General features: G+C 38.5%; 1 protein-coding gene across 1 annotated transcript; it reads right to left on the bottom strand.

The window, feature by feature from the left end:
* Positions 1-25,143: 25,143 nt before the first annotated feature.
* On the bottom strand, positions 25,144-133,626 carry ASXL2 (ASXL transcriptional regulator 2). Its single transcript, XM_052648456.1, has 13 exons — positions 133,391-133,626; positions 91,471-91,553; positions 87,618-87,620; positions 61,009-61,117; positions 57,246-57,396; positions 50,254-50,369; positions 47,839-47,968; positions 46,608-46,751; positions 44,431-44,594; positions 39,210-39,306; positions 35,537-35,642; positions 32,437-33,148; positions 25,144-28,936 (listed from the first exon to the last, which is right to left on the bottom strand). Exons 1-13 carry the CDS (start codon positions 133,445-133,447, stop codon positions 26,459-26,461), a joined length of 4,350 nt encoding a protein of 1,449 aa, XP_052504416.1. The 5' UTR covers positions 133,448-133,626; the 3' UTR covers positions 25,144-26,458.
* Positions 133,627-144,179: the final 10,553 nt, after the last annotated feature.

Genomic DNA, 144,179 nt, shown 5'->3' with positions numbered 1-144,179 from the left:
ATCAGAGTGAGAAAAGAGAAGAGGCCCAAGGGCAGAGCCCCAAGGCAGTACACAGACTGGGAAGGAGCTGTCACATGGATAAAATCTTTGACACAAATACAGGAGAAAAAGCACAGATGTAACAGGTCAATAATAACAACAGCTTACTCTAGGCCAGGCTCTGTGCTGCGGTCTGTATGTATATATATTGTGCAACTTAATCCTCAGTTCAGTTCAGTTCAGTCACTCAGTCGTATCCACCTCTTTGTGACCTCATGGACTGCAGCACACCAGGCCTCCCCGTCCATTACCAACTCCCGGAGGTTACTCAAACTCATGTCCATTGAGTCGGTGATGCCATCCAACCATCTCGTTCTCCTTCTGCCTTCAATCTTTCCCAGCATCAGGGTCTTTTCAAATGAGTCAGCTCTTCGCATCAGGTGGCCAAAGTATTGGAGTTTCAGCCTCAACATCAGTCCTTCCAATGAATATTCAGGACTGATTTCCCTTAGGATGGACTGGCTGGATCTCCTTGCCGACCAAGGGACTCTCAAGAGTCTTCTCCAACACCACAGTTCAAAAGCATCAATTCTCTGGCACTCCAACTCTCACATCCATACATGACTACTGGAAAAACTATAGCCTTGACTAGACGGACCTTTGTTGGCAAAGTAATGTCTCTGCTTTTGAATGTACTATCTAGGTTGGTGATAACTTTTCTTCCAAAGAGTAAGCGTCTTTTAATTTCATGGCTGCAGTCACCATCTGCAGTGATCTTGGAGCCCAATAAAATAAAGTCTGACACTGTTTCCGCTGTTTCCCCGTCTATTTCCCGTGAAGTGATGGGACCGGATGCCATGAGCTTTGTTTTCTGAATGTTGAGCTTTAAGCCAACTTTTTCACTCTCCTCTTTCACTTTTATGAAGAGGCTCTTTAGTTCTTCTTCACTTTCTGCCATAAAGGTGGTGTCATCTGCATATCTGAGATTATTGATATTTCTCCCGGCAATCTTGATTCCAGCTTGTGCTTCTTCCAGCCCAGCATTTCTCATGATGTACTCTGCATATAAGTTAAATAAGCAGGGTGACAATGTACAGCCTTGACATACTCCTTTTCCTATTTGGAACCAGTCTGTCGTTCCATGTCCAGTTCTAACTGTTGCTTCCTGACCTGCATCCAGATTTCTCAAGAGACAGGTCAGGTGGTTTGGTATTCCCATCTCTTTCAGAATTTTCCACAGTTTATTGTGATCCACACAGTCAAAGGCTTTGGCATAGTCAATCAAGCAGAAATAGATGTTTTCTTGGAACTCTCTTGCTTTTTCCATGATCCAGTGGATGTTGGCAATTTGATCTTTGGTTCCTCTGCCTTTTCTAAATCCAGCTTGAACAACAGGAAGTTCACGGTTCATGTAGTGTTGAAGCCTGGCTTGGAGAGTTTTGAGCATTACTTTGCTAGAGTATGAGATGAGTGCAATTGTGCAGTAGTTTGAACATTCTTTGGCATTGACTTTCTTAGGGATTGGAATGAAAACTGACCGTTTCCAGTCCTGCGGTAACTGCTGAGTTTCCCAAATTTGCTGGCATATTGAGTGCAGCACTTTCACAGCATCATCTTCTAGGATTTGAAACAGCTCAACTGGAATTCCATCACCTCCACTAGCTTTGTTCGTAATGATGCTTCCTAAGGCCCACTTGACTACATTAGCCATTTAAAGATACCAGTGAAACAATTCCCAGGCATCATTACACAAACAAAAATAAATAAAAATGAAAGTCTGTTTAGATGGAGCAGTGGGAAAACCAATGCCCTGAAATGCCCTGAGAAGAGTCTGGCAGTGGGGTAATAAAAGCTCTCAAGTCAGCCCACCTTTTGACCTTATTTAAGGAGGCAAAGGCCTGGATAATTCCATGGACTGTATAGTCCATGAGGTTGCAAAGAGTCAGATGCAACTTTCACTTTCGAGGAGGAAAAATGTAACTCTACAATCTGTTCCTTGTAGGTCTACTGATAAGCATAACAATCTGGAAATGACTCGAGTCATTGCAAAACAGGCCATCAGACATCAATATGAAGGCATGGCCATTGACCCATTAAAAATGATAAGTATGTGGACTGTGTTGATACAGGTAATGTGACTGATTTTGGTGAGGGATTGCCTCCTTTTGAGGAGAGAATTCCAGACAATTTGCTTAAGTGAAGGAAAATTTATTTTGAGAATATGGAGGTATCTTGGGGCTCCCAAGAGCAATAAAATAGATGCAAATCTCTCTAAGGAATGGGACCCAGACCTGGAAAGTCATCAGGGCAAGATAATGCCCCTGAACAGTGACACCAATTCTCTCCTTCACCAAACTCAGCCAGGCTCCTCTGAGCCTTTTCTTTTTGGGTCCTCAAGCTTGGTCTGTAAAGACTTGAACAAGCATGAACGTGGTTTCTAACAGCTCAAGGTCACATCCTTCAAACGACCCTAGGCCCCACTAGAAGTCCCTGCCTGAGAAAACTCCAGGCTGCCAAAGGAATTTATAGTTTGTTCCAGCAACACCTGAAGACAGGCCCCTTCTCCCAGTATCTGTGGGAGGGAAGGAGAGAACCTCACTTTGATAGGTTAGTATTTAACTTTGTAAGTTTTAACTTTGACAAGTTTTCTGACAAAAGCCAGAAAAGGTTAAATGGTACATATAATACATACAGACATTTATCAAATCCCCTCTTTTTTCCTGTCAAAATTCTCATGCTCATAATTTAAAAAATACATTTCTGCACAGTTATATAGTGGTTTCCACCTATGTATAGAAGTAGAAACATTCATCTATCATTGGGTTGTATATTAATAGGCAATAAGACTTAAAAAGTGGATTTAGAATAGACAGAAGAAATTAAAGGCTGGGTGGCACCTAATTTGAGGTCAGGAATTCTATATTTAGAAGGAATTTATCCCTTATCATGTGTTGCCAATTTCTGGTTTCCACATGTGACTCCTACCCACATCCTTTGGCTGTGAAGCTTAGCACTGTTTTGTAAGTGGAGCCACATGAAGAATGGAGGCGCCTGGAAGGTGAGGCAGACTGCAGGCTGCTAAACAATGTATTTTCATGACTGTTTCCCTCTGCTTGGAACATGTATTCCTTCTTCTTGGTGAAATTCTTATGCATCCTTCAAGGCTCTGATCAGATGATATTTCCAATAGGAGTCATCTCTGATAGGTTAGGGAGAATTAATCCCTGCCCAGGGTTCCTATGGTATATTTGATCCTTCTTTTATGAAATTTTATATATTGTTTTTGTAATTTATGGTGTGCACATCTGTCTTTTCCTCAAGGTCAGGGAATCTGTTTAATTGTCTTGGGCTCTCTGGTAGTTGGTGCTCAGTAAATACTTGATGACTGACTGAATTCCTGTGCATTGCTTCACTCATTTATTCCTTGAAAAGTGAAAGTGAAAGTCACTCAGCCATGTCTGACTCTTTGCAACCCAATGGATGATACAGTCCATGGAGTTCTCCAGGCCAGAATACCTTACAAGGCCCTTAATTGGCTGCTGCTGCTAAGTCGCTTCAGTCGTATCCGACTCTGTGCTACCCCATAGACTGCAGCCCACTAGGCTCCCCCATCCCTGGGATTCTCCAGGCAAGAATACTGGAGTGGGTTGCCATTTCCTTCTCCAAGGCATGAAAGTGAAAAGTGAAAGTGAAGTCGCTCAGTCGTGTCCGACTCTTAGCGACCCCATGGACTATAGCCTACCAGTCTCCTCCGTCCATGGGATTTTCCAGGCAAGAGTAATTGGCTGCTAGGAAACAGACATCCAGACTAGTTCCGGCTGGTCTTTCCAGACCAGTCTAGCCTGTCCAGTTCAACGCAGCACATCTCAACTGGAAGTAGAGAGAGGGAAAGAGAGGAGACTTTAAAACAAAGCAGGAGGCAGAGATATTAGGCTATTAGCTGGAGAAAAAGATCAGACCCCTTCTCTTATATGACCTTCCTTCTCTAGACAATGATGTCATCCTTTCTGGCTTCCAGAGTAAAGGGCTGCTGGGCAATCAGATAGAAGAGCTGGAATGAGAATGAGGAGGATATGTACATTTGTCTACTGGGGGTGGGGAGTGTCTGCATGAAAACACACATTTATCGGTTTCCTGTTGGTGCTGTCACAAATTTCCCAAACTGGATGTTTTAACATAACACAAAAAGATTCTTTTATAGTCATTGAAGTCAGATGTCCGACGTGAGTTTTACAGGGTTCAAGATCCAGGTTTGCAGGGCTGTTTACTTCTGGAGGCTCCTGGGGAGAATTCATTGCCTTTCCAGTTTCTACAGGCTGTCCTCATTCCTTGCCCAGGGGTACCTTCAACCCACTTCAATCTATCTTCCAAGGACCTTTACATATATGGTCCTTGTAGGGATCTGTTATAAGGATTACTTTGGGCCTATCTGGATAATCCAAGATCATTTCTCCAGCTCAAAATCCTTGACTTAATCAACATGCAAAGTCCCTTTTCTCTTTTGTCATATAAGGTGACATTCACAGGTGCCAAGGATTAGGATATGGGCATCTCGGGGGCAGGGGGGGCACTATTCAGTCTATTGCGCGTGTGTGTTAAGTCACTTCAGTCGTGTCTGACTCTTTGCGACCCTATGGACTGTAGCCCACCAGGCTCCTCTGTTCACAGGATTCTCCAGGCAAGAATACTGGTGTGGGTTGCCATGCCCTCCTCCAGGGGATCTTCCCGAGCCAGGGATCGAACCTGAGTCTCCTGTGTCTCCTTAGGCTAAATGTGAAAGTCTTCACCATAACCCCAAAGCCCACTTATCTAAAAAGCTCTTACTTGGGATTTCTAGCCTCTTTAACAATTGCAGCAAATCAATGACGCAGCTGACTCATTGATCTTGTGTTTAATTTAACCTTGCTGGGAATTCAGCATTTCTGGGAAAAAAGTGATGACAAAGACCAGCCCATTGAAAACACAATAGCTTAAGAGCTAAGGGCCATTGCTGAAAAGAGGAATACATGCATCTAGGGGTCACACTTTATCAAGGACCCAGAAGAACAGAAAGAATATAATTTATAATGAGCTTCATAATACTACACAGAACAATAAATGTAATAATTCAGGAAATTGTAAAGCATTGTGTCAGTTTCAGAAATGTGATTTTCCCGATGTGAAATCACTGTATTTGTTTACATGTATGTTTCTTCCCACTGTACTCTCCCATCAGAATATCAATGCCACAGGAGCAAGAACATCACGTGTCGTATGCACGTGTCCTATGCCCCTAGGGTCTTGAATGAACCTTAGAACATAGCAAACATCAATACGTATCATCATACATTAAAAAAAAACATACTACTAAATTTCCATTCCTTAAAAAAATAAGAGTTGAGGACCCAGAATTTGAGTTCCTCTGCATCAACAGAATTTGATTAATGAAATAATAGGAAATAATATCTAATATATGACTTGAGTTAACATCATGAAGGAAAAGGATGCAATAAGTAAGGTCTATGGTACAACTATTCATAGACCATTTTCCCTGCAGAATTAAGAGGACATAGTTTGATGTGGATGTTAGGAGTACAGAGCACTCTCCCACCAGCCTATGTATCTCCCCCATCTTAAACAGCAGCTCTGCCTGCGAGGAGGGGAAAGGTGAGCTCCACCCCATGTCATTACTCTGCCTGCCACCTGCTCTCTTGTCTGGGAAGAAACTATCCCTGTGGATCTCATTTCATCACCACTGACTCATTTGGACCGTGTTTCTGTTCTATTTCCTTTGGCTTAGTTTACACCTCCCAGTCCCTGTGATGGGATTCCCTGTTAAGGAAGATGGAGTCGTTGGGCCCAACTCCTGGTCTATATGTAATCTCTGGCACCACTCATAGACACAATCAGCAAGACTGGTGACCACACAGCTGCCCAAAGTATAATATCTTTTTAAAGGATGAGAGAGTTCCAAAAAATAACAAATAATATGAGTAAGGAACACCAGTTCAGTCCAGGACCCGGCCAGGTTTCTTTCCTGAGAACATGTGTATATGAACATAATTTAACATGCATGCTCCCCAATACCACACCTTCCTCCAGGGGTAGGGGAGTCTTGACAAGTTGCCCAGACCTGTGGCTTATCTAGGCATTCTACTCAGGCCTCTTTAAAAGGCAGTGGTCCACTCAGTGGTCCTGTCTGCCTTGGGAGCCATGAGCAGGCAACTGATCTGGGTTCTGCCTCACCTTGTTCAGATCCACAATTGACGCTGCATTTTCGCCTCTGCCTGTTCCTACCAGGCCAGTCCAGTCCTGCCTGCTTTTCATCCTGGGATGCCTGCTGCACTCCAGCTTGGCATAGCTTCGAGGCTGTTGGCTCCAAAACAGGTCCTGTTCGTCTTCCCCTCCCGAGTCCACACAATAAAGAATCTGACAGCCTCCCATCCCAGACCATTCAAGGAATCATAACACACGGAATGCAGGAATGAGCATCACCAACGCTGATCTAGAAAAGTATGTGGCAAAAGAACATGGAGTCAGCCCAGCCTTGCATGATTCAAATCTTGTGTGACCACCTAGGAGCTTTGTGTTTCTGGACAAGGCATGCAATCTCGTAAAGCCTCAGTTTCCTCATTTGTGCCTTAGAGATGACACGGTAAAAGATGGGTAGGCGAAAGAAATTAGTCTTATAAAATGCAAGAGCCCATTTTGAGAAGTTAATGAAATGACTCAGGTTTGGGTTCTGGGTACGAGTCTCGGCTGTGGTTTACTCTGGTTTAAATATTTATAGGACAAGTATGGATCCTGTGACTGGTCAAGTTCCCAGGACAGCAGCAATATTTCCAGGAATCTCCATGCTCCCTGGCATCCATTGTGTCTTTTGGATCCAGGGAAATCTGGCTGGAAGCATAGTGAGGACGTGGGGACTCACTCTGCCTCCTCACCTCCCCAGAGAAGGTTGCAGCTCTCTCTACTCTGGTTGGTAAGAACTTTAGCTCATCCCATTTGAGAATAGAGGCTGGGAGGAGGACAGGAATTAGGAGTCAACAATTATCTGATATCTGAATTTGCTTTATTAAAGAGTTTTACTTTTAATGCCTATTCTACTAATGTTGTAAGGATTAGGGTTAATATAGGACTGTGTCTTGGTGCTTTACGTACAGTATTTGCTTATTAAGTGGTGTATTCCACAAATGTTTATTAAGCACCTATTATGTCCTAGACACTATACTGGGTCATAGGATATGGCAGTAAATAAGATACCTGTTGTCCCTGCCCTTATGAAGCATATAGTTTAGCAGAGATAACAGCTTGGAGCAGCTCAGAAGGTATGAAAATTAAGCTATCATCCTATTTTTCCTAAACAATCCTCTTTCCCTAAGCATTTTAAAACATTTAAGATCTTCTTTCTATATTTTGGAACAGACTATTCAATTCCCTTCTCTAAAGAAGGGATTTTTAACCAGGGTTGACTTGGCTGCCCAGCAGATACTTGGCAATGTCTGGAGACATTTTTTGTTGTTGTTGTCACAACCTGGGGGTGTTGGGGAGCGTGCTACTGGCATCTCATGGGTATAGGCCAGGGATGCTCTTAAACATCCCAAAGAGTATAAAACAGCCCCCAGCACAATCTCATCCAGGCCCAAATATCAAAATGCCAAGACTTAGAAACCACGGTCTAAAAGGGACTACTTTGTCCGCAATCTGTTACTTTTGGCTACAAAGGGAGAGAAATGCATCACTCTTACAAGTTTTAGAAACACTGTCCCTTGGCTCTATGCTCTAGGCCACTTGCCTGTGTCAGAGGCCTGAGAGGGGAGGAGACCCTTCCAAATTCTCCATCCAGAAACACGTTTCTCTCCGGAAGTGCACTCTCAGGGCAGAGAGAACTGACCTGGGAGTCTGCGGCCGAGTATCCAGCAGTATACCTGCGTTTGGTGAGCATATACTTGACTGAGTCTCTTAGAGAAGTAAATTTTCAAATGAAAGTTTCCTGGAAAAGACTGTCTTTTCTACCGTTCGAAAACCTACCAAGGTATGCAAAGAAGAGACATTATTTCAAGGCCACTGAACCCAAATTTTCAGTTCATTTGGTTTTCTTCCTTTATTTTAAAAGCTTGTCTGGGCATAGTTAATCCAATTTGGTCTTTAGGATGGTCTAGGCTTTCAGAGTGACTGGTTTTTGATCTGATGGCTCTCTCACATACATTCAGCAGTAAAATTTTGGACAAAGCCGAGAGTGAGCAAGAACAAGGCAAAATAAAATGAAGCCAGAAGGAGATGGAGTCAGGGAGGGAGAGGGAAGAACCAAAGGCAGAGGGTTCACAGGAGGGAACAAGCACACAAAGAAGGGAAACGACCAGTCTTAAATTTCCTGGCTTTAAGAGCCCTGGCTCTCCAACTGTTTACTTCTTTCCCTTCTATACTGCTTTCCAGAAGCCCGGCATTGGATCCCAGCCTACTTCTCTCTCCTTCAGCTTCTGGGTAGAGGTGGGAGCTCCTGTTTCATTCCTGGGTTCTGAAGCAAAATTTTGTGTTGAAGCAGATCTGAAGAAGATGTGTTCATGAAATTCAAAACTAATTTCTCAGGCTCATTCCCCTTATCAGAGTGGATTGTCAGTAAATACATACTGTTGTTGTTGATGGTGAAGTTTGAATATCCACTAGTCAGTACCAGACACAGGATGTATGACTCATGTCCCCACTCAGGGATGGGTCGAATGATGATTCTAACTGTGACGTGAGCACTTTGAATTCTGTATTTCATTTGCCATTGGCTGAATGAGCTACATGTCTTTTCTTAGAAATGAGGTTTGATTTTAAAATGTGCAAACATCTGATCTGAAATGTGCAAAATATTTTTTTTCCAGTGGACTGTTTCACTTGGAACTTGTTTCAAATGTTAGGTGTGCTGGTCCAGATTCTCGCATGAAACAGTTGGTCTGAGCCCACCCACAGATGTTATGCCTCTATCGTAAAATCATCCACAACAGAAAGTGACTTAACCGGAATCATTTGTAGTACTGGTGCTTAACAGAATTTTGTGTTCTATTAAGCCTCATTCTTCATTTTAAAAATTTTGTTACTGGCTGCTGCCATGTGTTCTATAGCACTGCTCTAATACCAAATAAGACTTTAAAAAAGCTCCCCTGAGACAATATTTCATTGCTTGCCCTGATATATTGGCCTTCAATAATAAAACTCTTTTTGACCTCAAACCTTAATGGTGTAAGCACACATCTTGACCAAAGTACTTTCATTCTCCTGAATTTCACTAACTTTGGTTTTCAGTTCAACTCTTAGGGATTCAGGTAGCATATCTCCTGGCTTCCTTATGGCATGATATTTAATAAACACCCCCACTTACCTTGGCATGACTTCCCTGATAGCTTAGTTGGTAAAGAATCTGCCTGCAATGCAGGAGACCCCAGTTCGATTCCTGGGTCTGGAAGATCCGCTGGAAAAGAGATAGGCTACCCACTCCAGTATACTTGGGCTTCCCTTGTGGCTCAACTGGTAAAGAATCCACCTGCAATGCCGGAGACCTGAGTTTGTCCCTGGTTTGGGAAGATCCCCTGGAGAAGGGAAAGGCTACCCACTCCAGTATTCTGGCCTGGAGAATTGCATGGACTGTATAGCCCATGAGGTCCCAAAGAATCAGACACAACTGAGTGACTTTCACTTTCCACATGCCTTGAACCCAGCATGTAAGGGTTGGTTAGATGGAAGAACAAGAAGAGCTTTGCAAAACCGGTTATCAATGGAGCACACAGCTGACTGTCAGGCTGCATGGTTCACTGAGGGCCTCCCCTTGTTCTCTGTCTCCCATCTGGACAGAGGGAGTTCTCACCAGGCCAATCTGCCTCCAGTTCTCAATAGAGTCGTTGTGCCCGAGAATGAAGCAGTCTCGTCCCTGCCAAGTCTCCCTTGGGCCGGCCCAGAGGATCCCCAGTCAGCCTGCCAGTCAGCTCCTCAGTCACTTCAGTCTGCTCTGTTAACATGTGTCTCCCGGCCTGGAGGTCAGACCTTTTATATGGAAGCCCCAGCTGGTGAGAGGAGCTGGAGTGATGAGGCCTGAAAATTCTTCACTCTTTGTTCTTCTGATGGGTGACAGGATAATTAGTCCAAATGAGAGGCTGCCTCTCCCAGACTATATTTAGTCTAATTGCAGAGCTTTCTTTCCCCTAAAGGAGACTGGGACTCCTCCCTAGGAGTCGGCAGTATCAGAAGGGGAAATGCTATCGAGCAGGCCGCCACCGCCAAGGCAGGGCGTGCTCTCCTCTTTACTGAAGCAGGGCGCTGGTGCAGCTGGTGTCCAGGAAACAGGGCTCCTCCCCTAGCTCTGCCACACAGACTCTGCTGACTGAGGACCTTTATCCCGTTTGATTCTCAGATTTTTGTATGTTAAATAAGCATGGTAACCTCTTCCTCACAGGACAGTGATGAAGATGAAATGGGATACATTTTGTTAGCACTTTATGAATTATAGATGGTGAAACAGATGGAGGAATTGCCATAAATAAGAGAAGCACCCAAATTTCCCCCATTACAGAGGGCCAGAGCCACTTAACTCTGACATGCGAGGTTCTGTCACTCTTAGGAAGTACGTCATCATGTTCTCTCTCCTCCATCTCTCTAGATCCACTGTTTCTCTCAGTCCTCAAGCACATGGTTAATGCTCAATAGATATTTGATCACAAATATTACTATTTTCAATATAATATTAAAATAAAGAAAAATTGATTCAATAAATAAAAAGATACACTGCTTATCTAATTGTTTAAAATATGTATTTGCAAATAATTGGGGAGAAGTGATGTTTAAAGAGCATTTAAAAAATTCCCAACAAGTATACTTAAAAGAGTATATCATATTGATCTGCCTTTACTTATCCCTTCAACTTTTAAAATTTAATCCTTTTAGGATAGTTTGACATCAATTTTTTGATATAATTTGAAATTAAAATATTTAACTCTTCCTTTTTTTGTGATAAGACTTTAAAAAATACTTCTTTGCCCTTATTTTATTTCTCTCACAAGTGTAAAATAAATTTTTAAAATTGCAAATTAAGGTTTCTACCTAATTCAGCATAGATATACTGAACTCCTACCATGCAGAACTGAAAAAGAAGATTGAGATTTCTATAGGCTTTTTTTCTGCAACTCATCCCATCATAAAATTCCAGTTACCACATACATATGGATGGACTTGCATTCACTATCGTCTATCTCGATGCTTTGAAAGTTTTCTTCAACTAATTAGCACATGTGATTCATAGTTATTGGATAATAATGTACTTTCCCTTCTCAGTAACTCATCCTCTACCTTCCCCCTAACTCTGGCCAAGCCTTTCAGTCAATCAATGAGATTGAAGCTTATTGCCCTAGGAGAGAAGAATGAAAACTGGCTAAAACAAAGAAGTTATAGCTCAGGTTTCTACTTCAAGCTAGCCTTTTTTTTTTAAGTTCATTACATCAAACTAAAAAGCTTCTGCACAGCAAAGGAAATCATCAACAAAATTAAAAGGCAACTTATTAAGTAGTTGAAAATATTTGTAAATCTTATATCTGATAAGGGGTTAATATCTAAAATATGTAAAAAATTCATACAACTTAATAGCAAGAAAACAATCAGGGTAATTAAACACTGGGCAGAAGCTCTGAATAGACATTTTTCCAAAGAAGACATACAGATGGGCAAGAGGTGCAGGAAAAGATGCTCAGCATCACTAAGGCTCAGGGAGATGCAAGTCAAAACCACGAGATATTACCTCACACCTGTTAGAAGAGCTGTTATCAGAAAGGCAAGAAATAACAAATGATGGTGAGGAATGCACTGTTGGCAGGAATGTAAACTGGTGCAGCCGCTGCAGAAAACAGTATGGAAGTTCCTCAAAAATTAAAAAATAGACCAGCATATGATCTAGCGATTCCAATTCTTGTTATTCATCCAAAGAAAACAAAAACACTAGCTTGAACACATGCACCCCAAAGATCACTTCAGCATCAGTTTTAATAGCCAACATATGGAAGCAACCTCAGTGTCCATCGATGGATGAATGGCTAAAGAAATTTTATAAAAGGCAGGGAGGAATCTTAAATGCATATTACTGAAAGAAGGCAATCTGAAAAGTTTATGTACAGTATGATTTCAATACATGACATTCTAGAAAAGGCAAAATAATGGAGACAATGAAAAGATTAGTGTTTGCCAGGTGTTGGGGGTAAGGAAAGGGATGAATAGGTGGAGCGCACAGGATTTTTAGGGCAGTGAAATCACTTTGTACCACATTATAATGGTGGATAAAAGTCATTATCCATTTGTCAAAACCCATAGAAGGTACAACACTAATGTAAACTATGAACTTTGAGTCATAATGATGTGCCAGTGGATTTTAACAAATACACAGCTCTGGTGTGGGAGGTTGGTAGTCAGGACGGTTGTGGGAGTATGTTAATGCTCCATACCTTCCCTTCAATTTTGCTGTAACCTCTGAAAATACTCTAAAAAAAAAGTTTATTAAAAATTCACAAATCAAAAACTGAAAGAATTGCAAAGAGAGGGGAATCTACCGCTGTAGTTGAAAATTTCTATATTCCTTTCTCAATAACTGATATAGAGCAAGTAGACAGAAAAATCAATAAAAATATGGGCAAATTTATCAACCACATTGACTTAACTGACACCTATGGTACATAATCCAACAGACTGCACACTTCTCTTTTCAGACATACTCAGTGTTATGAGCCATAAAACAAGTCAGTAGATGTAGAAGAATTCAAGTCACACAAAATGTGTTCTCTGCTCTACCCAATGTTATCTGGCATCCTGGGTGGGAGGGGAATTTGGAGGAGAATGGATACATGTACATGCATGGCTGAATCCCTTTGCTGTCAACCTGAAACTATCACAACATTGTTAATCAGCTATATCAGTTCAGTTCCGTTCAGTTCAGTCACTCAGTCGTGTCTGACTCTTCGCGACCCCATGAATTGCAGCATGCCAGGCCTCCCTGTCCATCAGCTATATACTCTAATATAAAATAAAAAGCTTTTAAAAACTATGTTCTCTGGCTTTAATGAAATTAAAATAGAAATCTGTAAGAGACTGATACCTGAAAATTCTTCAAATACTTTGAAACTAGATAACACATCTCTAAATTACACATGGGTCAAAGAAGAAATCAAAATCAAAGTTAGAATGTATCTTGAACTGCAGAGAAATGAAGCAACAGCATATCAAAATTGTTGGCCTGCTACTGAAGGAGTAATTAGGGGGAAATTTATATGTACTAAACATTATAAAAAATTAAATTATTAAATTAATGACATCTCATTAAATTAATGACATCAGCTTCTATATTAAGACAATAGAAAAAAAGAACAAATTAAACCTAAAATAAGCAAAAGAAATGAAACATAATAATACGTGTTAGATAGAGCAGGAATCAATGAAAAAAACTCAGAAAAACCGATAGAGAAAATCAATGAATCCAAAGTTGGTTTAATATTCTGAAGCCAAACAACATAATTCATAATATTAACAAAATGAAAAAGAAAACCCATATCAAATCAACAGATGCAGAAAAGGCACTTGACAAAATACAATTTCCACTCCTGAGTAAAAAAAAAAAACAAAACCTAATCCTCAGCAGGTACAGAAGGGAATATCCTCAGCCTGACGAAGGGCATCCAGGAAAAACTCTTCGCGACCATCAAACTTAATACACTGTGTGTGCGTGTGCTCCATTGTGCCTGACTCTTTGCGACCCCATGGACTGCAGCACACCAGGCTTCCCTGTCCTTCCCTACCTCCTGGAGTTTGCTCAGACTCATGTCCATTGAGTTGGTGATGCCATCCAAGCACCTCATCTTCTGTTGTCCCCTTCTCTTCCTGCCCTCAATCTTCCAGCATCAGGGGCTTTTCTAATGAGTTGGCTCTTCACATCACATAGCCAAAGTCCTGGAGCTTCGGCTTCAGCTTCAGTCCTTCCAGTGAATGTTCAGGGCTGATTTTCTTTAGGATTGACTGGGTTTGATCTCCTGGGACTCTCAAGAGTCTTCTCCATCAGAAACAGTTTGAAAGCATCAATTATTTGATGCTCAGCCTTCTTTATGGTCCAACTCTCACATCTGTAAATGACTACTGGAAAAATCATAGCTTTGACTAGATGGACCTTTGTTGGCAAAGTGATGTCTTTGCTTTTTAATATGCTGTCTAGGTTTGTCATAGCTTTTTTTTCAGAGAGCAAGTGTCTTTTAATTTCATGGCTGCAGTCACCATCTGCAGTGATTTTGGAGCCCAAGAAAATAAAGTCTGCCACTATTTCCATTGTTTCCCTATCTATTTTCCAGGAGGTGATGGGACTGGATGCCACATGATCTTAGTTTTTTGAATGTTGAGTTTTAAGCCAATGTTTCACTCTCCTCTTTCACCTTCAAGAGGCTCTTTATTTCCTCTTCGCTTTCTGCCATTAGGGTGGTGCCATCTGCCTATCTGAGGTTGTTGGTATTTCTCCCAGCAATCTTGATTCCAGCTCATAACCCATCCAGCCTGGCATTTCACATGATGTACTCTTGCATAAAAGTTAAATAGCAGGGTTCCTGGTTGTACTTGGTTCTATTCTCAGCTTAGGTCTGAGGACACTTTTCTGAGTTGTTGCACAGGGTGGTCTCCAAAAGTTTTGCTTCCTCAAAGATATATGGCTTCTTCTAAGATCATCACTAGTTTCTCTAGTGCTATAGAGTTTTTCTTAACTCCATGGGTGGAACTTATGCTATTTCCTTAAAATCTTTCAAATTAATCTTCTCTTTGCTCAGATAAGAAAATGTCACACAAGTTTAATTTCTCTTTCAGTTTTCTTTTGCTTTTGTTTCCATTGTGGTAAAATAAACATAAAATATACCATTTTAACTATTTTCAAGAGTACAGTTTCAAATGTACAGTTGGCATTGAGTACATTCACACCATTATGCAACCATTGCTACCATCCATCTCTAGAACTTTAAACACTAACTCCCAGTCCCCCTCTACCCTTACTCCCTGGCAACCACCATTCTACTTTGTAGGAATTTTGACTATTCTATTGCACCTCATATAAATGGAATCCATTGTCCTTTTATGTCTGGCTTATTTAACTTAGCATAATGTCCTCAAGGCTCATCCATGTTGTACTATGTGTCAGGATTTCATTCCTTTTTTAAGACTGAATAATACCCCATATGTATATGCTACATTAGATATTCATTCATTCGAGTCATTCCACCTTTTAGCTACTGTGAATAATGTTGCTTGGAACATTAGTTTACAAATACCTGTTTCTGCCTTCATTTCTTTTTGGCGTACATCCAGAAATTGCTGGATCATTGGGTACTTTATTTTTTTTAAGAAACATTTATACCGTTTTCCATAGTTGTTTTACCTATTTATATTTCCACCACCAATGCACAAGGATTCAATTTTTCTATATTCTTGCCTAGTTTTATTTTTTGACAATATAGCTAGCCTAATATGTGTGAAGTCGTATCTCATTGTAGTTTTGCTTTGTATTTCCTTTTAGTGATTAGCGAGGTTGAGCATATTTTCATTTGCTTCTTGGCTACCTGTACATTTTTGGAGACCTATTGTACAGAAGACAGGGATTAAGACCATCCCCATGGAAAAGAAATGCAAAAAAGCAAAATGGCTGTCTGGGGAGGCCTTACAAATAGCTGTGAAAAGAAGAGAAGTGAAAAGCAAAGGAGAAAAGGAAAGATAAGCATCTGAATGCAGAGTTCCAAAGAATAGCAAGGAGAGATAAGAAAGGCTTCCTCAGTGATCAATGCAAAGAAATAGAGGAAAACAACAGAATGGGAAAGACTAGAGACCTCTTCAAGAAAATTAGAGATACCAAGGGAACATTTCATGCAAAGATGGGCTCGATAAAGGACAGAAATGGTATGGACCTAACAGAAGCAGAAGATATTAAGAAGAGGTGGCAAGAATACACAGAAGAACTGTACAAAAAAGAGCTTCACGACCCAGATAATTATGATGGTGTGATCACTCATCTAGAGCCAGACATCCTGGAATGTGAAGTCAAGTGGGCCTTTGAAAGCATCACCATGAACAAAGCTAGTGGAGGTGATGGAATTCTAGTTGGGCTCTTTCAAATCCTGAAAGATGATGCTGTGAAAGTGGTACACTCAATATGCCAGCAAATCTGGAAAACTCAGCAGTGGCCACAGGACTGGAAACGGTCAGTTTTCATTCCAATCCCAAAGAAAGGCAATGCCAAAGAATGCTCAAACTACCACACAATTGCACTCATCTCACACGCTAGTAAAGTAATGCTCAAAATTCTCCAAGCCAGGCTTCAACAATATGTGAACCGTGAACTTCCAGATGTTCAAGCTGGATTAAGAAAAGGCAGAGGAACCAGAGATCAAATTGCCAACATCTGCTGGATCATGGAAAAAGGAAGAGTTCCAGAAAAACACCTATTTCTGCTTTATTGACTATGCCAAAGCCTTTGACTGTGTGGATCACAATAAACTGTGGAAAATTCTTCATGAGATGGGAATACCAGACCACCTGACCTGCCTCTTGAGAAATCTGTATGCAGGTCAGGAAGCAACAGTTAGAACTGGACATGGAACGACAGACTGGTTCCAAATAGGAAAAGGAGTACGTCAAGGCTGTATATTGTCACCCTGCTTATTTAACTTATATGCAGGGTACATCATGAGAAACACTGGGCTGGAAGAAGCACAAGCTGGAATCAAGATTGCTGGGAGAAATATCAATAACCTCAGATATGCAGATGACACCACCCTTATGGCAGAAAGTGAAGAACTAAAAAGCCTCTTGATGAACGTGAAAGTGGAGGGTGAAAAAGTTGGCTTAAAGCTCAACATTCAGAAAACGAAGATCATGGCATCTGGTCTCATCACTTCATGGGAAATAGATGGGGAAACAGTGGAAACAGTGTCAGACTTTATTTTATTGGGCTCCAAAATCACTGCAGATGATGATTGCAGCCATGAAATTAAGACACTTACTCCTTGGAAGGAAAGTTATGACCAACCTAGATAGCATATTAAAAAGCAGAGACATTACTTTGCCAACAAAGGTCCATCTAGTAGTCAAGGGTATGGTTTTTCCAGTAGTCATGTATGGATGTGAGAGTTGGATTGTGAAGAAGGCTGAGCACCAAAGAATTGATGCTTTTGAACTGTGGTGTTGGAGAAGACTCTTGAAAGTCCCTTGGACTACAAGGACGTCCAACAGTCCATCCTAAAGATCAGTCCTGGGTGTTCATTGGAAGGACTGATGCTAAAGCTGAAACTCCAGTACTTTGGCCACCTCATGCAAAGAGATGACTCATTGGAAAAGACCCTGATGCTGGGAGAGTTTGGGGGCAGGAGGAGAAGGGGATGACAGAGGATAAGACAGCTGGATGGCATCACCAACTCAATGGACTTGAGTTTGGGTAAACTCCGGGAGTTGGTGTGAACAGGGAGGCCTGGCGTGCTGTGATTCATGGGGTTGCAAAGAGTCGGACACGACTGAGCGACTGAACTGAACTGATACAAGTCCTTTACTCGAGTCCTTTATTCAAGTACTTTTTAAATTGGTTATGTTTTGGAATTTCTTATATACTCTGAATATTGATTTAATGATTTGTAAATATTTTCTCCCATTCTGTGGGCTGTCTTCTCACTGTTGACTATACCCTTTGATTCACGTTTTTAATTTTTAATGAAACCCAATTTATCTTTTTTCACCTGTGCTTTTGGCATCATATCCAAGAAATCATTGTCAAGTCCAAATATGATTTTTCTTGTTTTCTTTAAAAGACTTTTAGCTATGTTTAAGTCTTTCATCCATTTGAGTTAGTTTTTATGTATGATGTAGAGGAAGGGTCCGATTTTACTTTCTTGCACATGGATATCAAAATTTCCCAAAATTTACTGAAAGACTGCCCTTTTCTCATTGATTTGTCTTGGCACCGTTATAAACAATTACTTGACCATGTATTTGAAGGTTCATTTCTGGGCTCTCTATTCCATTTGCTTCCATTTCTGTCATTATGCCAATACCACTGTATCTTTGTAGTATGGGTTTCCTTTTAAGTTTTGAAATACATTAACTCTTTATGGCTCATGTTGAGTTCTCTGCCTGGCACTCTCTGTAGTACCCAAATTTAGCCAGAACCCAGGAACAACTGTGCAATCAGGTACAGGAGAAGGGGTAATAAGCAGCCGAGTCATTCAATATGGTGTCTGGTTTCTTTGGAAAAGAAAAGGCACAGTCACTGGAGTAAAACGGTATGCCTTTATTCAACATAAAATGAGTCATTAAGATAAAATACAGTTTGTCCATGTGCAGAAACATTATTATACATTCAATCCTGAAGGTAGTTTTATACGACCAATAAGAGGAACAGTCTAAAAGTAGGAAGAACAAAGACAAGAGTGAGAAGGAGCTAAAAGGCAGAGCTTTATCTGTCAAAGTGCTAAGGCCTATGCGTACAAAAATTTTAAAGTAAGACCAACTAAGGTCATTTCTTCCATTCTGATTTCTCTTGGTGCTGGTGAAAGTCTCAGGGTATGATGTAATGAATCACAGAATTAATATGGGTTAAAAAAAAATAGGTCATAGCACTTATGGTTAAAAGTTTTTAATTTCTAGAGTTTCATTTATCATGTACTCTAGATCTTTCATGGGTTCTAAAAATTTCATAACAAACTTTCTAATAACAAACTTGCTCTTCAATATTATTATCAGAGTAAAACTGTCAGGTCCTTTTCAGTGCAGATTCTGTCTCTGTATACAACGAACAGGAAACCAATTTTGAGACTCTAAGTTTCATTAATTTAAAGCTTGTTCAAAATGGTTACATGTGGATTCAGCTGGGTTCCTTTCAAACCACTACGCCTGAAAACCTAAAATGAAAACAATGGCTGACATGGAGTTCAAGTCCAACTCTAGCGTTTCTAAGCTCTGAAAACATTAGACACTGATTTTTTTTTTCAATTGACCCAAGAAATATAAGATTTTACATACCACACTTTCCATAGGAAGGACACAGACTGTGTGTATAATAATAGTTCTAAAGTATCTCCAGGTATTTTAATAGCATTTAGTGCATTGCTTTCTTATTGGGCTAATCTGAATATTAAATATTTACAAAGAGGATCCAAGTGCTCTAGTTGGTTTAGAATTTGTCTGAGCCAATGTCTGCATCACTTAGCCACAGGTGCACAACCTTAAATGCTGAGCAGTGGCAAAAGCTGTTCCTAGATAACATAGTTCAATAGAAAACCATCACTTAGCCCACAAAATGCCTCACATCAAATTCCATGTTCCACTCATGGCAATTCATTATATTATAGGAATCCAAAACCTTAAAAAAAAAAGTTTCAGTAAAAGGATAAAAATAATTTTGAGTTTTAATCTATCTTAAATCCAATCTTGGATTTATCTTTCTTCTTCCCTAGGCACTCACTAAGCTTTGCAGCCAAGATGAAAATCAGGATTTTCCCTTCAGTTTCTTTTGAGCTTGAAGAACCAGGAAAGCTGAATTTGCAGTTATTCTTCATGAGTGCCGGTTATCTAGTCACAGCCCACCTCAACAGCTGATCAGCTCTCTCTTCCAAGTTTAATCTGTGACAAGGAAGTTTGTAGGCATGCCCTTTTTAGATTAAGACTGAGAGACACACAGTGGTACAGAGATTTCTTAGCTCATACAGTCCTTATAAAAGGAACCCAATCTTCTGTTTAAGGTCATTACGTATAAGGAAAACACAGGGTATCCACCCTCTTGCTTCCTGGACAGAATTGAGACTGGATTACATGGGGAATACACCTAATACCTTTTTTACTGAAAGGTGAACATGGATATTTCGGAATACAGAAATTCAAGCTGCAAACCCATAATCCAGGTAAAGAAAGTTCAAAAATAAGCACTGAGAAAACAAATTTATCCCTTTAAAATCTTTCTACTGGAAAGTCATAAAGAATTAGGATTTAGGCCACTTTATATAAGGGCAAGTGTCCTGCTGAAGCCTCTTTTAATTCAAGTTCTGTGTAAAAAGGGGGTGGAAAAAGTCAGTTCTACAATATTAGAATGAAAAGAACATTAATTTTATCCATAATGGAGGGGAAAGGGGATGAAAATACCTTTTTAAGTTTTAAATGAATACACTTCCTTCTCACCAGTTTACAAGATGGAAATCAAGCTCTTTTATTTCCTTTAGCTTATTTTGACAGGAAAGCTGCTTTATTCACCAAACTGTTAAAAAAGTGTTAGTTGAAAATGAGATGAAGTATCTTTACTGACATACTGAACAGAATGACTTTCTTAATCTTCGTCTTACCAAGAGATTTCTTGAAATTTCTATTAATCTCTAGATCTTCAAATGATAGTGGTCAAAAGGTGGTAAATTTTATCAACCTGGCTCACTTCCACACTCAATTTTCATGCAGGGGCAATGCCCCTTTTCTCTCTTCCTGTTTTGCCACTGTGCTTTGCTCAGTGCCTCAACGACCTCTATTTCAGTTTTTTTTTTTTTTCATTTACCTTTATTAAATTTCCAATTATCTTGGGAAATAGCATATACTACTCCTTGAGCTCTGAACTAGACACATGCTATATGGTTACTCCTTTAGGAAAGCCTTTTACATGACTGCTTTTACCTTTGCTTATTTAGCACAGTGCTTCACACATAGGTGTTCAAAAGATATTCGAACATCATGATTTACGTACAGAAACAACTAGAAAACACTGTGGAATTTGATTTGTGGAGACCACTCTTGGTCAACTAGTGTTAAAAAGCAATGAACACAGGTTTCTAAGACTCTGTGATGTAAATAAAGGAAAGCTGGGGATCCAATTTGAAGCTGTTATGGTGTATTGCTTTCTCAATCAACTCCAGTCCTTGAGGTCCTATGTCACTACCTGAACATGAATTTTACTTCCCGTGAGGTAGGTAGGAATAACACTAAGTATGCATTAAAAATTGGGGGGGGGGGGCATGGCACATTTTTATAAATGGTTATCATGAATTGGTTCACACACTTTGAAATATTTCACTTTCATTCTTATCTACCAAATATGGGAATTATGAGGAGGCACATGTTCCCTGAGGATTTTTTTCCTTTAGAAATAGTGTTTTTTCAGCAAAGATTTAGTGCTGTTCTCTTAGGCGTCTATTTTCAACATGTTTGGGCAACCCTATGTAAGAGTTTTCAATTTTTTAAAAATAAGGCTATTTTGAAAACATTCTTGGGACTTCCCTGTTGGTCCACTGGTTAAGACTCTGCACCCAGAATGCAGGGAGCATGCGCTTTATCCCTGGTCAGGAAGATAAGTATACCCAAAGTGGCATACTCCTTTAAGTATTTATGTATTCTCATTTCCAAAAATCGCAATTTTTCACCACAGCAATTATGGGGAGAACTAGTAAACTACAATTAAGTGTTTCATAGGTCATCAAGATATATTATTCAAACTCTGACCTTACTTCCTTTCAGGTCACCAATAAAGCTATATATTATTCATTTTTAAAGAACGGGCTATATATCTTTATTTCCAACGACTGACTAGGTATCATTCTGCTCCTCAGTCATATCCTAGAACTAAATATTTACAATCTCAAAATGACTTCTGGAGAGCAGGACTCCAGGTTACCTCTAGGTATGTGGTTAACCTCTCCTCTAACATTTGGCTCGGTCCTCATTTCCATAAACATATTTCTTGGCATTAGGAAGAGCAACATTCAAGTTTTCTTAGCACTTCTATCTCCAGATCAATTGGAAAAAACATAAAACCGGCTATGAAATTCACTTCTCAAAGAAGGAAAACAGAATGATTTCTATTATCTTCACGAGATTATTTCTTCATGTAAACCCTATGGCCTGAAGGTGGTGGCAGAGGTTAATGAATTAACCTCTGTGAAAAAAGAGAAACCTACTTCCCCCCTTACAGGTATTTCCTTATCATTCTTTGTCTTAGAAGCAGACTACGTTAAAAAAGAATGCACTTTCCCAGCAGGAGGTGGTTAGGAGAGAAAACAAATTTAAAGGTGAAAGCACAGAGACAGACAGATTGGGAGAATGTAATGTTTTTACTAGAGTTCTGAAAGAAATACACTACCCTGATTTATCACAAATTTCTCATTTTACTATCTTCTGTGCAATCTGTTGGTAAGCTTCCAATAGTAGTATAAGGCAACAACTGAGGGCCCTCACCCACACCACTTTCACATGTATGTCAGACCTCAAGATGCATCAAAAACTCCACGGTTGTTCATTTTCACTTTAATTATCTTTTACTTAATAATAAAATGAAAAATAAGAATATATGAATACATACAATCTATATACATATATTTATTGCAAATACTTAAAATTCTTATGTAAAATGATTTTTCTATACTTGTGAAAAAATATGTTTTTAAATGGTGTTGACACCAACTTCTCTGTACATACCCTCAATTCCAATGTTAACAATTCCTTTAAAAAGGCAAAAGACACAAAAGTTTAGCATTTACCAAACCAGTCTCTACAAACCTTTAAGCCAGAAGGAAAAAAAGTAGCTTGTGGTAAATAAGTCAATATTCTTTTAAAATAAAAAATAAACTCCAAAACTTCCCCTTATTGCATTTGTTTTTTTTGGAAATAATCTGAGTGTCTCTGAGTAACTTTCTTTGAAATAATTTGTGCCTTAACAGTGAGGTCCTACATTAAACACACCTTATATGAGAAATTCAGTCTTCCACTGTCACTTTTTACATAGATATTAAAATATATATTACTTAAAATATATTACTGGAAAGCTATTTTTTAAAATTGATCTTTAATAGTTGTATCAAATGTAAAGCATTAAAAAAAATAAAGTAACCAAGAATCTATGAAGCTCTTACTTCAACTTTAGGAACTGCTTTACCTATTGTTCTCTTTCAATAGGTTATGTAGGTATTGAAACACGGTAGGAAAGATCCCTGCTTATTACCATATTTCTCAGAGTCTCTTTGGACTATTCTATGAATTGAGCTGAAAGCTACCCTTGGCCAAGTTTTTTTTTTTTTCTGCTTAGCATATTGTTGTAATGAAATGGGGAGACTTCTCTCCTTGCTGTGAATTGAAATCCCTAGGTCGCAGAGAAAACGCTAGTACTGCTTACTGACAGAGCTCTAAACAGTGATGTTATAACCAGAGAAGACCCCCTCATTTTAACAAATAATTTCACCCAAGAGGCCTTCAGGACTTTTAGGTGAAGAAAGGCAGTAAGAAATCAGGATGGTAAGCTATCCGATTATGAATGAGTTTATGCCTTCACCTGGAAGGCAATACGGTCTTCTTCTATTTATTTAAATTTGTGATATGTACACTGTGTGCCTTCCCAGCCCATATAAGTATCCCTCCCCACCGCAAGAAAAATTCCCCATCTGCCAGGTCTAATTTTTAAAAAATGTTACACTGGGTACTACAGACAGCTTCAGTATCTTCAACATGAGTTACTATGTAGGGCAAACAACTTCAGGTTATTTGGCTTTTTAATAGGAGGAAGAATTTTAATAAAAATTTAAAGACTCAGGGAGCCTTCTCTACTAGACAACTTAGAATATTCATCAGTGAGACTGAGATGATAGATACATCATTAATGCCACCTCCCCAAGGTGACCCGCCCACAGTGGAAGGTTATCTGAAGGCAAAGACACCCTGGAGGCATCAGCATCAGGCAGCATGCCTGACTAGTCACTGGAAACAGTGCAACTTAATACCATAAAAACAAGCTGAGCACTTATTAGACACATTCCAGACTGAACTGAAAGTAACTGAAAACCTAAGATTAAAAACTGCTTGAAAGGTACTGGGATATGATAGTCTGGTAATTTAAAGGTTTTCTTGTTCCTACTGCTTTGTTTTTGAAAGAGCCAGATTCTAATTTTTGTCCTTTCAGCTCAGTCAGCATTGTAAGATGACCTTCCACGTGACACCACTGTTTTGAAACAAACTGATAAACAGACTGCCTTCAATTTTGTACCAATCTAACACAATCTATTTTCTCATTTAGCCAAGATTGAGGCAGTGCACTTAACTGACGATTACTATTTTATTAGCTGGGGATTATTTGTAAAGAGAATCTGGAGAATCTGGTACTGCTTAGGGCCTCTCGTCAAGGGCCTGGGTTAAGATGAATAGGCACGATATGGTTTGCTCTCTAAATGGACATGAAAATCCCTGATGCCTTTCCTCCTTTCCTGGTTAGTCTGTCCATCCTTTGATGAAGAGAACTATGGAGGAGAGACTATGATAGGAAAGGCGTGAAGAAAAAAAATCATTTTGAAAATCCAAACTGATCGTTCCAAGTTCACCGTAGGGTCAGTTCTGAAACAGTCACCACTGCAGGCAGGCAGGCCAGCCATCCCTCAGTCCAGCCACTAAAGTTGGGAGTGAGAAAGCTGGGAATGGAGAGTTTTAACTATCAACAGGTCTTTTAAACACTCCTTGGGATTACCCAGGGCACTGACAATTTGAGAACAGAACCATGGTTTTTGATTTCTACTGGTTACTGGCTGAAGAACTTGCTCCTTATCCCAGGATCCTCGCAGAGTTCTTATCTGTTAGCTATGTGTGTGCTGGAAGAAAAAGGGAAGTTAGAAGAACATCAAATTGTCTTGGCTGAAATAGAACAGAGATATTAATCCTCTATTTGCTTTGGACCATAAAAAAATCAGAAACAAACAAAAAACAGAAGTAAATAGTTTCTTGTGGGGTTTTAAAGTACTAAGAGTGTATGTATAATTTGAGGTGAGGTAGGGAGGGGTGGGTAGTACAATGGGGACAAAGATTATTACTGTCTACTTTCCCCTATTTGGAATGTGACTTAATTAAGGAGTTTAAACTGTTCTGCATTTTGTATATATCACATCCTGAATATTAAGCACGACGATGATTGTGCTACGTGGCACTAACACATGTCCTCTACACACATGAAATTAGGAGATTTGAAATCCATATGCAAACGATGCACACTGACAATCCCCAACTTTTTAATACCAAATTCTGGTAAATCATAGATTTATTTTCATTTTCTTTAACCATGACCTAAACACATGTATTCACAAATCCTTCAGTTACGAGAGACAGGATTCAACAAAAAGGAAACAAAAAAAAAGAACAAACAAAAATTTGGAGCTGATTTATCTTCCTTTCTAGATGTTCCCTTAGTCATTCACTAAAGCCCCTTTACATTAGAAACTTTAATGTGTAGACAGCAGTAATCCAAAGCAGGGGACATGTTCTCTAAAATAGGAAAAAGTGTCTGACTTTTACAGTGTGTATGCCACACATATATGTTCAAAGTAATATAATTAAGATGACTTCCATGCTCCTCAAATGCCTGGGAGGTCAAAACAGATATAACAACATGGGGCAAATGTGGTTTAATGAGTTTTTCTACCTGTAGATACAGCTGACTGTAGAACATTAGGTAACAAGTTGGAGGGAAGAGGGGGAGAGAGAGGGGCTACTTTGTTTCTAGTGTTAAAATTGTCTTCTAAAGTTCCTTAAATTCAGTTCAATTTCTGCACCTTAACTCTGCTTACCCAACAGAACACTCTATCACTGACACTTCTCTGTTAATTTTCTACTAGTATTTCAAACTTGTTTGTAAGCTCCCATGAATGACCAAATCTTCAGAGATTATTGCTGGAATCACTGCCCTGCACAGGGGATGGTGACCTGAGGGGTCTAGTGAGGCAACTCTTTCATAGTTCACACTCTCTTCAGGGCAAGAAGTGGGAGTAGGGAATGGCAGGGATTCACAAACCACAAGCAGAGTGCCTGGCAATAGGACTAGCCTGTGGAAACCAAGAACCAACGCAGAACTTTCAGAGTCAGAAACACTACCCATGAAATTAATGCCTTACCAAAAATAAGAACTGGAGCAGGTTCCCCCTAGGTAAAGGGACTGAGTAAACCCTCAATCTAAATTCTGCAAAGGCTAAAGAATCTATGTAAAGCCTGCGGTCAGACTGTCAGGACATAATCAACATGAAGAGCCATTTCCTCAGACCACTCCTCTACTCCTTCCTTTCCCTGGCCTCTTAGGAAAGGGCAGAAGGGAAATTGCTGCCTTTTGCCATGTGTGGCATTAAACTTTTCAGTCACATGAAGGGGAACCGCAATCTGAAGTCAAAGTAATACATCATTACCTAAACACCTGGAAAACGTTACGACGAGATGTGACATATTTACATGATTTTGTAAGTGCAAACTTGTCACAAATTCACAAAGTCTTGCTTGACTTGGACTTACTATACAAGGTGCTCTTTCTCTAAAATGTAAGATCTGTACTCTGTGTTCCTGATTAAGTAACACTTGTCTCTTAAGACAACTGAAACTGAAACCTACTTGTTTATTTCTATGATTCCAAAAGAACGCAAAAACCACATCTGTCAACCCTTCCCCATTCTTGTCTCCTTTACAGAGAGCTCTCCTTCTGATCTCATTACCGAACAACAAGGCAGGAGACACAGAGTTTGGAGGGGCCGATGCAGTCGTCGTGGCAGAAAGCTCCACAGCCCTTGCACATGATCATGGCTTTCAACCGGCAGTAACACTTGGAAGGCGTGTCCTCTATGCTGCTCTCCTCAGGAAAGGCCTGAACAGGAATGGTCTGGCCATGGCTGCCTGCATTCATGGCCTGGCTGGCAGGGATGGCTGTGACAGTCACTGAAAAGGACATGACATCACCAACATTGCTAGACACCTGACTACAGTCGGGCATCCCTGGGACAGAGGAGTTATGGTCCATGTCCGATGAGGTGGAGACGTTGATCATGCCTCTGTAGCTTGGCCCGATCTGTGTGGGGCTCCCGTACAGCTTTGGGGTTTGCAGTGGTGGAAGGAGGAGAGACTGATGGGTAGGACTGTCTGCAGGCAGAGGAAGAGATGTAGAATTGAAAAGCTCTGGGCTGCTCCGCATGGTCTTACCTCTCACTGCATGAGCCATCTGCTTCTGCGCTGCCTGAATAAAATCTCTGGCTAGGGTCTTCTCGTCAAAGGTTTGGCCTCGAGTGAACAGGTAATTCTCCTTACTTAAAGGGGTTTGCTCAGGCACTGGTGTCTCTGCCTTCACATTCTTTTTAGCTGAACAGTCACTGGTGGACAGGGTTTCTCTACTGTGGGGTCCTGAACTCGCATCACACTTGCCAGAACTCTGAGAAGCCTGTGGCTCCTCCTTCACCAGGACAGATTCTTGCTCATCACCAGTACTTTCCTCGTCAGTATCATCTTCCTTCCCGCTGCTACTATCTCCTGCTGCATTCTTACAGTCTGTGTATCCCATTTTCAAGGCCTCAGTGGGGCTACTCAGACAAAATCGGTCTTCGGGGTTCAAAGAATGGGTCCTCCTAAAGCTCTCTGAACCCCGGCCATAGGTGGAAATATTAAGTAAGTAGTGACCTGCCATCGCAGGCTTGGATGTCCTTCTGCCAGCAAAACCCAGCATGAACCTCTGGCTTGTGGAAATGTCCTCTAACGGGAAACCTGAGTGAGTAAAGTTGAACTGCGAGGGCTGCACAAATGAAAGAATGTTCTGCCTCCGAACCCTCTGGCTGAGAGTCTGAAGAATCTGATCTTGGGTGGCCTTACTGAGTCCTTCTTGGTACTGGTGTGTGTCAATGCCAGAGTCCCTTAGATCCTTACCTGAAAAGAGCTGCAGGGGTCTTGGAACCTGGGGGAGCTGCTTACTTTGCAAAGTTTTACCAAGGTGCTGTGCAGCTGGATGGGACGGTCTCTCGTGAACTTCCTCTCTGGTGATGTTCTCTGTCACGCTGGTACCTACGAGTGCTCCTACCCCCTTCTCCTCTTTTGTAGTGAGTGGAACAGTTTTCATTTCAACTTTGGTGAGAGGTTTAGGCAGAATTTGCTCCATGGGAACATCTTTGCCCTGCAGCAGCTGAGTTACCAAAGGATTATTAGCAGGGATATTAGAGCTTGGCCTTGAAATGGGTCCATTCATATGTGAAGAAGTTCCCGGAGTTTTAAGGCTAGAAGCTGCCGGCAAAGTGCTCAAGGACGGAGCTGATGCGGCAGGCGCTGTGGTTACGCTGACCTGGGGCACAGGGAGCTTCTCTAAAGTGGCTGTTGTTAACAGAGATGTTAAAGGGGAGGCAGTTGTATCCACTGAAACGCTAGCACGTATCTCTGCTGAGGCCGGAGGATTTGGGGCATTCTTACTAGAACCCGCTTTAGGCTCCACTGCACCAGCGGCTGCAAAATGAACAGGCGAGGCACCCGTGATCAGAGCAGGATCTGCTAGAGCTGGAGGTGCTTTCTCCTGCCTACTGTTACTGGGCGCTTGGGGCTGACTAGGAGAGGCCACCGTGCCTGTTGCCCTGGGGGGATTTAGTTTTTCATTACTTAATTTTCCTAAAGCTGGCGGGAGTGCATGAATGTGGGCTGGTGAGGGGACACCGGCACACGCTCCACCGACGGCAGATGCGGGAGGCACTGAGGGGGTTTGCTGTAGTTGTGCTCCAGGGCCACTATGAGGCTGTGGCTGGCCTGCGGTCCTGGTCTCAGACTGGGGCTGAGTGTCTGGCCCAGCGAGTAAAAGCTCTCTCGGACCTCCCCTGCTTCCAGTTCCTGCCAGTTCCAGTGCGGGGCCCTTGCCAGGCTCACTGACTCTGTCTGAGTCAGGATCCCCTCCTCTAGCAGTTCTCCTTTCACCCCCCTCCCCTGGACCCTGTCCACCGCCTGGGCCAGGTCCTGGAATGGTCCCTCCAACTGAGGCGGCAGCAGCGGCTGCGGCTGCGGCAGCGGCAGCTGCCCTCTGTGCTTTGACAAGCTGGGCTTTTGCTTTGATGTCTGCAAGGGTTCTGGCTCCTGTTCTGTTAGGACTAGTGATGGAGATTGGAAAACGAGCCCTGGGAGAGACCTGCGATGTAGGAAACGGCATGGGAGAGATTCTGGAGACCGGGATCTGAAAGAATTAAGGGGAAAAAAAACAACAGAGCTTAGCTTTCTTTTGTAAGAGTAACAAAACTTCATTAACACAAATTCTCAGAATAGGGTGAACGCTATCACAAGGACGGGAGGCCTGTGGCTAAGAGACCAATCCATGGAGACAGCCACACAGGTCCGTCTCTAGGGTCTTTTCACCTCCTCTACTGGTGCCAAAGACTCTCCTCCGTTGACATTCACTCCCACTCAGTCACAAAACTCTTTTCTCAACACAATTCTGTCTTAATGTCACTACTACTCAGAACAGCTGATCATTTAACATACAGACCTTTCTATGATATCTGTATTTTAAAATGTGCGTAATAGCAAGAAAAGAGAAATAGAAAAAATAAAGTAGCACACTATTGTTGCTGTTTAGTCACGAAGTCATGTCCACCTCTTTGCGACCCCATGGACTGTAGCCCACCAGGCTCCTCTGTCCATGGGATTTCCCAGGCAAGAATACTGGAGTAGGTCGCCATTTTCTTCTCCAGGAGGGTCTTCCCAATCCCAGGATCAAACCTGTGTCCCCTGCATTGGCAGGAGGATTCTTTACCACTGAGCCACCTGGGAAGCCTGTCTTTTATTTCTTGGCTTTACTACAAGGTCCAGGGAAAATTTCTTGTTCTCTTTTACACACTCACACATGTACAGCTAAGCATATAGGCTGAATTATCTCAAAGTACAGAGGCCTCTGGATAGCACCAGAAGAAAGACAATGTGTAACCCACCCCACCCACCCAAGAGGGAGTACGTACATATTGGCTACACTATGAACCGAAGTCATTCTCACTGCCTGCTGGCATTATATTTATTTGTGGAGCTTTAAAAAAATATATGTGCTCTAAGTCCTATCCCTAAAATTGAAAATTAGAACTCCTAGAGAAAAAATGCATTTCTAAAAACCTTGTGAGGAGATTCTGAATGCATCGTTAGGTCTGAAACCACTGATTTTCATATCATAAAATATATCTGAAAAGACTCTGACTTCTGTTCAAAACAATACTTTGAAATCTATTGGAATGCATCAGGATGCACCAATCTTAAACCTTCTAATAGTTGGTAAAGTTAAAAACAGAAAATAATGGTTACAGATGTTCTAGGACATTTAACTAAAAAAACTAAGCCACTAAGCCCAAAGATAATGCATCTTTCTGGAACTCCTTAATTGAGAATAATAAAGTCACTAAGGATTTTGCATTACTGGCAATACTCATTTCTGAAAAGGTCAGCAGTCCTGAAAAACTCTCTCTTTCAGAAGTTAGACCTATGGGATTTGTGTAACACTTGTCATAAAGTCCACATATTTCTCATCTTGAGATATACTGAACCTCTGTCTCAAAGTTGAATCTGTTTTACATCCAACTGCACACAGTATTTCAGAAGCTGCCCAGAGTAAAGTCGTTATTACCCTTTAGTAATACCATCTGGAACAGACAATTAATAGGGAGAAAAAACAGATGAAACTAGAAAATTAAAAACAAGAAGTAAAAAGCACAGTTGTTTAGAGGAATCATATATAGGATTAGGAACAAACCATCCTACATCAGAATAACCTTGAGAACAACAAGATACTCAGCACAATAAATGATATCTATCATAATAACTGAAAATCATCAATAACATGTTGATGAAATAAGGATAATCCTTCAAAGTGGTTAAAATAAAATTTTTTAATGCTTAAAAATAATTTCAGTTATTTATGTAACTAGTCCTATCATCTGTTTATGTAGAATAAATGAGATGTAATACTTTTTTTTTTTAAATTATGAAAACCACACAAGGTTTCTAGGCGTTGATAACAACCGCAACTACTTAACTTACTGAGAAGCCCTCTCTCCTTGTATAGAAAAGGAATTAGATTCTTTCTGTTATAACTGTAATATACAATGTATGTCTGAGTTTTCTATCTCTGTCTGTAGCTGTATATATGTGTATATTTTATATTATATATATATGTAGGATAGATACATGTGCATACGTAATTTTATACAGTAAGAGATTGATAATAAAATTCAAATTTTGTTTTTCTACTTAAGTTTTGTTTAAAAGATTTGTTCTAAATTACATTAAGCTTCGTCTCAGAAAGAGGGATTTGGATAAGGTCTAAGGTAAAAGAATTATAATACTAAAGTCACTTCTGCTAGAAAGCTTTGAAATGAGGCAGGAGTGAAAAAAAAAGGAAGAAAGTTAAGTAACATAAATTTGGTAACAAAAGATTTAAGTTTTCAGTGGAGAGCCTCTTTGGATTAGCAGAAAGATGTGGAAACAGAAATGATGGTTCTTACCCAGTGTCATTTATATAAAGTAAAACCTAAACTGTAACTCAGCTCTCAGGTCTAGAAATAAGATAAGCTTCAAAGAAAGGTTTCTCATATTTTTAAAGAAGAAGAAGGAGTGATTATTATAAAATGAAAATCTCCAGCAAAGCATGAGAGTGTATCCTAATGCTAGAAAAATATCAAAAAAAGGAAAAGGAAAAAGGAGAGTCCTGAGTGCTGAAACCACAAAATTTAAAATTAAGAACAGCATAGTATTGGCAAAAAGAAGCAAAGAGGAGCAGAGTCTCATAGTGCATGAAACAGGTCAAGTACTTCTAACGGAGTATTTTTCAAGGGTTATTTCCAGTAGGACTTCGGTTCACCTAAGTTAAATTTAAAAAGGGAAAAACGTGTTTCTATTTGGCTTATTTTTTAACTTATATTCCAATGTGAATGAATATCCAGTGCCAGAGTTCATGCAGACACAATAATACTAATAAATACTATTAATAAAAAACATTAAGTCACTAGATATGATTAATGAAATGAAGAATGAACTGAAAACTGATGTTAGGCACAAGACCAAGTACACATGAAGGTAGTGACACTGCTATAGAAATCTAAAAGATCGTGATACACAGCAATATATGGCTAAAGCACAAATTAATCACATATCTGAAGCAGCAGAGCTTAGGCTATACCATCTTACTAAAATCCCTCAAGAGAGGGAGATTCATGGCGGCCACACACATTTCCTATAAAAGGACAGAACTAAAAGGGAGTTCAGACCCTCAAAACATCTCATCAGTTATGGCAGCAAGAAAAGGGTCAAGGCACACTTAAACATCATGGCTCTTGATACAAAGATACATGACCTCTTACATCAATGACCTCCTCCTGTTTGCTATTATGCTTAACAGAATACATTCCACAATTGTCTTAAAATACAAGAGTAGCCAGCAGGGAGGGTGGGTGGAAGTGGATTACATTAGATTCTCAGATATTTGAATAAGTATTCAAATCCCAATAAAGATCTGTAAGGCTGCACTTCTAAATGCCTGTTTCTTAATAATTTTACTCATGTATGACCATGGTTACACACATATCAAATACACACCACTGCTTCCACATTAAGAAACATCACAAACACTTGAAATTTAGTAGGCAAAACCAAAAACTTGTTCAGACCATCTCTCTTCTTCAATTCTTCCTTTCTTACCTTGAGGGGTGGTACTCTCCGCACCTGGAACCTGTCCCCTCTACTGAGAAAGGGCTGTGGGGAGACCTGAAATGGCTGCTGGTGCTGGCGATGCTCAGTGACACGCGGCCTTTTCTCCCAGCTTGTCGGGGCCTCTTCTTGGGTGAGAGAAGATTTCCTCTTGAGGCTTTCTGGGCTGTGATCAGCCAGAGTTGATGGAGGCTCTTTCATAGTTGTCTCCTGTGGACCTGCTTCTACTGTGGGCTTCATTACTGTTGTTTCTACCCCAGGACTCTTGGGTTTGCTCAGGGAAGTAACTAAAGCTTCCTGGCTTTCATTTTTATTATAATTTGAAGGTGTAGTGAGATGATTCTCTTTCTCAGATTCCTGTTCAGCAGAGGCAACTGGCTTTTGCTCCACAAGAGCCTCATCCTTCGGGCACTTGATGGGAGGAATGCTGCTAAGCTCATTTGTATTGGTAGCCGGGGAAAGAAGGGGCTCTGTGGAGTGTGGCTGTGTCTTATCTTGGATTTCATGCTCTTCTTTTCTGACTGGTGATGGCATCTGCAGTACTTCTTCTTTAGATTCTAACTGGGGAATTACTGGGACTACACTGACAGGTGAGGGCTCTGAAGGAAGCGTAGATTTTGGTTGCTCAGCTGGGGTTTTCTTTACTTTGGGATCATTGGGTGAAGCTGTCAATTTCTTTGAATCTTCAAGACTCAGGCCAGAACTAAAGGGTGGAAGAAAAAAATACTGTAGTTGAGAAATCGCCTATGTTACTGAATATATTATGAGATAATGTATATGGCAATATCTGGAAGAATCTGTGGTACTCAGCCAGTAGTCTTTATATATTATCATCACTATTATTAATATTAGTGAAAGGTCTGGAACTAGAGCACCTAGATTCAAATCCTGGCTCTGATACCTACTATCCATGTGATATTAAGTAAGTGAGTAGCCTCTCTGTCTCAGTTTCTTTAACAGTGTTGTTGTTTAGTCACTAAGTCATGTTCGACTCTTGGCAAACCCATGGACTGCAGCATGTCAGGCTTCCCTGTCCTTCACTATCTCCCAGAGTTTGCTCAAATTCATGTTCATTGAATTGGTCATGCTATCCAACCACCTCATTTCTTTAATAGTACACTGAGGCTAATCACTTCAGTGTTGCTAGGATGAGCAACTAATGCATGTAAAGTACTTAGAACAGTGTACCTAGGACATAATAAAACCTCACTGTAATGTTAATTATTATTATTACTTCTGCTTACAAAGGAGCTACACTGTCTACAGGCATACACCACAGACTTCCCACAGAGAAGTGAAAGAAGCCAAAGACCCATGTCCCATAGGATTGTGGGTTTGGACTGTAATCAGCTTGGACAGCAAGATCAAACCAGTCCATCCTAAAGGAAATCAGTCCTGAATATTCATTGGAAGGACTGATGCTAAAGCTGAAGCTCCAATACTTTGGCCACCTAATGCGAAGAACTGACTCACTGGTAAAACCCCTGATGCTGGGAAAGGCTGAAGGCAGGAGGAGAAGGGGACAACAGAGGATGAGATGGTTGGATGGCATCACTGACGCAATGGACATGAGTTTGAGTAAGCTCCGGGAGTTGGTGATGGACAGGGAAGCATGGTGTGCTGCAGTCCATGGGACTGTAGAGAGTCAGACACGACTGAGTGACTGAATTGAACAGCTTTGTTCTGAAGTACCCGTAGAAAGGCTGGCCCAAGAAATCTAAGGAAACCAGAGGAGACAGTAGGAGAGATGACTAATCTCCAGAGGTTGAAAATGAAAACTGAATTTTTGAAAAGTCTGTTTAAATTTTACTTGGTATAGCTCTAAAATTCTGAGATTAAGTGCCTCCGAGTTATCCTGGGAATGAAGGCCAAGTAGGACTTCCTGGCTAATAGCTAGACTACCCTGGAGGGTTCACTACAGATTTCCCCTAATGTCTCAGAATAATGTACAAGTAAAAATAAGATAGTCCTCTTTGGTGACTTCAAATAATCAGTCCTGTACCCCTGAGATGGAATGGCTAAGGACAAATTTGTACAATAATCAAATGTAGTCCTTCCCAAAAAGCTGGCAGAAAGTAACAGCTAAAAACAGAAAGACCCAAGAATGGCTGTAACTCTTGGAATGAACAATATTTACAGAATTAACTGCCACCTGTGATCATGGTCTAAATGTATTCACTTTGATTTCTGTACAACAGCTCAAAGCTCACACCAAGAAGGTAAAAAAATCAGTGTACTGGGCTCTTCATTTCATTAAGAATCACTTCAGAAATGACCACAAAGGGGATAAGGACAGGAAGATAAGGAAAAGAGCTGTTTGTTCTCAAGCTATGATTATGCAGTCCATTAGGTATACATAAGGAAGGAAGAGAAACTAACAGACAATTAAGACTCTGGGTATTCAATTCTATTTCAAACAATACAGCCCCATTGTCATCTATTAAGTGTCCCCATTAAGTTTTTTTTTTTTTCTGGGCGGTTGAGGGGGATGCTTCGTGGCTTGTGGGATCTTAGTTCCCCAACCAGGGCTTGAATCTGCGCCATCGCAGTAAAAGTGCTGAGTGCTAACCACTGGACTACTAGGGAATTCCTCCCATTAAGATTCTGTTAAGGAAAAAACAAGACGCACTATAGTGCCTTGAGAAAAGGGTCTGTATCTTGATTCAGCTATGTGTATCTCCCCGAGTGTCTTTTAGAGAAGAGAGGCTGTTTAATTACATGTTGAATATTATGGCATGTATTATAGGATTCCTTAGTGATTCTGGATAAGTTATCCTTTTGTGGGATAACTGCCTACAGTTAAAAAAAAAAAAAAAAGTATAGAACTTAAAAAGAAAGGACTCTAATTCAAGAAAATAAAATCTTTTTTTTTAAGAAACCATACCATCTATAATGCCAATGTGTTAAGAGTTCAAGATTATGAGAAATCCAATTCTGTGTACCTAAGAATTATAAAAAGAAAATAATTTTCTTGGTAAAAAAATAGAAGAAAATTGCAGACTAGATTTCCTGGGAAAGTAGTTAGATGAAGTAACACATGACATATGTATAGGAATTAACATTTGGTTTACAAAATCTGTCTTGATATTACCTCTGACCATAGTAGCTTTCAAAGAATTGTTCTTTCCACGGCTCTACTTTTTTCTCCTTCTCAATCTCTTGTCGAATTCTCACCTGCATCTCCGGTGTAAACTCACCTACAATATATCAAAAAAAAGAGATGTTCAATAGGAATATGTTATTTGCAGCTTTCCACTACTGGCAAATCATGATAGAGTCATGAAGGAGTAATACTATCATGTGAAAGTAACAGAAATCTCCCCAAATTCCTCCCTGTAAGGGAGAACTCCCTAAGTGCCGTAAGTTGAAACATACACACTTGCATCCCACTCCATATAGTTTCCAGTACTCAGCTGAGTTTAAGTGGGCTTTTTCTCTGGATTTTCCTTGTATCACTCCCTTCCAGCTCCAAATATTCCCTATAGATTTTTTATAAACTTTTTTCTCCACTGGAAAAAAACAGTCATATGCTTTTGGTAAATAATGACACTGAACATTTTATTATTTAGGTTTTATTTAATGTGGGAGACGTGGGTTTGATCCCTGGGTTGGGAGGATCCCCTCGAGAAGGGAAAGGCTACCCACTCCAGTATTCTGGCCTGGAGAATTCCATGGACTGTGTAGTCCATGGGTCACAGAGAGTTGGACACAACTGAGCGACTTTCGCTTTCACTTTCTCTGAGACAACTTGTGTTTTAGTCCTTTTAGCTTTAACAGCATAATGAACAGCTATGGCCCTCCTTAAAGACATTTTGAGGTTCCAGTGAAAAGGTAGGGAGCTATTTTTGGAGTTGTCAGTTTTCTAACTGTTCCAGAAACTGTATGAGTCTAGTGCCCTAGCAACAAGACACTCAATAAGCCAAAGACTAGGCTGCTCTGAATATGCCATTTATTTTCATATACTACCAACCACACCTCAATCCTTCCCACTCCATCAGTAGAGAACAATGAATGTGCTTGGTAGGCCATCTTAAAACCTGTGCCTGAGACAGGCTGCTGCTAAGTCATTTCAGTCGTGCTGTTTCCTGTTAATTCTTTAATACCCAGGACATCAAAGAATAAGTGGAAAGAGTATATTTGAAGTATAAGACCTCTTAGGCCTTAGAAGTATAGGAAGAGGGGAAGGAAAAGTGTTAGAAGACATCTAATACTTATCACTGCTGCTGCTGCTAAGTCGCTTCAGTTGTGTCTGACTCTGTGCAACTCCACAGACGGCAGCCCACCAGGCTCCCCCGTCCCTGGGATTCTCCAGGCAAGAACACTGGAGTGGGTTGCCATTTCCTTCTCCAGTGCATGAAAGTGAAAAGTGAAAGTGAAGTCGCTCAGTAGTGTCCGACTCTTAGCGACCCCATGGACTGCAGCCTACCAGGCTCCTCCGTCCATGGGATTTTCCAGGCAAGAGTACTGGAGTGGGGTGCCACTGCCTTCTCCGAATACTTATCACAGTCTTGGGCATATGAGTGGGAGAAGAGGGATTTAGCCATCAGAATCCACCCAGAACTTCTGCTTTTTGGTTGTGCCTACTGGGCTTAATAGAAAGAGGGATAAATTGTACTGAACTCTGTTCACATGTGTATAGTGTTCAAAGTTTTTGTTGCTCATAAAATATGATAGCATGTATAGGTATAGCAGTGACTGCTCATATTTAAAAAAAAAGTTAACGTAATAATAGAGGTAGCACTGTTGATAATATATACTTTAAAAAGTTGGAGAGTAGGGAACATAAATCTAAATTATTCTTTTAAAAAAAGTACTGATAACAGATATGTTTTAAAGTGCTCAAGTGATTTTGACTCTTTCAGAAAAATGGGGTCTCTGTTCATGGAAATCTTTAAGAGAAAGGTCAAAAGTAATCAGTAATTGATCCTTTCTACACAGTTGTAGTGATCACTTCTATAACAACTATAATGAAAAATATAGATATTAATTAGCTGGTCATTAGCTCCATCAGTAATCTGACAAAAAGTGAGCAATGATTAGCATTCCCAGTGCTCCCGTTTCAACTGTATTTACTTTAAAGCTTCTCACACTTGTTTTCACAAAGCTATTCCTTGGCACAACTTCCCATAATTTTCAAGTGTTATTCTGTATTCTATGTGTACCGACACAGTGACACACACAGTATTTGAAATAAAAATAATACAATCACATACTATAAAACTACAGTCATCAAAACAGTATGGTACTGGCACAAAAATAGAAACACAGATCAACAGAACAGGATAGAAAATCCAGAAACAAGCCCATGCTGTGCTATGCTTAGTTGCTTAGTCATATCCAACTCTTGCAACCCCATAGACTGTAGCCTGCCAGGCTCCTGTGTCCACGGGATTCTCCAGGCAAGAATACTGGAGTGGGTTGCCATTTCCTTTTCCAAAGCTCATGCACCTATGGTCAATTAATCTATGACAAAGAAAGCAAGATTCCACAATGTTTGAAAGACAGTCTCTTCAACAAATGGTGCTGGAAGAACTCGACAGTTACACGTTATATGTAGAATTCACAAAGAAATGATATAAATGAACTTATAAAACAGAAACAGATTCACAAACTTTGAGAACCAGCTTATGATTGCCAGGGGGAAGAGATAGTTAGGGACTTTGGGAAGGTCATGTACACTCTGCTATATTTAAAATAGATAACCAACAAGGACTTATTGTATAGCATATGGAGCTCAATGTTATGTGGCAGACTGTATGAGAGGGGAGTTTGGGGGAGAATGGACACGTGTGTATATATATATGGCTGAGTCCTTTCACTGTTCAGTTGAAACTAACACAACATTGTTTATCAGCTATACCCCAAAACCAAATAAGAAGTTAAAAAAAAATAGTCAGTGGCTTTAATAATGGCTGAACATTAGAATCACTTGGGGAAAAAAATCAAACAAAAAACCCCCATTGAAGCTCAGGCAAAACAAAAATTGAGAGTGAGGCCCAGATTTCAGTATTAAAAAAAATACCACAAGTGAGTATAATAAGCAGTCAGGCTTAAGAACTGCTAATAATGACTGATAATTACATGCTACGAAACACAGTCAATTACTCTTCTTATGCTTTATAATTTACCCTCTGTAAAACTGTTAGATCAGAATTAGAAACATGGCAAACCAGTGACCACAGTTAGGAATTCTTGGTCATAATTTGTATTTATTAAAGCACTCTAGCTGCCACTACACTACACCTCAAATGGGTGAATTTTATAATACATAAAATTTTATAGTACATAAAACATTTCTCAATAAAGTGGATTTTTTAAAAGTTCTTAGTAAACTGTTAGTTTCATTGATATGGGGCAGGGAGAAAGAAGTTATCTCACTGTTTACCAAAGCATGATTCGTAACACCATGAAATAACTCATTCTATATTCTGCTTATTAAAATTTCAACTACCAGGCATGAAGCTAGAAATAATGAAACAGAATCTTTAGAAATAGGGCCTAAAAATCTGTATATTTTCAGTTTCCCAGGTAACTTTAAACCCTTGAAGAAACATCTTGCTGAACTCCATCTAGAGCCAAACTTGGTTATGTGCTCTAGATAAAAGTCTGGCAATGTATTTCACACAGAATAACTAGTTCTTCCCTACGAAATGTTCTGTCCTTTGCCTTCCCAAACTGGGCAAATACCTACTGAAGCTCAGAGCTGTCAATATGCCCTCCCCATGCATACACATTCTAGGAGACACATAAAGTTGAACACTTACCTTCTGAAAGTCTTTCCTTCCAGCCTTGGGCTGCTGAAGTGAAGAACTCATTATTAAGGGCTGAGCCATTTAACTTCATCAGACCATCTGGACCAACCTGGGTCAAAGAATAAGCCACAGAAAGCTCAGGAAGAAAACCAAATGTTAACATGTGGAATGTGATGTTCCCGTCTTTATTAGAAAAGAATGTGTGTACATTAAATTTTACAGAAACAAGACTAAATCATACCATGCTGATTATGGATACTTCTATTTTATAATGTAATACTGTTTTTTTCTTTCCTGTTTATCTCTTTCTTCCTCTCAATTCTATTCCCTATTGATTAATTATACTTAAAGAATCTTCTGCAAATAAATACATATAAGAGGATTTTTCTAAAAGGTTCATTGTTTTCTAAAAATGTTACAAATTACACACACTACTCTGAAACTTATTTTTCTCACATAATACAATATCAAAGTGTCTCAACTTTTTTTTTAGCTCCACTATAATAGCTGCAGATTATTTCATTGTATGAATGTCCCTCAATTCATGTACTAATTTCCTAATCATAAACATACACTTTATTTCCAGTGTTTTCCCATAATCAACAAAGCTGTAGTAAGCATTCCAATAAAGATGAATATACTTAGTTCTTTTTATCTATGGGATAGGTTTTGAAAGCAAAGAAATATCTGTGTGTGTATATAACTAAAGACTGTTAGATTATTTTCTAAAAAGGCTAAAACAATTCACATTTCTACTAGAAATATATGAGCATATTCCTTATCTTGTGAACAAGAGATATTAACACAGTATTTAACTTCTACCTATTAATGAGTTTGAAATCATAAAAATTTCCTTTATCCTGACTACTAGTTTTGTCTATCTTTCTGGTTGTTTACTGACTACTTAGATTTGCCATCTAGTGAAATGCTAATTCCTATCATCTGCTCATTATTCAGTACGGCTCCTTATCTTTTATCTTGTTGAGAATCTTTTGCACGTTTACTTTTGCACAATAGAACAGCCACATAATTTGAAGGTATTTCCTTCCATTTATTTGTCTACTGACTTGATTTGTGATGTCATGCCAAAAGGTTTTAAGATTCTTCTTTACATTTGCGATTTTATTAACCGCCATTCTCTCAAAGGTAACATCTAGATTCCTATCAGAATCCCTATGCATAGTCTTCATTAATAAAATGAGTTTTAAATTTATATGGAAAACTAAGAGGGGAACTGCCTTTCTAATTGCTAAACACACCACACAAAGTAATTGCAATCAAAACACTTATTACTAGCATTAGAGTGAACAAAGAAATAAGTGAAAGAGGAGAGTGCCTATAAATACATACTGCATGTAAATAGTAGAATATATAACAAACATGGTAATTCAAACTGAGAGGAAAAGGAAGATTATATAAATATGTAGTGCTAGAACAGCTGGCCATCTAGTCAGTAGAAAATAAAGCTGAACCATAATTACAGAGCAATATAAAAAATATTCTTGATGGATTAATAGACTAATTTTAAGTTTAAAGTCACAAAGTTTTGAAGAAAATTTAGGTAACTATTGGGACATCTTAGGGATTAAGGAACTCAACTCACTTTACTTTCTAAATCTATCTGGGCCAGGATGATATTCCTCTGGCTCTAGAGCACAAACTTTTTCTTTAAAGGACAGATAGGTCATATGGGCTACAAATAGGTCATATGGCCTCTGCTGCAACAACTCAATTCTGTTGTAGCTATAGATAATATGCAGAAACTAAGTGAAGTGGCCCAATACCAATAAAACTTTATTTACAAAAAAAGGCAGTAGACTGAAATTGGCCTGCATGCTAAAAAGCTTGCTGACTGCTGCTTTGTATTCTATGGATTTGGCAGAGGAGTAACTGATTTTCCTATGAGAACAGGTCACTCAACATCTTCTTGAATATTCCAGTGTTGAGCAAGTTACTTCAAAACAAGTCAGTCCATTCTACAGTTTAATAGCTCTATTTTTTTTAACATTATTTTAACTCCAAATTTGTTTCCTGGAGAAACAAAGTTTACCTCTTCCATAGACAGACCTTCAAATGTATCTGAAGAGAGGTGTTTTAATCCACACTCCTTCCTTATTCTTTCCTCTGGTCTAAATAATACTTTTCCTACTGTACATTGTTGGGTACTCCATACACTGAAATATGGTGCTCAATGTTTCATGCTAATAATAACCAGAATTTTGGATAAACTCCAAATTTCATCTGACAATGAGGCAGAATCACTAATACATTCACTAATAATTTCATTAATAAATTCCATACTCCCTATTCTCAGATTACTATGCCTTCCCGCCACAGTAACTGAAAACGACAGTCAAGCAGCCTCCTATTAAGAATACACAACAGGACTGCACTCAACAGAAAGCTTATAAGTTCTAAAGTGCCTTTTAATTCCAAAATTGAACATAGCAAGATCCCCTCTAACAGAGGACAAGGACCATTAGTCATAAGACAGTTTGGAGGAACCCACAATAAAGTTCTACAGACAGACCCTCTCTATTAGGTCTTGTGTTATTGGCCCCAACCTACAAACCTGAGTCTTTAAAATTGATAAGAGCAATACCAGGCAAGAAGAGAAGTTCTTTAAAAACTCTCCCAAAACTTCCGTCTCCTTACTTGTTCTAACCAAGAACTGGGGATCCCAAAATCTGTAATTTCTCCAAGAAATGTTAAGGCAGGGAGAGCAATAGCTGGGAAGGATCCATTTTACTTCTTTGTCCCTACTGCTGGTAGTACACTGACTTATCTGACTCCCCAGAAATGGAATCTGACGCACACGTGCTGCTGCTGCTGCTGCTGCTGCTAAGTCACTTCATTCGTGTCCGACTCTGTGCAACCCCACAGACAGTAGCCCACCAGGCTCCCCTGTCCCTGGGATTCTCCAGGCAAGAACACTGGAGTGTACTAATTCACAGCAATATAAAAACTGGTATCAATATAGTCTAGTAGAAAGATGATTTTCAGAATGAGAAAGATATAGTTTTGACTTCATAGTCAAATAGCTATAATGATCTGTTATAGCTTACTTATAATCTCTTACTACAAACTAGAGGACATATCTAGTTCTCTTACTATAATGCAGGTAAAACACATCTCTCTCATCCTGTTTTTAAATGATTAGAAAAAAGTGGAATGCCTTACAGATTGCTTAGAACATAGTACATACTTGGAAATAATCATTAATCTTTTAAAGAAACCACAGAATTGAAACAACCTTACAAAATCATAATGAACCTTTTGCAGAGGAGGAAACAGAAGATCAAAAGGGAGAATGACTTGCCAGTCACTCCTCCTTCCTCGATGAAAGCCTAGGTCTTGGACCTATGCCTTATTCCTGACCATCTTAAATTTCTCTGGTCCCTGCCAAGATTCTTCCAAACCTTTAGTGTCTCTGCTAGGTACCATTTCGTTTTATTAAGGACTACAAACTATTTTGGATTTTGTTGTTGTTCAGTCACTAAGTCGTATCCAACTGTTTGTGAACCCATGGACTGCAGCACACCAGGCCTCCCTGTCCCTCACTATCTCCCGGAGTTTGCCCAAGTTCACGTCCACTGAATCACTGATTCTATCCAAACAACTCTTTCTCTGCCACCCTCTTCTCCTTTTGCCTTCAACCTTTCCCAGCATCAAGGTCTTTTTCAATCAGTCAGTTCTTCACATTAGGTGGCCAAAGTATTGGAGCTTCGGCTTCAGCATCAATCCTTCCATGAATATTCAGGGTTGATTTCCTTTAGGATATCTAGTTTGATCTCCCTGCTGTCCAAGGGACTCTCAAAGAGTCTCCTCCAACACCACAGTTCAAAACCATCAATTCTTTGGTGGTGAGCCTTCTTTAGGGTTCAACTCTCATATCCGTACATAACTACTGGAAACACCACAGCTTTGACTAGACGGACCTTTGTCAGCAAACTGATGTCTTTGCTTTTTAATACGCTGTTTGTCATAGCTTTCCTTTCAAGAAGCAAACGTCTTCTAATTTCATGGCTGCAGTCACCATCCACAGTAATTCTGAAGCCCAAGAAGAGAATATCTGCCATTGCTTCCATTTTTTTGCCTTCTATTTGCCATGAAGTGATGAGACCAGATGCCATGATCTTAAGTTTGTTTAATGCTGAGTTTTAGGCCAGCTTTTTTAATCTCCTCTTTCACACTCATCAAGAGGTTCTTTAGTCCCTCTTCGCTTTCTGCCATTAGTGGTATTATCTGCATATGAAGTTGTTGGTATTTCTCCCGGCAATCCTGATTCCAGCTTGTAACTCATCCAGCCCCGCAATTCTCATGATTTACTCTGCATATAAATTAAACAAACAGGGAGACTATATACAGCCTTGTTGTATTCTATTCCCAATTTGGAACCAGTCTGTTGTTCCATGTAAGGTTCCACCTGTGCTTCTTGACCCATATACAGGTTTCTCAGGAGACAGGTTAAGATAGTCTGGTATTTCCATCTCTTTAAGAATTTTCCAGTCTATTGTGATCCACAGTCAAAGGTGTTCAAGTAGACAATGACACAGAAGTATATGTTTTTCTGGAATTCCCTTGCTTTCTCTATGATCCAACGAATGTTGGCAACTTACTTTGTACATCTGGAAATTCTTGATCCAAGTCTAAAGCCTAGGTTGGAGGATTTTGAGCATAGCCTTACTAGCATGGGAAGTGAGCACAAATGGCTGGTAGTTTGAACATTCTTTAGCACTGCCCTTCTTTGGAATTGTGATGGAAAACTGACATTTTCCAGTCCTGTGGCCACTGCTGGGTTTTCCAAATTTGCTGACACCATAAGTTTATTATTAAAGCAAAAAGTGTTTTAGAAAAGTTTAACAAAAAATGAAAACAACATTCTTAATCTCATCAAAAGATCCACTGAAACACCTCATGTAATGTCTTAAGACAATTCTTCCTTCTGAATTATACTCTGTGGATGTCTACATCCTAATATGATAGCTAGACAAATTTTATTCCAAATCCTGACATTTCTGATAAGAGGGTTCTTTTTCTTTATAAGCCTTACAGGGCCACCCAATTAAGAACACTTACAAAAAATATTATCTTCCTTATTAATACCTTTGATACCACTTCTTTACACGTACACAGAAAAACCATTTAAAAAATCTTAAGGAGTTCTAAAGGTGATGGCTGAAAGAAGCCCCAGAAGGGTTAGAAAACTGCTGATATGCTTGAAAGAACGCACCTGTCGATCCACCTCTGGAAGTAGTAAAAGCAGTCGCTGTTGGCAGTCTCCAGGAAGGACTGAAAAGGTGTGTTTGTTGATTAGTGCTCGTAGGTTTGTATTAACCAGAATGGAATCTGGCGTCTCAACATCAATCTCAGCACATTTAGTTCTCTTCATTTGCCCTGTAAAAACATGGAGAAGAATCACCTGGGCCTTCTTCAAATTCCTGTTTCTTTCTAAACTATACCTTGCTCTGTATTACAAAAGAGCCATGGCTGTCATTATTTTAAAATATCACACTATGAAAAAGGTAACACTTCAGGTTCTTAGAAATAAACAAAGCAAATTTTGTTCATTCATAAAGGATAAAAAAAATGTTATCTCCCCTGCAAAACTGGAGTAAACTGTAAAAGTAAATCTTTTGTCATACTAAAAAATGCATTTTATATGTTCGAGATTTGATCATTTCCCTAATGGAATTGAGAAGTTTATTACAACACATACACAGAATGACTGAAAAATGGAAAATTCAAATATCTCTATAAATTACACCAAGGCTCTTTTTCTCTTCCCATAATTATTTTCATAAATTTTCTCTGCATTAGCTAAAAATGTTACGATTGAACAGCTTAGCAGTTATAGGAAGTCTGTTCACCATAGGAAGGTTTCAGTCTTTCTAGACACTGATGGAGTTGAGAACACAGTTTAAAACATAAATGGAATCTGTGGCTTTCAATTCTACAGAATTTTCTCACATTATTTTTCTTGTATTCTTGCATCATCATCCCTCTTTCAATTTCTGGCCTTTCTGACATTTCCACTATTTAAGACACTGGACAGGCTAGACTCATGTTCCCACTTTACCTTCCCTCTCTTTTTCAATCTCTCCTTTGACCTATGTACTAGGAAATTTTTCCACCTCTAACTTTTAGTACTTCTACTAGAATTTTTTATCTCTGCTCCCATAGTATCTAATATCCTGGAACTCTTTATTTTCTGATTTTTTTAAAACAGTAGTATTCTGTTCTTTCATGGATGTGATATCATCTTTTATATCTTTCTGTGAATACCATAGCTTTTAAATTTATTTGTTTAACGTTTTCTCCTTCCTGACTTATCTCTACTTTTGTGCGTCTATATTTCAGATTCTCCCATGATGGAGGTTTTCTTCAAAGGTAATCACAAGCAAAAACAGGTCCTAGAAGACTGACTGAAAGTTCTGGTTCCGGGGTGTGTCTTGTAGACTGATGAGCTGCACAGAAGTCAATTCCAGATGATCTCTTTTAGCTGGCAATCAATAAATTTGTCGGCACAGTTGTTTGGTTTCTTTTTTAGGCTATTCAATTTCTTTCAGTACCAATCCTTCACTCTCCTGCTGAAGCTTAGGTGGGGAGGAAGAACAAAGTAATGCAGATAGAAACATGCCCCACTACTAACATTCTGGACACCAAGCAAGCAGGAGGATCACTATTCTGTATCTGTGTTTTATTTAATTTCCCTGATTCCAGTATACTGCCTCCTTATCTGTCCTCAGTTATGTATGGTATCTCTAAATTTAAAGTCTGTAAGATTTACTTTCACCTCAAAATAAATCTCTTGTCTCCTGCTAGGCTAAGGCATCAAACTGCTTCTTATTAACTTTTAAAGAAGGTTCTTCTTTTCAACCCTATGCTTCATCTTCTCTAAGACATGGTATTTCCAATTCTTAAACCCTTCTGGAGTTCTACAGGCTCAGCTGGCTTGCTTCCTACGGGCACCTGCTCCTCAGCTCTATGAAAAACTCTATCCAGTTTTTATCTTTCAAAATTTGGTGATATTGCTTGTCCATCTGTTATCTTCTTGTTTTCTTTACTCTTTAGGGTTTAATATTTTGTTTTTCCATATTCTTGCTTTAGTGAGTGGGACTTAGAGGGAGCAGGAAAAGTGGCTCAGTTTGCCATGTTCAATGATAAGCCCTTCTATGTATACAGAGATAAAACATAAATAATGCTGGATAAAGAAACCCCTTGTCAGAAAGAGAAATTAACCACAAAAAGATCTTATTCTGAAATGAAGTTTGATATGCAGGAAAGGAAGAACATGAAAACAGTCAAGAGCTCAAAGGAAGCAGCAATTAAGCCTGGCAGGTAACGAACTTCAAACACAGAGTTGACAATTTAATGTCTGAGAACTGAGTCCTTAGTAAAGTAACTTACTTGTGTGGAGCCTGTCAGACCTCTGGAATGACTTCTTCCCCAGGCCCAGCAGATGATTTTCCACTTTAACCGAAGAAGAAAAGCTAGAGTTTGAGTTCTGAGGGCTGCTTGACTGTCCGTCAGATTGCTTTCCTTCCCATATTGCTAGGGGAAAAAATATATAACCCTGAAGTTATAGATAGAAACTAATCAATCAAAAGAACAATTAAATCATACAATGCTAACCAAAAGGTTATCAAGGAAATCAAACCAGTCAATCCTAAAGGAAATCAATCCTAAGTATTTATTAGATACCCTTATGCTGAAGCTAAAGCTCCAATACTTTGGTCACCTGAGGCAAAGAAATGACTCATTAGAAGAGACCCCAATGCTGGGAAAGATTGAAGGCAGGAAGAGAAGGGGATAAAACACGATGAGATGGCTGGATGGACATGAGCTTGAGCAAGCTCCAGCAGATGGTGAAGCAGGGAAGCCTGGCGTGCTGCAGTCAGTCCATGGGGTTGCAAACAGTCGGATGTGACTGAGCAACTGAATAACAACAAACCAAAAGGAGTTATGTTTGAGGCAATGTGACCCTGCAAATGTGTTTTGAGTCTGAGAATTAGGAGTCAAAAGTGAATAAAACCCCTTTCTTCCTCCCAGCACATTATTTGCTTCTAGTGGTAAATTTCCTTTCTAACAAAAATGCAAAGTTCTACAAGACATGGTTTAAATCTGGCAAACTCATAAATAAGCTGGCATTGAACTGAACTGTGTAATAAAAAAGCCTATACCTCGAACCAGTTTAAATTCAAAAGAAAAGCAACAGTAACAAAAAATCCAAAGGCCCGTGGATATGTCCAATGGAAACTCAAAGGTATTATGTACTCTTAGGAAAGATTTATATTTTTAAAGGAGAGAACTTGTAGAGTTCAGCTTGAGCAACTTGGCAACATCAGCTTTATAAGGTTACTAATTGGAGGCTTCTAAATATTATTGTTAGACATTTTGGGAATGAGTCACTGATCTTATTCTAACATGCAAATCCCAATGATGTACTTTAAAATAATTGTATGATTACTCTGCATAAATGTCTTCATTTACCCTAAAAGGATTTATACTGAGCATTTGGCAATATAAGGATTATGTAAATAAATACAGTAATTTAAAAATAAATAATAGACTATATGGGTTTGGTATACAAAAATACTGTAAAAGAAACTTTCGCTGAAAAGACACTTGGTCTGCCTACCAGGTTTGGCAGGTACAGGGTCACTGGATGCTTTGACAGTCTTCAGAGACAGGTGCTGGTTGGAGGAGATGGACATGCTTGGCCTGCATTGCTGCTGCTGCTGTTTCTTCTGTTGTTGCTGTTTTAGTGCCTAGAAAGAGAAAACTGACTGTAAGAAACAAAACAAATCAGTTTTTAGTAATAACAAATAATAAATGACTTCTTTTAAGTGGTGAGGACCATGCTGACTATACAATTTCTGTGAAATCTATCCAAGTAAACAAAAATCTCAATTAAACTAATTAAACACAGGCCTAAATGAGCCTTAAAATTTGGATTTTTTACCTTTACCAATATTCTCCCATATATAAATCTGAAAAACTGTCATTAACATTTTTTAGAACTTAAAAATCACCAATAAGCCAGGGATTTCTCAAACTTGTAGTAGCAGAGAATTAGATACTTCGATCATTCTGAAAACAGAATTCTAAGCTCTGAACCAAGAACAGTTCTCATTTATATCAACTTTATTTAGAAATATAAATATTTCCCTTATGTATGCTTCAGAGGTGCTGCAGTTGAACAGAAAGCAGTAAATAACTACTTGAATTTGATCTTATGTAAGAGCAGTAAGATTTGGCCCAATGATTAAATGAATCTCAGGGACTTATATATAGCACTGTGGTAAACGAAGGGAGGAAGATTAGAAAACACTGGTTCTATTAATAAGAAGTGTGGTTCCTTCTGGTTACTTCAGAGTATTTTAATTTCTATAATGTTCTTATAGAATATACTAAACTAGAATGAACAGAAGAATAAAGAGCTTCTGAGGTTTTAATCATGAAGATACATAAAGGCAACTGTTTAATTCAAGAGCTTAAAAAAAAAAGACAAAGAAACTAAAACTACGTTTCAGGAAAAGGATGAACATCTATGACCTCACTAAAATGTCAACTGAAGCTTTAACTTTCAAGACCATCAGGTAGAAAAGTGTGGAATAACCAACTGCCTACTTGCTTCGGATTCTTTCTTCACAATACGGTTTTCTCCTACTTCACATTCACATGTTGTTCTGGCTATGCCATATAGGCACAGTGGCAACACTTGCTTTCCTTGATCTAAGCTGTTAGTGGAGAAAAGAATACTCAGAGTCTCTGATATCTGGCTTACCTTTTACTTACAACATTTATAATAGGTGAGGCAGAAACATAATGTCAGTTTTGTCTGATCATTGATGATAGCTTATCTCTCATTCTTTGCAATCAGAATACAAAATGTTTGTAGGCTTCCTGTGTGGCAGCCACTAGTATTTATTTCCTTCTATTCGCAGTATGTAGGTCATTCTAGGTTAATGCGAAATTTAATAGAGCTACTTGATCTTATCTATTTCTGCTATGATCACATAAATACAGATATAAGATAAAAACGAAACAACTTACAGCTTCTGTTTTAAGAACTGCATTCAGTTTCCCCCTCCCTCAGTAGTATACAAACCCTGTTCCTAATTATAAAATTTAAAAAACAAACAATAAAAAGAAACTTCACTGTGGTAAAGGATAACTTATACTGAAATGTTTTCTCACCTAATAATATGAAAAACATACACAGGAGGCAAAAACTTTACATATCAACGATCTAATTTACATAATTTCCCATATTGATATTCTTTAAAGAAAATACAGTATCTGACTCCTGAGATTACAAGAAAATAATACAGAGTAGTTTTTACGTCATGAATAAGGTAACAAGTTACAGTCATCAACTTATTTTTCCTTACTGAGTTTCTTCTACACTTACATCATATGTGTGTGTTGGTGCATATATACATATTCATGTTTCCATTAAAAATATATTATTGTTCTGGGTATGTATGTCAGATATGTGTATGTATTTAATGAGTGCTGTAACAATCTTGATTTTAACTATTAAACATTATAGTGTGGTGATGTTTATATGCGCAGAATAATTTCATTACAAAGTAAACTTTTAATCCTATGTAACTGTCTAATGTATGGATATGCCACTGTTAATGAAGCAATTCATGTATGTATCTCTACTTGTAAATTTTTCCTATTACAAACTTTAATGCAAACATTTTTCTGTGTATGAACACATGCATTTTTCTAAGTTTCCAAATATTTAACTGCTTAGTCATAGGGTATGTGCACTTAAAATTTTAATAAATATTATAAAATTTTTCTCCAAAATAGCTATGATAATTTATATTCTACAGCAAACTACAAGTAGTCATTAAAAAATGTGATTTAAAAAAAAGTAACACAGAGGTGCATAAATTATTAAAAACAAATTGGGAAACTGTATAAAATTTTTCCTTATAAGGACTTAATGTCCTTTCAAGAAACTGTCATTGACTGCCAGAAGCATGCATTTTTAATGTACGAGCGTATACTTCTGTAAACAGAAGAGCATGATTACCTGCTTTAGTGCCTTCTTGCTGTGCTTCTGTGATGAAGAAATGACTTTACCTGCTGGAATGGTAGGAGATGGGCAGCCCGAATGAGGAGAAGATGGCTGTGACAGCCTAGATGATACTAGGGGGAGAAAAACGACAATTCCAAGTTTTATCAGAGGCGATATGAAGCACCATTCCTTTCCCAATCATATAGTGCTACCTGTATTAAGAACTGTGACCAAACACTTTTGGGAAGGATCTTCTTTTTGGAGGTCTACTGCAAACAGCCTCCCTTTTCAGTTTATTTCCTCAGAAAGCTCTACTGAAGGATGATAGGATGGGGAAGGGATGAATGTTAGTATTCATTACTTCTCATTCTTTAATTTTTTTCAATAGAATTGACAGAAGAAGCAGGAAGCAGAATATAAACCATGAGTCATCAACTAAGGTAAAGTTTCGAAAAGATTCTAGAACCTACTGGACAGTATTAGTAACAACATGGTATTGTGGAAGAGCCCTGGGTTGATAGAACGGGTTCTAGTTTCCCTTATCCTTAAAATGAAGGCAATAAGGTCATTCCAGCTCAAACACTACCGTTCTCTAATTCTTATATTCCTTCAACTCTGATATCCATGTGAAAGGGTGCTTTAGGACTTCTGATGGAATCAGTGTAGGTATACATAGGATGGAACCACTCTCTACTTCATCACTAGCTGTTTTATCAGACTCAGCCAAATCTCAGTATTGCGTGAAGGGCTTTCCCCAGCAAGAGTCTATACTTCTTTAATAAACACAATTAAGATCTTCATGTTCTCTAAAGTTCGACAGTGTATAATTTATGATACAAGATAATAAAGAAATTGCTGACTCAGACTCAAAAATAAAAATGACGACAACAGTAGACAATGTTAAGAAGACTCGTCGTACTTAACTTCAGCTTTGTATCCCAGCCTTAACTGGAGGTTTATATATGGGAAAGAAAGTGTGGTTATTAAAAAAAAAAAAAACACACGTTAATTGTAACATATAAAACAAAAAATGGAGTTGGATAATTCTTGAGATGGTTAAACAACAAAAAGAAACTAAATTCTTAGTGCACTCAGATGCTGACCAATTTTTTAAAATAACAGTTTCACTGAGATACAATTCCTATAACCAAACAATTCACCTGAAGTGTAAAATTTAATGGCTTTTAAAATATTTGCAAAGTTGTGCAACCATCATCAGAATCAACTTTCATCACCCATTAAAAAATTCTGTACTGGTTAGCTGTCATTCTTCTTTCCCCCTAACTGACTTCCCTCTTTAGTGATGGGCTTTTTTTTTTTTTAATGAGTGTTTTAAAGATTCATCTATGTTTCAGCATGTATCAATACTTTATTCTTTTTATCACCAAATAATATTCTACTGTATGCATATACCACATTTTGTTATTCATGAGCTGACAGACATTTGGGCTGTTTTCACTTTTTGGCCATTTTGAACACTCATTAGCAGGATTTTGTGTTGGACATATGTTTTCAACCCTCCTGGGTTCATATCTAAAAATGAAATTGCTGGGTTTTTCAGTAACTCTATGCTTAAACTTTTTAAGGAAGTCCTAAATTGACTTCTAAAATGGCTGCACCACTTTCACAATTCCATCAGAAATGTATGAGTGTTCCAATTTTTCCACTCTTGTCAACACTTGCTGTTGTCTGTCTTCTTGATTTGACCAATGTTTTTAATGGACATTATGAAAATAAAGCTAAGAACTATTAATATTTAACTATATTTACTTTCTAATAGTTTGCAGAAATCTGAGAATATACATGTCCTCAACTCCCCCAATATCTAAAAATAAACAACAAACCAACCAAAATGACCCCATTAAAGAATGCAAGAATTCTAACTGTGGCCTGGAAAACAGACAATAAAGCTATCTGTGATTACCAGGGCAAACCTTTGGAACGTTTCCCTTTAAGGCAAAAGCCCTTTCTAGCAAATGAATCCATGAACATATCTTGAAGCCAACTAAAATAAATCAAGAAAATTCCAGGACCTACCAATGAGGAAAATCTCCCAGAGTTGACTTAATGCCAAATACTGGTCTCACAACTTTAATGAAACTTTCAAATATTAAAGGTTCAAAACTACAAAGAGCAAGCACGATTTAAACACATGTTGATAAACTCATCTCTTTTAATCCTTCTAGTGCCTACGCTATCTCTAAGACACATGAACTTTATTAGAGTAACCAAGAATTAAACATCATCTATTTGCCTAATGTTGTGCTAGGTTCATTTGAACAGAATTTCATTGAATTCTTATAACTATCCTCTAATGCGAAGAACCGACTCATTGGAAAAGATCGTAATGCTGGGAAAGACTGAGGGCAAGAGAAGAGGATGAGATGGTTGGATGGCATTACCAACTCAATGGACATGAATCTGAGCAAACTCTGGGAGACAGTGAAATCTGGCATGGGGCTGCAAAAAGCTGGACACGACTTGGTGACTTGAACAATAAGGTAGGTACAACTTCTCTTTCTATTCCCACCCAATCTCCTCCAATTCTACCCTCTGAGATAACTAAATAGTTGGATTGGTATCCTTGTTGACATTTTTCTATGCAAATAAAAATATGAAAAATTTCAAGGATGTGTATTTATATATAAATATTAAATGTAAACACCTGCATACTGTGACGGTATTATCTAAATTTTCCTTATCTAGAAATTTAATTAGCCTGCAAAAGGACTCAGGTACTAAGGAGCACAACCAACATTTGAATTTTGCATAGTTTCAGAAGAGTGAGTACTTGCAGTGCGTTAGGTGGTGGCCACTAAAAGTCTGTCCGTGTCCTAACCCCCAGAAATGTTATATCATTTGGAAAAGGAGACTTGGCAGATGTAACTGATTTTGAGACAAGGAGATCCTCTTGGATGAGCCCAGTGGGTCTTAAAATCAAATGACGAGTTACCTTAAACACAAGACAAACACAGAAGGGAAGTCCACGTGAAGACAGAGGCACAGGCTGAAGGACCGCCTTCCTTTTAGCAGCTACACAAAATTTCATTGCGCAGATGCATCCTAATTTCTTCAACTGGACTCTGATGAGTAGTTTGGTAATTTCTAGTCTTTTGCTCTTATTATTACACTGTTTTAAACGCTGGTTTCTAAGGTATTGTACCAAGAATGATACCATTATTATCTAAAAAAGGCAAATTACTGAATCCCAACTCTACTGAACAAGAAACTGTGAAGGTATGGCCCAGGAATCTGTGTCTTAATGAGCTCTCCAGGTGATTCTGATGCATGTTCAACTATAATATACTGAGAAACCAGCTTTCCAAAGTGATTTAGAACTTGAGGCTCATTAAAGCCAGTTTTACTTATATATTGTATAGTTTACTGAAGTAGTTTCAGCTTGTTGGATACATCTGTACCATCCACTGGGTATAAGCTCAGAAGGCACCACCTTTCAATATAGCATTGGGAATTTTCCATTTCAACAAATGATTATCATATGGAACAAGGTCCACAGGGTAATGGACTATTCATATTAGATGCATTTGAATTAAAAGAATTAGTAAATAATCTCTTAGTATTTTATTTTTTCTCCTGAAGATATTCAGTGAGACCCTCTGAAGTATTAGAGGGACTATCAGAAAAAATGGAGCAGTAATATCAAAATTGAAACTGAGCTTTATACAGTTAAAGGATTAACCGTTGAAAGACTGATAACAATTTAAGTTCCCCAAATTGTTTTCATGGTCAAAAAGAGCAATACTTCTCTTAAGGGAGAGTTTTAATTTTCACAAATTAATAATAAAAATAATTTTACTATTAAAAATATATAAAGACAATAATAATAAATAATTTTATCAGAAGATAAAAACAATAATACATGTAGTTGTTTCATGCTGTAATATCGTATTTCAGGGAAAAGGCAGACTTCACTTAGATACGATCCTACCAAAAAAGCAGCAGAAAAAGTTGATTTTAATCATTTTTCTGGTGTTATTCCATCTTACCTTGACTTGGAATTCCACAAAGCTCTTCTCTGAACATTGTTTCCTGTCTGGAAATTAGGAACCAAAACTACAAACTCCTAAGTTCTTCCACCTCACACAGAAATCAATAAACTAGTGTTAACATTTGACTGAAATTCAAGGTTCTACTCTCTGTTCCTATCTGGCTGAAAGGTACACCTATTTCAAGAGAGTCTCTATCGATTTCCAACTAGAAGTATCAGTTTTGCTGTCAGAGCTCTTTATTTTTGTACATAAAAGGAAGTGGGTTTCGATACTATCTCAGTGTTCTTCCTGTCTTACAATGCATTTGAAATAAAGTGATGTCAGATTGAGAGTAAAAGCTCTAAATAAGAAAACGGAACAGACACACATTTGTTTTACCTTTATTAATAACTGCAATTGTCTTAGAACTGTTCTGCAGCATGCTACTACTATCACTGCAAATTACAAGTTTTCCACTTTAATTTGGACTGGACTACAAAAATACTCATATGTATACAATAGAAAACTAAACCTACATTTCTATGCCTATGCCATATGCATGACTCAAGAATGAGAGAAGTACATCCTATGAGAGACTAAATCATTCTTCATTATTGCTAGCTTAGCATTTATCCATTTCTTAAGATATCAGGGCTGCCAGAGTCAATGTGAATTCCATATGACATCACATACACTTCTCATCTCCACCTTTCAAACACCACATGAAGTTCATCCTAGTCTCAGTTTAACAGGCTACAATCAGAAAAGATCTTAAGATCTCAACATAAACTGAGGCTAAGTAGTTAATACTGTGACAATTTCGAGAAGAATGCATCAGAGGCAGTTCGAAAATAATTTATGTTGACTACAATTTTGAATTTGCTATAACCTTGATGTTAATATCTTCTATTATTTCACCAAGTATGGGGCAAGGTTGTAGTATTTTAATCTACCCATTAAGCTACTGAGAGGAGGAGAAGGGGACAGAGGATGAGATGGTTGGATGGCATCACTGACTCGATGGACATGAGTCTGAGCAAACTCCAGGAGTTGGTGATGGACAGGGAAGCCTGGAGTGCTGCAGTCCATGGGGTCGCAAAGAGTTGGACACGACTGAGTGACTGAACTGAAGCTACTGAGAATGGGGTTCAACTGTTATTTCTTAAATCCTCCTGTAATCACGACACATTTACCTCACAGGTAGCCTTTCACAACCATGTAACAGTCACTACCTAAAACAGCTATTGCAGCCTATGAGCTACCAAAAAGCAAAGACCTACACAACCGTGACTTTGTTCCTAGTTTACTGACCACCTTTAATGCTGATTTCCCTGTTTCCAGCCACATCCAGAAATTATGAATCTGTTTCTCTTGCTTGATGACCTGGTTTGGTTCCTAATCCTAGATCAACAATTTCCAAACTTAGAAAGAAAAATGTAAACTGGGGGGAAGCAGAGAAGAGAAAGAGGCCTAAATACTTTTGGCTCTATCTTCCAAAAAAAAAAGGTGGGGAGTGGGGGTCTTTAGTATAATCTGAGAAACATTAAGACCCTGGACACACCTCTCTTCACTACTGACTGGGATTCCTTTTAAAAAATACATATCAAGAATACTGAGGATTTCCCTGGTAGTCCAGTGGTTGAGAATCGGCTTTGCAATGCAGGGGACGTGGGTTCAGTGCCTGATCCGGGAACTAAGCCCGTGCACTCCGGAACCCATGTGCCACAATTGGAGTTTATACACTGCAGCAGAGATCTTGTGTGCCACAACTAAGAAAGAGCCTACGCAGCCAAATAAATAATTTTTTAAAAAAAGGAATGTTGGTCACAGGTCCCAATCTTGCCTTGCCTTTATTCCATTTGTTCATAACACTTAGGGTCTGGGCTGTTCTCTAAGTGGTTGTGATCTTAAAGCTAAGATCCCCAGGTTTCAAAATTTGTCCAAATAACACGTGTAGCAGCTGTTATGAGAGAACTCAGACAACGCAACCAGTTATCTAAATTTTCTCCAAGAGTAGTCCACACATTAACACAGAAATGGTAATAAACCTGATGACTTTTCTGATACAGTTCAAAAATCAACAGCTCTACTAGCACTTAAAACTGAGTCAATTATTCTCATAAGTGTAACTCTAAATTCTAGATCCAAAGACAACTCACCTACAACTGAAACCTAAGAGGACATCCAAGCTAGGGAAATTCTTGGATGTCTATTATGCTCTGGCATATCACTGTATCAGTCCTTATAAAGTAACCAGCATGAGCTGGCTTAAAATCTGTCCTGCCATATATGGCTCTATTTACTAATACTGGGGTAAAAATGATTTTGCCTCTTCAAAAAGACTGTTGAAAAAGAAGCTATACATAATTAGCAAGACTAGGTAATAAAATGTATCTCTAAGTGGAAAATTCATCCCAGGGAAGCTGCAGCAACAAAGATGTTATTCTCTTAAAAAACGGTTTGGGGTAAACTATAAAGCAGAAACCAAGCAGGAGACGAGGGCAAAGACTAGCAGACTAAATTTAGTCTTTGCTAGTAGAAATGAAAAGCATTCTTTTCCTAGTAAGGAGTAAGATGTTAAAGCAATTAAGTCCTCAAATTTTAGAAGAGAGTATTAAAGAGGTAAATAACATAATAGTATCCTAAGAAGGGTTACAGGTAGCCAAGAGCTGAAAATAAACCCAGGTAAAAACGTAGAGCCATGTTGTCCAATGTGATGGCGACTAGCCACATGTGGCTATTTAAATTCAGGTTAACATAAAGTAAAAATTCAGTTCTCTGTCACACTAGCTATATTTCAAGCGCTCAAAGACGCACGGTGCTAGTGACTACTTTGTTGAGTTGCACAACATAGATGCAGAACACTTCCATCACTGCAGGAAATTCCATGGGACAGTACTGATCTAACTAGTAAGGGAAAGAGAATAACCAACCCGGGGTCTGGAAAAAGAAGAACTATTAACAAGGGCATTTATCCTACGGCATTCAGTCCTGTATTGAGGGGTCAGGTGGATTTACCTTTCCTTTTCCACCTGCTCTTTTTTCCCTCCTTGTTGCTGCCACCATCACTGCTGCTGCTGCTGTTCTCAGAACTCTGGGAATCTGACTGACCATCACTGCTTTCTTCTGAACCTTCTGAAAGCTCTTTCACCCCATCCGGCACATCTTTCTGAAAATGTAGGCATCCAATTAGGATTAATCATTACCATTTCAGCAAACAAGAATTAAATTTCTGATATGCATTATTGTGACTTGCAATTGTTCTGATTATTTTTTAGGATTGTAAGATTCAGTAGCAGAACCAGCAATTTCTGATTCCTGTCACCTCTCTTCTTTGTGTCAAATCAGCTACTGTTTGCTTCTATACTCAAAGATAAAAATTATACATTACAATCTTATGCACGTACAACACAGAGCCTTAGACAAAAACTTGCTATATATAAGTCCAGGTAAATGATGAAATGAAATCTATAAAATATATATAATAACAATTTTTAAAAATGTAAGCATACCCATCATCCATATAATGTATATATATTTGTGTGTATACAAGTGCCATTATATATTATAAATTCAGTTAAGAGTCTGGACAGCAAGAAAGAGATGGTAATTATTTGAATCTATTTGGTTCCAAAAATTGGCTAGTAAGTAGCAAGAGTCAAATATAAAAGGAATTATTAAAAAAAAAATCATATGAATCTTTGGTTTCTGCACTGCATAGTGAGAATGCTAATCAGAAACGATTCCTGTGTCAGCCACAGTATGATAGATATAACAGGGAAGCTGTAAAATTAAGAATCTAGGGTTTGAATTTTGGCCTTATCTTCTCCTAATGATGCAGCCTTGGGCAAAGTCTTAAACGCTCATGCCTCAGCTTCCCTGTAAGATGAGGTAATAGTACCTACCTTAAAAGATCATTCTGAAATTAAATGAGTTAATAATTGTAAATAAAATGCTTAGTACAGTGCCTAGCATATGATAGGGTTCAATAAATATTAGCTGGCTACTATGTATTTATATAGTATATAAAATATAAATACATTAGTGAATGTTATTTCTAAGTTATAAAACTACGAATGATTTTTTTTCTTCTCAATATAATTTCTGTTTTCCCACACAATTTAATTTTATTATCAGATCAAAAATTGACACATGACCATCCTACCTACAACTGGCACTCACAACATTACAGTCAAGGCAGTAATCTCTGGGGGCTTCCCTTTTGGTTCAGTGGTTAAGACTCTGAGCTTGCACCAGAGGGGGCATGGGTTCGATTACTGATGGAGGAACTAAGATCCCACATGCCGCAGGGTGTAGTCAACAGTAAAAAAAAGAAAGCAACCTCTGATCTGGTAAGAAGCTGTTTTTTCTCACTTATGTTTAACTCCAGTGCCATTTCATATGTTATACACTTTCTTAAAATACGTATCCCTTATTTTTCTATTCTTTCTTTCAAAATCCAGGAAAACTTTTACGGGTTAGTTGCCAAAGAGACCTCTTGATCCATAAGTTCAACAAATACTTGAGTACAAATGTAACTATCTTCCTAAACTTGTGACCCCTCCAGGATCAACTCACACCCCACATGTGAGAATCACTGCACCTGTTCTTTTACTCCCAGGAGTCCACATTTTATTTCTCTAATGTTCCTTGCCTCCATCTCTTTTAGCAGTCTCATGAAAAGTGTTAGTCGCTCAGTCGTGTCTGACTCTTTGCGACCCCATGGACTAACCTACCAGGCTTCTCTGTCCATGGAATTCTCCAGGCAAGAATACTACAGTGGGTAGCCATTCCCTTCTCCAGGGGATCTTTCTGACCCAGGGATCAAACCCTGGTCTCCCACACTGCAGGCAGATTCTCTACATTTGAGCCACCAAGGAAGCCCCAGTCACTCATAGTACAGCCCAATTATCACTCCTAAACAATCATAACCATCTTTTTGACAAGTTTTCCTGCTTAACTCTTAAGTGTATCCTACTTGAATTATCTTCCTAAACATGGATTTGATCATGCTATTCCCCTGAAAGCCTCTGCCATTTCCTCAACACATGCCTACCCTCCCTCCTCCTCTCTCCAACTGCTGAGTCAGGTTTTCAAAAGCCTCCAAAGTGTGTTCTTCACCTAACATTTACCCCACCCTGACTCCTTACCACTCCAGCCCACACACAGATTATGGTCTAACTGCTCCAATTTACTCCCAAGTCCATTCTGAATCCTTTTATCTGCGCCTCTGCTTAACCTAGTCCCTTGTCCTGGAAGGCCCTTCCTCCCATTACTTATCTACCAAAGTTCAACTCAAATTGTACAACTTTAAAATAGCAAAAATAAAAACAAAAACTTCCAAATCCCTTTATTCAAGATGAATCTTTATTTCTCTACACTATAACAGCACTTTATAGCACAGTACATTCTGTCACTAATTATTTCAGTAACTATGTGAGATTTAAGAGATCAGGAACCTTAATTCATCCTTCTTTATAGCCTCTACGTGTCCAGTACAGAGCAGGCATTTAATAAATATTTTTAACAATATGGAAGGTCTACAACAGCTAAAACCTAGAAGAAACATAGAAAGCTCCATGTGGGCTAGATCCCTGTAACCCCAAGAAGTTGAACAAGGTATTTTAAAAGAAGGTATTAAAGTTGAGTTAGATCTTTTAAAAATTAGCGTGCTGCACATAACCACCAAGCACAGTGATGACTACAGCCGAAGCTAAAAAGGTAAGAGGGGAAAAGAGCTGCACACACAGGTGGACGTAAGTCACTGCTGATAAATTTCCTTTGAGAAATAACACTCTCCTCAATCCATCTGGCTAGAGAGGGCTTAACCACACCCTCATATCAAGGGTGATCATGAACCTAAGGGCAGCCATCAGAAGATTCAATATGTTTGGCAAAGGTGATTGTTTAGGTACAGGCACTCGTGCTAAGGCACACCAATTAAGCTACAACAGAACTAACTAAAAGGGCTCCTGCTTCAGTTTGTGAGACTCCTTCCCCCCAGGCTTACAGCATGCAGAATGGGGCTTGGGAGTGAAGTCATGTAGGTGAGGAGAAGGCCTGCCTTACAATGAAGCCAAAAGAAAGCAGAGAGACCCATTTCTGATGACAATCATTTGAGCTCCTGAATTCAGGCTGAGTTTCCTAAAACTTTGAGCTACATGAACTAATAAATTCTCTGTTTTCCTCAAGTTCATTTGAGTTGGTTTCTCTGTTTATAACTGTAAGGACAATGATAAGTCAAGATCCCTTTTTTAGTGCAGGAATTAGAAATTAGCAAGCTTGTTATGGTAAAAGAAAATGGAAATTCAGTCAGATGTGAGTTCATATTCTGGCTCTAATACTATCTGGCCAACACTGGGCAAGAAAATCCAACTTCGGCTTTCTCCATTATAATAAAGAAATAATAACCACAGTTCTGAATTGTAACAGAGAATTAAATGAGAAAGTAGTATAAAGCATTAAAGCTATATGCTCCACGGTAACACTCATTATTATTTAAATGATGTGAGGCCCTTTAAAAAGTCACTGGAAGTAATTTTCAATTCATCCTTTCAAAATAATATTGTGGCAGAGAATGAAGTGAAGTTACTTCTCCAATCTATCTACACATGGCTACAGATTAATTAAAGAAAAAAGTACTGGACATGGGATTGAAATTTTTACTTCATGAAAGTAAGCTCTTCAAGAACAGAATTCTGTCTCTATGATTCAAGTATTATTTATATATAGTCACTTCCTGTTTTTACTTTAAAAATGACTCCCTAACAAAAATATTTACCTTCAAAGTATATACTCCCATTCTACCTGGAACCTTATAGAAGATGCCTTCTTCACCTCGGGAGTTTGTGTGCAGCATGGCATTCAGGCATGCAAGAGGGGAAGTTCCACTGTCAAAAAAACAGAAAGAACACAATGATTAGTTTCTAGTCTCTGAATAGCCTATGTAACACTGAATTAAGATAAAAATTAATGGATCAACACTCATTTGACAAAACACATTTTATAAACTATAAAAAGTCTATAAATCTAGAGAGGTGGCCATGGAGAAAATGGATGTAAAATTCATTCCCAGATATCTAAAGAAAAACCAATTTTATAACTTTCTTAATCTCAATTCAGCATCTAACATTTAAGTCAAGAAAATTTTCTCTCACATAAGTATCACCAAAGTATTCTGTAAAGATTTTATTTTACTTACAATTTTATTTGTTAACACACTTCAATGAAGCAGAAAAAAAATTTTTTTAATATATTTCACTTAGCACAAGCCTATTCAGAAGTAAAACAGAGAGGAAGAAGAAAACACAAAGAGAAATAAACAATATTAATCTCCTTCCATATTGCTGTACCAGAATGAATTTTAGTTATGGAAAGAACATATTTCCATGGCCTTTTTAAAATGAAGATATAATTGACATATTATATTAGTGTCAAGTGTGTAACATAATGATTCCATATTTATCTATATAATGGTTTCTTATATTTAGACCTATCATAAGATCACTTTAAAAGACTTATAAAACAGGCTTTGGAATATTCATCTTCTATGTAGAAACTTGATTAAAAGTTTACTAATTCTAATATGTTGTTGTTTATTCACTAAGTTGTGTGGGACTCTTGCAACCCCATGGACTGTAGCCTGCCAGGCTCCTCTGTTCATGAGAATTTCCAGGCAAAAATACTGGAATGAGTTGCCATTTCCTTCTCCAGGAATTCTTCCCAACCCAGGGCTCGAACTCACATCTCTTGCATTACAGGCAGATTCTTTACCACCCAGCCACCAGGGAAGTTAATATACATTTATCATATTTTCTGGAGTTTTAGCTATATAATAAATTATCTGTAGAAAATTCATATATAACATTTTCCTTTCTAATTGCAATCAATTCATTTTCCTAAATGGAAATGTGTGGCATCCTACAGGAAAGAGCAAACTTTTGACATAAGAGAGAAAACTCCAACATCACAGAAGAAAACCTTAATAACTAAATAAAAAATAAACATTTCTGTACAGGAAAGAAATATCATCAACAAAATTACACAAAACATACAAAGCTAGAATAAGTAACTGCATAACAAATGGCAGACAAAAAAATGAATAATCCTAAGAGAGCTTCTTTTAGGAAAACACAACCAACCAATTAGAAAAAAACGGATTAAGGATATGAACGTGCAGTATAAACGGCCAACAGAATACATGAAAAGCTGCCCAAACTTCACAGTGGTTAAAGGAAAACAAATGAAACTGAGACACCACGGCCAGACTTGGAGAAATCAAATATAGTCAAGTCTCTGTCGGCAGTACTGTACAGTGTCAGTTTCCTGGTTTTGACATCATACTACAGTTACATGTAAGATGCCACTACTGGAGGAAGCAGGGGGAGGTATACATGGGACTATTCTTATAACTTCCCATAAGCTTATAATTACATTTTTAAAAGTGAACTGATAAAACCCATTGCTGGTAAGGTTACGGGAAAATGAGCACTCTTAAAGACTGCTGGTGGGACTGAAAACTGCCACCCCTTACTCCCCCTTCAATTCCGTCTTAGGAAAGTTCATGGAAGTTAAAATTAATTAATAGTTAAAATTAAAACTATTAGGGGCTACTAATTCAACAATCCCACTTCCATCAATCCTCCCAAAATAAGACCACAAAGACTTACAAACATACATGCAAGGATTAACTTCAGCATTGTTAAAAAGTGTCAAAGCACTGAAAATGACTTCAAAGTCAATAAAAGAATGGCTGACCATATGTTAGTAAGGTAACCAACAGGATATGAATCAATAACAGCTTTGTTAACAGCAAAAAGAGTGCTAAATTCCAGGAACCATTCTGGTTAGACCTCACAACAATCCTTTGAGGTAAGCAAAATTATTAAACCATTTTTACAAATGAACAAACGAATATACTGAGGTGTTAATAAGTAAGCTGGTTCAAGATCACACAGTGCTTTGTAACGGGTGCAGACAAAATTTCAGTAAGAAGAAAGAAGCAGAAGAGGAAAGAAACTGCTTAAAAAGAACATATAACAAGTAAAAAGAAAACATGCTATAATCTGTAGCTCAATAACCTATCTGGTAAAAGGTGTGCCCTAATTTTTGGTATTCAATTTCAGTATTAAGTACCCACTCTGTTTAGTACTGTTTATTAAGTATCCAATAAACTAGGGTCTGTGGCTCCAAAGAGGAAAGCTTCCTTGTTCAAAGTTTAACAGGACAGTTAGACAAGGGAACAAACTGTCACAGCACACTGCAACCAGTGCTACCAAAACAGACACAAGTCCACAACCCCTGACCCCAAAAACTTAAGGCCAATCGTTTCAGACATAAAAATCTGGATTTTTGAAAGGCAACATGATATGCCATAATCTAGGTAACATCACCAGAGAGATCGGGGGCAGCAATCTTATAACCAAATACAGTCAAATACATGAATACTCACACTAACTAGGAAAAACAGTTTAAGAGAACTGTCGACAAGGGGAAGTTTGGTACCAAAAGACTGAAAAACCTTTTTCAAGCATTTTGCATTTTGGCATTATGGAACGGAGATTGCAGGTTTGTACAAAGTACTTTAGGTCTGAGAGAAAGTAACATATAGTCTCATCTAGAGCTTGGTACCTAGAACCCAAAACAAAACAAACAAACACCAAAAAAACAAACAAAAACCCCAAGCCAACCAAACCAAAACAAAAAAATCTCTTACGGTAAAACCCATAAAATGAAAGTAAATGGCACACACATCTGGTGAAAAGATGTGGTAACAGATACAGACACCATCATATTTTCCTCACAAATCTGGTGTAATTTTCCTTTGAAGGAAATATAAGTTTCAAAAAGCCCACAAGATATACAGAACACTACACTGTTTAAAACAAAAATTTAGATCTGATTTCAGGAAAATATAAAAAACCAGAGAACCCTTGAAAAATTCATTTTTATGAATAATGAAGCAATGGCAGAGAAGTAAAATAGGCCACACTGCCCATGATGGCAGGAATATATCTTCAAGGGAAGTAACTCCAGAATGACATAACTAAATAAAAATAACTGAGTGACTTGAAGGAACAGACAGCCCCTGCATGAGTGATAAAACCCTGGTACAGAGGAAATCAATACTGATGTCAAGTCAAGTAAGTATAATATGGGGTTGAAGCAGCTGAAGCAAGAATACCTCAAAAGATTATGTAACTATCATGAGATAATTTAGTTTCTAATTTTTTTGGTCCATGTTTAAGAGACTGGAGTTGGAGCAGGGGTTGGAGGTGGGGGTGGGGGGCAGTTCTCAAGGAAAGGAATAAGTGTAGTGTTATAATTTTATGCTGATATACTTCATGAAGGAAATATACTAAGATGCTTCCTACACAAGGCCTAAGAACAGAAGTAACTTCAGTCATACTGCCAACAGCCTTATTTGATTCTCTCTGCAGTAAAGGGGGTAAACAGTAGCCAGCAGGGCTGAAAGACCTGAGGCCTATAATTAACACTGCTCAGAGGAAACAAACATAGCAACTCATGAAGAGACCACTGTGTGGCCTAAGGAGCCAGATTTATGTATTCAGACCAATCTTAGAGTTCAGACCTGAGTGTATCATGGGCAAGTCAGTAAATATCCTTAATCTGCTCATCTGTGAAACAGAAGAAACACTATCTACTTCATAATCTGTACAGAATCTTAATTACATACAGCAAGTGTATGTCACAGAGAAGTGACTGAGTAACTGTGGTATTTTACCTTCACTTGTTTCCCACCCCAGTGTCATAATATTCCAGCGTTCCCTACCTATCTTGAGTGACAGTAACTTCACTCACCCTCATCAATTCTCCACTCTGAAGCCAGTGACCTTTTAAAAATATGTATGATTGTGCCATCTCCGCCCAGCTGAAAATTGATCCATGATATCACAATGTGCTTAAAATAAAGCCCAGAATTATCAAAATGATCTGACCCCTGCGACACCCTCTCTGCTCTGGCCTACTCTAGTTTTCTGTTCATTTTGTAGCTTACAATTCTTCTGACTTCTTGGCCTTTGTACTAGTTAATGCTCTTGCTTGCAATGATAACCCTCACCTTTTCTCTTAGAAGCTCCAATTAATTCACTCTTCAGATCTCAGCCTTAAGTACCTTGTCTATGGAAGCCATCTCAATGTTGTATAGAATCAATACTTCTCAATATATTTCATTTATAACTATACATATTGTCATGAAAAAGTTTTAATTTAATATGTGACTCTACTGTAGGCCAGCCAGATTCAATAGCATGTGATTTCACTGAAGCTCTGGGAAGCAGATTCTCTCTTTTCTTCTATAGTCAAACCCCAAAGCATACAGGCTCCATCTGTAACTATGATGGATGAACCTGGTGAAAATGGAACAAAAATGAAGGAAGCAGAGCCAAATTTCTGAACAAACTGCCAAAGCACCTGGATCAAGTTTTGCCAGGTATTTTCACTTTTATCACATGATTAATTTCCTTTAATGTTTAAGCCAGTTTACATTACAGTTCCTGTTATTTACAAATGAAAATATCTTAACTGACAAAGCATCTAGATCAAAAGCCTTCATACTGACAGAGATATGAAAAGGATACAGAAGAAAATTATACGAGAATATCCAAGGGTGACAACTCTCTCCTACCAATGAGAAAATATTATGTGTATGAATCAACAGTGTATACTGAATGATGGAAGGAGGCAACATGCTATTCAACATGCACAGCCTAACTGACCCAAGATACTCCAAAATATTTATCTTAATTTTTTTCTAAATCTTGAACTTCAAGGATTAAGAAAGAATCAAGCTGAGATCTAGGCATGAAAAGCAAAAGTGGCAGAGTACATTATTGTTTTTAGGTAATCATTCACTCCCTCTATCAGGCCACCTTACAGTAAATAAAATGTATTTATTCCCTTGCCCCTCTTGGGCTTGGCCATAAGACTTGATCAATACAATGGTAACAGATATGTCAGAACCAGGGGCTAGCAGCTGCTTGCACAGTTTGACTTCCTCCTGATTGCCATGAGAGCAGGCCACTGATTTCGGAACCCACAGCAGAGAGCCAAGCCTAGGCAATAACTAATCTCCAGCTCCTCTAAAGACATGAAGAAGAAAAGGAACTAATGTGTTGTTATAAACCACTGAAACCAAGACAGTTATGCAGCAAAAACTGACTGATAAGCCCAGTATAATGCAGGGAACATCTGCCTTCTTACCAATACTCAATGCCAGACAGTGAAAAAAATATATATATCTGTATCTATATCTAGCTAAAATATCACTTAAAGAAAGAAGTAATAGAAAAATATTAAGTTCACGAGAACTCAGGGAAAAGATCATCCATTAACTTAAATCTAGCCAACAAAGAAAAAAAACTCAGGAGTGGAGAAACATTTAGAGGGGGGAAAAAAGGTTGCAATTATGGTGATAAAAGAGAAATGCAAATACTTTCTATTTTTTTTAGCACGTGATAACGCACATTCAGAATTTTTCTATTTTCTTTTTCCTCAACTTCAGAGATCATTTAGGAATTAATACCCTAAATGAAGTATATTACTAATCTTCAGGGGAAAAGTTAGTACAGCAATTATCTTAGTTTCTTCAATTAAATGTAATACAGTGGTAATTCCTGGTTACTGATTTCAGAGTATTTTCCAGTGTTTATTTTTTCATTACTGATTGACCTGGTTTTGGCTATTAGGAACCGTTTTTACAAAAATTTTATAGTAAATACTCTAAAATATATGAATAAATTTAATAATTTTAATAATAAAACAATGTAACTTCTAAAAGAGAGTAAGGCTCTTTTTCAAAATCACTTCCTTTGTTAACAGCATGCTAGTTAAAACAAAAACTAGAACAGCAGGTAAAGGGGCATAGAGACTATACACAGACTGAAGTGAGAGACATCCAAAGAGAAAAGACACATTGACTAGCAAGGTATTTGTTCACCAAGTACCAGAAGAGAGACACACTCACACTCAAAGAGAGTCAGTCATTGATGCTCACAAATGCAAAGAGTGGGGATGCCTATACGTAGCATTTAAAGATCAAGAGACAAGCCCAAGGTGAAGAAGCTGGGTGGGAGGATCCAGCGATTTTAGAATGAGTGCGTTTAGTTCATTATCACCAAAACATTTAATCATTTCAATTATTAGGGAGAAAATTAGTGATTCCCTTGAATAATATCAATATAAAAGCAATCATGACATTGCGATAACAACTTGAAAAGTTTGTTATGTCAAAATACATTTTCAATTTTCAAATGTCTATTTTGATAAATGACTCATTATATCACAAACCTGTTTAGGCACCCATGCAAAAGACTTCTCTTACCTGTTTGTGTAGGGGTTAAACCGCTACCTACTACTCAAGTAACAAAATAAACAAATACAGTAGAAAATAATAACCCAGAGAATAAACAAAGAAATCTGTGAGTTCATGCATGAACTCCTAAGCGCTAAGTCGCTTCAGTCATGTCCAACTCTTTGCGACCCTATGGACTGTAGCCCACCAGGCTCCTCTGTCCACGGGATTCTCCAGGCAAGAATACTGGAGTGGGTTGCCATTTCCTTCTCCAGAGAATCTTCCTGACCCAGAATAGAACCCGCGTCTCCTACGTCTCCTGCATTGGCAGGCGGGTTCTTTACTACCCGCACCACCTGGGACGCTCCAATGAGTTCATACTAATATAAATAAAAGAACAAATCAATGAATGGGGGATAATTCATTGCCATATAATTCTAACTAACAAAAAAGAAATGAAAGAATTAGAAAATCACCTTATGTGGCCACCACACTGCAGACAAGTATTATCAGTGGACATCCTGGTGGATATACTCTTAAAGGACCCCTAATTATCACCACTTCCTACTCACCTCCTGTGTAATTCCCTCCCCATGATGTAGGCAGGACCTGTGACTTGCTTCTCACCAACAGAATAGAGCAGAGGGGGCAGAATAGTAACTACATTACGAAAGATTGCAGTATTCTTGCAAGGTGCCTCTCCCTTGCTGGCTTTGAGGAAGCATATTAGGTTGGGGGGACCCAGGTGGCAAAGAACTCAGGGCAGCCTTTAGCAAACAGCCAGCTGGAAACCGAGGCACTCCATTGTGATAAATCTAAAGGATCTGAATCCTGCTAGCAACCACACAGTTTCTCCAAGGAGAGAAGTGGTTCCTTCTCCAATCCTCTTATTCTCAAATAAGAACCAAGCCCTGGTCAACACATTGGCTACAGTCTTGCAGAGAACCCAATGAAGCCATGCCCAGACTGCTGACACATACAAACTGAGATAATAAATGTGTGTTGTTTCAAACTCCTAAATCTATGATAATATGGTTAAGCAGCAATAGAGAAATAACAATGAGATGCTAAAACTAGTGGGCAAAGACATAATGAGAAGCAAGGTATTTACACAGTCTCAAAGTATCTCCCTCTACACAAAAGATACTAATTACAAAGAGGAAAAAAATTATACCTTTTTAGTAGAGAACCACATCAGACATCACATAAACTGAGGGACTGGGGTAACCAATCCAATATCCCAATAATGGGATAAGCTGAAATCACATACTTTTGGATATGATGTAGTGAAAATAGCATATTTCTCTGACATTCTTGTCAAAAATGTACAACCTGAATCTAATCATGAATAAACATCAGACATACCTAAATTGAAGGACAGTCTACTAAACAGCTGATCTGAACTCTATAAAAAATGTAAAGGTCATGAAAGACAAAAACTAAAAGAATGTTCTTACATTAAAGGAGACTATAAAGATACAGAAAAGCTAAAAGGAAATGCAATGTGTGATCATGGATTGGGACATCAGCAGAACTGTCAAATTTAAATAAAATCTGTTGCTTAGAAAGTAGTATTATATTAATATCTTGATTTTGACAATTACACTGTGGTTACATAAGAATATATTGCCTTTAGAAAGTATACTCTCTAAGTGTTTGAATGGGGCAGCATGTCTACAATTTACTCTTACACATTTCAGAAATATCAACTAGACAGATAAATTATATAAAATGCTTACATTCGTGCAACCTAGGTAAAGTAACATAAAAATTTTTATAGACTGCTTTTTTAACTTTACTGTTTTTGCAACTTTTCTCAAGTCTGAAATTCAAATAAAAACCTAAAAAATATGCATCATATATAAGAAATCTATAAAAACAATATGCACCAATGAAAAAGTATGAAGTGCTGATAAATGCTACAATATGGTAATCGTGGTTTAGTCACCAAGTCATGTCCGACTCTTCGCGACCCCATGGACTGCAGCACGCCAGGCTTCCCTGTCCCTCATCTCTCAAAAGTTTGCCCAAGTTCATGTCCATTGCATCGGTGATGCCATCCAACCATCTCATCATATAATTTATGGTCTTTTGAGGTTAATCCACATGCTACAATAAGGATTAACTGCAAAAGACCATAAATTATATGATTCTATTTAAATGAAATGTCTAGAAATGGGCAACTAACAGAGACAGAAAGGAAATTAGAGGATGGCAGTGGGAACTGGTACTAACTGTATACAAGTATGAAAAATCTTATTGGGGACTACAGTGATAGTTGCACAACTGAGTAAATTTATTAAAAAATCACTGAACTATAGAGTTAAAATGGGTGAAATTTATGGCATGCATAATATATCTCAATAAAAGTTTTTTAGAAAAAAGATGACATGGAAAAGAAACTAACTTGATTCCTCATTCACTGAACATCTACCAAATAGTTACCATATAACTGCACAGCAGTAAGTGCTGGTGATATAAAAAATAAAGTGGACGTTTCCTAAGTACACATTCTTACATTTTAATGTAAAAATAAATGAACTGGGACTGAGTGAGGCCAAATGATATGATCTCCTTATTTCCCAGTGTGCACTCATACACACACACTATAGTTATTATTTATGATTAATTAACATTTCCCTCCCACTGGCAAGGTGAGGCAAGTTGGTACACATTTCACATGTGCAGTAATGTAAAAAATTTAGCCACAATTACAATTTTGCTATCAACTCAAGAACTGAACAGAATCAGAAACTTAGGTTTAAACTTTATTAAATATCTCCTCTAAAAATTAACTGATAATTCTTCCCATAACTAATCATGCCAAATTTCTCCACTGAAAGTCTGGACATTTTCACTACTTTCATTTTTAGTTTCTTTCTAGAGCTTGAAGATAAAAATAAAACTATAAGTGAAGTCTGCAAAAGTATTCATAAATATACAAGGCCCATCAACTCAGTAAAAATCTTTAGCTTTTTTAATCTTGTCTGTAACTCTCCTAATTCTGAAGGCCTTTATAGCACTCTTATCACTTGTTACACCAATTCTGTATCATCTCACTGTAGGCAGAAATTTTTTAAAATTCACTCATATTTTTCTACAACCTTCTATCATTGCCTATATTTTAAATTTGACAGGAAAAAATTAGCGTCTATAAAAGTTTAAAGAAGTAACCTCTGCTCACCCCTTTTCTACCTCAGCCATTTGTCTTATTACCTACAGTGGTTGTTTCTCCCACGTTATATAAAACGTATACTACTCAAATTACAACAAAATCCTACAACTTTATTGTGGCAAAATATGACCCAGATGGTAAATAATTTGCCTGCAATTCGGGAGATCTGGGTTCGATCCCTGGGTTGGGAAGATCCCCTGGAGAAGGAAATGGCAAGCCAATCCACTATTCTTGTATGGAGACTCACCATGGACAGAAGAGATCTCAAAGAATCAGACACGACTGAGCGACTAACACTTCTGCAGTTTCATAGTAGTGAATAGTGAAGTCGCTCAGTCGTGTCCGACTCTTTGCCACCCCATGGACTGTATGTAGCCTACCAGTCTTCTCCGTCCATGGGATTCTCCAGACAAGAATACTGGATTGGGTTACCATTTCCTTCTTCAGGGGATCTTCCCGACCCAGGGATCAAACCCAGGTCTCCCACATTGGAGGCAGACGCTTTAACCCCTGAGCCATAGATAACATAAAATTTACCATCTCAACCCCTTCTAAGTGTACAATTCACTTCCACTTAAGTTCATTCACATTTTTACAACACCAGGCTCCAGAACTCTTCTCACCTTACAAAACTAAAACTCCACACCCATTAAACAACTCCCTATTTTCCCCCTACACCAGCCCCTGGCCACCACCTTCCTATTAATCCTTTCTAGGTCTCTTATGTAAGTGAAATTATATGGTATTTTTCCTCTTCTGTCTGGTTTATTTAATTTAGTATAATGTCTCTGAAGTTCATTTCATGTTGTAGAATGTTAGAATTGCCTTCTTTTTTAAGGCTGAAAAATATTCCATTGACTGTATATGCCACATTTTATTTATCCATTTGTCAATAAACATGAGTTGTTTCCATCTTTTGCCTATTGTGAATAATGCTGCCAATAAACACTGGTGTAAAACGATCTATTGAAGTCCTTGCTTTTGATTCTTCAGGTAGTCTTTTGCACAAGCTCATAATGTGGTGGTGGAGACTCTATGCGTTTCTAATTATTCATAAATTCTTCCTTTAGTTAAACCAAATACATCTTCCTCTAACTCCATTTATTAGTCCTGATTTTATGATGTAAATCATTGGTCATCATGGTGGAAAATTTAGGAGGTTCTTTTCTTTCCTCTGTGTGATTTTTTCTACTGTTTGAATTTGCTTAAATGACCTTGTAATAAACCATGTCTGTAAGTGGAGAGGAAGAGAAAGTTTCAGATGACAGCCCTTCAAGCACTTTAACAGGACTCTTCATGAAGCCCTGAAGTCTACTTTTTCAGATTTTTGGCCTCTCTTTTCCTCACTGGTATCCCCTCTCCAGCAACTAAGCTAAAGAAATCCAATATAATAAACTTCTACAACTCATCCTCAAAATTCACCAGTGTCTTCCAACATTTATTATCCCCAGTTCAAGCCTTTGGCGAAAAGCTTTAAATGACTCCAGTCTTATTTACTTATTCCTAGGTACTCCGCTTTGCAACACACCCTGCCTTATCTCAACTTATATCCTAATCTCTTATTTTTCTGTACTCCTTCCTGTAGAATGGCCTTGTCAAAACTAGGACATAATCAGCTTACCTACCTCTGTTTCAACTGTTATACACTCTATATTTTTCCTTCAAAGTTCAATATCCTGAATTTCAACAAGATTAAATAATAGAATCCTGAGTTTCAAAGTTAAAAGAGGTATAGAATTATCTAGTTCCCCAAACAGATGCTTGAATAAACCCTATTTCAGGTCAATATTAAATGTGAAAAAACAATACACTCATAAGAATCTTTCACTCACATAATATATACACATACACACACACTCATTACCCACATACTAACGGAAAAAAATCAGCACCACATAACTTTAAAATCAACAGCTGATCTGTGGCATGCTTACCCTGACAGAGTACACAAAGCAAATTGAACACAACAGTGTCCTTACGATGGAAAATGGTGCGTTTAGAAATCATTAAATTAATAGTTTCGGTAGGCTTTAAATTCACTGAAATACTGTGTACTCTTACAAACTCTTTCATTAAAACCTTTTGCTTGCTTTCCCTTGGTCATATTACCTGCAATTCTTCCAATGAGAAGTTCATGTAGGTGAACTACTAATCTACTTCTTAAAAAGAAATAAATGTAGTTTTTAAATGTAAAAAGTAGCATCTACTGATCTATTTTCTAGAGAATTAGTTTCTTCAAACTATTTTCCTCCCCAAACATGTTGTTAAACAAATGGAAATAAAACCCCTGCAGAGAGGGTAAGACGGTATGCAAGATAAACTTTTACCCAGGCATGCTGGAAGGAGGAGGCCCAGTTGGGACCACAAAATGAGAAGTCTGAACAGGGCAGCGAAAGGGCACAAAATAAATATGAGAGCAATCTAGGAATAGCATAGAGAGGGAGGTCATAGAAACAAAAAGATCCTTCAGAAACTGTGTTTATACACTCTCTCTGTCCTTTCAATACATCACTGTAAATCTTCAGTCTCTTCACCTTCCTATTATTGTCTTTTTCCCCCACTATTGCTTTTTAAAAAGTATAGCTTGTCCACTACCAGTGAGATATGAGCAAAATCATTTCAAAAGGTGGTGTGTGGGGGGGTGGTGGGAAGAGTCCAGTGTTTCTGTGCTTTATTTTAAAGTAAATATATGGAATATAAAGTGCTTGACTCCTATCAGTCCACAGCCATTTCCTCTACTGGTTTCACTACAACAAGTTGCTTAAAAAGGGCACTCTAACAGCTACATATATAAAGAAATATCAACTGCCTTTATTTCAGCTGATCAAGATACTAACATTTCTTAACTGGCTGGGTCAAGTTTCAAAAAAGCGGTATATTTCTGAACTAAAGAGGTATAGACAGTTGCATGTGAGGATAAAGAATTAGTATGGATAACAGAAACTGGAAACAAAATACTGGTCAACATAAGTTACGGAAACAGTCCTAAAAGAAATGAGCTAGAGAAGAATAAAATTTTATCAGGTTTGATTAAGTACATCAAAAAGTAAGAATCTGTTGTAATTTTCTATCTCTGTTCTATCTGGTATTCTTGTTCATTTACAGTAAAGATTATACACCTAACTGGGCTTCCCTGGTGGCTCAGTAAAGAATCTGCCTGCAATGTATGAGACCCAGGTTTGCTAGGTCAGGAAGATCTCTTGGAGAAGGGAATGGCTACCTACTCCAGTATTTTTACCTGGAGAATTCCATGGACAGAGGAGACTTGTGGGCTACAATCCATGAGGTCGCAAAGAATCAGACACAACTGAGTAACTTTCACTTTAATTACCTAAATAGCTAAGGCTATTTATTGATTACAATTATTTTCTGTTTTTAAACAAGAACTGTCACTCTTGGCACTCACTCATATCGAGCTCTAGAGTTTTGAAACAGTAAATTGAAATACACAAATTGTACCAATTCTTGGCATTTTCCAACTCACAGAAGTAACTTACAGTTATGGTAAAGCTCATATAGGAAGATGTGGATACGTGATAAATCACATGTGTACACTGTAATACCCATAGCAAACACTAAGAAAATTATGCAGAGACACAAAAAGAAATGCAGTATAAATAAGCCAATACAGAATCCTAAAAATAACCCATGGCAAGGCAAGAAAAGAGAAACAGGACCAAGAAGCAGAGGAAACAAATGGAAAAACAACAGAATGGCAGGCATAAACTCTAAAATATTAATAATTATCTTAAATATAGCATAAATATACAAATTAAAAGGCAAAGATGGGCAGAGTGAATTAAAACACATACATACACACACACAAACACACACACGCAGACCCACATACATAAATGAATACAAATAAAGCCAGGTAGACTGTATCAAAAGCAATATTCTCCTGTGATACTGTACTGTGGTGATGCACAATGTTACCACTGGGAGAATGTGTATAGAGAGACAGTTCTTACAATTGCTTGGGGCTTAGGTTTTTCTGTTGTACTCCTATCTTCTACAGGAAGCAGTGCAGTGGACATTTGTTGTCTCTGCCTAGTCAATATATTCTTTCTTCCTCCGGAAAAGAACATGCAATCTTGCTTTGAGGAACTATGCCCTACACCACTGGAAATAGTCTTTGTAGGACTGTCCATTAATATGTCTCACCATCCCTGGACACTAGGCCAGTCTTCCTTGAATTTTTAACCTGGAGCAAAGTAGACATAGACTAATTCATCCCAGCTGGAGGGCCCTGATGAGCCCATCCTTCAAGTGTCAGCTGCCTGATCTCTGTAGCTAACTTAGTTCTCTTAATTCCAGAGCCTGTTTCTTTCCTTTGAAACTGTAAGCTACCCCATATTCAAATAAATCTCATTTTGATAAAGTTATTCACATTTGGTTCCTATTATTCATACCAAAAGAACCTAATGAAGTATAAGACCCACTCAAAAAAACAAAATTTTTTCTTGCCTATTTAAAACAATTTTTAATTATAATTTTAACTGTTTGTATGACCTTAAATAAGGTTTCCTCCATAAACTAAAATTCAAAAATGAATAGTTTCTTATAAACAAAATAAATGGAATAGAAATTAAACTAGAGTTAAAAAGATTTACTAAGCTCTAACTAAAAGCCAAACATGCCATGCCCTAGTGAAATGGAAACACATGGATATGGTTCCTACTGTCAAGTGTCGCAGGCATATAATAACCCTAACATGGGAACTGTTATAACAGAGGTTATCTAAAATGTTTATCTAAAACGGCAGACAAAAAGCCAATTCAGTGAAGACTCAGACTAAGAATTTTAACCTGTTTTGGGCCTGGTTTTAAATAAGTGTCATTCCTTTAAAGGATTTACCAATCAGCTCAGTCATGTCCAATTCTTTGCGACCCCATGGACTGCAGCACGCCAGGCTTACCTGTCCATCACCAACTCCTGGAGCCTACTCAAACACATGTCCATCACATCGGTGATGGTGAATTTTAACCTGTTTTGGGCCTGGTTTTAAATAAGTGTTATTCCTTTAAAGGATTTACCAATACTCTCTCTAAATCAGTAAGAGCATAAACATACATTTTTAATCTTACAGCCATACAGCAAGTGTTAGCTCACACATTTCCAATCTCTTAAATATTTTCATTATTAGTCTGTAGAATACTAGGCATTCCTATGCTAGAAAGTCAAATAATGATCTTGAAACTAAATGTAGACTGGGTTTCTAAAAGTATAACCAGTGATTATTACAAATTATAAGAACCATAACAAAAAAGCATATACAACCAATATTTACACATTAATATCGCTCTTAGTTTCTACACTAATTAGTTTTATAAAGTAAACATCATGCATCCAACAGTAAGTTCAATTAAACATGTAAAAGAGTGCTTTATAACTGTATAATACTTCTTTAGAATAAAGTAATTCTTACCTTCTGGAGTTGGAATGCACCCCAAGAAAATCAAAGAAGGAAAAGAAAAACAAAAAAACAAAGAGCTTTTAATTTTTCTTTACAAAGCAACAATTAAGCCAAAAAATTAAATTCTCCGTTCCCTTCCCAACAATATCCTTCAAATTAGTACTCTCCCCCATACTTTGCTACATAAAACATAAATTTCTTTAGAATTTACAAGTTTAGTCTCAAATATCAGTGTCTAAAATACATCAATTAAAGAGTCTAAATCATTTAAGATAATAATTGTAGTACCTTAATTACATGGCAGAGTAAAACTATTACAGCAGCTTAAAGTTGAATGTGGATACACTGAATATACCCCATTCTTTAATATCCTTCCCATGCATTTCAAATTTCAAGGAACCATCATAAAGCAATCGGCTATAGACTCTAAGGTTTATTAGCTTCCCTTTGTTCTATAATGTAACTCATTATGAAGCTAAATAATAATAGACAAAAATACTTTTAATATCCAAGTTTTTTGTGTTTTATTAGTTTTTTTCATAATCCTTCTGACATCCCTACAAGGTATGCAGGCTTGGAAGCAGACTAAAATTAGCAGATAAAGAAAGTATAGGCTGAACTCAAAGGTATCAGCTAACCTTAGATAAATGTGGTATCAATTTAACTAGTAATATTCTTTATTCTTAAGCTGAGCTCTTTCTAATGAAATCATCTCAAGGCAATTCAGTTTCACAGTCAAATTATCTGCTCTGTGGCAATGATTTCTGCCGCAAAGTAGTAGAGAATGAAGACTTTATTTCCCTTGCTTTACACTTTTATATAAGAAGAGGTGAGAAAAAAATTTAGGTAATTGGATTAGTTTTTGTGTGAAGTGAACTAAAACATATTTAAATACCTCGTGAGGAAGAGTATTTTGCACATAAGTAAATGCATTCAATACTAATCAGATACAATCAGGACTCCTCCAAAGAGGTAACATTTTAATCTGGAAGATGTTTATTAAGCATAATTTTTGCTAGATGGTTCCCAGAGTGCTTTACAATTCTAACTCTGAAAGGGCTTGCTTGGGATACAAGACTGAAACACAAGAAAAAACTCCCTGTAGATAACAATTTTGAGCTCTGTAAGATAACACTATCAAGATCTGTTGAAATGTTCCTATAGGAAAAGTTCTTTAAAAATGTACTGGCTCTATGAGCGGAAGGGATAGTCACAGAGTCGGGATCAACATGGATACACTGCTCTATTAAAACGGATAACCAACAAGGTCTTACTGCATAGCACAGGGAACTTTGCTCAACGTTATGTGGCAGCCTGGATGGAAGCAGAGTTTGGAGGAGAATGGATATATGCATATGCATGGCTGAGTCCCTGTGCTGTCCACTAGAAACTATCACAACATTGTTAATCAGCTATACTCCAGTATAAAATAAAAAATTTTAAAAACCTACTGGCCCTTTGAGAAGACAAATTATTATAATGGCTGGAGTTTTTACTTCAAATTCTTCCAGAAAGCAATTTACAGTTAGACAGCCACTAATCTACTGTTCTATGTTAGCACATGGTATAAGTTTTATTTTAAAAACAATAGAGCAAATATACTAGTCAGAGGGAAGGGAGAACGACAGATGTAGAGGCAGTATATACTGAAAAAAAAAAGAATAAAAGTCAGCAGGAAGCTTGACTTTTTATTTCACTGAGGCTAGTTGTGCTACCCTGGCCAAGTCTCAATCTCGATGGGCCTTAATTCTTCAATAATAAAGTGAGATATAACTGTAATATCCTATTTATCTTTTCCAGCTATATCATTCTATGACTGAAATCAGGTGACTGTTTTTGGGAAAGAGGTTGGGGAGGGAGAAGAGGATGAGGAATGCAAAAGAGAGTACCCCTTAAAGAGTACTATTAATCAGAGGCATAAAGCTGTAAAACAGAACTAGACAGACTCCTTTTGTAAGGAATGCACATCCAAGTAACTTAAACTTAGTCTTCCTTTCCAGTTCTTCCTCCATAAAGAATCAATGCTTTTAAATACTTCCCAACTTGTTTCAGAGGTGGCAAATAAGCAATGATCAACCTAATTTAAAGCTAGGCAGTTGGCTATGCTCATTTATTAGCTGTACGGCTTACCCACGCACACCAATTTTACGGTGTATAAGATTCAAATTCATACAGGCCTCAGCAAAATTACTATTATATATCATGAACCCTTGGGGTCACTTGGGACCACTCATAAATGGTCTCAGAAAACACTAAATCTGTGGATAAAAAATTCATCAATACCCAGAATCTTTTAAATTTCTCTTTCCTCTTCTACTCATGAATGGAAAGACCAAAAAGCAAACAACCAAAAACTAGTAAAAAGAACAGGTCTCAGGAAATGAATACTATTTTCTTCTTTCCTAAAAACTTTCTCTACTAGATGATATACTGATGAAAAAGAGGCAAGATAATACAGCCAACAGAATGAGCAAAGCTGGTAAAAGAACTCGGGGGTGGAGGAGCAGTTATTGAAAGCAATGGCTACTTTAGAAGGAAGGCTTGAAGTCCTAAATTCACTGCTGTAAAAGCACATTTGTAAATAATAATGGCAGCCACAGGTGATTGGCAGAGAAAATTTCTACAAAAGACTAAGGATAGAAGTAGTAAAAAAAAAATGGTAACATTTTAAGGATTAGCCAGAACGGTCTCAAAGTATACATAAGCGCCTGATTTATGTACTATGTACTATTCTCTGTATGCTTTACCAATAGGATGTATGCATAATGTCTATGTTTAGTTGCTCTGTTTTTAAAAACAAAACAGAATATCCAAATAGCACATAGTCTCTCAAGTTCCTATGTGTTAAGTACATAATGGAAGTAATAAAACATCTGAAATTAACCCTTAAACAGTCTGGGGTGACAGAACTATTTATAATTTATGTGGTAGATACACACTTTATAGTGTGGAATTTTCCAAAAGTAAAAATTTACATTAAAAAACTGTCTTCAGTACCTAACTTATAAACCTAGACTTGTAGAAGAATTTATTTTTAGATTTTATAACATACCTGGAACTATTTATTCATCAACACCCAAAAAAACAGATACCTACTCTACAGCTCCAGTCATCACTACCTTTTCTTTTCAACTGCTGTCTTAACACGTATAACAAAACCACTCCCCACACTTGAACACTTCTCCTCACCCCTCATGATGTTCAAAACTTTTTTTCTGAATCCACTAAATATGCTCACTGGATTCTTTACTAACTAACCCCCTTCACTTTCCCAGTTTATTCCTCTGTTCTTCCTCCCTATGGTAAATGGCAACAGTACAATCAAGGAATCCTAGAAATAATTTTTCATTTCTTCCTTCCTTATACTTTCCATATCCAATCCATTAGCAAGTCCTGAAACATGATCTCAAATCTGTCTGTTCTCCTCACCCTAATCTAAACCACACCATATCTTGCATAATCTAGTAAAGTCCTCTTTGTCTCCTTAATACGTTTAACTCTCAAAATGCTGCAGCACATCCTTCATAAATTATATCTAAATATCAGACTACATGTCTTGTAATTTTCAGATGTAAATGTTTCAGTAGGCTTAGTATTTCCATTTGGACAGAACAATGCTTAACCATGGCAATGGACCCGCATTGGTTTACTGTGTTCTATTCACATCCACTTACTTATTTGGTTTTAGAAAAGCCAGGCTCCAATTATACAGTTGACACTCAGGTTCCAAACACCTAGTCATAAAACACCTGTTAAATGGCCTACACCAAACTGTGACAACCCTCCTTACTATAATTTAAAAATGACTGGAAAACAAAGGCTACACCAAAATCTAGAATTCCATTCAAAGCCAAAGAAAAACACCAGGATTCTCCAACTTGAAATTTGTGGTTCACCATGGAAGATTCCATGAATTTAAAGCTCAACCCAATTTCATGATTTAAAATTGACTAGGACTTCTGGTACTGGTGACGACAAAGCAGGCCCACAACAGCCAGCCTATCTGCCTGTTACACCAAAAGACTGTAGACAAAAATATAAAAAGCAACTTTTATAAAAAAAAACTTGTACATGAGTACAAGTAACATTATTACTTGTTCATAGTAACATTATTCATAATAGCCAAAAAGTAGAAACAACCAAATATCCATCAACAGATGAATGGATACATAAAATCTGGCATATGTATATAATGGTATATTATTTGGCAACAAAGGAATGAAGTACTGATAAATGCTACCATATGAATGAGCCTTCAAATTCATTATATATGAAAGAAGCCAGTCACAGAAGACCACATATTATGTAACTTCACTACACAAAATATCCAAAATCAGTAAATCCATGGAGACAAAAAGCATATTTCTAATTGCCTAGGGCTGGACCATGGGGAGAGTTGCAGGGGACAAGGAAGGGGAGAGGCAGCTAATGAGTACAGGGCTTCTTTCCAGCGTGATGAAAATGTTTTGGGTGAGTAAACTTTAAAAAAAAAAAAAACCTGAGCAGTATGCTCTAAAATGTAGACTACAATGGTATGTGAACTATATGTCAATTTTTAAAAAGTAACTACTTAAAACACTGAAAATTAAGATAGCAGGCATGCTGGGAAGTCAAAACCTAATTCACATGAGATCATACAGTATAGAATTTACCATTACCCACAGAAGGGTACTGGAGGTGATGGAATTCCAGTTGAGCTATTTCAAATCCTGAAAGATGATGCTGTGAAAGTGCTGCACTCAATATGCCAGCAAATTTGGAAAACTCAGCAGTCACCGCAGGACTGGAAACGGTCAGTTTTCATTCCAATCCCAAAGAAAGCTCAAACTACTGCATAACTGCACTCATCCCACATGCTAGTAAAGTAATGCTCAAAATTCTCCAAGCCAGGCTTCAGCAATATGTGAACTGTGAACTTCCAGATGTTCAAGCTGGTTTTAGAAAAGGCAGAGGAACCAGAGATCAAATTGCCAACATCCACTGGCTCATCGAAAAAGCAAGAGAGTTCCAGGAAAACATCTATGTCTGCTTTATTGACGATGCCAAAGCCTTTGACTGTGTGGATCACAACAAACTGTGGAAAATTCTGAGAGAGATGGGAATACCAGACCACCAGACTTGCCTCTTAAGAAATCTGTATGCAGGTCAGGAAGCAATAGTTAAAACTGGAAATGGAACAACAGACTGGTTCCAAATAGGAAAAGGAGTACGTCAAGGCTGTATATTGTCACCCTGCTTATTTAACTTCTATGCAGAGTACATTATGAGAAATGCTGGACTGGAAGAAACACAAGCTGGAATCAAGATTGCCAGGAGAAATATCAATAACCTCAGATATGCAGATGACACCACCGTTATGGCAGAAAGTGAAGAGAAACTAAAAAGCCTCTTGATGAAAGTGAAAGAGGAGAGTGAAAAAGTTGGCTTGAGGCTCAACATTCAGAAAACGAAGATGATGGCATCCAGTCCCATCACTTCATGGGATATAGATGGGGAAACAGTGGAAACAGTGTCAGACTTTATTTTTCTGGGCTCCAAAATCACTGCAGATGGTGACTGCAGCCATGAAATTAAAAGACACTTACTCCTTAGAAAGAAAGTTATGACCAACCTAGATAGCATATTCAAAAGTAGAGACATTACTTTGCCAACTAAGGTCCGTCTTCTGTGGTCATGTATGGATGTGAGAGTTGGACTGTGAAGAAGGCTGAGCGCCGAAGAATTGATGCTTTTGAACTGTGGTGTTGGAGAAGACTCTTGAGAGTCCCCTGGACTGCAAGGAGATCCAACCAGTCCATTCTGAAGGAGATCAGCCCTGGGATTTCTTTGGAAGGAATGATGCTAAAGCTGAAACTCCAGTACTTTGGCCACCTCATGAGAAGAGTTGACTCACTGGAAAAGACTCTGATGCTGGGGGGGATTGGGGGCAGGAGGAGAAGGGGACGACAGAGGATGAGATGGCTGGATGGCATCACTGATTCGATGGACGTGAATCTGAGTGAACTCTGGGAGCTGGTGATGGACAGGGAGGCCTGGCGTGCTGCGATTAATGGGGTTGCAAAGAGTCGGACACAACTGAGCGACTGAACTGAATTGAACAGAAGGCTGGCCTTGCCCTTGGCTTAAGAAATAATCACTAGGCCCTATCAGGGCCAGCCACATAGAAACACTGCAATCTGGAGTAGGGGCTTTGATACATACCAACAATGTGATTTAAGGCGGGGGCTTGGGTCACATGGTATCGGCTGACCACTAGAGGGGCTGGACACTGAAAACTGAATAATGCCTACATGATGGACCCCCAATAAATAAAAACTCTGGACACCAAGGCTCAAGTGAACTTCCCTGGTTGACAATACTCTGCTTAGTGTCACACACTGATGTTATCCTAAGTCATGGGGAGAGGATGACTGGAAGCTCTGCGCTGGGTACTGCACCTTGACTCCGTGTGTCTCTTCCCTTGACAAATCTTAATCTGTATCCTTTCAAAACCAAGTGCTTAACAATTTTCTTTGTTACACAAGTACTTTCAGCAAATTACCAAGCCTTGAGAGTGGTCTTAGAAATCTGTGAGGATTTCCCTGGTGGTCCACTGGTTAAGAATCCGCCTGCCAATGTAGTAGACACAGGTTCAATCCTTGTTCCGGGAAGATTCCACATTCTGCAGAGCAACTAAGCCCGTGCACCACAATACTGAGCCCACATGCTGAGAACCCATGCTCCACAACGAGAGAAGGTACCGCAATGAGAAGCCTGTGCACCGCAACTAGAGAGTAGCCCCCATTCACCATAACGAGAGAAAGCTTACATGCAGCAACAAAGACTCAGTGCAGCCAAAAATAAAATAAAGTCTTTAAAAAAAAAAGGAAATCTGTGAACTATGCAGTTGGTCTAATAAGTGAGGGTAGTCATGTGGACTATACTCAAACTTCAGCTGGGTAAACTCTCAGAGAGTGAGTTTTCTGGGGTGTACTTCTCACCACTCTGACTAAAAAGCATGACCTAGCTGAGGAGATGTCCTACTGTAGAGGATAAGTAAAACTGTAAGAATGGGTTGTGTGGTATGGAATTCCTAAGAGAAAGGAACCAGAGAAGGGTCTCCCGTAACTCCCTCACAAGGCCTGGGCTCATCTCTGAGGTGCACACAGGACATTCCCCATCAACACAGCAAAGGCTTTTTAGAACTGAATCCCTGCTCACACCTCAGACTAACAAGGAACAGATCCAAAACAGCAAAGCAAAGGCTTTAAAATATGAAGTGATTATCAAACTAACACAGAAGAGAGAACATGTGGTCTGTGACTAGTTGGGCTATTTACTGTAAAAAAAGAAAGAAATCAGTATTCTACAGAAGCTTTTAGAAGAAAAACAGAACCTAAAACAATATATTATTCAAAATATCCAGAATACTACCTTAAATTTCTCAATAATCTAAGGTTCAGGAAAATGTGATAGATTCTCAAGGAAAAAACAATCAACAGTTTCTAATTCTGAGATTACCCAGATGCTGGACTTAACAGTCAGAAACTTTAAAGCATTATTACTATATCCATGCGGCAAAGATAACTTGAAATTAATGGGAAGACAGAAGTTTTCAGCAAAGAAACAAAAACTATTAAAAAAAAAACAAAACACAAATTTTGGAATTAAAGGATATAATATCAGAAATTTGTAAAATTTCACTGGATGGGCTCAGTGGCTGAATGCAGAACAAAGTGTCAGAGCATGTGACAAAGGAGCAACAGAAATCATCCCATCTGGAATACAGACAGAAAAAGGCTGAGGAAAAATGAGCAGACTCATGACACTGGAAGAAGACAAAGAATGTAGTGAAGAAAAAATATTTGAAGAATGGCTGAAAATCTGCCAAATTTGGCAAAATATATAAAGCTATAGATTCAAGAAGCTCAGGGAATGCTAAAGAGATTTAAACACAAAGAAATCCACACCTAGATATGTTTTTTAAAAAATCAAACTGCTGTAAACTAAGCAAAAAGAAATGATCTTGAAAGCAACCAGAGAAAACAGTGTATCAGGATTACTTACAGGAGGGCAATAATTGAAACAAGCATGTATTTCTCACCAAAAACCATGGAGGTAAGAAGGCAGTAGAGCAGCATTTTTAAAGTACTGAAATACAAGAGCTATCAATACCAAATTCTGTATCCAACAAAAAAATTCTTCGAAATGAAAGCCTCCCCTCCTCTACCCCTCCCAAAGGACATTCTCAAAGGAAGGAAAACTAAGAATTCATCACCAGCAGAGCAGTTCTTAAAGAAATACTGAAAGGGAAGTGTTTCAGGCTGATGGGAGACGATACTGGAGGGAAATGTGGAACTTAAGGGAAGAATGAAGAGCAAATGAAATGGTAAACATTCGGGTAAAAATAGTCTTTCAGCTCTTTATGGCCAGAAAGCAAATAACAACATTGTCTGGTGGGGAAGTCCATGTGTGAGATGTAACAAATATGACAACTATAACAGATAGAGGGTGGATAAAGGGACCTAAATGGTTGTAAGGCTTCTACATTTTATTAAAGACAGTAAAATATTAATCCTAAGAATTCTGTGAAAGGTTGGGTATATATTATAATCACTAGAGCAACCACTATAAACATACAAGAAGAATAACACCAGGGATAAACAGGGTAATTACAGAATGATAATAGGGTCAACTAAGAGAATTTAATGCCCTTAATGAATATGCACCTAACAGTAAATATTCAAAATACTTGAAGCAAAAAACTAAATAACCGAAAAGAGAAATAAAGACACAACCATACTTGGAAACTTCAACACCTTTCTTTCAATAATCAATAAAACAAATAGACAGGAAAACCAATAATGGTACAGAAGATGTGAACAACCCTGTTAACCAAAATGACCTTACATTTACCGAACACTCTACCCCCAAACCAGGAGAAAACATACACACAGGCTTTTCAAGCATGTATGGAACATTTAAAATCCCAACAGAGACCATATCCTCATCATAGTCATAAAATGATTTTTTTAAGTGGAAAAACAATGACAATAACAATAGAGAAAAAGCAAAGAAACAAAACTCTGGTCGCTAAAAAAAAAAAAAAAATTTAACAAATCTCTAGCAAGACTGACAAAGATAAAAGAGAAAATAAAAATCACCAATAACAGGAACAAAACAGGAAACTCCCCTCGAGGTTTAATCCCTGGTCGAGAACTAAGATCCTGCATGCCAAATCTTCTTTAAAAGAGAAAAATATTGAGAGAGGGAAGATATGTTGAACTGAAAAGGAAAAAGCCACCAGCTTTGTGGAGGTAATATCTCAGTTGACTTTGAAAGATTTCAAGATTCTTTCGTAAGAGATGAGGATAAATGATGGCTTAATGTCTTGAATACAGAGAAGAAATTTCAGATCCTAAACAGGCAACAGCACTGTACCAGTTTAGCTGGGGCACAGATGGAAAGAAATCAACTAAACAAAAGTGGTACATGGGACCAGTCAATGACCTGTTATTCAGGAAAAATTACTGACGCTTTCTGTGCCAGTTATCGATTTATTGAGTTTTAGCTCCAAATCCAACCTTCTTTGCCCTTCTCTTTGATAATGAAGTTGGATTCTAGAAACATTTCTCCTTTGCCAGCTGGCTCAATGTTACCTTTTGTCAGTAGAGTGCTGGGAGGACACTGCAAAAAGAAAAAATGGGGTCTTTCCTTTCTGGTTTTAGTGTACTCTAGCCTGCTTCTTCTTGAGCTTGCAGCACCCAACAGTATGAGGGACACTCTATAGTGGCTCACCCTTCAGCAATGTTCAGCAGAAAGCCTAAGGGTACCTCCCTGGAAAATTCTGCTGGTGGCTCAGCTGGCTCCCCAGCTGAACACCCAGCAGGAGGCTTTCCAGCAAGTTCTTTTAGTACCCAGAAGGTGGCCTCTGATACGCCACCTCAGGCTATGGCACCAGAGAACTCTGTCATCCACTGAACCAGAGCCCCACCTTCTCCACGGAGAGCTGAATCTGGGAACAGGAAAGTTATTCTTTCCTAGGGCACACTGCCTTAGTCCTACAGTTGCTTCCCAAGTCTGTAATTACTGTATTCTTCTATGTTATCTTTACCTTTTAATAGTTAATTCTTGGTTACCAGTTAATATCAATCAGTTAATTAACAGTTAACTTCCTAACTTCCCTGTTAAACCATGTATTGGTAGCTTCTGTCTACTGACTGGACCCTGAGAACTACAGAACTATAACTCAAAGATAGGGATCTTTCACACACCTAATTTTAAAAGATTAAAAAAAAAAAAAGAATGCCCCAAGGCCCAGAAACAGCTCCGAGAAGCTGCGTGAGTATATTCAGGAGGCTGGAGTTTGAATTACCTCTGGGGTTTGTATGCATGTCTGATGGGATACTTTGCAATCACAGGAAGTACTGACTCCAGTGAGGAGAAAAGAGGAATAGAGGGGAGGGGAGCACTGAGTTAGCCTTCCTGTAAACTGGAAAATCTACATCATCAGACAAAAAGGAAACATGTTAAGTGTTTGAAAGACTATTTTAAATACTGATGGCTAAGGACAGACATTTGCTACACAAGTTACACTGATTCAAGATAAAATAAAACCCTGAATAATTTCTCTTAGAAACTGAAGTAGTCAAATGGTATCATGTCTCTCAAATGGATACATGTCTCTCCAAATCCTTGATTTCATTTGTAGTGTCTTGAGAGGAAAACAAAAATAGTTATCCTTTTAATATTTAGAGTCACATAAATGTACAGCATGATCTAGAACCCATCAGCTAAAGTGAGAATGGGGGTTTTTCAACCAAGTCAACCCAATAAATAAAATCTTTACTCAGTGAACAATACTAACTTTAAAAAGGAAATGATATAGGTAAAAATAAATGATTAAAAGCTTACAGAATTTTTTGTAAAGGTTCTGACAGAACTTCAACTTTGGAACAAGCAATTCTGTGTCAAAGAGCTCAAGACTAGGGAACTATTGCCCAGTTACCATTCCTATGTAAGTTAAGAGAAAAAACAATTAGGCTGTATTTTAGGCATGAAAAATTTAACAAGGGTGAGAAGTCACAACACATTTTTAAAAACCATTTAAAATTTTCTGAAATAACTATTTATTGGCAAATAGTACAGAAACTTTTTTTTAAAACATGACCAAATACCCCAGGGCATCTATCTAAATTACCAATAACTGTTACAACCTAAAAGTTCCAAATTCTTCTTTTTAAAAAAACTTTTTATCTTTTCTTCTTCCCAAAGGTTATTCCAGCTCTTTTCACATCTTCTTATCTGTTCTCAACAGAACTAAGCTACTTTTAGAATACTCCAAAATGTTCTTTTCACCTGAAACAACAAAATCCATATCTTCTTTCTTCCCTGGGACTTTCTTGGGAAACTCTTATCTTTAAACAGGATTCACTTAGGAATTAAAAACAAACAAACAAAATGGAATGCATGAAATCATAAGTTATTGTGAGGGGGAAATTCACGGACCTTCTTTTTCTGTTTTCTAAAATGCTGGTATGTTTTGTAGTTATAAGGAGCATTTAATTCAAATGTTATAATATTCTAAAATACTGTACATGTTTCTAATTAATTCATACAAAATTCCATACTTTGGGTAAATGATTTTCAATCTTACCACCTAACTTCTCAAAGGGACTACAATCTTTCTCAACCAGGAGCCAATCACTTCATTTTTAATACTTCTTTTTGTTGACTGGTTATGGTAAAATATATACATAATATACAAGTTACCATTTTAACCATTTTAAGTGTACTATTCAATGGCATTAAGCGAATTTGCAATGTTGTGCAACCATTACCACTATCCATTTCTAGAACTTTTCATCATCCTAGAGAGAAACTCTGTACCAATTAAACAGTAAGTCCCTATTCTCCCTACTCTCAGCCGCTGATAACCTCTATGCCATCTCCTGTCTCTATGAGTTTGCCTATTCTAGGTATCTCATGTATGTGGAACTGTATAATATTTGCCTTTTTCTGTCTGCTTATTTCACTCAACATGTGTTTAGATATCTATCTATATACATACACATTCTTTCATATTCTTTTTTAAAATTTTTGTTGTATTATAGTTGATTTACAATGTTGTGTTACTTTCCATGTATAGTTCAGTGAATCAATTATACACATACTCACTTAGTGTGTTTTTAAGGTTCATCTATGTAGCATATATCAGAATCTCACTCCTTAAGGTTGAACAATATTCCACAGACTGTATATACCATACTTTAGTTATCCATTCATCTGCTGACAGATATTGGAGCAGCATCCATTTTACTATATTTTAAAATGAAACAATATAGTAGGAAATAACCAAAATTAAGCAAGATTCTTCAAAATGGGGGGAAGAAAGAAAATGGAAAAAGTGGAAAAGCTTGTATTAAGGATTAAGGAATGAAAGTAAAACTTTAAAAAGGAGCACAGCTTCAATAAGCAAAGTATCTATTTCATCTCATAATCTACCTAAAAGGTCTAAAGATTGTTAAGACTACCTACCATGTGACATGTCATGCAGCAAGAAGGTAAGCTATAACTACATGTGAATATGACCTTCCAATCACTGATACTTCATATACTCATTAACAAGTAGGTTAGCAATGTCTATTACGTGCCAAGCCTGGGGGGGAATGGGGGAGGGGAAGGAGAATGCCAAGTGGATGGAGATAATGTCCTGCTTTCATGGAGCTACTAGCTTAATGTAAGCTATAGAGAAGATACATGATTTTAAGACCAAAACAATATGCAATTTCAAATCTTAAGTCCTATGAAAAAAGAACACAGAAAATAAAAATGGGAAATGTGATCTATTAATAGATCAGGAAGTCAAAGATCTCTGAAAAAGACATACTCAAGTTGACACCTGAAAAAAATAAGAGTTAACTGAGTACAGGGGTCAGCATGTACAAAGGCTAGGTGGGAATGCCCATCCCTACAAAACGGGAAACTAACAAAAGTGACCCCTCTCCAAAGTTACGGGAATGGACAATATTGCACTTGAGCTGGAGAGAAGATAATAAGCAAAAGAACTGAGAAGAAAAGTTTACAGAGAAAGAAAGAAAATTAGGAACGTCTGTGGATACTTCAACTAAGGAAACATTTCAAGAAGGAGGTATTAATAGCAGTCATCTGTGTTAAATAATGCTGAACAGTAAGACAGGCAAAACTAAGTTCCGTAATCCATTCTGAAGGAGATCAGCCCTGGGATTTCTTTGGAAGGAATGATGCTAAAGCTGAAACTCCAGTACTTTGGCCACCTCATGCGAAGAGCTGACTCATTGGAAAAGACTCTGATGCTGGGGGGGATTGGGGGCAGGAGGAGAAGGGGACGACAGAGGATGAGATGGCTGGATGGCATCACTGACTCCATGGATTTGAGTCTGAGTGAACTCCGGGAGTTGGTAATGGACAGGGAGGCCTGGCGTGCTGCGATTCATGGGGTCGCAGAGTCGGACACGACTGAGCGACTGAACTGAACTGAACACAATGGAAGTCACTTGGTGACTTTAAAAGTACTGCTTTGTGGTCACATAACTGTATTACCACAATAGCTTAATCAAGAACAGCTATTTGTAAGTTGTCACTAAGTGAAGCCAGAAGCTATTTTTGATGACGCCATCATCTTGCTACATTTTTTTAAGTTCTTCCTTTTTTCTCCCCCTTCTGTTCTTATTTAGTATTCTTTCTCATTCACTGTTCCTGCCTACTCTCTAGAAATAATAATGACAAGTTTACAGCCACAGAGCCTTACTATGTTAGAGATGGATGATCCTGCAATTGTCATTTAGACCTAGGGCATTGTTAAGAGTTTGATCTCTTTATACCAGGTTTCCTGGTCTATTTCCTCAGTGTGTATCAAAAGTCTAATTTTATGAAAAGAATTGATATCTCTTGCTTATTCCTATTCTAGAAAATTCTATACTGTCATAAAAAAGATATTAAATGCCTTAGCAGAATTTGTTCCTCAAAGTAACTAAAATCACTATCATTTTCTCCTGTAGCCTATACAAATATCTAGGATTACAGTATTATGCTTTAATCTTAATCTAGTAAGTCTAGTCAAACTCAAATAAAACTTTTGAATAATGTCACTGATAAATTAAGAGTGATTAATCTTTTAATAATTTACAAGAAATATGTTTAAAGACTCATTCTTCACACATTTTAATGGTTTAATTTACAAATGTTCACATATTTTTCAGGGACATATTAATTATTCAGAGATAAACTTTTACTTCACATTTAATATTAACAGAGCAAAGCTAATTTGTCCCCAACTTACTGACATTTGGTCACATATCAAAGTTTTTAACTGTATTACTAAAAAAGAGTCAACTTTAAAAATCTGGAATTTCATGTTAAAGAAAATAAGAATTAAAAAATCTCGAATGTGCAATGGCTATTCATCAAAAAATATAGAATCCATCTACAAATATTCCCATATAGCTCACTATTTCTCAACAGCAACGCCACTGACATCTGAGCTGAACAATTCTTCCCTGTGAAGGGCTGCCCAGCACAGTGCATGAAAGACACTTAGCACCCTCGTTCTGTTCCTGTTATCACCATAGTGCTCCCTCCTGTCTAGTCATGGTGATAATCAAAAATAGCCCCCCAAAATTCTGAACACTTAACCTATGGCCGTTACACAAATTTCACCCCTGACTGAGAACAACTAGTAGCACAGCAACCTCTTTCTTGTAATGAAAATGTCTCTAATGTAGACACCCAGATTTCTGCCTTAACATATAAAGTATATTGAACATAACTTTAACATTTCTTGATGACAGAGGGTCTTGACTATGAACAGTGACTATTATGTCCTGTTGTAATATAATAAAGCTCTTAGAAATTAAAGTGTGTTTTATCTTTGGTCCTATAATAATTGACCCTGGCTGTTTTATTTGAACATAAGACTATTACTTAAAACACATACTGCTTTACATATTTTTTCCACAATTCTTTTTGGCCAAGGTTATTTTTTCCTAGACTATATCTACTACACCTACCATTCTCTGAACTGTTTAGAGTATTTTTTATTTGCTAATGACCAAGCTTATTACATGAAAAGATGTAGATGAAAATGGCTCCAGGCTTCCTAAGAATTAAAGTGCATGGGTGTGGTGATAGCTGTCTTATAACAAATTTTTTCTTACTTTTGGTTTTTTACCCGTGCTATGACTGAAAACTCCAAAGATCTGAATTCAATAAATTATAAATTAATAAAGCAATTATTACTAAATAATCTTTGAAGACTGCTATATACTACAAAATATTCTAATTGAGAATTATAATTATTACAAATAACACTTAAATAACTCACCTGATTTCTTTTAGTCCTTCTCTCTGGATAACTTGAAGAATTTCTTTATGACTCATGGGTGTATTGGGATATTTTTCTAAGACCTGAGAAACAAGTATATAGTAACAGATTACTTACTTAAATTCTTATAATTACACATGTAAACTATATTTCTTATTCTTACTACAGCTATGTATTAATTTCATCCAGCACATACAAATCCAGAGAATTTTCAGCCCTTAAATTTTGGGATAGTAAATGAAAAATTAATGGGACATTCTTTAAATAGGACATTCTTTTCTTCAGTCACAAATCTGAAGCAGAAATGAGTCAAAAAAGATTACTAATTATTATAAATTCATAGTATGAAATTATGCTTACTCTCTGCCTTCAACCCCACATAACATAACTACCTATAGACTTACTGGAAATAGCTCAAAGAGTATCCACCTTTACATTTCCAAACAAAGTCTAGTACATTTTGGATGCTCAGTAATTTCTTAACCAAAATAAATGAACAATATAATGAAATTAAACAGTATCTGTGTTCTGGTAAAAAGGATATAAGCAAAGTTTATCCTGTCTCTCCTCTTGAATATGACTAAAAACCTGGACAGAGTACATGGAGCAGCTAGTTATCTGAGGACTCTGAAAATGGAAGCAGTTGGTTTTGAGGAGGAAACCAAAACCAGAAGTACTACTAACTCAGCAGTGAGTTTCCTGGTTTTATTTCCCCTAGGATCACTCAGTCCAAACTAAAGCAGCCCCAATTCAAAACTGCACAGTAAATGCAGACAGAAATGGCTTCAAAAGAAGTCTTTCCTTTTTCTGTCTGAAAAGCAGTCAAGGGGGCCCCAAAAGGCGAGGAAGATCCTCTTGGTTTTTTCCCTTTCTCTCAGACCCCACTCCCAAGCAATTCAAAGGCAGCAACTGTGGCAGTGATGATACCAGCAGTGACTGGACAGGGACCTAAAACTTCAAGAAAGCAGATTCCTTCCAATCCTATGAATGTGCTGGGAATTCCTAAGGTTTATATCCTTTTTCTACCATCCTGTTGCTTGGCATCAAAGGCAGATGCAGCTGTGGAAGTGTGCAGCAAAATGCTGAAATGAAAACATGAGTTATTTAGCCATAGGACTAGGAAGAAAGTTCTCTAGGAGCCAGAAAGTATCAGAAAACTTGTAAAGAGAAAGAAGCTCAAAAAGTGACACCAAGAAGTTCGACAAACACTCCTAGGGTCACCCAAGAACTAAGCATATGTGGACACGACCCTAAACACACTATCAGGTTCCCAAAGTTAGCACTCAGTGGTGCATATGCAGGACAGACAGAAACAAAAGTTTTAAAAACTAGACACTAGAATTTTAGTGCACAGAGGTTAGGCCGAAACTTGGGTCCTGAACCGAAAAGGCCAAATGCCTGCTTAAAAAGCACCCCCAATCCCTCAAAATAAAGTACCAACAACATTCTCCATAGGACTCAAATGAGTCAGTATCAAAGTTTTACTGCAACAGAAATGTCACAAAAGGAAAAAAAATGTCTAATATACAAACCCAAATCACTTGACATATGAAGACAGTAACTCAACAAAGGAAAAGACAACCTACAGACAATAAACTTGAGATGACACAAATGCTGGAATTTTCAGGTAAAGATTTTAAGGCAGCTATTATAACCATGCTGCAAGAAGTAAGAGGAAAAAAACAAAAAAAAGAAGCGAGAAGACTATTCTTGGGGGGAAAAAACAGAAGTATTAGCAAAGAAGTAAGGTTGATTATTGGAGGAGGCAATGGCACCCTACTCCAGTACTCTTGCCTGGAAAATCCTATGAACGAAGAAGCCTGGTAGGCTGCAGTCCATGGGGTCGCTAAGAGTCGGATATGACTGAGCGACTTCCCTTTCACTTTTCACTTTCATGCATTGGAGAAGGAAATGGCAACCCACTCCAGTGTTCTTGCCTGGAGAATCCCAGAGACGGGGGAGCCTGGTGGGCTGCCGTCTATGGGGTCACACAGAGTTGGACACGACTCAAGTGAGAAAATAAAAAAAATAAGGTTGATTATACTATTGTGTGTGTACCTGTGTGGTGTATAAAACAAAATTAAAATTAAAAACTAAAAAATACAATCCAAAGTAAAATCCAAAATTCTCTGGAGGGGCTCAACTGCAGAATGGAGGTAACAGAAGAAGAGAATCAGTGAACCTGAAGACTGAGCAACAGAAAATATTCAATTTGACAGAGAGAAAAGTTATAGGGGGAGAAAACAAAAAAACAGATGAACAGAGTCAATGGGCGTCACCAGAGTCCCAAAATGAGAAAATAAAGAGGAGCATGCATAAAACATAAACAACAGCCGCAAAAGCTTAGCAAATTTGGTGAAAGATACACACGTACAATTTCAGGAGAACCAATTAATCTCAAACAACATAAATTCAAGGAAATCTATACACAGATATATCACAACCAAATTACTGAAAACCAAAGAAAATTTTAAAATCTTGAAAGCAGCCAAGGAAAAACACTATTTCACTTAGGAGAACAACAATTCAAGTGACTCATGTGGGTTTCTCATCAGAAACCATGAAAGGCAGAAACAGTGAAGCACATTTTTGAGTGCTGAAAGACAAGGACCGTAATTTAAAAATTCCTGTCCAGCAAAAATATCCTCTAAGAATGAAGAGTTTAAGATATTCTTAAAGGAAAATGAAGAATATTTTCCACTAACAGACTTGCTTTAAACTGCTTTCTTATAAGTCAATTTTGTATTCCTCTTCTTTTTATACAAATTTTAGGCAGAAACTCTCTTTACCTGAATCATTTTCCATTCTTAACCTGGAACCCTTGGCAATTAGTGGATGAAAGTGAAAGCTAAAATTGAAACAATCTACATTATACTATCAAAGGAGCTATCAATTAGCACAGCAATTGTATCACAAACAATAGATATGACTTATGTAATAGATATCACTTGAAGTCAGATATCTCAGATCAGCCACTAAGGTATCAAGATGTGATATCAGCAACTATCATTTATAAAGAAGACACAAACAAGTGCTAATCATTCTCTCAGTTAAATGTCTCAGCAATCTTAAAAGGGAAGCATCATTACTCCCACTTAAGAAGTGGGATAACTAACCCTCAGGATAGTTATCTATTGTTATAGATAACAAATCGTAAATTTGCTAATAGCTAAGCAAATTTCCAAACATAACGCAGCAAGGTTAAGTGGGAGTCATAATTCAAACTCAGGTCTGTCTTGCAGCCTACAGCGGACCGTGTCCTGTGTCTACATCTCTTTCCTCATTTGCTTAACCATAAAATCCAACAAATAAACTTGTTTACATCTTCCATGACCTCTCTGCTACATCAGATGTTATTAACCTTTCCCTCTTAAGATACTACTCTCTCCAGACTCTTTTTTTCTAAAATGTTTCTCCGTAGTTTTTCTGTTGTGCAGTTGCTAGGCCATGTCTGATTTGAGATTCTATGGACCATGTAGCCTGCCAGGCTTCTCTGTCCAAGACATTTCCCAGGCAAGAATACTGGAGTGGTTGCCATTTCCTTCTCCAGTCTTTTTCTGTGACCACCCCCTAAATATTTCACAAGTATCATTTTAGAGCTTTTCTTTTTCACTCCAACTCTCCCTGAATAAAATCATCCATTCCCAAGACTTCATCAATCACTCCCATTTTGATAAATGAAAAGCAGCAGCACAGTCTGTTTATAACTGCTTTTAAACATCAACCTGTATGTTTCATCTCAAAATTAACATGCCCTAAATTTAACTTACTACCTTTATCCAACTTAAGATCTATAACAGAAAACTGGACCTGTATTTACTATCTATATATTAAAATCATATAAAATTACTAAAAATGGAGAAAAATACATCATGGACACAGATAGCTCATAAAAGAATTAAAACAACTGAACAGAAAATATAAAGTAACATTTGCATACTGAAATACAGATAAAATTATATGATGTTGGAGATGTGCTTCAAAGTTATAATGAGGAAATTTAGATAGAGATTAAGTATTGCAAGGCAGGCTATAAGTCAACAATTATAGAAACTATGAGATGGTACAAAAATATTCATTATATTATTGCTGACTTCTATGTACACATTCAATATCCTATAATAAAAATGTATGGAAGAAACAACAAACGATGTTTGATTTCACAAACGATCAAATGCAAAAAAAAGTCACATTTCAATGGTTTTTTTCCCTGCTACTTTGGACAGCAAAAACATGGGAATAATAAAACACCGCCACGAAATGGATATGTACACACAATCCAGTGTACAAATTCAATTTTATTCAACTTTAAACTATTGATAATATAAGAAAATATTCATTATGTTACTCAAAAAAAAAAGTTTAAAGGTTTCGTATCTAATAAAAAGATATTAAGAAAACCAATATATTTACACAATTGAATATTATATAGCTACAGATGAAAAAAAAAAAAAATGTGCACTCAAATCTAGGTGTGGAATGCAAGTACCGGACAACACAATGTGGGGCGGAGTGACTTCAACCCAAATTTTCAAAAGTCATGGACAGAAAACACACACACACACACACACACACACACACACACACACACACACACAGTCATGGACACGTCCCTCTTTGGCCCTTCCTCAACCCTGTCTTGAAAATGAAGAAGACAAGTCATTCTGAACCATAGAGACAAGGACACACACTAAGAATGGTGGACTAACTACACCTCCAGACAGCTGGAAGGAAGAATAATAAACTTCCAAATCATTTAAGGAACTGTTATATGCAGCCAAAGCCATATCTAACTATTCAGTTCAGTTCAGTCGCTCAGTTGTGTCTGACTCTGCGACCCCATGAATTGCAGCACACCAGGCCTCCCTGTCCATCACCAACTCCCAGAGTTCACCCAAACCCACATTCGTCGAGTCGGTGATGCCATCCAGCCATCTCATCCTCTGTCGTCCCCTTCTCCTCCTGCCCCCAATCCCTCCCAGCATCAGAGTCTTTTCCAGTGAGTCAACTCTTCACATCAGGTGGCCAAAGTACTGGAGTTTCAGCTTTAGCATCATTCCTTCCAAAGAACACCCAGGACTGATCTCCTTCAGAATAGACTGGTTGGATCTCCTTGCAGTCCATGGGACTCTCAAGAGTCTTCTCCAACACCACAGTTCAAAAGCATCAATTCTTCGGCACTCAGCTTTCTTCACTGTCCAACTCTCACATCCATACATGTTGGTACAAAAGTAACTGCAGTTTCAGCCATGAATTTTAAATCATTATTAACTAGGCTCAAACACATCTTTATTAAGCAAAATAGGAACCATTACAATCAACACATTTTTGTCAACAAGAAGTAAGTTTGTTTATTTATTATTCCTGTAGCATAAAAATCCATGCTTTGGGATTCGAGGAATTCTTGGAAAGCATTTTCTGCCTCCTGCTGGTTGTGGAAGCATTTTGCCTGCAAAAAGTTGTCAAGATGCTTGAAGAACTGGTAGTCAGTTGGCAAGGGGTCAGGTGAATAATGCTGGATGAGGAAAACTTCATAGCCCAATTCGTTGAACTTTTGAAGCGTTGGTTGAGCAATATGAGGATAGACACTGTCGAGGAAAAGAATTGGGCCCTTTCTGTTGACCGATGCCACCTGCAGGCATTGCAGTTTTCGGTTCATCTCATCTATGAGCATATGTAATGGTTTTACCAGGATTCAGAAAGCTATTAGGGGATCAAATGGGCAGCAGACCACCAAATAGTGACCATGACCTTTTTTTGATGAAAATTTGACTTTGGGAAGTACCTTGGAGCTTCTTGGTCCAACAACTGAGCTGGTTGTCACTGGTTGTCATATAAAATCCACTTTTCATCGCACATCGCAATCTGACAGAGAAATGGTTCGTCGTTGTTGAGTACAGTAAGATAAGACAATATTTCAAAACAATGATTTTTCTGATTTGCAGTCAGCTCATGAGGCACTCACTTATCAGCTTTTTTCACCTTTCCAATTTGCTTCAAATGCCAAATGACCATAGAATGGTCAATTTCTCCTGTAGTTTTCACAGCATCAGCTTTCACGACTGCTCTCAATTGGTCGTTGTTAACTCCCAATGGCCAGCCACTGTGCTCATCTTCAAGGCTCTTATCTCCTTTGCCAAACTTCTTGAAGCACCTCTGCACTGTACATTAGCTAGCAGTTCCTGGGCCAAATGTTATTGTTGATGTTGCGAGTCATTCTCCACTACTTTATGACTCATTTTAAACTCAAATTAAAAAAATCACTCAAATTTGCTTTTTGTTTAGCATCATTTCTATAGTCTAACATAAAATAAACAGCAAGTAGTAAGTATTAGCAAAAAAAGTGAAAAATGTGCATTAAAATGATGTATAACATAACCACATTTAAGAATGTATTCCAATATGAAACAGCAAATTTCAACAATGTAAAACCGTAATTTCTTTTACACCAGCTTAAATGACTCATCAGTCTATTCACATGACAGTTAAGAAATCTTCCTAAAATTTAAGTTACATATTCCTCTGATTTTTAACCCCTGTCACTTTTTAAAATATTAAAATCAGAAGAAAATCTGAGTTCCTAATAGAGTTTAAGAAACTCTACATGAAACTTTCATCTCACTTTTCTCACATTACCCTCGTGCCCTTTCTCAAACATAACCAATTCATTCCTAATTCAGGGCCTCTGTTCTTGCTCCCTCCCCTTGTAATACTTTTCCTCAGAAATTCATGGACTCTCTCCCTCACTTCATTTCTTCAGAGATATTCCTGACCACTCTAAAATACACTCAGACACTCACAAGCAACACCACCCCTACAAACACACAATTTTATTACTTTAGCCAGATTTTCCCCCTACCTTTACTGAAATATAACTGACAACACACTGTGTAAGTTACGGTGTACAATGTGATGACTTGATATATGTATATATTGTTAAATGACTGCCACACATTAAGGCTGACTTAACACATTCACTGTCTCACATAGGTACCTTTTTTTGTATGTGGTGAGAACATTTCAGATATACTCTCTAAGCAAATTTCAAGTATATAATACAGTATTGTTAATCACAGTCATCATGCTGAACATTATATCCCCAGAACGCATTTATCTTAAAATTGCTAATTTGTATCCTCTGACCAATATATCCCAATTTCCTCTACTACTCAACCCCTGGTAACCATTCATCTACACTCTGTTCCTGTAAGTTCAACTTTTTTGGATTTCATATATAAATGAGATGATGCAATATTTGTCTTTCTCTGTCTGGCTTATTTAAATGCCCTAGACTGCCAATAATATTAAACATTAGGCAAGAGCTAAACTTTACAAAATTATGAAGCAACACTAAGTTAAATGCCAAGGCTTCACTCCCTATAAAGACACTTATATGGTCTATTAATCTTTACATTACAAATATTCAAATAAAAAGACAAAATAGTAAGCTATTCTGCAGAAAAGCAAGGGTAAAATATCACAGAATAAGGCCCATTCATATGCAAGAATACTTTGGTTAATTAATCATAATGAGGCAGAATGTCAGAGTCTAAATCCCAACTCTACCAGAAGGTAGTGATAAGCAAACTGGAGGATGTGGTTGCCCTACTGTTCATATGAACCAGCAGGTTTCGGTCCAAGGAGCTATGAAGTGGATATTAATAAAAATTTCTTTGGACTATCAAATCAACTGAAAGGTAACAATTAATCCACTATCAGAATGAAATGAACTCTATTTAGAATTAAAACTTTTATATTATCCATGGTAATGGTAATGTTAAAAGTATTTTCTAATTTATTATCCAGAGCAAGGAATTACTTTAATATGGTTGAACTTTACTATTTATATATAAATACTTAATATGCTGACAAGACATTAAGCTACTGCAAATGGAGACCTGAAATTTGTGTTTTTTTATTTTATTTTTAATTGGAGCATAATTACTTTACAATATTGTGATGGTTTCTTCCATACATCAACACAAATCAGCAGTAAATATACATATGTCCCCTCACTCTTCAACCTCCCTCCCCACCCCACCCCTCTAGGTTGTCACAGAGCACCAGCTTTGGGTTCCCTGTGTCATATAGTCTGTGGTCTTTCTTAATGAAAATTATTTTCATTGATTTTCTAGGTGTACCGTTTTTTAATGAAATAAAATAGAGGAAGCCAATTAGTTAAAACTGTTTAAGAGATGTTTACTTTCCTTTAAAAAAATAAAAGTTTATGACCAATACCTTTACACACTAGGCATTTTAAACTAATCTTAATTTAGAAATTTATGCTAAATTTTCTCAATATTTAGAACTATATATCACTTAATCTGAGGGAAAAAAAAGAAATGTTGATAAATTAAATACAAGCACTCTATTAACTTTTCTTGGAGGCGGGGGAGTTGGGGGTCTTCCCAGCGGCACTGTTGGTAAAGAATCTGCTTGCCAGTGTATAAGACACACAAGAGATGCAGGTTCCATCCCTGGGTTGGGAAGATCCTCTGGAGTAGGAAAATGGCACCACTCCAGTATTCCTGCCTGGAAAATTCCATGGACAAGGAGCCTGGTGGGCTACAGTCCACGGGGGTTGTAAAGTTGGACACGACTGAGTATGCAAGCACTTCACTTCATTAACTTTTAACTATGACCATTTTAAAACATACACAAATTCAGAGAGAACACTACAATCAACAATTGTCAACACATGGCTTATTTTGTTTCATCCATACCTGCAACCAAGCCCAAGAATACCGGAGGGAGTAGCCTATCCCTTCTCCAATGATCTTCCCAACCCAGGAATCAAACCAGGGTCTCCTGCATTGCAGGTGGATCCTTGTATGTAGGTGGGAAGCATACAAAGTGGATTATCCTGAAAACAAATCTCAACATTTCATCCATAAATACTTATTATAAATCTCTTAAAAAGGATAAGGACTATTTTTTAAAATAAAAATACCACATTACTCCTCAGAATGTAACTATCAGTTCAGTTCAGTCGCTCAGTCGTGTCCAACTCTTTGCGACTCCATGAATCACAGCACGCCAGGCCTCCCTGTCCATCACCAACTCCCGGAGTTCACTCAGATTCACGTCCATCGAGTCCGTGATGCCATCCAGCCATCTCATCCTCTGTCGTCCCCTTCTCCTCCTGCCCCCAATCCCTCCCAGCATCAGAGTCTTTTCCAATGAGTCAACTCTTCGCATGAGGTGTCCAAAATACTGGAGCTTCAGCTTTAGCATCATTCCTTCCAAAGAAATCCCAGGGTTGATCTCCTTTAGAATGGACTGGTTGGATCTCCTTGCACTCCAAGGGACCCTCAAGAGTCTTCTCCAACACCACAGTTCAAAACGCATCAATTCTTCGGCATTCAGCTTTTTTCACAGTCCAACTCTCACATCCATACAGGACCACAGGAAAAACCATAGCCTTGACTAGACGGACCTTAGTCAGCAAAGTAATGTCTCTGCTTTTGAATATACTATCTAGGTTGCTCATAACTTTTCTTCCAAGGAGTAAGTGTCTTTTAATTTCATGGCTGCAGTCACCATCTGCAGTGATTTTGGAGCCAAAAAAAATAAAGTCTGACACTGTTTCCACTGTTTCCCCATCTATTTCCCATGAAGTGATGGGACTGGATGCCATCATCTTCGTTTTCTGAATGTTGAGCTTTAAGCCAACTTTTTCACTCTCCTCTTTCACTTTCATCAGGAGGCTTTTTAGCTCCTCTTCACTTTCTGCCATAAGGGTGGTGTCATCTGCATATCTGAGGTTATTGATATTTCTCCCGGCAATCTTGATTCCAGCTTGTGTTTCCTCCAGTCCAGCGTTTCTCATGATGTACTCTGCATAGAAGTTAAATAAGCAGGGTGACAATATACAGCCTTGACGTACTCCTTTTCCTATTTGGAACCAGTCTGTTGTTCCATGTCCAGTTTTAACTGTTGCTTCCTGACCTGCATACAGATTTCTCAAGAGGCAGGTTAGGTGGTCTGGTATTCCCATCTCTTTCAGAATTTTCCACAGTTTGTTGTGATCAACACAGTCAAAGGCTTTGGCATAGTTAATAAAGCAGAATTAGATGTTTTTCTGGAACTCTATAGTTCCTTAATTATCAAATTATTTAGACAATGTCCTCAGTTTTCATGGGTAAGAGAAAACTATGTTTTTTTGACAGTTTGTTCAAACCAGTATACAAAGAAGACCCATGCATTCCACATTTTGTTAACACATATCTGAAAGTCTCTTTTAATCTATGGATTTCTCCCTTTTTATCTTCCATTTACTGAAAAAAAAAACCAAACAAACAAGAAAACTATAAATTCCCACATTCTGTATTTTGCTAACTGTATGTACTCTGAATGTATTTCCTGAAAGTTAGAATTACCTAGAGGGTTGCACAGATCCAGGGTTTGTTTTACCAAAAGAACATCACAGTGTTGTTTACTCTCCCACCCCCACCCCACCCCTGCCACACACACACATGAGAACACACAGGATAGCTATGGTCACTTTTCTGAGATGTCAAGATGAGTCAGGAGGACAACTCATATAGAAAAAAGCAGGATAATTGTTTGAATCTATCCTTCTATTTATTATCAGAATAATTAGCTAGTTTTTCTAGTATATGCCAAAGGTGACTAGTGAGTATGGCTTTTTTCTTTGACATACCATTAGGAACATTATGAATACAATTTTATGTAACGTCATTATGAATTTTAATATATTTTACACTTTAATTACTGTATTTTCTCATTTAACCTGTAAACTGGTTATTCATAACCACTGTCCCTCGTGCATATACATTTGTATGAGCTCTCATTTTCATATCAAATATATTAAAACTTCTATTGTCACATTTACTGCAAATACTTTTTCCAGTTTATTCTTCATCTTTTCATTACTGTTGTTCTTCCATGGAGGCTTTTATTGGTTTCACATATCATAGCTCATTAGTCTTTTCTTTTGATTTCTTTTAGCACATCTATGTTTATTCTCCCTTCAATAGCTTAATATTTTTCAATCTTTCCATTTGCATTTAACTCTTTTAATTCCCTTAATTTTTAATAAGAAAATGTACATAAACAGAAAAATGTACAGACACACCAGAGAAACCCAAACGGGAGAAATGAAGAGGAAAATAAAACGCCCACATCTATTTGTTAGCAAAAATACCATACTCCATTACATTATCACTACAATACTATTACTGTAGAGCTATTACTATTACATTATTTTACCATGAATTAATTTTAATTGGAAAGACTGCTTGTTTCACAAAACATTTAGTTTACTTAAACCACAGGAGGGCAGTGTTTATCAAATAAAAAATCATTCCATTGGGAACTGTTCATGAACTTACAAAATAATTTTTAGAAACTATTTTATAACAAACTGAATAACTGTTGAGAAGAATTAAAATCAACACTACACAGAATTAAAGTATAAAATAAATGTTTTTTAAAGCATACTTAGTCCACCTACTTCTTTACTTGCAGATTCTCACATCCAGCTAATACAAGGATATAAAATTTATACTTTTCAATATTCAAGAATTATATAAACAGGTCCTAAATTTGGGTTTGATTCTCACCTAATTAAAAGCAGTATTTCAATTACCACTGCATTTCTGAGTTCATTACAAATAGGAGCAGATATGTAGAGCCTGAAATTTGTGTAATCTAGAAATTTTTACTTTAAATTTAAAATATACATATGAAAACATGCTAATCTTTACAGATTTACAACAATGCCCTGTGGCTTATTCACTGTCCAAAAGCTTTAATTTAATGTCACAGTAGTGAATCAAGTCCACCAGGAAACATGCAGAATGAGAAGTGTAAGAGTTTATCCTAGGGAACAAATATGCCAATGTTAAAGGGTCAGAGAAGAAAAACTAGCAAATAAACAAAGAAGTAGCCAAACAAATAGGAAGGAATACAGAATACACTGCCTCAGAAAAGACAGAAGCATTTTAAAAAGGATAAAGTGATCAGCAATGTCAAACCCCCCCCTAGAGGTTGAGACGGCAACTTCAAAGTCTTCTGTATTTAGCAACAAGAAGTTCTTAGCTTTACAAGTTCAGATTCCATTTAATCACCAGGGAAGAAATCAAGCTTGAGGAGGGTTAGCACTGAATGGGAGGTCCAGGAGTAGCAACGAGAAGTTAAAGCAACTCTTCTTAAACAGTGAAGGAAGACATGGAATCAAGGAATAACTGTTTTGTCAAATGGACCTGAACGAGTTCCACTGAATGGGATAAATAAGGAAACAGAGGTATCCCTTAGCCATACCAAGTCTTCCCATGCCAATTTGAGAGGCAAATTGCTTCAAAGAGTTAAACAAATTTCTCTTTTTCCAAACCTGTGCTGTTTACAATGTGACACTCAGAAACAAATGAAGTCAGAGGATGCAGTATTCCTCACCCACCGAACTCACTCTACAAACATTATGAGTTCATGAGCTGCACAGACAATATGGAAACATGGAATTAAGGCAGAAGGAATAACTGACAGGGCCAAACATCGTACCTGCCTACTGAGCAGTACCTGTTGATCACTGTCCTGAGATGCACTCCTCTGTTCAGCTTCTGTGACACCAGACTCTCCTTGCTTCCCTCCTATCTCTCCACTAGCAACTTTTCATTCTCCACAAAGTTGATCTTTCTCAAAATTCTCTTATCCCCAGTTTCTACTCTTCTTGGACATTTTCATTCTCCCATGGCTTCCAAAAATATTTGTGATCCTACAGCAGAACTCTATACACACCTGCAGTGTTTATCACACTGTATTTATTATAACTGCATCTTAAATCATCTGTCTTGCCCACTGGTTTAGGCTTCACAAGGGCTGCGACTACCTGTCTTGTTCATCTAGTACCTCTTAGTGCCTAGGACAGGACTAAAATATGTGATGGCTGACTGTTGGAATTAGGAACACAGGTGACAAGACCAGCTTTAGATAAAAGTAAAAAGGTGAGTTTTTTGTTTGTTTTTAAAGAAAGATGAAAGGTGAGTGCAAAAGCAAATACGTTTGTAGATTCAGGAGCAGAAACTTGAATGGAAGAATGGGCTGCTGCTGTTCAGTCATGCCCAACTCGCTGAGACCCCATGGACTGCAGCACACCAAGCATCCCTGTCCTTCACTATCTCCGGGAGTTTACTCAGACTCATGTTCAATGAGTTGATGATGCCATCCAACCACCTCAGTATGTTCATCCAACCATGAACAGTATGAAAAGACTGGGCTGAGAATATTTAAATTCGTATCTGTACAGAATAGTAGCTATGGCTATCCAGAGATTTCAGAGGCTGGCTTTCTAACCAGGGGCATAGCCTTAGCTGAAAGGTCCCTCAATTCTGAACAGCTCTATCAAGTCATTCTGATCTTCTGGCTTAGATTCTTCTAATTATTCAAGAATGTTATGCACACTCCCTGGTTCAAGCAAAAAAAAAAAAAACTCAACACCTAATTCTCCCAAAACTCTGAAGAATTAACAGCTAATACTAATCTAGCATTTGAGTGCTAGGTACTGATTAAGATTAGCTCACTTAATCTTTACAGCAAACCTATGAGGTAGACAGCCATTATGGCATTCTTTTCAGATGTAAAAACTGAGACACACAGAAAATAAGTAACCTGCCCGAGGTCACATTAGCTAACAAGTGATGGAAGACAAGTTTCCTTGCTCTTAAGCATTAAGCTATACAGTCTCTCAATCAGTTATACATCCACACTACTCCTAAAACTAGCTCTTAACAAACACTTACTAAGTGCTTCTTAAGTGCCAAAAACTGGAGATACAAAGATGAGTAAGAAACAAGCCCTGTAATTCACAGCTAGGGTAGGGACTGAGTACAGGAAGAGAGAGATGGACATTTACAATACAAGAGAAGAAACACTGATAACATCCATAAAGAACTATGGAAACAAAGGTAAAGAACATTAACTCTGCCTATAAAAATTATGCAGTATTTCAAATACAGAGTAAACTACAAAATAGTAAAACACTTAAGTATCGACTAACAAGCTTTGTCAAATCCACAAAGGGGAAATGAATAGAAATATTTTATACTTTGATTAGGGTGGTCTTTAGACAAGTAACCAGAGAACTCAACTTACTCATTCCTGAAAATGAGACTGTTTTAATCCCTAAATGATCAAAACAAGAGGCAGTGAAGTGATACCCAATAAAGAGGGTTGGGGATGGTAGGCAGGGCAAGTGAGAAGAAAGGATATAAGTTCTCTGCTTGATAAGTAAATAAATCTTTAGGGGAAAAGATATCACATCCATGTATATACAAAAATAAAAATGAGATGCCAAAAAATGTTGGACAATATACAGCAAGTCCTTGCTTTTAAGGAAGTTAGTATTCCTTTTTTTTGGGGGGGGGGGGTGGGGGCAGGGAGGGGGTGTTGGTCATGTGGCATACAGGAACTTTAGTTTCCTGACCAGGGATCAAACCCATGCTCAGTATTGGAAGCATGGAGTTTTAACCACTGGGCCACCAGGAAGTCCCCAGAAGTTAGTATTGTAATGGTAGAAACACACAGTAAATACGTAAGCAAAAAAAAATTTGTTTCAGATAGTGATAAATACAATGAACAAAATAAAAGTGATAAGTACAATAAGTTTTTAAAAAATTTTTCAGACAGTAGTTAAGTGCAATAAAATAAAACAGGGTGACGAGTTTAATGAGACAATTTTAATGGGAAGAGAGAGAGCTGAGTAGTCAGGCTCAATAACCACCCAACATTCAAGCTGAGAACTGAGTGACCAGTTGCCAGGCATGGGAATATTTAATATGTATTTGATTAGTTCAAAGGCCATGAGAAGTTTTAGTTTATAAAGTCACATGGAAAGTAAAATTCAAACTAATAATAAATATTTCACCATTTATAAGAGGTTTCATTTACAAAACAAACAAAAACCAGGTAACATTTTTTTAAACAAGCATTAAGGAAAATGTTTCATCTCTCATCTTCCCTTCTTTCCCATTCTTTCCTAGCTCCTCCCCCATGTCCCATCTCCCTCCCATTCTCACCCATCCCCTCCTCCTCAGATACTTACTAGCATCAAAGCAACCATAAATAAGCAAAAAAAATTTTCTCACTTTTACAAACAAAAGGCAGCAAGTTATATACAATATTCAATACATGACCTTTTTCATTTAATATATCTTGAAGGTCCTTATGGTATATAGAAAGCAATTTTTTTTTACAGCTGCATTATATTCCATTGTGTGGATATACCACAACTTATTTAACCAGTCTCCTAATGATGGACTAGGTAATTGCTTCCCTTCTTTTGCATTAGTATCCGGCAGAAACAACTGCTGCCCTGTATCACATCTCCTCAGCCCATGGATGAACTCGGCCTCATTTGCTGTAGGCAGTTCCCACTTAACACTGACTGTCCATTCCACTTCATGCTGATAGTGGCCTATCTCAAGGTTCCATGAGTCTCTCCACTTCTCTGCCTCAGGAACTTCTCTCACCCCAAGGGAGCCCAAACAGCAGCACAGCAGCCCAGTTCAAAAGAGCAGGGGAGTAAGCATTCTTACCAGAGTTAGCAATTCCAAACCAGCTGCTGGGGAGTCAGTATAGCCGCCTTCTCTCAAAACTGCCATAGCTTAGCTTCTGCTGCTGCTGGGTATCCAAAACTAGTCATCAGCAAAGGCAAACCCTGAGCCTCCAATTTGGTACAACCACTCAAGACAACTCGACAACACTGGGCATCCTCTACCCTCAAAAGGCAGCAATTTGCCCTCGCTGGCACTGACAATGATTCTGATAAGTCTGCCCTCTCTGCCTTCAGTGCCTCAGCCAGCACCATTTTCCAAAAGTACCTAGTTGTAACAACATGGGGTATAAGACTACCTCAGACCACATGACTCATGCTTACAATGAGGAAAATTTAACCACCAGCACTGAGCTCTCATATCACATATGCTATATCATCAAGAAGCAGTAAGCCTTTTAGGGTACACTGCAGGAAGTGCATCCTAAAAGTACAATCCAGGGGTACGAACAGAAATAGGATTGTTCCTAGAACCCTAGTGAGCAAAAAAAAAAAGCTGTTTCCCATTCCTGCAACTTTAGGCTCTGCTAAAATCAGAGATCTTTATTCCCATGGGGCAACATTTTTAATCAGAGGACTTTGAATTTGAAGTTAACAACTGTCAGTCACTTTGGGTTCGTCATGCTGATGGACTAGGAGGCAAAAAAAAAAGGAGTTATAATGTTGGGGTAACTAACATTACTAGTTAAGTGGTTTTCAATGCATACAAGAGTGGTAATAACAGGCAACAGCAGCATAAGACAAAGGCATGATAAGAGAAAAGCAAACAGGGGTTCAGCCCCTTCAGAAACGATAGTCCGGGTCACACTACCAGGCAAAGATCTCAGATTAGCTGAAGTCTGGCCAAGGGTGAAGGAAATCCAGAATAGATGGAATTGGAGGGAAATGAATATATGGTCTTAGAACCTGCTGCTGTCACACAGACTACAGCTTAAAGGTCTGCTAACCACCCTGTATTAAGTCATTTTTAGAGACTGCCGTCAGCCTCTATCTTGAGAAACTGGTAACAAGACTGGGTTTAATACAGAGTGCTAGCTGTGTAAGAAATAAACTGTAACAGAGTCTCACAATGTCCTGCAACACTCACAATGCTGACACCCCACCTCTCACACTGCCACTCCCTGTATCTGACATAACTTCCCTACTCCTTTCTATGTCTGAAAGTTTATCTGTCATCTAACAAAAGGGCAAAAATTTCCAAAACTGGTAATATTCAATCCTTCAAGGGTTAAGTAAGAAAGGCACTAACACACTACATACCTGAGAAAGTAAACTGACATACCTTTCTGGAAAGCAATTTAGTGAACATGAAACTTTAAGGGCCTTCCAAAGACTGACATCCTCTTACCCAGCAACTTTTCTTCTAACAATTACAAAAGCAACGTAACAGAAATATACAGGAGAGCTAGGCACAAAGGTGATCCTTGTAGTACTATCTGTAACCATGGTAAAAATAAACCATCTTAATTTCCAACATTAAGATAATAAAGTAAATCAATTTAACTCTCCTCATTAAGAGATCTTTAGTTCAAGAGCAAAGCAGAAACCACAAGCCGTTTTATCTTTACGGCCCTCCAATTAGACAATACTTGAAACATAGTGGAAGTGTTAGTCACTCAGTCATGTCCCACTCTGTGATCCCTGACTGCAGCCCACCAGACTCCTCCATCCATGAAATTCTCCAGGCAAGAATACTGGAGTGGGTTGCCATTTCCTCCTTCAGGGGATCTTCCTATCCCAGAGACTGAACCAGGTCTCCTGCAATGCAGGCAGGTTCTTTACTGACTGAGCCACCAGGGAGGAAATCAATAAATTATTTCTACATTGAAAACAATGGTATGTCGTCATCAAAGATTTCTTTAACCAGAGCTTTTGATGATTAGGAAATGCTTATGATATACAAAAACCACAAGCAAAACTGGTTACAACATAAGATTTCAGCTAATGTCAAAATGTTGATGGCATTATCTTAGATCAGAGTTGTTAACTTACAGTCTAAGCCCATGGAACACAAGCTGGCCTCAGGATTGCATGAACTCCTGTGGAGTCTTGTATAGTATCTAGTGTCTGTATCTTTTTCTGTAGAGAAGAACCACAGCTTTCATTAAATTCCAAAGGGGAACTCTGACCCTGAAACGACTAAGAATATGTCTCTTTACACTTTTGTTTTTAAACTTTCCACAAGGCGCACTGCTAGCCAGATAATAAAGGGAAAAAAGGGGAAATTAAAGTGTCCACAGTTCACAAAAATAAATAATGAATCCCTAACAAAACATTAAAGGACCTGCATATCGAGACATTTCCTTAAAATACTTCTATCAGCTCAAGATGTATAATTTTCCTTCGTTTATATTTCTGATTTGCCCAACTCTTGTCCACATTGGAGGAACAAGATTTCATACAAGGTTCAGCCAACAAAGAAGAAGGAACCGGAGGAGGAAGCCAATGAGGGTATTATCACTCTGCAAATATAATGTGTTACTATCACAGAAGAATTTCAGTAAAAGGACTGTATCTCAGCTAAAAAGTAAGTCCCAAATTCTAGGGCTGTTAGGCCATCCTTCAAAAAATGTCCAATAAAATGAAGTGGGCTAAACCATTCACTAAAAAATGGAATTGGGATAGCGATCATAGATCCTAATTAAAGTAAGGGTGCATCTCTTATCCCAACCTTCCATCTACTACAGCTCTCATTTATGATTATAAGACAGAAATAGAAGTATATGAATAATAAAGCCAGTAAGGGTGAATTCAAAGATATATCATACTCTTCAAAAATTCTTTTTCTCCCAATCACTACAGGAATTGTTAGAAAAATTGCTTATTTATTAGAAAACCTCGTTAATTACAAAAACCATAAAGAGTTCAGGGTTTCCCAGGTGGCACTAGTGGTAAAGAACTCACCTGCCAATGTAGGAGAATCAGGTTTGATTTCTGGGTTGGGAAGATCCCCCTGGAGGAGGAAATGGCAACCCACTCCAGTGTTGCCTGGAGAATTCCATGGACAGACACCCTGGAGGGCTACAGTCCAAAGGGTTGCAAAGAGTTGGACACAACCGAAGTGACTTAGTATGCACAAAGGGTTCAAACATTTTCTTATTGCTATGCAATAAAACCATATGTTAGAGAATCTAAAATAATAAAATTCCCCAGCGGTTCAATGGCAAGAACTTGGTGCTTTCACTACCAGAGCCCAGGTTCAATCCCTGGTCAGAGAACTAAGATCCCGCAAGCCACCAGGTATAGCACGCACGCACGCATGCACACACACACACACACACACCAAAATAAATAAATAATGCTCTGGTTCAAAGGATTAAAATACCCTTTTTCTGCTTTTACACAGTGTAAAAGAAAAAAAACCCGGAGGTAGTATGAAAAGAGAACTTTACTAAATAGTGAAGGAAAGCTGTACAATAGAAGAGAAAGAAATTGTAACTTGTAGTCACTTTTATATAAATAATGTCTGACTCTCACCATGATGACCTTCTAACACCAACACTCCCTGCTCTAGCTTCTGTCCTTCCTAACTCCTTACTAGTCAAAAGGAGGTCTAGTGAACTGTGCTAGAGTTCAAGCAAGAAATAAGAGGCAAAATCAATGAGTAAAGTGTTATCCCCCCAAGGTCAGTGACCAAGTTACAACCAATGACTCTCCACAAACTGAAACAAGGTTAAGCAGGGGAAAAAACTGGAAAAAAGATTAAGCTGAAATATCAATGGTGACTGCCACTGGACTGAGGGTAGTTTCTTTTTTCCTTTTTACCCTCCCCATATTTTCTATCATGTGCAAGTATTATTCTGATCCAGAAAGGTTTTTTTCATTTTTATGTGGTAAAATCTTGTCTTTTATGGATTCTGCTTTTGTTAAGTATGCTTTCCAAAGAATGACACAAAACCCAGAGCAATATGAGAAAAAGATCTTACCAAATGGACCTACATTATATAAAATGAAAAACTTGGTACTGCCTGTACACACATGCACACACAAGCTCACACACAAACCTATAAGCAGAGTCTAAAGCTATGACCAACCTAGACAGTGTATTCAAAAGCAGCGACATTACTTTGCCAGGTCCGTCTAGTCAAAGCTTTGGTTTTTCCAGTGGTCATTTATGGATGTGAGAGTTGGACCATAAAGAAAGCTGAGTGCTGAGGAATTGATGCTTCTGAACTATGGTGCTGGAGAACAGTCTTGAGAGTCCCTTGGACTGCAAGATCAATCCAATCAATCCTAAAGGAAATCAGTCCTGAACATCAATTGGAAGGACTGATGCTGAAGCATCGTTGGTTTGTAACATGGTCACTGACTGACCCTGGGAGGATAACACTCTACTTTGGCCACCTGATGCGAAGAACTGACTCATTGGAAAAGCCTCTGATGCTGGGAGAGATTGAAGGCAGGAGGAGAAGGGGATGCAGAGGATGATGGTTGGATGGCATCACCAACTCAATGGACATGAACATGAGTAAATTCCGGGAGTTGGTGATGGACAGGGAAGCCTGGTGTGCTGCAGTCCATGGGGTCACAAAGAGTCAGACATGACTTGAGTGACTGGACTGAACTGAAAGAAAAACTAGTTGAAAAAATTGGGAAACATATCACATACAGAGAAAGGTATTATAAATCAAGGAGAAAAACACCAATTCGAAGAAAAAAACTGGCAATGAAGACAGCATAGAGAAACAGAAATACAAGTGGTTAATGAATACCTAAAAAGATGCTCAACCACAGCCATACAAATCTAAATATAGAAATTGAAATCAAAACCATATTCTTTTCACCCACTAAATAGGCAAAGATGAAAAGGACTGAAAGTTCAGCATGGGACAGGGTGTAGGGAGAAGGCACTGTCAGCCAGTGCTATAAAAAGGAACAACTCTTCAAGAATAATACAGCACTCTCTAGGCTTGGCTGGCTACACCTTTGTCCTGACAATTCCCAGACACAAAAATTAATTTGAAGATTATATTCTTACAAGTACATAAATAGGTACAAAAATATTTACTAGAAAGTCATGTTTGTAATATCATGAAGCTAAAAATTACCTAAATTCCAGTAAGTAATAAAATAGATTGCTGAGTAGCCAAATAATCGTCTATGCCACCATCAAAGAAAAGCAATGTGGCCATCAAGAGCACAGCCAACAAACATAGTTAAGATGAACGACATCAAAACTTAAAACTCTTCTGCATCAACACTGAAAGGCAATCTTCAGAATGGGAGGAAATATCTGTCGAGTTTTAAGGGGTTAATATTCAATACATAAAGAACGCCTACAACTCAATAGAAAAAACAATTTAAAAATGAGCAAAGGAACTGAATAAAACATTCCTCCAAAGAAGATATACTAATGACCAAGAGGCATATAAAAATAATCACTAATCATTAGGGAAATGCAAGTCAAAATCACAGTAAGATGTCATGAAACCCACTAAGATGGCTGGTATGAAAAAACAACACACACACAACACGAAATAACAACTGTTCGCAAGGATGTCGAGAAATTGGAACTCTTGTGCTTTGCTAGTGGGAACGTAAGATGGTGCAGCTGCTATGGAAAATGGTATGGTGGTTCCTCTCAAAAGACTAAATACAGAATTATTCTATGATCTGGCAATATCACTTCTGGTTATATATCCAAAACAATCAAATGCAGGATCTCAAAGAGATCTGTGTATACCCAAGTTCACAGCAGTATTACGAAATAGGTAAAAGGCGGAAACAAACCAACTGTCCATCAACAAACCGAATGGATTTTTAAATGTGGTATACACATACAATGCAATTACTCAGCCTTAAAATGGAAATTCTGAAACATGCTGTAACACAATGAACCTTGAGGATATTACGCTAAATGAAATAAGCCAGTCATAAAAAGACAAACACTGCATGATGCCACTCATATGAGGTGAGTGAGTGAAGTCGCTCAGTCGTGTCCAACTCTTTGCGACCCTATGGACTGTAGCCCACCAGGCTCCCCTGTCCATGGGATTCTCCAGGCAAGAATACTGGAGTGGGTTGCCATTTCCTTCTCCAAAGGATCTTCCCAACCCAAGGATCGAACCCAGGTCTCCTGCATTGCAGGCAGATGCTTTATCCTCTGAGCCACCAGGGAAGCCCCCATATGAGGTAAGACAGTCAAAGAAATTCAAAGTAAAATAGTGAAGAACACCTGGAGAAGGGACTGGCACCCACTCAGTATTCTTGCCTGGAGAATTCCGTGGAGGAGAGGAGCCTGGTGGGCTACAGTCCATGGAGTCACAAACAGTCAGACAAGACTGAGCGACTAACACACACACATTTGTCTGGAATTGTGGGAAGGGGAGTGTTGGTAAGTTAAGTTTTGCAAGATGAAAAAGTTCTACAGTCTATGCACAATAGGCATATACTTAACAGTGTACAGTTTAAAACTATCAAAATGGTAAGTTTTATATGCATTTTACCACATTTTTTAAAGGAGCAATGTGGACAGATAATGTTAGTGGCTAGAATCTAGGTGGTAGGTATACAGTGGGTAAAATTCATTCAAATTTGCTGGGTGTTTTAATTTTGTCTTAATGAAATAATGTAAAGAAAAAGAACAATGCAGCACTCTATGTGCAGATATGCATAGACATTTAGACATTATCAACTGAAAAGTGCAAGTTGCAGAATCGTAAATGTCATTTAACTCCTTACGGAGGGGGGTGTTATATATATGTGAAGAAAGTTATCTTAGAAACCATTATCACTGTTTTCTACTGGTAAGAGAGTTAGATATGTAAATTCTTTATACCCTTAAGCACCCATTACTTGTACTCTATACATATACATTTATACAGCCCTATAGATGTGACATTGTACAGGAGACAGGGATCAAGACCATCCCCACGGAAAAGAAATGCAAAAAGGCAAAATGGCTGTCTGGGGAAGGTCTTACAAATAGCTGTGAAAAGAAGAGACACGAAAAGCAAAGGGGAAACATAAGCATCTGAATGCAGAGTTCCAAAGAATAGCAAGGAGAGATAAGAAAGCCTTCCTCCAGCGATCAATGCAAAGAAACAGAGAAAACAACAGAATGGGAAAGACTAGAGATCTCTTCAAGAAAATTAGAGATACCAAGGGAACATTTCATGCAAAGATGGGCTCAATAAAGGACAGAAATGCTATGGACCTAAGAGAAGCAGAAGATATTAAGAAGAGGTGGCAAGAATACACAGAAGAACTGTACAAAAAAGATCTTCATGACCAAGATAATCATGATGGTGTGATCACTCACACTCACCTAGAGCCAGACATCCTGGAATGTGAAGTCCAGGGGGCTTAGGCAGCATCACTACAAACAAAGCTAGTGGAGGTGATGGAATTCCAGTTGAGCTATTTCAAATTCTGAAAGATGATGCTGTGAAAGTGCTGCACTCAATATGCCAGCAAATTTGGAACACCCAGCAGTGGCCACAGGACTGGAAAAGGTCAGTTTTCATTCCAATCCCAAAGAAAGGCAATGCCAAAGAATACACAAACTACCACACAATTGCACTCATCTCATACACAAAATAATGCTCAAAATTCTCCAAGCCAGGCTTCAGCAATATGTGAACCGTGAACTTCCAGATGTTCAAGCTGGTTTTAGAAAAGGCAGAGGAACCAGAGATCAAATTTCCAACATCCGCTGGATCATGGAAAAAGCAAGAGAGTTCCAGAAAAACATCTATTTCTGCTTTATTGACTATGCCAAACCCTTTGACTGGTGTGGATCACAACAAACTAGAAAATTCTGAAAGAGATGGGAATACCAGACCACCTGACCTGCCTCTTGAGAAATCTGTATGCAGGTCAGGAAGCAACAGTTAGAACTGGACATGGAACAACAGACTGGTTCCAAATAGGAAAAGGAGTACATCAAGGCTGTATATTGTCACCCTGCTTATTTAACTTCTATGCAGAGTACATCATAAGAAATGCTGGACTGGAAGAAGCACAAGCTGGAATCAAGACTGCCAGGAGAAATATCAATAACCTCAGATACGCAGATGACACCACCCTCATGGCAGAAAGTGAAGAGGAACTAAAAAGCCTCTTGATGAAAGTGAAAGAGGAGAGTAAAAAAGCTGGCTTAAAGCTCAACATTCAGAAAACTAAGATCACGGTATCTGGTCCCATCACTTCATGGGAAATAGATGGGGAAACAGTAGAAACAGTGTCAGACTTTATTTTTGGGGGCTCCAAAATCACTGCAGATGGTGACTGCAGCCATGAAATTAAAGACGCTTACTCCTTGGAAGGAAAGTTATGACCAACATAGATAGCATTTTTTTTTTTTTACTTTATTTTACTTTACAAACTGTATTGGTTTTGCCATACATTGACATGAATCCGCCACGGGTGTATACGAGCTCCCGATCCTGAATCCCCCTCCCACCTCCCGCCCCATATCATCTCTCTGGATCATCCCCGTGCACCAGCCCCAAGCATCCTGTATCTTGTATCGAACATAGACTGGCACTTCGTTTCTTACATGATAGTATACATGTTTCAACGCCACTCTCCCAAATCATCCCACCCTCTCCCTCTCCCTCACAGTCCAAAAGTCCGTGAGACACAGATGTAGATAGCATATTAAAAAGCAGAGACATTACTTGCCAACAAAGGTCCGTCTAGTCAAGTCTATGGTTTTTCCAGTAGTCATGTATGGATGTGAGAGTTGGACTGTGAAGAAAGCTGAGCACCGAAGAATTGATGCTTTTGAACTGTGGTGTTGGAGAAGATTCTTGAGAGTCCCACGGACTGCAAGGAGATCCAACCAGTCCATTCTAAAGGAGATCAGTCCTGGGTGTTCTTTGGAAGCAATGATGCTAAAGCTGAAACTCCAATACTTTGGCCACCTGATGCGAAGAGTTGACTCACTGGAAAAAGACTCTAATGCTGGGAGAGATTAGGGGCAGGAGGAGAAGGGGAAGACAGACGATGAGATGGCTGGATGGCATCACTGCCTCAATGGCCATGGGTCTGAGTGAACTCCAGGAGTTGGTGATGGACAGGGAGGCCTGGCGTGCTGCAATTCATGGGGTTGCAAAGAGTCGGACACGACTGAGCGACTGAACTGAACTGATAGATATCAATCCTGTAATTTGTTTTGGTGTATGGTATGAAGCAGAGACTTATTTTTTTTCCTCAAGATGATTAGATTTCAACATTACCTGTTTACTGTATTCTTAGATATATCTGACTGCCTATGGGCTTTCACATCTATACTATTCATCAGCATCATTCTTGTCCAGTTACACATCACTGGCATCCTGCTTTACTCACTGTATCTTTGCAATACATGTTAATCTCTAGAAATATAATTTATGCCTCACTACACTTCTTTAAAACAAATATATTCTTAGTCTAACCCAGATGAGTTTTGATTTGTCAGAGTAGAATTGCTTTAAATTTATAAATTTACTTGACAAGAATTAAAATCTCTTTATTATATTGATTCTTCCAATATAAGTACAAATTCACTCTCTTCGATTTTTCAAGTCTATTCTCTATCCTTTCCCAGGATTTTGTATTTTCTTCACCTTGATTCTATATATTCCTTATTCAGCTTTGTGTGTACATGCATAGACACTTCAGTTGTGTCTGACTCTTTGCAAGCCTGTGAACTGAGGCCTGCCAGGCTCGCCTGTACAAGGGATTCTCCAGGCAAGAATATTAGAGTGGGTTGCCATTTCCTTCTCCAGAGGATCCTGTTGACCCAGGGATCAAAACAGCACCTTTAATCCCCTGCATTGCCAGCCAGGTTCTTTACCACTTAGCGCCACCTGGGAAGCCAAATTATTGGGATATAGGAACTCTATTTATATATTTACTTTAACAATCATCCTTCTGAACGCTTACCTAGATTTTTTAGTTGATACTTTGGGGATTTCTAATAAATAAACAGTCTTGCTGCTGCTGCTGCTAAGTCACTTCAGTCGTGTCTGACTCTGTGCGACCCCATAGACGTCAGCCCACCAGGCTCCCCCGTCCCTAGGATCCTCCAGGCAAGAACACTGGAGTGGGTTGCCATTTCCTTCTCCAATGCATGAAGGTGAAAAGAGAAAGTGAGGTCGCTCAATCATGTCCGACTCTTTAGCGACCCCATGGACTGCAGCCTACCAGGCTCCTCCGTCCATGGGATTTTCTAGGCAAGAGTACTGGAGTGGGATGCCATTGCCTTCTCCGAATAAGCAGTCATAGTATCTGCAAATTGGAGAAGGTGATGGCATCCCACTCCAATACTCTTGCCTGGAAAATCCCATGGACGGAAAAGCCTGGTAGGCTACAGTCCATGGGGTTGTGAAGAGTCGGACATGATTGAGCGACCTCACTTTCGCTTTTCACTTTCATGCACTGGAGAAGGAAATGGCAACCCACTCCAGTGTTCTTGCCTGGAGAGTCCCAGGGACAGGGGAGCCTGGTGGGCTGCCGTCTATGGGGTCGCACAGAGTCGGACACGACTGAAGCGACTTAGCAGCAGTAGCAGCAGTATCTGCAAATAGCAACTTTTTTCTTCTTTTAATGTTTGCAACTCATTTATTTTTCATGCCTAACTACAGTGGCTACAACAACTAAAAGAATGTTAAATAAAATAATGAAAGCAAGTTTTCTTGTCGTATTTTCCATTTTTCCATACGTTTATCTCCAGTGTTTCACTATCATTGTGATGTTGGCTACTAGGCTGAAATATTCTTTACGTTATAAAAATATCTTTCTGCCCAAACTCAAACAACAACAACAACAAAAGCAGTCAGGTAATGGAAGTTTTGGTATGTCCTTTTTTTTTTTTAAAGGACAATATGCTGAGTTTTATTTCCGCTATTCCCAAGACTGCTGTTTTAGAAGGAAAATAAATTTAAATAAGCCAAGCAGAGAGTCAGTTATATTTAAGTCATCCATACACAGAAAGAAATTCTAATTAAGTTTACCTTCCTGGGTTTGTGTATGTATAATCAAAAGGTTTTGAACAGACACTAAATTTAAATAACTCCTTTTTAACACGTGAGATAATCATGTAGCTCATACCTGTGAGGTAACACTAGGTGCTATAACCAAATCCCAAAATTTCATTAGCGTAATACAAGTTATTATTACATTATAAACAGTTATTCAGCTGTGAACATATTATTAACAGTTCAGTGCACCTGACTCCTATTCAGTGGGCACACCCTGCTCTTAAATACCTTGACCCAGAAGTGACACATTATTTCTGCTCACATTTCCCTGCAACAACAGTCTCTTGGCACCACCTAGATACAGGGAGTCTGGAAAATAAAATCCTTGCCTAGGGAGCTGGGCAAGTACCATTTCTACATATAGTTTCTCATCTTTAACCTAATAATTTGATGAATTAATAATTTCCTAATAACAAAAGGAAATTTCATTCCTGGAATAAATTCTGATTTATCATGGTGTGTTGTTTTATTATATTGCTGTATTTATAATTTACATACACGACTGCCTAGTAAAATTAGCTTATTTTCCTTTTCTTTTTGGCCTATTTGTTAAAAGGTTTCAATGTAAGTTAGTTAGCATTATTTCTACTGTATATATGGTAGGTGTTCAATATTTTAACAGTAAAACCACTATCCTGTCAGAAGAGAATTTGAGACAACAAATTCAACAATATCTAATCCAACAGACATACAGATCCTAGTTGCCATAATACAGACAGAAGTAATTTACTCTAGAAATAAAGCATAAAGAACACTGAAAAAACCAGGAAGCTGATACATCCTGAATAATGTCAGTATTAAATTTTTTTTTTTTAAAGTCATAATTTTCTGAAAGCCTCTGAAGGACTTTACATTTTTTTTTTATTGAAACCTTGGCCATCACCTGTCACAGAGAAGGATGTTACCTTCCACAGGCCAATGCCAATCCAGAATTACTCCAGAGGACATTTGGTATGAGTGGAGCTGGATGGTAAACTGGAACAAGAAGACAGGAAAATCTACCCTGAATTCTAGGAAATGGGAGTATAGCCCGAATAATGAACACACTGCCTCCCGATTCAACTCCTACATCTCTCTTCCTCAGTCACATTACTTCAGCTACACTGACCTCATAGTTGCTAGACCAAGATGGCACACTCCTGCCTCAGAGTCCTCATACCGACTGCTCCCTCTCTGTAGAGGGCTCCTTCCCCGATTATCTGCAAAGCTTGCTCCTTTACCTCTTTCAAATGTTTGGTCAAAGGTCAGCTTCCAGGAGATTCTCTGATGCCTCAGTGGTAAAGAATCCACCTGTCAATGCAGGAGACTCAGGTTCGATCCCTGGTCTGGAAAGACCCCACATGCTGCAGAGCAACTAAGCCCATGAGTCCCGGCTACTGAGCCTGTGCTCTACAGCCTGCGTCGCACAACTACTGAAGCCTGTGTGCCTAGAGCCTGTGCTCCACAACAGAAGCCCTCACAACAGAAGAAGCCACGACAGAAGCTGCAGCCCTGCGGTAAGAAGGCAGCGCACCGCAACTGGAAAGCGGCCCCTGCTTGCCACAACTCGAGAAAAGCCTGCATAGCAATGAAGATCCAGCACAGTCAAAAATTAATGCAATTGAAGTTAAAATACTTTAAAAAAAATTGTGCTAAAGGACATATCAAGAAAGTAAAAGGCCTTTCCTGATGGGTCAGTGGCTAAGACTCTGAGCTCCTAATGTAGGGAACCTGGTTAGGGAACTAGATCCCACATGCCCCAATGAAGAGTTCACGTGCCACAACTAAAGATCCTGCAACCAAGTCCTCTAACCAGGACCCAGTGCAGTCTAATTAATTAAGTGATTGATTAAAATATGTTTAAAGACCATTTCTAAAAAAAGGTGAAAGAACCCACAAAGACAATATTGTATGTCTGATAAGGTATGCAGTCAAAGTTATGGTTTTTCCTGTAATCATGTATGGATGTGAGAGTTGACCATAAAGAAGGCTGGCTGAGTGCCGAAGAATTGATGCTTTTGAACCTGGTGTTGGAGAAAACTCTTAAGAGTCCCTTGGACTGAAAGCAGACCAAAGCAGGCAATCCTAAAGGAAATCAATCCTGAATATTCATTGGAAGGACTGATGCTGAAGCTCCAATACTTTGGCCACCTGATGTGAAAAGCCAACTCATAGGAAAGACATCTGATGCTGGGAAAGACTGAAGGCAGGAGGAGAAGGGGACAACAAAGGATGAGATGGTTGGATGGCATCACTGACACTCAATGGACATGAGTTTGAGCAAACTCTGGGAGATAGTGAAGGACAGGGAAGCCTGGCATGCTGCAGTCCATGGGGTCGCAAAGAGTCAGACACGACTGAGCAACTGAACCGACGCAGTATATGGAGAATTCTTAGAAATCAACAAAAAGACAAATAATTCAATTCTTCAAAAAGTTAAACACAGAGTTAACATATGGCCTAGCAATTCACCTCCTACATACCAGAAAGAATTAAACATTTGTTGTACACAAAATATTCACTGCAGCATTATTCATAATAGCCAAAAGTATACACAATCCAAATATCCATCAACTGATAAACAGATAAATAAAAAGTGGTATAGCCATGAGGGAATATTATTCAGCCACAAAAAAAGGATACACACTATAATATGGATGAACTTTGAAAACATTATGCTAAAGTGGAAAAAAAGAAACACAAAAAGCCACATGTTGTAGGACTCCATCTATATATGGACTGTCCAGAACAGGCAAACCCAAGACACAGAAGGATCAGTGGTTACCAGAGGGTAGTGGTGGGGCACAGCGCACCGGGTATGAAAAATGACTGCTACTAATAATAAAGATAATGAATATCAATGAGACTGAAAACAAAAAGAGAAAGATTAATGAAACCAAAAGCTAGTTCTTTCAATTGATTTTTAAAAATTGATAAATCTGTAGCACACACACAAAAAAGGGAAAAGACAAATAACCAGTATCAAGAATAAAGAGGGGATATATTACTACAGACCGCAAACAATAAGAGAATACTACCAACAACTCTACAGACATAAACTCAACAACTTAAATGAAATGGACCAATTCTTGAAAAACCGCAAACTTCTAAAACTTACACAAGAAATCTGAATAACTCTATAATTATACTAGAAATTGAATTCATAGTGAAAATGCTCCCACCAAGGAACTCTCTAGACCCCAGAATGCTTCACTGGTTAATTCCATCAAACATTTAAAGAAGAAATAACACCAGTTCTATACACAGTCCATTCTCATTATTCACAATAGTTATGTTCTGTAAAGTCACCATGAATGTTAAATTAGCAAATACTGATCCACTGCTCCTAAGTGAAATACAACGTTCCTACAAGCCTCTGGTCATAGTTTTGTCAATGTAATCTTAGGATTGGGGGCAGGAGAAGAAGGGGATGACAGAGGATGAGATGGCTGGATGGCATCACTGACTTGATGGACGTGAGTCTGGGTGAACTCCGGGAGTTGGTGATGGACAGGCAGGCCTGGCGTGCTGCAATTCATGGGGTCGCAAAGAGTCGGACACGACTGAGCGACTGAACTGAACCTTGTTTTACGTGATTCTGTTTAGAGGCATCTTATTTAACATGTTACTGACTCACTGACTTTGAACTCATGGCCAAAAGGACTGTAACTCACACCTAAACAAAGCTTATCTAATACAGGTATTTTCTCCATAAGGCACACAGTTTCCTTGCATTTAAGAATGAATGCTAGACAGCACTTCAGTACTACACTTGGGAGCCATTTTAAATAGTGAGAGCCTAACAAAAAGCACAAAAATGCAAACACCATGACATTAAATAGACCAATTTTTCACTGAGAGCTGAAACAAGGCAGAGCACCACCTTGTTTGACTTCAGCAGAGATCTCAGCGTCAGGTGACAAATGTTTCGCCACTCAGCCAATGTCCATGAATAGACAAAAGTGCCACGTATTGATTTTGGGATGAGGAGTAAATTTTAGCAAGCAGGTGAATCCACAAGTACAGCTAACCCTCAAACAACACAGGTTTAACTGCATGGGCCCACCAATACAAGGAATTTTTTTCAACGGTAAAAACTACAATATTACACAATTCAAGGTTGGTTCAATCTATGGATGAGGCACCACAGATATGGAGGGTGGCCTACAGGTCACTTGAGGATTTTCGACTGTATAGAGGGTCAGCATCCCTAACACCCAAGATGTTCAAGGGTCAACTGTATTGAATCCATGAATAGTGAGGATCAATTGTAATCTCTCTGTTTCCTGAGAAACAGAGGAAGACTTCCTTTTTTATGAGGTCAACACTACCCTGATACCAAAGCCAGACATAAACAATACAAAAAAACTACAGATTAATATTCCTTATGAACATAACCATAAATGTCCTCAACAAATCCAGCAATATATAAAAAGTGTAATAACCAAGTAAGGTTTATTTCCCCAGGAAAGCAAGGCCAATTCAAAATTTGAAATATCAATGTAATCCACCATATTAAAAAGTCTAAAAAGTAAAGCGTTCACAAAAAACCACACAGCTAACAGGAAACACTTTCATCAAACCTCTGTCATTTGCTACCATCTCTGTCTTCAGGAAACAGACTTGGGAAATACACACGAAGCAAATCCAATACTAAAAAGACTAGAAAAGCTGCCCTTCTTGCTGCCCACCCATCTGTTCTCAAGGTATGACTTTTCTATCACAAACCTATAATAGTTTTTCTCCTAGCAAAAATATTCTTAAATTTGATCAGAAATAAATATACCAGTTGGACACAACTGAGCGACTGAACTGAACTGAAATATACCAGTCTTCTTAAAATCATTTTGTTTTTGGCTACGCTGGGTCTCCACTGCTGTTCGTGGGCTTTCTCTGGTTGCAGCGCACGAGCTTCTCATTGCCAAGGCTTCTCCTGTTGAGGAGCACTGGCTCTAGGTGCATGGGCTTCAGTAGCTGCAGCATGTGGGCTCAGCAGCTGCAGCACCCAGGCTTAACTGCTCTGTAGCACGTGGAATCTTCCCGGACCAGGGAGCAAACCCATGTCCCCTGCATTGGCAGGCAGACTCCTATCCACTGCACCACCAGTGAAGTCCAAATAAATTATTGTTTAATGATATTTTCACAAAAAGCATCATGGAACCCAGAGTCACTGTGATGCACAACTCTAGAAAGCGATATTCACATAAAATACAATATGTGAATATGAATGGCTTCCCCTGGAGTTGTGCAACACAGACTCCTGATTCATTCTAGCACCTCAACAACCCAGAAGACCAGCAGCCCAAAGGATAGTGCAATAGGAAGAATAGTGGCATAAGAATTCAGAGAAAAGAAAAATCAACATGAGCTAGAATGAAGTGGGAAAGAGTTTGCTTTCTTTTTTCCCTCTCAAGAATCATACAATTCTGTTGTGTTGAAGAACATGCCAGAACCTCCTATACTGGTGAAGATTTCAGGAGACTGGCAGAACTCAAGCATAGGCTTCTGTTGGACACTTGTAAGCATGAGAGGTGTACAAGGAATAGGTATAAAATAAGAAACACTGAATGATGGGGGGGGGAAAATGTATACCTCTAGGCATCCTTTTAATTCAAGAGCCCTACTCTAACCCTGATAACCTATCTGTAGTTAGACTTTTCAGCTCTCTACAATACACCCCACAAATGGCCCCAAACACAGACAATGATGTTGTCACCTGCAGAAAAACATTACAACTACTAGAATAAAAATATCTGTCAGTTCAACTTCTACAACTCTCCACATTTGGATCCTAGATTGTCTTTTCTGGCCTTATCTTTTACTTTACTTCACAAGACTCAAAGGTAAATCAGCATGCATAAAACATACACTCCATTTTTTCAGCCTTCCTTCTGCCTGGAATACCCTTATCCATATTCACCCTTGAATATCCAGACCAAACCCTCTCTGAGACCAACCTTCCCATGTTCCTTCCTCCACTAGATTTTAGTATTACTTTTGCTATTATACAGCCCCAACAACACAAATTTATGGTGTGATTATGGTTTATGATGAAACTCAGGTGAACCCAATACCAAGTTATCTCATAGTTCTGTGCCAGGATTCTGGCCATGGCTTAAGAGGGTCTTCTGCGGAGGGTCTCACAGAGCTGAGACAGAAGTGACAGCTGGGACTGTGAACTTATCTGAGACTTGGGATTCTTTTCCAGGCTTTCCAGGAACCTTACTTGTTGGCAGGTTTCAGTCCCTTACTGTTTTATTGCTGACTTTTTGCAAGGAGTCACTCAGCAACTTGAGGCTGCCTGCCATTCCTTGCTACATGCTTTCTCCAGAGCAGTTCACAAAGTCTAAATCAAGAGAGGGATCTGGCACACAATCTCCTAAAGCATGATATGGAGCTTCCACTGCGTTCCCAAACTTGTCCACAGCTCGTTCAGGTCTCTGTCATTCATTCCACACTGACCTTGGGAAACAATTGGCAAATGGGGTCCCTGAGACTAGAAAGCTTTTCATTAGAACTGTTTCAAACCTCTGCACCTGATAAGATATAACATCTGTACAATATTCATTTTCTCACTCAGAAACATAAGATGATCTACATTTATTAATTTTTCAGTAACATTAAAAAATCATGCTTACAACACTTGCAACCCCTTGGAATATACCCGGCTAGGCTCCTGTGTCCATGGGATTTCCCACAGGAGTAGGTTGCAATTTCCTTCTCCAGCTTCCCAACCCAGGGAGCGAACCTGCATCTCCTCCATTAACAGATGGGTTCTCTACCACTGAGCCACCAGGGAAGTCAACAACGTACCAGGTATCGTCAAAGAATTTTTCACACGTTCTAGCCTAATCATCGGAGAAGGCAATGGCACCCCACTCCAGTACCCTTGCCGGGAAAATCCCATGGACAGAGGAGCCTGGTGGGCTGCAGTCCATGGGGTTGTGAAGAGTCGGACACGACTGAGCGACTTCCTTTCACTTTTCACTTTCATGCATTGGAGAAGGAAATGGCAACCCACTCCAGTGTTCTTGCCTGGAGAATCCCAGGGACGGGGGAGCCTGGTGGGCTGCCGTCTATGGGGTCGCACAGAGTCGACTGAAGAGACTTAGCAGCGGCAGCAGCAGTCTAAACTCCCTACAACTCCCAGTGTGGTCCTTATATCAAAGCACCAGCATCACCTGTGAACTTATTGCAAATGCAGAATCTCTGGCTACACTGCAGACCTACTGAATAATCATCTATATCATAATAAGCTTTCCAGATGATTCTTATACACACTAATGTTTGAGCACTGATTTAAATGACTTGTCCAAGCTGACACAATAAGCTCAATGAATTAAACAACCAAAATCAGATCCAGATTGTTAAGGTTATTCCCAAGCTGCTAATAAAAATAGTCTTGGGACTTCCCTGGAGGTCCAATGATTAACCTTGGGCTCCCAATGCAGGGGATGAGTTCAATCTCTGGTTGGGGAACTATGACACTGCATACTGCTTGGGAGATGCCAAAAAAAAAACACACACACACATATATATATAGTCCTATATTCCTCTTTACATCTTTCATGGGTGTTTAATGATATACATGAAAAGTGTTCATTATCTTTATCTTGTAATCCATCTTTTTGACATCTTCTTTCTCCTTTCCCCTCTCCACCACTCACTCTCACACACACACACAATGTAAAAGAGAAAACCTTTCCAAAAATATCAATTTCATGGGTACCATCCATTTAAACTTATAAAATTTGTCAGAACCAATCAAATCATACAGGAAACTATAAAGTCAATAGCAATACATTAAAAATTTTATGTTACTCTTTAGAATAAGTCACTAACATCGTTGTTAAGCACTTTATTTGAAACTGAATATGGCTAAACCAACTACTAAATAATTCAGACATCAGTGGGTTAAAGATTCCAGATGATGTGGGCCACCCCAAGCTATTCAAAGTCCATTCTAAATGTAGCATCAATGCTGTCTGCCGCTAAACATCAGCAGCAAAAGAATTTCCAAATGACAAGTGTTTCACAACATAATTTTTACTAAAAGAACAAATTACCAAGAAGATGCAGTAACTCATTAGGTTTACAGTGTCCCTTGATGTTCAGGACTCAGTACATGTGTTTTTACAATTAACCAATTTTAGTTTTGTCAAGCAAGGTGAGAAGTAAAATTACCAAAGAAATGTCCAAATCTAATTCAAAAGGGTCTTGGAAGGCAAATATCGTGGTGTGTCTTGAAATAACTTTCTTTCACAAACAAGAGAGAGGTACTGAACAATACTGGCAAACAATACTTAATATAGTTGACTAATTTTACTCAAATTGTGCTATCTTTAAAGTGACAAGTGTCTTATCGCCAATAAAAAAGGTGAAAAACAACAAAGATTTAGCATTCATTTCTGCAGGTAGAAACCTTTAAAAGAAAAGTCTCTGCCATCAAGAAGCACAGTCTTACTGATACATATAAACTGAATTTCTTCCTACTTGTTCATAATAAAATATGGATTTTATTTGGGGAATATACACCTTTACAGCTAAACATTTTTTTAAAGCACTCATTTATAATCTTTGAGAATGGTTTTCTTAATAGGACTTAAAACCTAAAAAAACACAAAAGGTAAAGATTGGCAAATTTATTTATTAATATATTAACATAAAAAATGCATAAATCAGTCAAAGCCAAAATTGGGAAACAGATCTGTGACATATGACAAAGGGCCAGTTTCCTTAATCTACACTGCACTCTTAGAAACTAGTATAAAAAAGACCAAGAAGCAAGAAAAAAAATAAGGGCAAAAATCTGAACAGACAAGTTTACTGAAAAATACACAGAAAGTCAGTAAGCACAGGAAGTTATTCTATAACAGCCACTAAACAAATGTAGGTATTTAAGCTTAATTAAAATTAAATAAAATTCAAAATTCAGTTCCTTAGTCTCACTAGTCACATTTGAAGTGCTCAATGGCCACACGTGGCTAGTGTACTGGACAGCACAGATACAGACCATTTCCATCAAGTTCTACTGAACAAAACTAAAGAAATGCTGTTAATGTACCAAAATGGCAAAGACTACAGATCCAGCAGGGCGTGGCAACCCAATCCAGTATTCTTGCCTGAAGAATCCCCATGAACAGAGGAGCCTGGAGGGCTACATCCATGGGGTCGCAAAGAGTCAGACACAACTGAGTGACTAAGCACGTTAATTTCACTTTGGCAACTAAATTATTTTCAATATTTGCATATGCATTTAATTCCTATTTTCAGTATAGTGACTCATCGAAGACTTTCTACATACTGCCGTTCTTTTTCAAAAATAATGAGTCTAGGACTTCCCTGGTGATACAGTGGGTAAGAATTCGCCTGCCAATGCAGGGGACATGGGTTCAATCCTTGATCCAGGAAAATTCCACATGCCGAGGAACAACTAAGCCCATGTACCAGAACTACTAAGCCCACACTTCAGAGCAGGAGAGCCGAAACTAATGCGCCCACGTGCTGCAACTACTGAAGCTCGTGTGCCTAGAGCCTGTGCTCCGCAAGGAGAAAAACCAACAGAACAAAGAGTAGCTCCTGCTCTCCGCTACTTGAGAAAGCCTACAGGCAGCAAGGAAAACCCCCTCCACACAAACTGTAATAGAAAACTAACACTATTAAGTCATACCTAAAGAATTCTAAACTTAAGTAAGCTCAAAAACCTTTTAAAAACACTAAAAACATGATAAATCAAACTGTACTAAAAGTACTAAACTGCACAATACTGCAACACTATCAACTATGAGGATGGCCTCTATTAGATATGGAAAGAAAGAAAACAGAACTAGTGGAGCTTTCCCAGTCTTCTGGCTTCCCAGGTGGCCCTAACGGTGAAGAACCCGCCTGCCAATGCAGGACACATAAAAGATGCGGCTTAGATCCCTGGGTCAGGAAGAGACCCTGGAGGAGGGCACGGGAACCCACTCCACTATTCTTGCCCAGGGAATTCCATGGACAGAGGAGTCTGGCAGGCTACAGTCCATAGGGTCACAAAGAGTTAGGACATGACTGAAGCGACGTAGTATGCATGCATGTATTAATAAAAAGGATGAAGACAGCAGACAAACCTTACTTATCAGGTTCCTGTAGTTGTATCTTCCACACAACTGGCCTCCTTCCAGATAGCTTTTGTAGTGAAAACATAATGCCCTTTCACTGACAGCAAAATTGCACAGCCTTTTAAAAGTAGATAGATTTTGTGGATGAGGAAAGAGCAAGGACTTCTGCAAATCTGACATCATTTTCTCAGCTCCTGCCATAATTCTAGGAGATGCAGCAGCAGCATTTCCCACAGACATTTTTAACTTTTATGTTCAAAACAGATTTTCTTTCCTTCCTTTTTCCTTAGTTTGTTTGTGGGCTTTCAAGGCAGGAACATGAGAACAGGACAGAAGGAAGGATGAATTGAAAATAATAATACAAAATATAAGGGCAAAATACAAGGGAACTTTACTTCGGTATTAAGGCAAAAATGAAGATCTCTCAAGCAAAGAATTCGGTATTAAGGCAAAAATAAAGATGTTTCAAGCAAAGAATACCCTAGGACAAACAGACCTGCATAAACGTATCTAAAATCTTATAATTTTATGTCAATTATACCTCAAAAAAACTGGTTTTGAAAAGTACAGGTTAGAGCAGTTTCTCAGTTTTTCACTCATGCTCTTCACAACCTTTCTCATTCTATTTTTAACATATTCCAGGAAGATTTTGTCCAGTTTTACTTTCTATAAAACAATATTACAAAAACAATATATTTCTTTAATACGGTTTCCCAAGATGCACACTCTCCTGGAGATTCTAATATTTACAAGTACAAACATAAGACAAATACGGGCATAAAAAGACTCTGGCCAACCAGTACTGGTCCATATCCCCAGGCCTGGCCATACTCCTAACAGAAGACAATTACTTATGGTCAAGATTAAGAGAACTGAAACTTTCTAAGTTAATACATCTTTTTTTTTCTAAAGTCTTTTTAAGACTTTTTTCTTTCTAATCATTACATATTGGCAACCCACTCCAGTGTTCTTGCCTGGAGAATCCCAGGGACGGGGGAGCCTGGTGAGCTGCCCTCTACGGGGTCGCACAGAGTCGGACACGACTGAAGTGACTTAGCTTTTATCATTTTACTTTTAAGTAATTCTTTTCTATTTTCAATACGTCCTACAAAAAGGTAGTTAGCCTATGAGAGTTATTCCTTTAATAGAAATTTTCTTCCACTATATTCCCTAAAGTTAAATAGCTTTAGGCGAGTGTGGTAAGTCGCTTCAGTGGTGTCTGATTCTTTGCATCCCTATGGACTGTAGCCCACCAGGCTCTTCTGCCCATGGGGATTCTCCAGGCAAGAATACTGGAGTGTGTTGCCATGTCCTCCTCCAGGGGATCTTCCCATCCCAGGGCTAGAACCTGTGGCTCCTGTACAGCAGGCAGATTCGTTACTGTTGAGCCACCAGGGAAGCCCAAATGACTTTCGGTAAATAACATAAATTTAAAAACCTATACACTTTCAAAACAGCATTAACCACTAAGTGAAGTCTAGATACAAAAAAAAAAAACAAACTTTCTTCAGTCTAGAAATCACATGCGAAAGATCTACACTTGCCTGCTGTTCTCCTTATCTCTTAACACCCATCCTTCACACACACTCAGACCACTTCACTCCTCAAAGATAACCTAGTGCAGTCTCCAAGGTCTGCTGCTCTCTTTCACCTACAATCACAACAAACTTGTCCAAAAAAGACATTTTTGCCTTTTAATGTGTCCCCAGTTATGGTGAGTGACAAGGAAAAACTTCAAAAAAAAAAAAATGGTATCAACAAAATTATACTCTTTTGAAAGTTCTATTTTGTAAAAATAGCTGAATTCCTCAGGGATGTCACCTAATGTGTACATGATATAATGCTTTCTTTTGCTTTAAAAAAAAATATGCACGTAACTTTGAACACAGTTCTAAAGTCAATGTAATGATTTTCAGTATCTCTGGCTTACTACAAATTTTTGTTTTAATTGCTCCAAACACTATACTGCAGGTCTCTTATCCAAATCACATCATCACCACTATCACTGCTACCTTTAAAATTTAAAACGCGTAATGGGAGTTCCCTGGTGGCCTCAGTTCAGTCAGTCGTGTCCAACTCTTTGCGACCCCATGAATCGCAGCACACCAGGCCTCCCTGTCCATCACCAACTCCTGGAGTTCACTCAGACTCACATCCATCGAGTCAGTGATGCCATCCACCCATCTCATCCTCAGTCGTCCCCTTCTCCTCCTGCCCCCAATCCCTCCCAGCATCAGAGTCTTTTCCAATGAGTCAACTCCTCGCATGAGGTGGCCAAAGTACTGGAGCTTCAGCTTTAGCATCATTCCTTCCAAAGAAATCCCAGGGTTGATCTCCTTTAGAATGGACTGGTTGGATCTCCTTGCAGGCCTAGGGGTTAGTATTCCAGTCTTGCCATGGCCTGGGTTCAGTCCCTGGTGGGGGAACTGAGATCCTGCAAGCCACAGGGTGCAGCCAATGAATAAATTTAAAATGTAATACTGTTAACTAAATACTTGAATAATGCTTTTATAACTAGTGTATTTATGAGACAAATAGAAGATCAGTAGGGACACAATCCAGTGTTGTGAATGAGCATTCAAGTTCAACTGAATCTTAATTCCATTATTTCTCTGTGTGATGTCTTCAGTTATTGGAACCCATCTATTCTCTACATTTAATCAGACTTTGGCATAATCTTATAATTATATAATAATTATGGATCATATCATTTTTCCCTTTTCAGGTTGTTCACAGCAACCCTGTATCAATTTGTATAGCTCTCTCACATACATACAACACCCCAAATCACAAATATATGTGATATAAATACTTATATATGTGAATAATTTTATTTATTTATTGCTCTATTATTGGTCAGGAACACAACCCCATTTTAATAATGTTCTCTAAAACAGGATAGCTGTATAATGTAGGTACCAAGAACACAATGAAATATGAAGTAGATACTGCTTATACTCAATGAATAATTTTAATATATCCTTTCTGAAACTCTGGTCCTAGAACATTTGGCCTTAATGCCTATGAGGTAAGTTTAAGACTTGCTTCTCCTAGTTCTCTTAATCTTATAAAATATACAGTTTCCTAATTTAGGTCAAAGTTATCTCTCTCTGTCAAACCACTAACTTTCTGATCTCATTATTCTGCGTCTGAAAATATTAAAGATTTACTTTTGCTTATTCTTCTCACATTTACTTCTACCTATTTCTCCTATAAACAGAATCCTTTTGAACACTAAGGTTTATTTTAATTACTCACTTTATAGATGATAAAAAAGAGTAGTGTTTTCTAGATTTTGACTACTAGAAAAAAGAAGTTTTAGTGTCACCATTCTCTTTCTAAAATTCATTTTTATTTAGTCTGAGCTCTTATATATTTGCCAGAATCAAATAAAAATACCAAACCACTAATATACTAATTGCTTCAGGAACTCAAAGCTCTACTGATTAGCTCTAGTCTTTACATCTTCTAAATACTACTTGCACATAACTAGCTAAGGCTTGAAATGTTTGTTATAAATGAGCAAACATAATAATTTAGGAAAATAGACTGTAGATGCAAAGTTTTCCTATCACAATCTCCCAAAGATTAGACTATTTTATCCAAAGAGAGAATTCATAAAGTACTCATGAAATTCTAGAGACTTAAAATTAATTAACACAATGACAGTTGGGATCTGGTTACGTATGAATAAAATTTACCATCCTTCTTTAAATAAAAGAGGTCTTAAGGTAGTGCTGATCAACTAGAACAATTCCTCCTTCACTCCTTTTGTGAAGGAGGAATTTCCCCACCACCCAACAAAATTATTTCTAGAGTTTTTTCTTTGGCGGGGAAACGACCAGCGATTACAGTTATGTAGATACACTGTAACTGAAAGCACTCAACAAATAAAATGTGCTTTTATTTATTCACTAACTTTTCCACATTTCCTACTAAAACAGACAAACAAGTTTAAGATTCATGAATCCTCTAAAACACAACATTTACAAAACAAATGCACAAGATTTACAAAGCAAATGTGCAAGAATGAATAAACAAAAGGACCCAGATTGGGGGAAATAAAAAAGATCGGGCAGTAATATATCAAATGTTAACAGAGTTTGGTTAAATACATGACTTTTTTCCTTATTTATACTAAAATACTATAATTTCCCTAACTTTCCCACAGTGAACATTGTTACTATTCAGAAAACTCCTCTTTAAAAAATAAAACATACAACACACCATAAAGAGGGGCTTCATTTAGAGGGGCTCTCCAGGTTGTACAAGTATTATTGTCATGATTCACCATTAAAAATAATGCTTCCAATCCTTCTCACTTGCCAACACTAAAACGCTGCTGTCTTACGTCCTATTACTTTTCTGCTGCACCCTCAGAAGATGGAACGAACCTGACTTTCTCCAAACCTTTCATTTCTAAATATATATACATGGACGCTTTTAATTTTTTCATAAAAAGCATAAAAGTTCTCACTCATCCTCAATACTCTATTTTTTAAACCTACCTCTAAGTTTCGTTAAGATAAATTTAGAAGGAAAAAAAACGATGGTTTTATCCACTAATCACAACTTCGTGAGGCCATCACCACTTTAGCTAAGGAAAAGTCAAGGCCGGGTAAAACTACAGGTCCCACCATGCATTGCTGCCTTGTTCAGAGTAGGTCTCTACGGAAACAGGAAAAAAAAAAAATTCTACAAGTCCCACCTGTTACTTCGTTTCTAAACACCTCCTGCACTTTCGGCTCCAACAGCAAACATAAAACAAGAGCCTCGTGACCTCCGGCCGGATCCAGGAGCCCAGACAAGCAGGGGCCCGGGAGCCGGGCGGTGTGCCTGCTACAGCGGGTCAATTCTACCCAGTTCCACCGCTCTCCTCTTCTTTCTGGGGCTGGGTGCACGCACAAGCCTTCTCCTATCCGCATCCAATGGGGGCTCCTCAACCGCACAAGGGAGAAGAACCGGTTACTGTGCAAGCACAACAGACTTCCCCATGTTGGGGCAGGGGCTACCACAGAGTCGGGGTGAGAGCGCAGTGACTCCGACAGGCAGCTTCAAAACACCATAGAGGAACCATCGCAGACGCGGGGAGAAGCCACAGCCCCGCGGCGACCCTCTTCCGCTTAGGCGCCTCCATTCCCACAGGGACCACAAGCCCGACACTAACCGCCGCCCTCGCCGCGCGGTTTTGTGCCCCCCTTAGCCGGGTCGCAGTGCCACCGACCTCCCTTCCCCTGCGACCGAGGGAGGGCGGCGAGGGAACAAAATCCTCCCAGCTTTCCCGTCCGCTCCCTCCGCCTTACCGTCTTGGCGGCCTCCGCCCAGGTCCTGCCCTTCTTCCTACGGCCCTTTTCCCTCATGTCGGGTCTTGAACTGACTGGGAGGCTCCCGTGTCCGGGCTCCGGCCGCCCTCCCTGCCTGCTCTGCCCTGCGCTGTTTTTCCCGCGGTGCCGGGAAAGGTGGGAGAAAGGGGAAGTCAGGCCGGAGGAGCACCGGAGCAGAGGAAGCGGCGGGGGTGGTGCGCTGGGGGCGGTCTATGGGGCGGCCGGTCCTCCTGCTGCCGTTACCACTGCTACCGCCGCTGCCATATTGGGTCCTTACTGTACAGGCAGCCGCTACAGTCATGTGACCGCTCCCGCGCGGCCGTCACTACTGTACGCAGCCGGCCGCGCGAACGAGCGTGCGCGCGCCCCCGCCTCCCGCACGGGGCCACAGGGAGAGCAAGCCGGCCGGCCGCGGAGTCTGGCCACGCCCCCGTCCTTCCGTTCTCAGCCTCGCCTCCAGAGCATGCGCAATGGGGAGGTCCGACGCTACGTTGCGTCTGGCGTCCTTCGCTCACGCCAACAGCGAAAACCTGCCTGCGGAAGCGGAACTGGGTCCGTCCCGGAAGGTTTATTGGGCGGTTTCTGACCGCGTGCGGGGCGCCGCGGTGTTTGTATAGCCAGGGAAGAGTTAGGCTCTTCCCTCTGGGGCGACTCTCTCAACTGTCATTTTCAATAAGCCTGTAACTTGCCTTTTCTGTTTGTCCATCTTAATTTTTTTAAAGGTTATCTTTTTGAAGATTTGCCACAGTTCTCACCTACTTATTTGCCGCGCTTGATAGATGAAGCAATCTGAGATTGAGTGATGCCACACTAGAATGTGGTGAAGCCAGAAATCAAATCACAAGCTCAGAGTCCTTTCCGTCACCTCAAAATGCCTCTCAGACTTAGGTAACCTTTATTTTCAGGCCACCAATAACTACATTCATGCTTTTACATGTGAATGTCTCATCAAGGACACAAATGATGTCTTTTTTATCTTGGTGAGCTCATTGTCTGGCTCAGTGCCTGTACATATCAGGCGCCCAGTAAATATTTGCTGAATGATTCAGCTGAATCTGTGGTCAGAAACCATTATTTGTAGTGACCATAACGACCTCCTCTAAGATCCAGAATGTGGCATCTTCCGTCGCATTGTTCATGTCTTTATACTTTGCAAAGTAAATAGAATGTGTAGTAATGCCTAGTAATCTCCCAAACCCACCTGCTTCCAGAACCTGCTTCTGATCTACTAAACTTCAGTTCAGTTCAGTCGCTCATGCTAAAATAGGACTGAGGGACTTCGCTGGTGGTCCACTGGCTAAGTCTCTGCACTCCCAATGCAGCAGACCAGGGTTCGATTCTTGATTGGGAACTAGATCCCACATGCCACGACTAAAGATGTAATGCAGCTACATAAATATTTTTTAAAAATAAAATAGGACTGAGAGTTGGGCTGACTCTTGGGAGAAAAGACAGTCCTTATCTTGGAGTCCAGGATAGGTTTCAGAAGTATATGGCCCCCTAAAATTATGAAAAATATTTTGTGTGTATTTGCTGTGCATTTTCTGAGAAAAGGATTTATAACCTTTCCTCAGTTTTTAAAAGGGATCAGGGGATTTACCAGGTAACACAGTGGTAAAGACTTAGTGCTCCCAATGCAGGGATCATGAGTTTGATCCCTGCTCAGGGAATTAAGATCCCAGTTGGTGGGAGGTACAGCCAAAATAAATAAAAGGAGTCTGTTACACACTAGCAGACAAAGTATTAATAGGGAGCATGAGAGGCCATCTAGATATTTCCTTATTTTTCTACTTAAGTCATTGAGCGAACAACCTTATAGCAGCAACTGGTAACGAATATATTTTCACAAATTCCTTTAATAACTCATAACACTCTCTGTAACACTCTAGGTATGTACCATGTCACTCTAAAGCCTAGGTCAGTTCAGGAAGCCTCTCTCCATTCCCAGCTGTTGACGGATTTGCCATCTAGCCCAAATTTTAAGATTTTTTTTTTCTATTTCTGTGAAAAATGCCATTGAAATTTTGATACAGATTACACAGACTGTTTAGATCACTATGTGCAATATGGACATTTTAACAACGTTAATCCTTCCAACCGTAAGCGTAGATTATCTCCTTTTATTTGTGTTTTCTTCACTTTCATCAATGTCTTACAGTTTCAGAGTATAGATCTTTTACCTCCTTGGTTAAATTTATTCCTAAGTATTTCATTCTTTTTGATGCTATTGCCAGTGGGATTGTTTTCTTAATTTCTCTTTCTGATAGTTTGTTGTTAGTGTATTAAAATACAACAGGGGGATTCCCTGGTGGTCCTGTGGTTGGGATGTGGGCTTTCACTGCCATGGATCTGGGTTTGATCCCTGGTTGGGGAGCTAATATCCCACAAGCCACATGGTGTGGCAAAAAAAAAAAAAAAAATCAATGCAACAGATGTTTGTATTGATTTTGTACCCTGCAACTTTACTGAATTTGTTTATTTGTTTTAATAGTTTTTGGTGGAGTCTTCAGGGTTTTCAATTAATATATATAAAATCCTGGCATCTGCAAATAGTGACTGTTTTGTCTCTGCTTTCCAGTTTGGATGTCTTCATGTCTTTTTCTTCCTAATATCTCTGTCTAGGACTTCAATACCATGTTGAATAAAAGTGGCATCCTTGTCTTGTTCCTATTCTTAGAAGAAAAGCATTCAGCTTTCCTCCATTGAGAATGATAGCTGTGCGCTTATCAAATATGGCCTTTATTATGTTGGGGTACATTCCCTCTATACCAATTTATTGACAGTTTTTATCTTAAAAAGGATGTTGAATTTTGTCCAGTACTTTTTCTGTACCTATTGAAATGATCATATGTTTTTATCCTTCGTTTTTTTAATGTGTTGTATCACATTGATTTGTGGATATTGAACCACCCTTGCATCCCTAGAATAAATCCCACTTGATCATGGTATATGATCCTTTAATATACCATGGAATTAGTTTACTAACATGTTGTTGAGGATTTTTGCATGGGTCTTCCTCAGAGATACTGGTCTCTAATTATCTTTTGTTGTAGTATCCTTGTCTGGTTTAGGTTGGCCTCATACAATGATTTTGGAAGAGTTCCCTCCTCTTCCATTTGCTGTAAAAGCTTGAGAAGGCTTGATATTAATTCTTCCTTAAATGTTTGGTAGAATTCACCATGAAGGCATCTGGTCCTGGACATTTCTTTGTTGGGAGGTTTTTGACTACTGATTCAATCTCCTTACTAGTGGTAAGTCTATTCAGATTTCTGTCTCTTCATGATTCAGTCTTGGTAGGCTATCTGTTTCTAGGAATTTAGTCATTTCTTCTAGGATGTCCAAAATGTTGGCATATAATTATTAATGTTATTCAGTCACTCAGTAGTGTCTGACTCTTTGCATCCCCATGGACTGCAGCACACCAGGCTTGCCTGTCCTTCACCATCTAAAGGAGCTTGCCCAAACTCATGTCCATTGAGTAGGTGTTGCCATCCAACCATCTTGTCCTCTGTCATCCCCTTCTCCTCCTGCCTTCAGTCTTCCCCAGCATCAGGGTCTTTTCTAATGAGGCGGCTCTTGGCACCAGGTGGCCAAAGTATTGGAGCTTAGCTTCAGCATCAGTCCTTCCAATGATACTCAGGATTGATTAATTGTTCATAGCTGTCTCTTATGATTCATTGTATTTCTGTAGTATCAGTTGTAATGTCTCCTCTTTCATTTATAATTTTCTTTGAGTCCTCTTTCTTTTTTCTCGGTTAGTCTAGCTAAAGGTTTATGTATTTTGTTTATCTTCTTAAAAAACTGTTCTTAGTTTCATTGATCTTTTCTACTGTTTGCTGTCTCTATTTCATTCTTCTTTCTACTAACTTTGAGCTTAGTTTGTTCTTCCTTTTCTAGTTCCTTGAGGTGTAAAGTTAGGTTGTCTATTTGAGAGCTTTCTTTTTTCCTTTCTTTTTTTGCCATGCATACAGCTTATGAAATTTTAGTTCCCGAAATAGGAATTGAACCTAGAGTCCCCAGCAATGAGAATTCCAAGTCCTAACCACTGGACTGCCAGGGAATTCTGAGAGCTTTCTTTTTTCCTTAATGTAAGGGTTTATTTCTGTAACCTTCCCTCTTGAAACTGCTTTTGCTGCATCCCAGAAGTTTTATTATGTTGTATTTCCATTTTCACTTGTCTCAAGATTTTTTTTTAATTTCCCTTTTGATTTATTTGACACACTGTTTGTTCAAGAGGATGTAGATTAGTCTCAGCATAGTTGTGAATTTTTCAGTTTTATTCCTTTAATTGATTTCTAGTTTCATATCATTATGGTTGGAAAAGATGCTTGATAGAATTTCACAAATTTTCTTGAAATTTTCATGATAGAATTTTCTTGAATGTACCAAGATTTCTTCTTGTGGCCAAACATATAATCTATCCTGGAGAATGTTCCATGTACACATGAGAAGAATGTATATCCTGCTGCTGTTAGAAGGAATGTTCAGTAAATGTCTGATAAGTCCATCTAGTCTAACATGGCATTAAGTCCAAAGTTTCTTTATTGACTTTTCTTTCTGGATGACCTATCCATTGTTGAAAATCAGATTTTTTAGTCTTCCACTATTATTGTAATGCTGTATATTTCTCCCTTAAAATTTGTTAATATTTGCTTTATATATTTAGGTGCTCCTGTGTTGAGTATGCAAATAGTTACAAATGTTATACTCTTGATAAATCAATCCTTTTATCATTATATAATGACCTTCTTTGTATCTTGCTATAGTTTTTGGTTTAATGTCTATTTTGTGTGTAAATATCAAGATTATAGAGGTAGAGAATAAATTATTGGTTGTGAGAGTTTGGAGATAGTGGAGGGAGGGAAATAGGTATGACTGTAAAGGGGTAATGTGAAAAACCATTGTCCATCAGCTGCTAAACAGATGAACAAAGTCTGGTATATGCATGCAATGGAATACTACTTAGCAAGCAAAATGAATAAAATATTAATACATCCAACAACATAGGTAAGTCTTAAATCAAAATCAGTGAAAAAAGTCAGATAAATCTCATCACAAGGAAAAAATTTTGTTTTCATTTTATCTATATGAGATGCTGTTAACCCACTGCAGTAATCATTTCACAATATATATAGTTCAAACAGTCATGCTGTATGCCTTAAACCTATACAATGATGTATGCCAAGTATTTCTCAATAAAAATGGGGGGAAACAGGTAAAAAAGAAAAGGAAAAAAGTCTATTTTGTGTGATATAAGCATAGCCTCTGCTCTTTTTGACTTTCATTTGCATGGAATATCTTTTTCCATCCCTTCACTTTCAGTCTGTGCATGCCTCTAAATCTGAACTGAATCTTTTGTAACAGCATATAATTGGGTCTTATTGTCTATTTAGCAACTATATCTTTTGATTGGAGAAGGAAAAAATATTTTTAAAATTACTTTTGTTCGTATGTTAAAAAGATAATTAGATGTTCTTTGTACCTATGTTTTATATTTCAGTTTAAGTCTAGATTAGGTAAATAATGCACATACTAATCAGAATTCATTATAATTAACTGTAGAAATTACCACACAATTGCACTCATCTCACACGCTAGTAAAGTAATGCTCAAATTTCTCCAAGCCAGGCTTCAGCAATACGTGAACCGTGAACTTCCAGATGTTCAAGCTGGTGTTAGAAAAGGCAGAGGAACCAGAGATCAAATTGCCAATATCCACTGGATGATAGAAAAAGCAAGAGAGTTCCAGAAAAACATCTATTTCTGCTTTATTGACTATGCTAAAGACTTTGACTGTATGGATCACAATAAACTGTGAAAAATTCTGGAAGAGATGGGAATACCAGACCACCTGACCTGCTTCTTGAGAAACCTGTATATAGGTCAGGAAGCAACAGTTAGAACTGGACATGGAACAACAGACTGGTTCCAAATAGGAAAAGGAGTACGTCAAGGCTGTATATTGTCACCCTGCTTATTTAACTTCTATGCAGAGTACATCATGAGAAACGCTGGGCTGGAAGAAGCACAAGCAGGAATCAAGATTGCTGGGAGAAATATCAATAACCTCAGATATGCAGATGATACCACCCTTATGGCAGAAAGTGAAGACCTAAAGAGCCTCTTGATGAAAGTGAAAGAGGAGAGTGAAAAAGTTGGCTTAAAGCTCAACATTCAGAAAACTAAGATCATGGCATCTGGTCCCATCACTTCATGGCAAATAGATGGGGAAACGGTGCAAACAGTGTCAGACTTTATTTTTCTGGGCTCCAAAATCACTGCAGATGGTGACTGCAGTCATGAAATTAAAAGACGCTTACTCCTTGGAAGGAAAGTTATGACCAACCTAGACAACATATTAGAAAGCAGAGACATTACTTTGCCAACAAAGGTCCATCTAGTCAAGGCTATGATTTTTCCAGTAGTCATGTATGGATGTGAGAGTTGGACTATAAAGAAAGCTGAGTGCTGAAGAATTGATGCTTTTGAAGTGTGGTGTTCGAGAAGGCTCTTGAGAGTCCCTTGGACTGCAAGGAGATCCAACCAGTCCATCCTAAAGGAGATCAGTCCTGGGTGTTCATTGGAGGGACTGATGTTGAAACTGAAACTCCAATACTTTGGCCACCGGATGCAGAGAACTGACTCATTGGAAAAGACTCTAATGCTGGGAGAGACTGGGGGCAGGAGGAGATGGGGACGACAGAGGATGAGATGGTTGGATGGCATCACCAACACAATGGACATGGGTTTGGGTGGACTCCGGGAGTTGGTAATGGGCACGGAGGCCTGGCGTGCTACAGTTCATGGAGTCGCAAAGAGTCGGACATGACTGAGCGACTGAACTGAACTGAACTGTAGAAAAATGCCCCAGCTTGGTAGAATTATTCAGTTCTGTCTAATGGTAATCCAAGGATATTTCCTTTTTAAGAAAATTTTTTCTGTAGCCTCACAAGTCGTAGAACCAAGATTAATTTCAGGGAGAAACAGTTGTTTTAAAAAGACAATAGTGGATTTCCATGGTGGCCCAGTGATGAAGAACCCACCTGCCAATGCAGGAGACACGGGTTCAATCCCTGGAATGGGAAGATCCCACGTGTTAATGAGCAACTAAGCCCATGTGCCACAACTACTGAAGCCTGCACACTCTAGGGCCCACAAGCTCCAACAAGAGAAGCCACTGCAGTCAAAAGCCTGCATATCACAATGAAAAGTAGCCCCCACTGGCCGCAACTAGAGAAAAGCCCTCACCCAGCAATGAAGACCCAGCAAAGCCAAAAATAAATGAATAAAAAAATTTTTAAGATAATATTGAATAAACAGTGTAGCAAGAATGCACCAGAGCATGGGTCTTCTGAAGCCCTTGTTAGCTCTACCCTAGCCATAGACTTCAGCCTTGATCACTTGGTCATTTCAAACATGCTTACCTTGACTTAGGTCATGACCAGGATGCAGGGTGTTAGTGGATCCTGTTCAAAGTCCTTGCCTCTGACCCTACATTGCTCAACAGCAGTGGCTACACAAAGAAAGAGGTGCCAGACTCAGACTGACTGGGCTGGAATTCCTCCACCTAAGTACATTCTGCCTATCAGAAGTTGGGCAAGTCACTTATACTTTTTAAGCCTCAGTTCTCTCTACTAGGTCTGAAGGAAGTATTAGATGTAAAAAGGGCTTCAAATAGCACCTGGTATGTTGTAAGCCATCAACAAATTTTAGCTATTGTATCTTGTAATTGTTTCTGGCTTACAGTGTAACAGGTGCTATTCAAGCACTTTACATCTTTTACTCATTCAGGCCTAATAGAGAGAACTGTATGTTACAAATGCTTCCCTGGTAGTTCAAACAGTAAAGAATCTGCCTGCAGTGTGGGAGACCCAGATTTTCCTGATTCTCGTGGTTAGGAAGATCCCCTGGCGGAGGGAATGGCAACCAACTCCAATATTCTTGCCTGTGAAATCCCATGGACAGAGGACGCCGGCGGGCTACAGTCCATGGGGTTGCAGAGTCAGACACGACTGAGCGACTAACACACACATGTTATAAGTAGATGTTCTTAGCTCTTCTTCCCTCCTGCAAAACTTATATATATCCTGTTTCCATTTCTCTACTATGCAACAAGATTTGGCTTACTTGGTGACTAGCAAGAGGAAAAGACAAGGAAAGAATTGACTTTTGAATGTCTATTATATACCTGGCAATTTATATGAGGATATGAAGATGAAGAACTTCTCAAGAAATATTTCTCTTAGGAGCAATTTCTGCCAACTAGTAATATGATCTTGAAAATACTCAAGACAATTCAATTAAACAGATTAATTTAGTATCTTCCAACAATGAGCCAAAACACTGAGGACCAGAAATGAGTGAAAGAGGGCAAAACATGAAGGATAAAGACTATGTCTATGATGTTCATTATTATATTTTCAGTGTCTAGAATAACACCTTGTAACAGGAGATGCTCAATATAATTTTATTAAATGAAAAAGTAGGTAAATGAGCAAGACATAGCCCCTACTCCCAAGTAGCTAATGTTAAACTAAAAAAGATATATAAACAAATTAAATATGATACAGTGCCCTACATGCAGTCATAAACATACATGCTAAACCCTAAAGTGAGATGGACGAAAAGGTGATAAATTCTGTGGGGATTAGAGGTGGGGAGGGTGTCCAGCAAGGCTAAAAGGAAGAGCCCTTTAGATTGTGATTTAGAGTGATGGCCAGTGAAGAGAGTAGATGGGGCAGGGATAGTAACTGAGATTAGAAACAGGAAAATCAGTTAGAAGGGCTTTGTAACTGGTCTTCCAGAGGGCATTACATCCTCAGGTTCTAGATCAGGTTTCCTAACCAGGGGCCTAGAGGGGAGCCAATTAGCTTAGATGAAATTACCTCTTTATTTTCACTAACTTTAAACTGATTTGTTACCTATGACTTTGTTATGAACAGAAATCTCAGATATTTTCATATTATGTTACAGAAATGCTTTATATTTATTATAACTTCACAATTTCTGGATTCCTAGATCTGCCACTGCTGCTGCTGCTGCTAAGTCGCTTCAGTCGTGTCCAACCCTGTGCGACCCCATAGACGACAGCCCACCAGGCTCCCCTGTCCTTCGGATTCTCCAAGCAAGAATACTGGAGTGGGTTGCCATTTCCTTCTCCAATGCATGCATGCATGCTAAGTTGCTTCAGTCGTGTCCAACTCTGTGCGACCCAGGGACAGCAGCCCACCAGGCTCCTCTGTCCATGGGATTCTCTAGGCAAGAATACTGGAGTGGGTTGCCATTTCCTTCTCCAATCTGCCACTAGATATTGTTATTTGAGGCATTAACAATGAAGCACCTATATCACCATATCATAAATTTGCTTTTCTAATAAACTGATCAATGTGTTTCATTGTAAATGTCTTTTATTTTTTGTAATCCTCTGTATTTTATGTACACATTGAAAAAGATTCTGAGAAGGAGTCCATAGGCTTCAACAGACTGCCAGAGGAACCTGTAGTAAACAAAGAAGCAAACAAACACAAAAACATGGTGGGATGATTAAGAACCTCTACTCCAGAGTCAAATCAAATAAATGAAATTCTACTTTCATCAAGAGTGTGTGACTTCAGGGCTTCACCAGGTCTTCCCTGGTGGCTCATTTGGTAAAGAATCTACCTGCAATTCAGGAGACCTGGGTTCAGTCCCTGGGTCAGGAAGATCCCCTGGAGAATGAAATGCCAGCCCACTCCAATATTCTTCCCTGGAGAATTCCATGGACGAGAAGCCAGGTGGGCTATAGTCCATGGGGTCACAAAGAGTTGGACATAACCAAGCGACTAACATTAAAAAAAAAAAATCCTACTTGGCCTCAGTTTTCTCATGTGGAAAATGGGTATAATATTGCTAGCATCTATTTCATCAGTTTGTTGTAAAGATAAATTATACATAAAGAGCATATAAGAATGGCAGGTATATAAACATTCAATAACTGATAATATTATAACCATTTTGATCTTGGTTTCTGAAGAAAATCCAAAGAACAAACCCTTAAATCTAGCATTTCTAGGGACTCTAGCCTATATATGAAGCTTTCCCTGAATGTTGATTAAGGCAACAGCCAAAAGAGTCCTCATTTTCTCCTCTTCCCCTTTTGTTTATAAGTCCATTTAAGGATCAATGAAGAGTCAGCACAAGGTTTTCATTTTCTGCACACACACACACCAAGGCAACTTCCTGATAATCAGGCTATTATATAAACACAGATTTAGCTGATAGACCCCCATGGAAAATATCCTATTCCAATTTCTCTAAAGCATGAATCTAGATGCTATTGACAGGCATGAACTAGCTTACTTCACGGGCATGAAGGGAAAACTAGAGCCTGCACTGAACTGTACTGAACTGCAGGTGGTCAGAGACTTAGAGATGCAGGAAGCAGGAAGGAAGACGGAGGAATTGGAGGCCAGCCAGGAGCAAGCTGGGAATAGCCAGGCTGTGCTGCTCCTTAGTTACCATGGGTTTTGTCCTGCCAGATGTCCTCAGCATCTCCTTGGTTTTCTGCCTGGGGAATTGACTGTTCATTCTTATGTTGTCTTAAATGCTGTTCACATTCACAAGTACTCCTCGGAGGTCAAATTCATTTTTAAATGTTCATCCTAGCAAGAGAGATTTTTTTACATAAATAGGATAGAGCCCAAATCTAGAAAGATTTAGGCTCAAGTCCCAGCTTTGTCATTTACTACCTGAGTGAACTTAAGTCATTTATTTAGATTGCTTAATTTTC

This window comes from Budorcas taxicolor, chromosome 11, assembly GCF_023091745.1.
Source record: "Budorcas taxicolor isolate Tak-1 chromosome 11, Takin1.1, whole genome shotgun sequence".
NCBI classification, from domain to species: Eukaryota; Metazoa; Chordata; class Mammalia; order Artiodactyla; family Bovidae; genus Budorcas; species Budorcas taxicolor.
Note: the sequence above shows the minus strand (reverse complement) of the source record. Positions and strands in the feature narration are given on the sequence as shown.

Excerpts from the sequence above, each read along its gene's own strand:
- ASXL2 (XM_052648456.1), bottom strand. The coding sequence starts at position 133,447 with ATGAGGGAAAAGGGCCGTAGGAAGAAGGGCAGGACCTGGGCGGAGGCC. Across the intron at positions 44,595-46,607 it reads GTCTGACAGGCTCCACACAA|GGCAAATGAAGAGAACTAAA; the intron begins GTAAGTTACTTT and ends ATGTTTTTACAG. Across the intron at positions 33,149-35,536 it reads GAAAGCTACTATGGTCAGAG|TTCTGGCCTGAGTCTTGAAG; the intron begins GTAATATCAAGA and ends TCCACCCTTTAG.